The 144179-nt window shown below is 42.6% G+C and overlaps 2 protein-coding genes and 1 long non-coding RNA gene across 4 annotated transcripts; 2 read left to right on the forward strand and 1 right to left on the reverse strand.

Moving 5' to 3' along the window:
- Positions 1 to 16138: 16138 nt before the first annotated feature.
- ENPEP (glutamyl aminopeptidase) lies at positions 16139 to 51576 on the forward strand. Its single transcript, XM_059844270.1, has 20 exons — positions 16139 to 17040; positions 22503 to 22644; positions 25496 to 25627; positions 29804 to 29924; positions 32055 to 32209; positions 32832 to 32945; positions 34860 to 34994; positions 39075 to 39140; positions 40520 to 40585; positions 41950 to 42101; positions 43328 to 43407; positions 45023 to 45150; positions 45269 to 45324; positions 46154 to 46304; positions 47061 to 47134; positions 47234 to 47335; positions 47447 to 47617; positions 49417 to 49557; positions 50363 to 50441; positions 50673 to 51576. Exons 1-20 carry the CDS (start codon positions 16376 to 16378, stop codon positions 50820 to 50822), a joined length of 2880 nt encoding a protein of 959 aa, XP_059700253.1. The 5' UTR covers positions 16139 to 16375; the 3' UTR covers positions 50823 to 51576.
- A 33601-nt stretch (positions 51577 to 85177) lies between these two features.
- Positions 85178 to 98982, reverse strand: PITX2 (paired like homeodomain 2). 2 transcript variants are annotated; one of them, XM_059844271.1, is made up of 5 exons: positions 98851 to 98982; positions 96546 to 96601; positions 88671 to 88934; positions 87745 to 87950; positions 85178 to 85883 (listed from the first exon to the last, which is right to left on the reverse strand). In XM_059844271.1, the coding sequence occupies exons 2-5, from the start codon at positions 96589 to 96591 to the stop codon at positions 85320 to 85322; spliced, it is 1080 nt and encodes a 359-aa protein (XP_059700254.1). In that variant the 5' UTR covers positions 96592 to 96601; positions 98851 to 98982; the 3' UTR covers positions 85178 to 85319. The 2 variants fall into 2 exon arrangements, with proteins under 2 accessions (XP_059700254.1, XP_059700256.1); XM_059844273.1 differs by lacking the exon at positions 88671 to 88934 and having other exon boundaries at positions 98851 to 98976.
- Positions 98983 to 99073: 91 nt separating this feature from the next.
- LOC132326306 (uncharacterized) lies at positions 99074 to 102509 on the forward strand. The gene is made up of 3 exons (XR_009486207.1): positions 99074 to 99230; positions 101076 to 101156; positions 102175 to 102509. It is a non-coding gene; the product is annotated as an uncharacterized LOC132326306 (long non-coding RNA).
- The last annotated feature ends 41670 nt before the right edge of the window (positions 102510 to 144179 follow it).

Genomic DNA, 144179 nt, shown 5'->3' on the forward strand with positions numbered 1-144179 from the left:
ATAATAATAATAATAATAATAATAATAATAATAATAATGATGATGATCTAGGTGACTCTGACCACCACATTATTCAGAACTGGTTTGAGTATCCCTATGCAGCTTTGTCCAACCCACCACAAATTATCACTAAAGTGGGAATGCTGGTTCCCAAGTCACAGTATCGGTGAGGAGTTGAATTCTTTTGCTATGCTGTTCCATCTATAATAGCAATAACCATGCTGTAACTATCATATATCTTTCAAACAGCTATCTAAGTAAATTTCATATCATGTCTTTTACTATCCTTGCTTTTCTTATCTGTGCTGTGTGTCTCATCTGTAATTTACATCTTTGCAGGTGCCGCCAGGCTAAAGGTACTTTGAGTTTCTTAAGGGAATCTCTTGCTAAGCACATTTCTATTTGCAACTTCATTTTTACTGTCCTTGTTTTGGCATTATTCCTGCTGATTACAGTAATCAGCATTTTAGCAAAGCTTCTCTTTTTATTGCTCCTTAGATAAAGTCCTCGTTCAAGACTTCTTAGCAGTGTTAGAAATGTTGAACCTCACCTGCATTGCTGTGCCATGCTATAATACACTCTAGCTATTTCAACACTCAGCAAGAAACAAAAGTCCCTTTTTCACCTCTGTGTCAGGCCTTGAGTGTACTACCTGGCCCTTGAGCCTACCGGCCTCACCTCAGATCCACATCCCTTCCTATTGGGGCCCTATTTAGGGTCAGGTTGGGCTTTTCCTTTATTTCCTTCTTCAAGCTCTGTCATAGCCTGTGCCTGGGCAAGGACTCTCAAACTCTGGACAGACTTCCCAGCTAGACCTAAGCCCTGCCTCACCACTGTTAGCACCCAGGTGGTATTCTGGTGCTCTCCCAGAAATCTCCCTCTTAAGGACGGGGACCTTCCTCAAGGGATGGTAAGTATCTTGGTCCTATTACTGGAAGTCTATGACTTTCCCTTTGAGGAATGACAGCTTCTTCCTTGACATCAAAACCAGTCTACTCTGAAGTCCAAAACTGTAGCAAGGAAATAATTAGGGTTTGAGGAAAAACTGCTAGTCCTGAAGTGTGCTAAATATCTGTTCTGTGGCCACATAAAGTTTGGCAATCTTTCAATTAGAGATGGAGTAGGGACTGAGATTTCAGTCTTAAATCTAAGATGCTTCCAGGATGAAGAAATATTTACAGGAATACTTATCATGCAGTCAAACTCCAAGGCTATGCTCTGTTTTATTGTACAATATAACATTTTAATGCTTTGTCTTCAGTTGACACTACTTAAGAATTTGGAGTTCTCATTGGCTTGCTTGTTTTTAAGTATATGAAAGCACAATCTTTCATATTCTGAGCTGTAAGATGCCAGTAATAGTGTGATATCTCATGATGCTGCCACATCGTACCATGGAAAGACACGGTAATTCAAAAGTCACATTGCTGCACCTATTTTACAAATGGCTCAAAGGATGTTGATTCCTCTGTTTATAATATTAATGGCAGCTCTCATACCCTTCTCTTTGACAGAGAATTATCCGGTGAAGGATATTGGGAGGAGGTTAAATACTAATCCAGTAACTTTCTGGTCATGGAAAATGAAGCCTTGTAACATCTGTCTTCCACCCATGCATAGTAATAACAGGAGAATATCTTATGGGAGCCCTGGATTTAATTTTTGTTAAGAGGTTACAGTATCCAGGTCTCCTGAATTGTGAATGTTTTTCTAATAACTGTCAATAAACTTATGGCAAACTGATTCTTTTTGCACCAAAACTTCAAGAATAGGGAAAAAATGCACTGTTCTAACCACCATTAGCATAGAATTTAGAAAAAAAAAAAAGGCACGTCAAGTAATTTCATTACTTTACAGCAGCACAAGACATGTTGCTTCTATAGAATGCACAGTGCCGCTATTCATGGCACTCTTTCTTCTGCTCATTGCTCAGGCTATACTCTCACTCAGTATCCTATTAGCTGGTCAGTTTGAACATGAGTCTTTCTTGATTTGAAATCCTTCTTCTCCCAGTAGAAAATTAATCTACTTACAATATTTCTGATTTACTAACCCAGAGGAACAGCATGTTTTGCCAGCTTGGAACCCAGCATTTCATGATAGGGCTGTACTACCTTATGTGCTGTCTGATAAAAAAGACCTGCAGGCTCCTCCTATTAACACCTCCCTAATGAATGAGAGCTTAATCATTGTACTGCACACCAGTCAGAAACTGCCACTAAAGAGAATACTTTAGCTCTGGGCATGGACCAATGCTTCTAAGCATCTCCACTAAACAACCCACTTCTGCAAGTGCTCCCTCTTGAAAGCTCATACAAGAAGCATTAACACTGCCTGCTGGAAAACACCCAAAATAAGACAAAATTAAGGTTTTGACAATAAGTACTGTACAGGTGTATTGTTGACCAGAACTCAGAGATTGAACAAAGGCAGTCATGGCGTAACAGAATTGAGGAAAAGACCTTCAGATGACATAAGAAAGCAAGTGAGTAAGTGTACGTCTCACTGCAGTGAGAACAATGAGCAGAGTCAGCAAAGTGTGAAATGGAACCTCACAGTCCTGTGCTGGATAGTGCAGCTCTTCTCTTAGCTAGCACCAGAATAAGTACTGAGGCCCTGAACAGCTTAACTTTGGGTGCCTATATATCATCTTGTAAATGATCCCTGTGTAATTAGGTTTTTAAGAATAACCAAATTTTTCATTACAGAGAAGTATCTTACAGATATCAGGCACAAGCACTGGCACAGTTCAAGTTATGTAGCAATGAAATGTTGGAGTCTGGCTCTAAAAACAGCTAAGTAAAAAGAAGTACCATAGATCAATTAATACAAAAGTACATTTGGGAACCAGAAAGACTGAGTGCACCTCAAGTATTAGCACTATTAAACGCCTAAATTCAGAATGGGATGGCAGGGAAACATTATCATTCTGCTGTTCCTATGAGAATACAAGTTACAGAAGAGGTCACATAGATGCATTGAGAGCCTGTCAGGTTTCTTTTTTTAAAAAAAAAAAAAAAAAATCACCACTGAAGGATGTACCTAAAACCACAGAAGTTATCAGGCATGTGCTGGGCAATCTCCCAAACAAAACAGCATTTAAAACTTGGGGCCTCATTCCTACAGCTTTGAGGTTATTTAGCTGAAGGCCACTTTTCCAAATATTTCTGTGGTAGTAAACATTTATATCAGTCTATTTTTTATACTCCCTTTTCTGTATGTGAGAGCACTAATGTTCTTTCTGTGCAATTTAACAACCATTAAAGCCACTCCTGATGAAAGAATAAAGTCCAACTAGATGTAATATGATAGAACCATTGCTAACATTTCAAAATGTATTGCTGAATCCTGAGTAAACTATTAACCTGTTTATGTGGAAGACTAATTGCAATATCATAGTACAGAAGCCCCTCTGAAAATGAATACACAGTTTCCATTTAAGCAATGTCGTGCACTTAGAACCAGCAAAATACTGCAAATCTATCAGCCTAAGTCTAAAACAGGACAGTACTTTGACATAATTTGCAGAACCAGACACATTGATTAGGGCTCCCTCACTGCCACCTTCATACAGCTGCAAACTCATTTGTTCCATACTTCTGGGCAGAGGAAGAGAACAGGAGAGTTAAATCCAGTTGTCCTCAGGGCAGCATGAATGGGAGGAATACAGCCTGACTTTTCCATTCCAGTCTGAGTGACTGACCAACAGCGGAGAAGATTATCTTCAAAGTGAAGCTAGTGTGAAGAAAGAGAAATTTTACTAAATCAGGAGGAAATAATTTTGTTCTCCACACCTGTTCTTCATTGGCATGAAAGTGAAACATCTGTTCCTATTTATAAATGAGCAATGAAGCTGCTACAGAGTAAGACAATGGAAGCTTGTCCTCATGAGAATAGCAAAAGTGCCTTTACAAGACAGACAGCTCATGAAAGCAGCATGGAATTCCACATTCTAGAAGAGGAAGGTAAACCATAATCTGATATAAAAATCCCTCAGAGCCATATTTCCAATGCTGCTGGGGTTACTTAACTCACATTTTGGAATTCGATTATATAAGGTGTAGAAATGATCACACAGCACTGGGAACAGGCATAAACACAGGTCTGGTCCTGTTTGCTCTTACATTGATGGGAGATGGACACAAGAGGCTGCACATGGAAAAGGAAATTGAATCAGAAGTATTACACATCTGTCACTGAGTCATGCAGGTGCCAAAAATAAACTAACCAAAACCAACCTTATTTCTTCATTAACTGCCCAACCAGGGAAATATTTTTACATATATCCATCATCCACTGCATGTATATAGAAAACTTAATGATCAGACCTCACCTTAGAAAGCAAGTTCTTTTAGCCATCACCTCCTTTGACCACTCTCTTCCCAGCACTTTTACTCAGAGCAGTTGAGGCCATTTCCTCTGCTCCCTGGCCATTGCCTTACTTCACCTCTTTCTTTCTCTAAATCCTAGCAGATCAAGGGATTTAGAACTGTATTTAAGAGACTAGTTCATTCTGTTCCCAGGAAGAAGGGGGCTTTAGTGATTTGCTGAATAAAAGCACTTTCTTTCCCTTGCTACAATGATTCCTGACACTACTAAATCTGTGAACTTGTGCTGGAAAACACCTGAGAGGGTGAATTTTATACTTTTTTCCCTAATAAAAGGCACTGATGTGTGAGGGGCTTTACTGGCCACAAAAGAGGAAGGTGAATGCTTTGAGAAGACATTATATTTAGTGTTGCAGAAAAAAATCAGGAGACAGTAGAAACAATGGTCTGTCTGAATTGAGCTAGCACTTGATTAGCAGAGTATGACCAGATAGTATCCCTTACTGGGACAGACAGTACCCCATCAGAGATATAATAATCAGAGGGCCTGGGATATAGGGCTGAATGTGGGATCAGCACTGCTTGGAAGAAGTGCTCTAATCCCTGCTACACTGGATGATTGTGCGCTGGGTGAGGCTGTGGGATTAGTGATAAATTTTATTTTCTAGAGGAATGATGGAGCCCTGCATTCACAGTCATCAGATAAAAGGCACACAGGCATAGAGAGAATTTGCTTGGACACCACTGCTGGTCACGTGCATGACCTGAAGCAACATAACAACTCCCCTTTTCTTCAGGACTTTTTCAGTATCTCTCAGGAGACAAAGAGTCCTGAGCCTTACTATACTGCAGGAAAGGGCTGGCACAAGGTGAATGCAGACACCTAGCTAAATGTGGCAATGGCAGTAATCCAAATGATCAGAGAAGCATAACCAGAATATTTCTGTTAAAATGAGGCCACAAGCCTGCAAGACTAGATCTAGTCAAGGGAGCAACACTGTGTTTCATAGGATTCCAGGAGTGTGAAGATGCAGCATGTAATACATACAGGCTTTCAGGATAACCCTGAAATGCGTGTACTGAAATCAGCATGTACTGATTTTTCTTTCTACAACTTACATTTTCTTGTAAATTAAATTGCAATTTTATTGTTTTGGTGGTTGGCTGTTTTGGTTGGGTTTCTTTTTTTGTTTTGTTGGGGGGGGTCATTATTTAATTTTTTTTTATTTTCTGGAGATTCAGTGCTGAATTGGATGCTTGAGTTCACTAGGAAGCACTTGAAAACCAGGGCTACTTGTTAAAATGGTTCATGTTAATCTGGGAGTCTCAGATAAGTGTGTGCCAAAATAGTGCCACAGGACAATAGGGAACAGCTTGTGCAGCATATTGAACTCCAGTGAGTCTGCCTGAAGGCAAGGCTCTGAACTCTGCTTTCTCTGCAGTACTAAATGTGCAGCTGTCTGTTAGAGGAAGATAAGAAAACCAACTCCATCTTGGCAAAGCAGAAAAAGGCCTTTCTATTTCTCCATCTAGAACATTGGTAGGTTTTTACCTGGTATAGATAAAACAGCACTATTAAAATGTTCCACATAGTCAGAAGCATTCCTTTGCAATCTAGGTGAAATATTCCCAGAATATCAGCAATTCACATGGGAAAATGGACAATTGGAAAATTAGGAAGGAAGCACTAGGGGATGGAAATAAACTTCACTGTTCTTTTACATTTACACCTTTGTTACAAAGACAGTACAAAGACAGTTTTGTTTTCAGCCACTTGTAATTAGCTTTAGTTTCTTCTGTTTTTCTCTCCTGTGGTCCATGTGAAGATCTGAACATATTTATCAGTAACAGAGATATTACAGACCAAAATACATGAAAGGAAGAGGGTGGCATAGCTTTAGGAAGAAAACAGCTGGCCCTCCAGCTGGAGTAGACAGACTCAGATCTTGTACAGAGATGCCCTTATGTCAACTTGATGTAGAAATTTTTATATACAAATAAGAAAATTATTACAGTTTTGTCTCTGAGATTGGTTTTTGTTGACATGTACCACTGTAGTAGTGTATCTTCCTCAAAAAACTGATTTTGATTCTAAAAGTCATGTTTAACTTACAGGTGTGAGAAGGATTTCAATAGATTGCACTTTGCTTTATTGTTATCCTAAGTAAATGCTTCAGAAACAATCTTCTAATCTTGGAAAAGTAAGATACAGTCACTGTAAAACTATGCTGAACAGTTTGTCCTTTGACTTTTCAATCTTTAGACCGATTCTTCACTATTGAAATACATTGTTGACTGCATAGATATGAGTTCTCATAATTCAGTTGGTGGTTGCTTTCTTATTCTGTTGGTGGTCCAACAGAATAAGAGCCTGTCAAGTAATATGAATTATGTGCAATCCAAATTACATATATTGGATTAGAAATAATCACAATGAATAGCACATGCCTACCTGCCCACATAGCTATGCTGACATAAGTGTCCTTACACTTCACTTCATACTCCCCCTTTCATTTTTCAGAGCCCTACTTTTCTCTTGTATCTAAAACCAGCAGATACAGTCTCTGGGCAAGGACCAAGCCTCTGCTCTGTCTAAAACCATTAGGCTGCTCTTGAATGTACGTACATAAATAAGAAAAAGTTCTGTGAGGAAGAAGCATCAAACATTCTATGTCTAAACGTTGCCCTTAGATCTAGTAATAAACAGAGGCCTGCAATTCTCTGCTCCACTTCTTGGTCTCTCTGCAGTGAATAGAAATTATATTCTCAACTTCAGAAAGAACCAGAAACAGCCTAAAAACAGCATATACAAACTGTGTTATGTGTTTGCAAAATACATTAGGACAGAGGCTGAAAATATGGCATTTTTATTCATATATATCATGCATCTAAATTATGGACATGTATCCATAATTTCTATTATTTGGATGTATCATTTATGTTTCTTGGTATTTTTTGTGGTTTGTATTTCCAGAAGATCTTGGAAGGAAGTAAAGGTAGGTTCCTGTTAAAGTCTATCTTTGGCATTTGAGAAAAAGGAAAATAAAAATGTAAATTATAGTAAGAAAGGAAAGAAAGTTCTGCAGGAAATAACTGGCTGTAAATCCTGTAATCTATCCTGTAAAACACCAGTATTTAAATTTCCCCATGGACAGCAGAGGCAGCAATCCTACAAAATTAGAAGTGAATTGGTGCATGTGATCCAATCTCATTTGGCATCTGATTATCAGTGGAGAAGGTCTTGTACAAGAAGTTAAAACCTCAAGTAGAATCCAGATAGCCCAAGAGACTAATAGGTTATTTCCTCATTGGTAAGCCTCCTTTGCTTCATTTGGTTTTGGATATAAAGGATGTAACTCCTTATTTGGTTTTAGAAAGAAGACTAAATGCTCATCATCTGCAAGATCTCACATTGCTGTGTTTCTTTGATTTTGCTCATGCCTCTTTTTCTTCAGTGCACTCTTTATCAAGTGCTAATGTTTGCTGGTCTGTTTATTTATGTTCTTGGCAACCTTTTCTGCTGCACACAAGCTCAAAGTAATCAGTTATATACCTGAAGAGTAAAGGTGTCCTTATCTTTGTGTGGGAACATCTATTATTTTGAATGCTGCTGGTCATAATAAAAATTAATTTAAATACGAGGACTTACTGTTGGCCAAAAAAATGTACTCCCAGATCAGCTTGGGATTGCTAAAACAGATAAGAATAATATTCTTACTGTGTGAAAGCATTTGGCTGATTCTTGCTCTGAAGGACTGCTTTTTCCTTTAAAATCAGGAGCAAGTTCGGGGCAAAAAAAAAAGAAAATGAAGCATTAGTCAGCCCAGTAATGGTATCTGCTCAGCCAGCAGTGAAGGACGTGATTCCCAAATGACATCAAATGAATAGTGTTCATTTCAGAGCCCTCTTCCTTATGTGACACCTCTTTCAGGCAGAAGTGCTATCTGGTACTCCCAGTGCAGGCACCTCACCACCACTCACATCCACCTCTGTTTGTGAAAGCGTATAAGGAGCGATTTAGGACTTGCCTGGGAATCAGTCCACTGATCTCTATCTCCTGCTCCACCCAGCCACTGCAGCATCTGCTGCTGGTGGGTGTGGGGAGGTAAGGACTGATGAAAAGAGAGCTAGTCTGAGTCAGGGAGACATATTGCATGCAGGGCAAAACAGATGGAGCAAATGTGGTGGAAGTCCCAAAGACCTAGCTTGTTCTATTTCTATTTTGCATTCAAAGTGATTTAACTCAGAGGGAGGAAGGGAAGAGAGCCACATCTCTAACTGCTGACTTTCTTTAATCCTCCTATCTCTTCATTTGGTTTGAAATGCCTTAATACAACCACAATCCTGTTTGCAAAGGGGCAAAAAGAGGATTTTTGAATATAATATGCAGCAGTTTATGTAACTGCAATTATTTTCTTTTTCATCAGCTTCATCACCCTGGCAAAGAAAATGAAACAGGTAACAGACTTGGAAGTAACCTAAATACATGTTGGAAGGCAATTGTCATGAGATTACATCTCCATCCAAGCAAAAATGATAAACTGTTGTATCCTCTTTCACTAACTTGGTTTCATTTAACAGACTTTCCTAGTGCTGGAAATCACATGAGCAATTATTTATCTGCAACGTGGAATAACTTCAGGTGCAGCTTCGGCAGCAAAGGATCACATGAATTTATTCAGCAGAAGAGATCAGAAATCTTCTCAGTCTGCTGTTCTGCTTCTCAGTGGCTGGCATAAGATGCTTCATAACTGCATCTATGGTCCTTCACGATGAATGCTACCATGAATGAGATATATGTGAGAATAACATGAAAGATTTCCTTCTAATCTGTGCCAAATTTGCTGCCTTTGAAAGTCCTGTAAGTTTCCTTGCTATTATATGATGGCATAGTCAAGCTATCTTAACCTAAGCTATGCATTATTTTTACACTGTTATTATATACTATTGCTCTTTTTCAGGTTCTTAAATAGTTTGCTATTGACTGTTATGGAATTGACCCCAGTGCAAACAGTTGTAAGAGTGAAAGTTCCAGTCTCTTAATCTCTTTTAGTGAGTAAAAGAATGATTGATTTTTCCATTCTGCCTTGCCAGTTAATTTGATGACTTCTTTTATTTCCACTGTATCTTTTCTAGTAAGATGAGAAACCCACAATTTACTGTAAGTGAAAACATGCGTTCAACTGAAAACACTCTTTTCCACAGTAATCTCCATTACCTGCTCAATGAAGCCAGTATCATACTTGGATTTAGTACTGACTGTTCCATGCTGAGCAGACACCACTTCTGGGCTGACTGATGATTCATTTTCACTCCTCTGGCCTCTGAACTTCCCCTGACTTTCAAAGGAGAAAGCAAGTACAAATAAGCTTGCCCTGAAGGTTAACAGTTTCAGGCTGGGGCCAGTTGAGGTAGGAAAGAAATCTTACATGTCTCCCCCATTAAAATGCTTTCCTTCTTCTGCTCTGCTTTCCAGACATAGAAATGGATCAATACAAGTGCATACTGAGAGACTCAGCTGTGCTTGAAGGCAGAGGAGGCACCTCAAGGAACTGTAGCTCATATCAGGTAGATTAAAAGTAGTGTCTTGAATTGCAAGTGGAGAGAGGAGGTCTTGTAAGACATCATCCTCCCTCAGAAAACAAAGTGAAGGGAGTGGAGAGCAGGTTTTTCATCCTAGAGGATAAAATGACTCCAAAAGTTCATCAAGGAATTTCACACGGAATTTTGAAAATGCAGTATTTCATTTTCTCGTGGAACTGCTGGTATACCAACATATCCTGGAAATTATGCTCTAATAGCTTATTTCTCACTTTTGTTTAGGAATTTGTTAAACAAGATACATGTTGAGTGATTTAAAAAAATTGTCTGTATGAGTTAAATCATATTTTGTTGATTCAGTAGAATTCTCCTCAGGCATGTTTTTAAAGACGTTAGAAGATGAAGAGTGCATAGCCATAAAATGTAACTGTTCTAATGGCCAACGTTGACAAGAAAAAGGGTACAAAATTGTAAAAATAATAAAACATAGTAGAATTGGAAAGTTGGAACTGTATTCACCACATCCAGACCATTCTAGTTTTGTATTAAAGGCTAATGATTAGAATGGAGCACAAGGAATCTCATCTTGGTAGCAATGCAGTGGAAGATGAAGTTATATAAAAGAATATGATAAGATATCACATCAAACCATCTCATCATGATTAAGTTCTTAATCATGTGAATCTGGGAGACTTCTTAAAGGGGCATGTAGGGATAGGATAAGAGATAATGGCTTTAAACTGGCAGGGTAGGCTGAGATTATATATTAGAAATGCTTCACTGTGAGGTTGGTGTGACACGCCCTATCCCTAGGAGCGTTCAAGGCCAGGTTGGATGGGGCTTTGAGCAGCCTGATGTAGTGGAAAATGTCTCTGGTCATGGCAGGAGTGCTGGAGTTAATCCTTAAGGTCCCTTCTTACCCAAGCCATCCTATGATTTTATGGTAAGTGTTCATTTGGTAAGATACATGATATAATATCTTATCATGAACATGATCTGATAGAGCAAATGAAATGAATGCAGTTTGACTTGCTTTATTTACATAAATAGTATAAGAGATGGCATTCACATTTCAAGGCACAGAATCTACATCCAGGAACTTGAAACATGAAAAAAGAGAGGAAGAAAACAAAGCCTCTGCTAACAGTAACTCACAGTACTTCACTGAGAACAGGCTTTGAGGTATCTCCCCTCAGCCTCAACCCAAGTGATAGCACAACCTGCTGGGGAAATACAGCAGAACCCAGGAAAAGTTGTGGGGCTGCACTGCACTTCTGCTGGTGTGTTACAGACAGAACTTGTCAGTCTGCAGCAGGAAATAATGCAGTCCTCCCAAGACACTGCATCCAACAGCATCCCACAAAGTGAGTCCAGATTTTAAAGATCTGAATGGGAAAACAATTATAGCTAAACAAATCCTGACTTGAGAAAGTCAGTTCAAAACATTTGCACTTCGAAACAACAGAAAACCAAAAGACCTTGTTTTGAAGTTAAAAACTGTCATAGAAAAGATTGTGAGTGGAACAAGTATCACTGCAAGCCAGTAATTAGTAAGACTTGTGAACTCAAGGGGATTAATGATTGCTAGAGGATTCAAAGCCAAAAGATAGAGACAAAATCAGTCATTACAGACACAGGAAAACACTGGCCAAGGGAATAATTTCTGAAAATATTTGTTTCTGACCTGGTGGAACACCACTCTAACCAGTTTCATATTTCTCAATTTAATTTCCTAAAGATTTTTTGGTAGGGGGCCACAAGGGAAAAATCTACAAGTGCAGCTGTGCCAGAAACGTCACAACAGCAGATTGCTTCACGTCTTCTTATTTTGTAATGAAAAATCGAAGGAGTGTTATTTTTGCATAAAGAGAGACAAATTCCTCCTGCTGGAGGCAGGAAGGATCCATTTATTATTCCAAAATCTTGCAGTAAGGGCACCTCAGAGAGCAGATGGGAATCAGAGGTCCTTAGACTCTGCTGCCCTCATGTTGCCTTTAAGTCCCTGGACACAGGGAGACAAAGAGCTCCTTGGCATTGGCCCAGTAAGTGTCTCATGTTATTCCAAGGATGACTTGGCTCAGAGGAGTTTCATTTGTTGTGAGTTGCAGTGCAGTGCAGTTTTTCTTTTTTTTTTTTTTTAAATAGATTTCATTTATTTTCATGACTTTGATGCTTTCCAGAGCAGCTCTTTTCTCATTGTCAGCTTCAATTAAGGGTATCCTGGGAGTATCTGACATCTCCCTGCAGGCCTGGAGCAGACCTTTCCTAGTGTTGATCCTGGCTGTCACTTGCAGCAATTTTATTTCCATACTTAAAATTGGAAATTGCATTGGAAATGAATGGCTGACAATTTGTGGATAAAAATTAGGATTCATTACATTCCTGAAAAGTTGTCTGAAAAGTTATCTGGGTATTGTTCCTACAAGCATCTACATGTTCACACCAGCAATATCACGGCAGAGCAGAGTGATTCCATACCCCCTGAATTTTAGGTATCCAAAAGGGCTGCATTAAGCTAGTTGTGGTAATTCTGGTGCAAACTGGAAACTGAATCCTAGCTTGAAGTGAAGTTGATTGGACAAAAAATCAACACCAAACAAATTATAACAGGTGTTAGCATTGCCCAGGTGACTGCAAAGACTGTTCAAATCTCATTTCTAGAAGTTAAACTAAAGCAATCTAAGCAATCCAGGCTTAGCCAACACTTGCCTGCAGTCGTGCTTGAAGCTTGTGTTGGAGCAGTTAGGGGAAAGCTTTCCTTGACTTTTCAAATGGGTATCCACCAGGTGGGGAGAGGGTAAACCAAGTATCTATACCTTATCCATGATGGCCAAGGTGTTCTCCTCTCTGGGGAGGTAGATGCTGTTCCCTGCCCCTTCCTGCCTGGAGACAGCCAAACAGAGGGAATGCTAGCAGTGCTTTTGGGAGCTCTGCCCTCCTGCACTGGAGAGGAGGAATTCCTCCACTGTGTAGAGGAATTAACACTTTGGATCCTGTTTATCCTTGGACATGTATATTGGGTCACTGGCAGCAGGGAGCTTGTAGCACTGCTGGCTGGCTGCAGGAGTGTCACTAACCAAGCAGGTTTCAGATGTGGGAGGAGTAAGCCTGCTCATAGCCACCCATACCAGAAACATATCTAGTTTTGACTGCAACTAGGTTGGAATCTCAGGTATTACGATGAGAAGATCAATGCTACAACTGGTGTATAACTACACTACTGTTCTTGACTGACAGCTTGTAATGGACTTTAGTACTAGTCTTGTCTTCAAGGCTTAGGATAAGAAATATATATATATTTGCTGTTTCGGACTTGCTCATCTGCATTTATTTTCTAGCTCTTCCTGAAAGAGGTAATTGTTGTGAAGAAATCTTCAAGTGTCTCCAAAACTACAGCAAATAACTTGCTCTGCAGTCTGTAAGCTCAAACAGCATTTTTCATCTTCAGGTTAAAAATGTAACAGAAAAGCTTATGGCTTAGGAAAATAAAAATGCAAGTGATGTAAAAGCCATGTCTGAAATTAAGACAATTTGTTTTCTTATCACACATGGCCTGCTCTGGCTAAAGATGTCTTCTTTAAAATCTGTTGTAACTCTTTTTCATTGCCCTGCCCAATCAGAACAAAAGAAAAGATGAAATTGTTTTAAATGTTAAGACTATGATCTTCAGTGCTGGCCCTGCTGCTTAAAGTTGAATTCTTACTCAATCCATTAAAGGGCATTGGTTTCCCATGTCAAATCTAGTTTTGATCACAGCAAAGAAATGGGAAACAATAAAAACAGGCATAATGTGAAACAGATTTTAACTTTCTGCTTCATTTTTTTTTGCATCAGTCTCTCACTTTTGAAAATACATGAGTTAATGTGATGATCTGAAAAAAAAAAAACCAACCAAACCAAAAAACCCCCAAACTCTTTAATTTCTCTGTTCCTGTAGGAAACCCTTGCCTTTAAAACAAGATGATATATAAATAGCAGTGTGCTGATGCAAAGTGGGTGGCTAAAGTTCCCTGTAGTGCCTGGCAGTATTTAGAAGTGTGGCTTATGAACAGATCAATTTCTAAACAGACTGGGTGAAATTCCCCAGCTTAGTGCATCTCACTTGAAGCATGTGTTAACTGATTCTAAAACCTAAGTCAATCCATTCAGGTGAAACTTCATCCATCTGAAAAAAAAAAGAAGGGAAGGGAAGGGAAGGGAAGGGAAGGGAAGGGAAGGGAAGGGAAGGGAAGGGAAGGGAAGGGAAGGGAAGGGAAGGGAAGGGAAGGGAAGGGAAGGGAAGGGAAGGGAAGGGAAGGGAAGGGAAGGGAAGGGAAGGGAAGGGAAGGGAAGGGAAGGGAAGGGAAGGGAAGGGAAGGGAAGGGAAGGGAAGGGAAGGGAAGGGAAGGGAAGGGAAGGGAAGGGAAGGGAAGGGAAGGGAAGGGAAGGGAAGGGAAGGGAAGGGAAGGGAAGGGAAGGTTTGGGAAGGGAAGGGAAGGGAAGGGAAGGGAAGGGAAGGGAAGGGAAGGGAAGGGAAGGGAAGGGAAGGGAAGGGAAGGGAAGGGAAGGGAAGGGAAGGGAAGGGAAGGGAAGGGAAGGGAAGGGAAGGGAAGGGAAGGGAAGGGAAGGGAAGGGAAGGGAAGGGAAGGTTTGGGAAGGGAAGGGAAGGGAAGGGAAGGGAAGGGAAGGGAAGGTTTGGGAAGGGAAGGTTTGGGAAGGGAAGGTTTGGGAAGGGAAGGTTTGGGAAGGGAAGGGAAGGGAAGGGAAGGGAAGGGAAGGGAAGGTTTGGGAAGGGAAGGGAAGGGAAGGGAAGGGAAGGGAAGGGAAGGGAAGGGAAGGGAAGGGAAGGGAAGGGAAGGGAAGGGAAGGGAAGGGAAGGGAAGGGAAGGGAAGGGAAGGGAAGGGAAGGGAAGGGAAGGGAAGGGGTTTGGGAAGGGAAGGTTTGGGAAGGGAAGGTTTGGGAAGGGAAGGGAAGGGAAGGTTTGGGAAGGGAAGGGAAGGGAAGGGAAGGGAAGGGAAGGGAAGGGAAGGGAAGGGAAGGGAAGGGAAGGGAAGGGAAGGGAAGGGAAGGGAAGGGAAGGGAAGGGAAGGGAAGGGAAGGGAAGGGAAGGGAAGGGAAGGGAAGGGAAGGGAAGGGAAGGGAAGGGAAGGGAAGGGAAGGGAAGGGAAGGGAAGGGAAGGGAAGGGAAGGGAAGGGAAGCAAGGCTAAGTAGTCAGAGAGTTGTAACTGATGTAAAAAGTGATAATAATCCTAATATGATAATAATTCTAATACTAATAAAAGTGATAATAATCCTAATATTATGTCTCTTAATAAACTAAATCAGGAGGCATAAAGCCAAACTGATGTGCCTGATTAAAAAATCTACTCAAGTGGACTACATAAGTGGAGAAATAGGGTTAAGAGATGCAGAGACTGGCATTTTTATTCTACACTATTTTCCTTTAGTCCAGTTTTAAGCAAGGTCAAGACTACCACTGTGCTCAGTTTCATACTGCATTAGTAATGTCTTGCTTGCAGGATTACCAGTGCCTTACAATAAGTTCCCTCAAGCAGAATCAGGCTCTATTCAATTAATTTGCTTCAATGAAGTACCACATTGTGATGACAAGCAATAAATGGTAAATTAGATCTTTAGTGCATAAATCATACTTAGAAGTGTCCCTCACAGCAAGGGTTCACAGGCAGCACTGTAATTGTGCTGACTGACAAAGAAATGCTGTCCCAGGCTACCAGCCTGCATGCACGGTTATGGTCAATCTCCTGGAAAACTGACCCTGTGAGGGGGAGAGAAGTTACACAACTTTTAAAGTTTGAAGCAGTGATCAAAATTTATTGTTCCACTGTGCATTCATCTGTCTGTGACTGCCTTGAGTTACTCGGCAAAGGTAAATGAGCCCAGAAAAGAGGGGAAACAGCTGCAAGATATATGTGATTTTTGCAAGTTTTGAGATGTCATTTCACAAACCATAGGGTAGAAATTCAAGGAAATCTTTGTTAGTAAGAGGAAGGAAAAAAAAAAAACCAGCCCAAACCTCAAAAACCTAAACAAGACACAGCAGAGGTAAAAAAGGAAGAGGTAGTGGTGAAGGTTGAGGGTTTGCCTCCATCTGCAAACTCCTTCTGAAAGCTGCTGACAGAGCTTTGGCATCTGATCATCTCCTGACTGCTGATTAACATAGCACTGTTTTATATTTAACTCAGGCCAGAACAGGAGGGGCTGGGGGGTGGGGTTGCACTGCTTATAAGGGGAGCACGGCAGAAACAATGTTCTTCTGTGTCAGTTCCCTCTGTCTCCCAGCCCAGCTGCACTTTGATCATTCACATTTCCTCCAAATGCACGTTGTCTTTAATTAATTGAGTGTCTCGTGGAAAGCGAGGTGCGGGAGACAGGCAGAGAACAGCTATAGCTACACAATTAAAATACAAACCAAGACTGCTGAGTTTACTGAATGCAAGTGCTGAAGTGACTAATAAGCTTTTTTGTGGTTAATGTTTTGCTCTGAGAACAGATCTAGGAGCAGAGATGGAGGGCATGGATTTTGAGGATGAGAAGTCTAAGAGGTACTGCATGAAGAAAAAGCATGTGGCTATCATCTGTGGAGTCGTGGTTGTTGTAGGACTTGCTGTGGGGCTTGGTGTGGGATTGAGCAGACCTAAAGCTCCAGAGGCAACAGAGCAACCGACAACAGGTCAGACAACAACAATGACAACAACGACAGCAACAACAACAACAACAACAACGGAACAGCCTCCTCCCCCAGTGGATTTGGGTCCCTGTCCTACCAAGGATGATGACACTGGAGACTGGAGAGATTTTAGGCTGCCCACTTATGTCAAGCCTGTCCACTATGATCTGGAAATCAAGCCTGAGATGGAGCAAGACACTTACACTGGGACAGTCAGTATATCTATTGCTTTGGAAAAACCAACCAGCTCCCTGTGGCTTCACCTGCGAGACACCAAGGTTACAGAAATACCCACACTCCGGAAATCTTCAGGACAGCAGATTGCTGTGAATGACTGCTTTGAGTACAAACCACAAGAATACATTGTGATGAAGGCAGCAGCTGACCTCCCTGTCACTGATGAAAGTGATCCCTATGTGCTCACCCTGAAGTTTCAAGGCTGGCTGAATGGTTCGCTGGTTGGGTTTTATAGGACCACCTATACTGAGAATGGGAAGATCAAGTAAAGCAGTTTTATTTATTAAGCTTTCTTCTCTATTTTTACTTGCTCAGGCCTGCTCTATTCCTGTTTCAGCTTTTCAGTCTTGTCTCTCACCAACTTACTGACATTTCTGGGCTGTTCTTTAGTTTTCTCATTCCCCTAAGGAGGATGCTGTATTCAAAGACCTTGGGCTTCTGACTAGTGAATGTGGGCTGGAGAGATGAGGGGTTTGTTACAATTATTATTCTGAAAAACCTTTTCAAACTCTACTGGTCCAAGCTTACCTTTGAACTGAATGGCTCCCTCAAGGAGCTGGAGGGATCCAGGCCTGTTTTTATCTCTCTAGTACAATAAATAGCATACAACTATCACCACTCTCTCCTGTTATCCCAAAGGTAACAGTTTTGGTGTAAAATGTTCTTCTGATAGTTTTCCTGATAGCATACCTCCTTGATGTTGTAAGCCTGAGGAATATTCAAACCAGAACTTCCCTGTCTCTCTTGCAGCTGCTTTAAATTATATGTAGGAAAGCCTAAACAATTAGGGTCATCTTTTACTTTTTTTTATGCTCCATCTCTTCCTTATGAATATAACAACAGTTATTGAAAGATTACAAAGTCTCTACCATTTCAGCTAACCCATCCCACTTACCAGGTTTGTACTGCTTCAAGGTGGAAGCTTGAAAAAGCCATTGCCCACTGCTCAAAGGCTTCTTTTCACAGCTAATGTATGGAGAGGACACTTGTCCATTTTCTGATACTTACATTTCTGAAGTGATTTATTCCAGCCTTTACAGCTGGGAGATAAACTTGGCTAGACTTTTATAAGGCCCTGTAGCAGGAACATGGAGACAAACACTGATGTGTTTTCATGGCATTTTTTTTGGCCTCCTGGGACAATGGTGCTGTGAGTGAGAGTCTCATCAGCTCCATTCAGCCACTGACAGGAGTAGCAGCAGTGACAGGCACCAGCAGCAGCAGATCCAAGAGGCAGAGGGTAAAGCAAGCATTGATTTTTTCCTTTGGAGAAGTCATGCAGGGAACAGCTCAAACAACAGACAGCACATTTCCTCTTGTTTTCCTCCATATATGACCTCAGCATTGCTCTGACTGAAAAGGTGCTTTGGTTTCATACTTTGAGCAGCTTTGGTTTCATACTTTGATCATCTGACATCTCCACAGCAGTTTTAAAGTGCAACCTCCTAGCATCCTTCTAAGTTGAGGTAAGTTACTTCTCACTGGTGAAGTATATCTATATATTAAATGTATAGCCCCAGGTCTGTCACAGCCTCAGAACAGTAGGACCAGAACACAGGTCTTCTGAGCTGCAGAGCAGGAGAGGTAAGTGCCTGTCCCTCAAATCCAGACAGTAGAGGTAGACAAGGGCCAAGCATCTGATACCAGGAAGAAAGGAGAACTCTAAAACTAAAGAAAGTATAAAATGTGAGCTCACTTTGACTGTTCCTACTTCTTGAATTGAATGCTGGACAGTACAATTGCAAGGATGATCCTAGCCAGCAGTCTGAAAACTCAATGCAGAAAGGAGCTTGTGGGTGTAAGCATGTCAGGCTTGAGAAGGGCTTTAGTAAGAACGAGTGAACGGTAAATTCTGATACATTTTTCATGTGATTGGGTTTGGGCAGATTGCTTGTGGGGATGGCAGAAGTGATGTACATGATAGTGGTAAGTACAGCTTTGAAAGTAAGGCAACCAACAGCCAAGTTGTTGCTATGCAGCAGAGGGTAGGGGATAGGATGGGGTAAGGAAGGACAATGAGGGAAGGGTTTTGTTACTTATTAAAAATGCATTTTCCCCCAGCTTTCTACTTAAAAACAATGCTGACTGGAATGAGCATTTTTATATTGCCTTTGCCTGAGGTACACACCACTCTTGGAAAATTCAACCCAAGTAGTTCTGTTGTTGTCATGTTGCAAGTAAATACAAATCAGATCAGGTAACAGCAATGATCAAACAAGTCTCTTAATAGTGGATGATAAAGAGAAGGGGGCTGAGGTGAGAAGGAGATCCAATATATTACTAACCAACTCTGTTATTCCTTCTGTGCAGTGCTAGAAGCAGCAGCACCCTTAGACAGACTTAATAACACTGAAAGTCAGCTCCTAGGGTTGAGCTGCTCCCCAGATGTTTATCTGTGAAGGCAAAGGTTTGCCAAAGCATTGCTATAAGGCCTTTGGTTTACAAACTGGGCGCATGTTCAGGCTCTGCTGTTGCTTAGATTCAAATCTCCCAGCACACTTTGTGGAAAACAGGTAGAGATGTGCTGAACATGCCTCTAAGTCTCGGATCCTTGAGAGGCTTAGGGAGAACACCTCATTTGGGGATCCTGTTCAGGCATACAGATCATACAATCCCAATCAGGAAAAAGGTGCTTTTGGATATGCCCTAAAGCAGATCATGAGCTGCCTTGAAATCATGACTATTTAAGTTGATGTGCACCTGAAGGTAGGGAACAGGAAAGCAGAAACTTTGGAAATGTAGATTTTGGACATAGACCTGTCTAGATGCTTCTGTGGGTTCCCAAATCTAGCTGTAAGCACTTAAGTCTTTTGGTAAAACTGTTCCTGTCTGCTCATTTCATTTCTTCACTGACTAAAAAGGAATAGCAGTCCTTCCCTACTTTGCATGATGCAGTGAGCATAACTACATTACACTTGTATTGTTTTCAGATCTTATGGAGAGGAGCAAAAGAAGAGTCCTGGGCTGGTGTACTGGGTTATTCAGGTCATTAGCTTCTCTCAAGGAATGTGCTAAATCCCCCTTGTATTTTTTCCTTAATATTAAAAATAATACAAACATGTCACAGCAGCTGGCTTTGATTTTGCACTACTATTTGTGACAAGGTATGGCTTCCCTTTTTTAGGAATTCCCTCCCTTGTTGTCTGGAAGAGAACAAGAGGTGGGCACATGTCTAACAGGGATGTATTTAGGATTTTATTGAATAGACAAGGGAAGAATTTTCTTCTGTTAACAAAAGTAATATTGCTGGCCGGGGGTTTATATACAAATCACAAACGGGACCAGACTGCTGTGGAACGTGCCTTGAGCTGATTTTTTAGTATCAGTCTCATTACATTGTTATGACAATGGGAAGATGCCATCAGCACACATCCCAAGCAGCAGACAAAAAACTTAATGTTACAACTTACTTTATAACTTTTTTGACCAATCACACAAAGCAAAAGCACAATGACAGTGGTTCTATCCAACCACTATAAGCACACATACCTTTGGTTAAAACAATGCTTGCTTATTTCGTATACAATACCGGCTTGTAAGCCTTAAAACACAGTGCACAGAGCTCCATTCTTAAGCTTCAAACTTCCTAATATCTTGCTAGATAAACTTTTCTGCAGCTTAGGGAGTTATCATAGACAAGTGTTAATACACAGACCATTGTTGTGTTTGTCCTTGCTTTTTTACTTTTTAAATAATTTTTCTGCTGACCTATCCCATGGTTACTGCTTAGCTCTAATCACAGTTCTGCTGTCTCTTCCTGCTTTTTGCAGCTTTCCCACAACCATCTGATTTTGTGGATTCCCACAAGTAACACTTCTGATTTTCTTCCTGAAGCAGAAAGTTTTCTCAGAAGCAGCAATGAGTTGGAATTTTAAGGAAGACTAGGAGAAAAATGCTTTAATTAGTTCAGGGAGGAAGGAAGTTGTTTGACACTAACGACTTGTACTTCACGGGGGGGGGTAGGGGCGGGAAGGAAAACTCATCATGGTTCTAAATGCATCACTGTTTTATTTTGAGAACAGCTGGATGCAGCCTCAGCCAGATCTTTACCTCTTATTGCTATGATGTTTACAACTGTCAACTCTAGTTCATATTTAAAGGTCTGGACATCAAGAGCAGAAGCTACCAAGCAGTGAAGAAAATCTTATCTAAAAACTACATTATGTCGTTCAAAAGTGAATTACATTTCATGTTTCTATTGCCACTTCTGTGCATGCCATAGTCTGGAGTTCTCATCATCTAGCCTATAGGAAGGGTAGTGCTGAAGTTTTTCACTCCTAATGTCTGTCTGCCTCTGCAAACATATGAGGATAGATGGATTATCACCATATAAATCAAGATATATATTACAATGTTATCAGTCTGTAGGAACAAGACATAAATGTGTCAAAATATATAGCCAAGTTTTTAACCAATAGCTGTGAAGCATTGCCCTGGAGGCTTGGAGTTAACTTAATTGTGAAATAGCTCTCAAATCCTATGAAAAGTAGAGAGTGACAGCAAAGAATGCACCAAGAAAAAGAAAATGTCTTGAGTCTAAAGTGATGTTAAAGTGAAGGTTCATTATGCTTTCTGCCCATGAACCTTTGAGCTACTATTCCAAGGAACATGAATGGAGAGAGCCCAGACATATTACCTCTGTCAGGCTTGTAAATGACCCTTGCTGCTACAAGTTCCTAATGACCAGTTTAGTATTTAACCGTCACAGGGAAATGCCAAGGGCAACAGAAACATTGAAAAATTGGTTGTCAAGTGAGCTTGTAGGATTGCTGCAGATCTGTAATTTATGATGTACGCTTTTAATTACTTTTTGGAAAGAAAAACTACCTTAATATAGTTGGAGCAGCTGTAGAAGTGCTGTCAGAAAATGCTCAACATTCCAGATTAATTGAAGGAGCATCTGTGATCCCTTTCACCATCAATCACTGGAGAATATGCTCTGCCACTGGTGTGGGTCATTAATGGGGGAGCCCGATGTCACTGGGAGAAGCAAACACAATATGAACGCTCACAACCTTCACCTTATGTTTTTACATGACCCCTATTGTCTAGCTCCTCCAGCTGGCTGTGCATAACTGAGATGACTTTCTAAACCCCCCAACACAGCTTGCCTAGCATCAGTTTTGTACCAGGATGTTCACCTGAACTTTCCATGCTTTCTCCAGCAGTTTCACTAATGGAGGCCGGGGAGCATAAGAGCACCAGGAGAAAACTGCATGTGGTTAATGCAGAAAAAGAAACACACAAGCAGGATGAGATTTATTGGCATTTGCACAATTTTGAGGTGTCACTTCAGGAGATGTTCAAGACCTTAATCCCAAGATATGCTGTAGTGGGTAAACAAGTCTTGTAGTGACTTATTCCTTTTAGGTGATGTCATCAGTTCTTTATTTTAGGTGCATAAATCAATGGGAAAGCTCAGCAGAAGGGAGAGCAAAGTTTTCACTATGCATGAGAGGTCATGCCTCTCATATTGCCTGGCTTCTAAAAATATCTGATGATAAGCAACTCGCATTAGCTTTTGCTCTGAAACCTAGAAGATGTTGATGACAGAAATTGATGTCAGCTCATGCATTTCTGATGTCACCTGTTTTTATGAATGGATAAATATGCACAAATATTTGTAGTTGAATTTCATTTGTGAAATCATTTTAAAAAATGCCTAGAAATTGCAGACAAGATTTCAAAGTCATGTAATGAAGCCATATAATGTGTTGATTGTTTCAGGAGCATTGCAGCTACTGATCATGAGCCAACAGATGCACGGAAATCATTTCCCTGCTTTGATGAGCCAAACAAAAAGGCAACTTACACCATATCCATCATCCATCCAGATGTGTACCAAGCACTTTCAAACATGCCAGTACAGGTAAGTATTTCCCAACTGCTGCCTAAGTGCAACAGTTCTGCAGAGCCACTGAAAGGTAATGTGGCTCGCCAGGTTCTGGCACGTTCACAGACTCTACCACTCAGGCACTGGAAAACTCACGGTTAATAGACATTCCATGAACAGAACTGGTTGGCTGGTTAGGACTCAGTGGTCCACCAGCACATAACATGGCAACATAGAGTCAAATCCAAAGCAAAAATGAAGCACCTCTTCTGTTGTTTTCCAGCTGACCCTCTGCTCAAATATTCTGGGTGAGTATCCCATGTTGACTATAAATAGATATTGGCAGGTTCTTCAGTCAAACTGGGTAGGCTTGGAGAATGAGTACTCTGAAAGACAGCTGCTTCCCAGATGGAAAGGCTAAAATAATCACTAAAACTGAATAATGGTCCAGAACAAGGGTCTGCTGATCACAATATAATGGCAAAGAATCCTGCTAGCCAGAAAGACTAGGATTATTCTTTTTAATAATGGAGGATCTGAAACCGCATCTGTCAGCTCATGGGTGTGGATATTTGTCATTCCACCATGTCTATAATTTCCTAAATAATCCATTTCTAGACCTACTGTCAAATTCCAAATTTTCCATGAAATTCAATGGCATCAATTATCTACCTCTGGGCCTTCTGGAAGAAGGCTGAATGGCTTTCAGATGATAGAGTTTCTACTGAATAGTCAACTGAATGTGTAGTCTATTGTATAATTTCTACCAATAAGTTCTGAAGTGGGAGATAAAGTGCCAAATTTAAAAAGAAAAGAAAAAAAAAAAAAAAAAGAAAAGAAAGAAAAGAGCTTCCAGCCTCCAGGCTGTTGGCATTTGCATTTTTCCAATCACTCCCCCACCCAGAAAACAAAGGTCTGCTTTTAGAGTGCCCCAAACTTATTCTCCTAGCAATGCAGCTGAGATATCTATTACCAGGCTGATACAGATGCATCCATACCCTTTTCACATATAAAGCTCTGACCCATTGTTATTAAAAATATTTCTGTGATACCTAGAAGACCACCAGGCACTTTGATGAATGACACATGAAAGGAGATTGCTGTACCTTTCCTCACAGACCTCAGATAAGTGAGAATATGAGCAAGGAAGTAAGAGGATAACACCATATGTTATCAAGATTTATATGTTTTGAGATTTACTTTACACCTTGACATGTGGACCTTGCCTCTATTATGGACCTACAATAATAAGTGTGCAAAGGGCTAACTACTGCTTCTTAATTGATTTGCTAAAAAAATAAGTACTGATAAGAAAATGTAGATTATGCTGAATTCATATTCAGGTTTGACTAAGGGATTATAGCAGGGCACTTTTTCATCTGGTCAAGGTCAGTAGCTCTGGTCTTAGTCGTGGAAGAACTTTGGGAAAGAGCTTTTCCACAGATGGAAATGTAAGAGCTTGTAAAGGCAAGGCACAGGGTTGTATGTTACATGTCCTGCAGTTTTGGGGGTGTGGAGCTTTATAATCAGCATGGCAAAATCAGATCAGCAAAATCAGGATCTTGTACATTTTGTTTGCATTTTTCACTAGTGTTTCTTCAAATTTTTTTCCACTCAAATCCTGACTTTGTTAAAATAACAGAAGATACCAAAATAAAGTCAAAATGGGTAAAATGATGGAAAATTAGATTGTGAATACCTTTTCAAAAAGGGGCAATGAATATGTCAGTGAATATGTGGTTTTGCTCATGGAGTCATATTACCTGTAACATTAATTGTCTGTGCTTTATTTATATTGTGTTTATAACAAACAAATCTCATGAACCACTGTATCTCTAGAAGGCTAACATCTTTTATATGTTTTTGGCTTTTGTTCTATTATATCAGCCATCCAGTCAGAAGCACAAAAATTTTGAAACCATAGCAGAAAAGGAATAGAAAAAATATATTTTTAGAATAGAGTCATAGAATAAGCTGAGTTGAAAGGGATCCATCAAGATCATCAAGTCCAGCTTCTGGCCCCATGCAGGACACCCCAAGAGTCACACCATGTCCCTAAGAGCATTGTCCAAATGCTTCTGGAATTTTGTCAGGTTTGGTGTTGTGATAATTTTCCTGGGGACCCTGTTCCAGTTTTTACCCTCTGGGCGAAAAACCTTTTCCTAAAATCAAACCTAAACCTGTCCTGACTCAAATTCATGCCATTTCCTTGAGTTCTGTCACTGGCCATGGGAAAAAAGAGAGATCAATGTCTACCCCTTCCTATTTAGTATTGTCAGCAAACTAAGAGGAAAAACCATCTAAGAAAATCAGGAAATTTTAAAATTGATTTGTTAAATAAAAACTATGATCAGCACTAAATTTTATGTATATTTAGGCAACCCACCTAATAACCTAACCCACCATTCATTTGTATTTGAATTACTTCAGGATAGGTTCATTAGACTGGTCTATATCCCAGGTATCATCCTTGCATCATAACTTAAATACGTGATTCATGTATCAAGAGAGGGGAGAAATCAGTCTCTTCCCTTCTCTGTGCAAAGTGATGTTATTTTATGCAACTATTGCAAGAACAAAACACAGCATACACCAGAAAACTCCTGTTGGCAAAATTTGTCTTCATGTGAATGATTTCAAATACCAGATGAAAATTAGAGCAAGGTAAACCTCTTCAGTGCCAAAAAAGCAAAGTACCATCTCATGTATTGCAGAAGAAAAATACCTTGTCTGTTCTCATGCCTTCAGCTATGAAATGCCAGGAGAGGTGGACCTGGAGAGGTGATTTGTTGCTCCTATGTAGTTGCAGTCTCCATACAAATACTGTAATCTTATGCATGTGTTTGCAATTTCAAAAATCAATTTGATTATTTTTGCATTTCTGCAGCAAACTGTACAGCTCGGTGATGGCTGGAATCGAACAACTTTTGAGAAGTCAGTCCCCATGAGCACTTACTTGGTATGCTTTGCAGTGCACCAGTTTACCTGGGTAGAGAGAATATCTGCAAGTGGAAAACCTGTAAGTCCTTCTACAGCCTGAACGTGGTTCAGGTGACAGATGCGCCTTCATTTGCATTTTTTCTTGAAAATCTCTTTTTATACAAACAGGGACATATTTTTCCTTTTCCTGTAGCTTATTTTAGGCAGCCTATTTTATCAGATTATGTGTTCACAGTGGTCCCTCTGACTTTGACTACATACAGTGTTTTGCAGTCCTTCCCTGTCTCCCAACTTTGTGAGATCCCAGTTAGTACCTCCCATATGAGCACACAGGTGAGGAAGGAACACTCTCTCCAAACTTTGAAGCCCAGTGCCTGAAGGAATGTACAAGTTAGGAGGTACAGGGGCACAGTTAGGAGAGTCACAGGCCATGAAGACAAATACTTTATAGTTTTCTGTGAGTTGAATTGCACTTGATATTATTACAGCCGTTGAGACATAGGACTACAGTGCTATGTGCCATTATGTACTGGCTTGCTTTATTTTACCACAGTGGCAACAAGCAACTGCCCAATGTAAGTTCTGTAAAAATAAGCATAGAAGTGATAGTGTCTGCCTAAACAGGTGGATATTTGGTAGATCCCCATATGAAGCAAATAGGTTTGAATCTGAAGCTATTAAATTAAAATAGCTCCTTCATTTAGATGCAGCAGGCAGGCCAATCCATTTCTTGCTTAGATTCAAATCTCCTGAAGGTGTAGCTGATCACACATAAAGAGATCACAAGACATTGCATTGAATCACAAACCGAAATCCGAAATACCACTTGCCCCTCAACAGAAACTCCTCATTTAGCCTAAACCCAGTTTGGGAATCTCAACCTACTGCTAATTGTTTATTGGTTTAGATCTTTTTCTCATCTGATACAAAGAGTGATCCCTAGGGCTGTATGCCCCTGCTTCTTCCCCTTCCTTTCCCATTACATAACACAGGGTCTCGTCATTCACATGAGCTGGCAGTGGTTTCCTTGATTTCTGGAGACAATGTCACAAACTGACAGGAAATCTAGAATAAAACCCTAGCCATTCTACTGTTCCCTTAGCAAGTTAGCTCTTCCTTAGTTGCTTTAACCAAAAAAGCTCATCAAATCCTTCCCTACTGAAAGCTGTTCACTGATGTTAAAATCTGTCCTGTAGAAATCTCCAAAGTTCTGATCCAGATCTTAGCAAACACTTCCTGTCACAGGACTGTGCTGAGGCCTCCCTCTGTGCCCTTGCTAGCATCCATGCTGTATGCTCATATTCTTGACAAATAACTAAAGCTAAATTGCACTTAGACAAGCAAATGGAGCCTGGTTTGAGATACAGATGAAATGTTCTTAGTTCTTTCCTGTATGGCTAAGTAATTCACAGGAGTACATCTTTAGGCCACCCAGTCACACAGTTTTATTAACCAACTGCTCTTCAGCATAGCTGGTCCACTCATTATCAGGGACAGGACCTTGACTACTTGGTCTCACTAGATATACTCTATAGTTCAGTTCCTTTAAAAATGGAAATTTTTCTAGATTTTTTTTTTGCAGAACATAGTGCAGTAGGGAAAAAATGTACTGAAGAAGTGTCTAACACTGTTTTCTACATGCAGAAGTTAAACATTTACTACTTGCCCATGCCATGCTCCAGAGTATGGCCCTGAGGTCACTATTTTTATTTTTCCCCAAGAAAAACAGTACAGCCCACAATGTTCCTGACTGGTTGTAGCTTTTCTAAATAGAAGGGAGTGTTCACTGAAACAGGGTAATTAAAGTGCGTGTGTGTAGACGCGGGGGTATTCGTGTCAGTACAGGGGTTGCCTGAAGAAACATCTTTTAATTCAGGCATATGCTACATACTTTATTAATGCTGTTCACTAAAAAATGTCTGAGGACTTGCCTGCACTAGAAAACTTGGGGTTTAAGTGAGGTTAAAATAATAACTTTCCTTTCTCGTAACATGGACCTAGTTTTACCAATATAAAATACATGCGGAAGATCCATCGCTAAAAATTATCTTTTCCCCCAGGAAACCAGACTATCTTGAGGGTTTTTAATCATACATATAGAAAGTTATTCTTCTAGCCTTTCCAAGGCTCCCTGTCCAAGAACTTTGAAGACCAGCTGAACAAAGGTATTTAGATTCACCAACTACTGAAAAGAACATTCCATAGTTTGCTGTGTAAATTTCTAACAATAAATCCCTCATTCAACAGAAAGTATCCTCTTGATCCATAAATTACTTTCATAAACAACAGCAAGAGCATACAGCTCACATGACACAGTAAATTATTTAAAAACTCTGCCATTCACAGTGAAAGCCCTAACGAAGACATTAATGAAATGAGTGGGGGGAAATGTGCCCACAGCTGGAAACAATGCTCCTGAGCTGATTCCTTGCCAGGTACCAAATGTCTGGTTTGGAAAAATCACAGAGGATATTATACAAATGAAAACAAAGTCAGTTCTAGTGCAGGCCAAAGGTTTTTGAAGCCATTAATATGGATCAGCTAGGGTGCTGAAGACTGCTAAATTGGGTAAAGAGCTTACAGAAGTGGAAATTGCAAATTGTAATTGCTAACTGACCCTGGGGGAAACCTCCTGGCTGGAATGTATTCCTGATTGAATTTCATAAGCTTTTTTTTGTTTTGTTTTGGTGTTGGTTGGGGTTTAGGGGTTTTTTGTTGTTTTTGTTTTTTTTTTTTTTTGGTGGGGGGTGATTTTTTTATTTTTGGTTTTGTTTTTGTTCCAGCTTTATTTCAGAACACTTTCCCATCCTCCCCTCTCATTGGAGGAAGAGTCATTTATAGTATTGAAATCAATGTGTTTTCAGGCTCCAAAAGAGTTCCTGGAATAGACCATCTCCTTTGCTCAGCTTGGGCCCTAAACTCCTGGCTGTAAGACAGCACTGAAGGAGTAAACAAGCCACACCAGTGTAGCAGATGAATGTGTCCCATTCATAAGAGTCATGGAGCTGACAAAATGAGATAGATCAGCTTTCCTAATACCAGAAACTTCACTGCATATAGAAATCTCTTATCCACACTGGAGATCTTCAGAGGTGGGGAAGAGAACGGAATACATACAGCTCCAACAGGTTTTGGGACAGAGAGATTGAGGGAAAGATCCCCAAAAGGCTCCTTGAATTCTGAATTCAAACTTTGCCTTCACAATGTGATGATAACATCTCAAAAGGTTTTTTTTAAGTTACAGGCCTCCTCATCATGGGCATGAGCACCATAAAGATTCTAGTTCTCCAGAGCTTGTTTCCTACTGCTTCACAGCTGTAGCCAAAGTGGTACCAGGCACCAGGTTTCAGGGATAGAAGGGTCAACATTCAACACATCATTTTTTGTATTCATATATACAGGAGGAGCACAGAAATGGTCACCCATCACACCAAACATGCCAGGGCTACCAAACATGCCAGTTTTCCCAGACTCGCCTGGTCATAAAAGAGATAACTGATTTTTGCTTACGATTTCCTGGGGTGCAGCAGCTCAGAAGGCACCAAAGCTGTGGCTGTGTGGCCCAAGGTCCTGGTAAAACAGCCACTCAACCTGCATGGGACAGCATGTCTGGGAAGGGTCACAGATCTAGTAAATGCATGGTTGTCAGTAGTTTTGAGGTCTTCAAACAGACAAGAAGAGGAAACCATGGTGATAGTACATAGGAAAGGTACAAAGAAGTTGAATAAAATAAAGTGCTATGGGCTTCTGACACATTTTAATACAGATGTGCTCCTGAAGATTGATCTGATGGGATCAGTCAAGATCAGTGAACTGCTCAGAGCAAGTGGATCCCCTTTGACTGTGCTTGCCCAGGTTTCCTCCTTGGGAAAAGCAGGCTGTGGGGAAGTAGGAGCTGGTATGTAACCAGGCCATGGAGAAGTAGGGGCTGGTATGTAACCAGGCCATGGAGAAGTAGGGGCTGGTATGTAACCAGGCCCTGCTTGAGGCTTGGCCACTGTGAGCTTCTGGACATGGGTCTGAATTTTAAAATTCAGACAAATTGTGGAAAGAGTGCACATGTTGGCTTGGTATCTCATATGTCACTTGAAAAACTTTGTTGAATAAATATGATAGGGAACAGAATTCAGCATTCAGAGCAGTCTCAGAGAAAACATGCAGTGTTATTGATATGTATGCTAAATGCCTTTTCAGTGTTAGACACCTGATTCCTCTTAACTGAAAACTTTTCTAATCGTCTCTCCATATTTTACAGCTGAGAGTTTACGCCCAGCCACAGCAAATACACACCGCAGAATATGCAGCAGATGTAACAAAAACTGTATTCGACTTCTTTGAACAGTACTTTAATTTGAGCTACTCTCTTCCAAAACTGGGTAACTATGAACATTTATATTTTTTATCCTGTTAGTTTAGTGCCATGATTATGTTGCTCCTACAGATCTCTGTGCTTTGGTGGAAAACAGCATGAAAGCATTTGGTTGCTAACTGCTGATATTATGTCAGGATGTTTTAAAACTGTACCAATGTAGTTCAAGATGTTTCTAAATGTCATGATGGATGAGTTGGTCTCAGTCAGTGTTTTATTGCCAGTTCTCACAGTTCAGTTTGCTGAACTGAAGAACTGGTGCTGGCATGTTTATTTTAAAGCATCTTGTAGAAAATCAAGGCAAGCGTTGGTGTCATCAGCAAAGGACCATCATGAGTTAAAACAGACCCAGAAGTTTCAGAAAAATATGTATCACTTCCATATGAACTTCTGGACAAAAGTCAGCAGTGAGATAAGTGAAGATGTAAACTGCCAGAGAGTATGTCATATTATTTATTAACCTTAGAGAAAGTGGGTGTGTAGCCACGTCTTAGAAAGATGAATGTGGTCCAGCATCTAATTTGTAGTTTCTACTGCTGGGCTAAATAAAGATCTGGGACTAAATAAGAGTGGGCGTGCTCTCAAATTTTGCCCATGGTTACAAAAACAAAGAGAAGGTAGTGGGCATCCTTTAGCTTGAGAAATTTGGACTCTGCATCTGATTCACACAGTTTAACATGCACAATAATCAAGCTGGGAATGCAATCAGAGTTTTGGAAATTTTCCCTCCTAAGACCTTCAAAGAGGTAATTCAGTTAGTTCATGAAATTAAAAGAATGGAAAAATACTAGCTGCAAACAAGTTAAGACAATATGGGTGGGGGGGGGTGGAAATCCCCAAAACTTTGAAGACAATTAATAATGCTGTGCAAACCTTTTGTTGGCTATTTGTACCTGTTCCTATCAGGCTAACCTTCGTTACTTTAACAAAAGACTTTTACCTCCTCCTTTCAAAACAGCACCTGAGTTTACTGTAAATATGCTTGCATTTCAATGACAACTGAATTAGGGAAACCAGTACAATATGTTGTTCTTTCACACACTGGTCCCCAGTAATAATAGGTACTATATCTCACCTGTCCTTTATATTCAAACTTTCACTGTCATGAAAGCCTGATGACTTTGCCATGGCAGCATCTGTATAAAGGCCTGTCTGTGTGACAGGATGGACTGGTATCTTCAGGTCAGCAGTGTCACAGGATAGATACTTTTGTAGATTCTATACTGTTTTTCCCAGAATGTCTATTTGTTGGATCCCTAACCTTGACTTGCCATGTTTTTCCTTCATTATTATAAGTTATCCAGTTCAAACCTGATGAATCAGATATGTTTCTGCATAATGATTTATTTAAATATTGTATTTCACATTGATTTATGCCTTCTGTCATTACCTTTCTCCTTGTATCCTCCTTTTGACTGTCATTGAAGCCCTTGCCAAACTATCAGCTTGATTCTGTAAGCAAGTTGTTAATTTAAAATAAGTAATTCCTATCTTCTGTTGGAGTGGGGCGAGGGGTTTTCATTCTGTTCAGTTTAAAATCCATCTGTACTTTTTCACTAACCCACAGAGAAAGCCTGTGGTCATTATTTGGAGAAGAAAATGCCAGTTCAGTTGAGTGTGCAATTCTCATTTAAACCTGTATTGATTACTGACCATAAATGAGTGACCCCCACAAATTGCCAGGCGTACAAACAGGTGTTGTTCACTGCATGGGGGATTTACTTCAGTTAACATGTCAATAAATATTTTTAATACAACAGTGTGACAAACAATGCCATGCCTCATTATTCTACAGATAGTTTCAGGAGGTTTACTGCCTACAGCACATCCTCAGACAGTAGTATTAATTTGTGGAGCCAAAATTAAGTAATGTATGATATGCACATTCCCAGGAGATGGCATAGCATCACCTTCTAGGACAGATCCTCAGCAAGTGCAGCTGATCCTACCTCTGTTAATCTCAGCAGATCCAGGGCACTTGCTTTAGGCCAGTTCTATTCTTGAACACAGATCATAGCCTCCAGTCCATAGTAGTAAGCCAGAATCACAAATGGTAAGCAAGACAGGCTGTAAATACACAGAGAGAGGAAAAGCTAAAGGATACAGTGATAATTGTTGTCTCTTTCTTTTAATGCAGATAAAATAGCTATTCCAGATTTTGGGACAGGTGCTATGGAGAACTGGGGGCTGATCACATACCGAGAAACAAACCTGCTGTATGATCCTCAGGAGTCAGCCACATCCAACAAACAGAGAGTAGCTACTGTGATAGCCCATGAGCTCGTTCATCAGGTATATTTTAGGACATGAGTCACTTTTATAGTGTTTCAAATATATAGTCACAAAATTTTAATCTTGAAAATACTGTCATTAAATTCATCTCAGAATCTTCTACATGTGCTCAAAGTCTGATTGCAAAATATCATCTTAGGACAGATCCCTGTTAGAGCTTTAAAATACCATGACTACTGCCTTGGAATTTTTCTCAGGAAGTTAGATGCTTGGGCCCAGACTGTCAGCCAGTTTATGAAAATCTGTCTAAAATGTCTTAGAGAAACTAATTTACGTGTGCAGATGTCTCTTTTGGGCAGGGAAACAAGAACACTTATACACTGTGGAGGCTGTCTGAAAACATATCCTTAAAAGCAGATATCATCAACTCAAGAGGAAGAAACTAAAAATATTTTCAGTGGCACATGAATCATTAGCAATCTCCCGAGTAATATGTAATTTTATAATAAAAGTGGTATTTTAACACAAGGCAAGGCCTTCATTCCTATTCAAACCCCAGAATTATGATAATTTTCTTCTGGCAGCAGGAAGAAAATTAAGCAAATCAAATATACAGATGTGAGATACTGAAATGTACATGTACTATTTATCTAAACCTACATCTTTATGTTTATAATTGTAGTGGTTCGGAAATATTGTAACCATGGACTGGTGGGATGACTTGTGGCTAAATGAAGGATTTGCAAGTTATTTTGAGTTCCTGGGAGCAAATGCAGCAGAACCAGATTGGGATATGGTAATTATTTCTGCCTTGTGGAGTGTTGGCTGGGCTGGGAGAAACATTTTGGAAGGGAATAAAATTTAGACAAGGATGATGAAGACTTAAAGTATATTTATAGAAAACTAACATAGTTTGGTGCAACATAAAGAAAAAGTTGGTCAAAGTTTTTCACATACCTGTGTTATGGTCTGAAGCCAGTCAAAGTAAACTTTGTGAGGCTTCAGTCTGCAGGGAAGACTCATTCTTTTTTAACAAGTGACTCAAGTGTTCAGTTATTATGGCAAATAACACCTAGGTGGGTTCTGGAAAGAGTCTTAACAGTTTTTCAGGGTTGCTTAAAGGTCTAACTCTGAAAGATGGAGATTTTCCTGTATTTATATAGTTGGGCTGTACTCTCTTCATGGGACTTAGGATTGCTATCTGATCTGGTAAGGGCTGGGAACCTGGGCCTGTCTCCACAGCTTGAGCTATTATCAAGGAAAATAGTGGACTCCCATTCAGCTTCTGCCAGCATTGTAAATGCCCTTTCAAATGCTCCAACTCAGACAAGCGCTGTTCTGTACAGTGCAAAAAGAGGTAGTGACAATGGATAGCCTAAGTGTTAACTGTGCCAGCTCCAGACACTTTAAGGGTGTTGCAAAGAATTTAACCTTAAATAGGCATTATATTCTGTGAATAAAGGGAGTTTTCTTGCTCCTTCCTTCCTCCCCTCCCAAACAGATGTGATGGCACAGAGCATACATATTTTCCCCAGCTGTCCAGGTATAACGAGGTTCTGGGTGCTATGACATACAAAACATATGCCAGTGGAAGGGAGCAGAGTAGGTTTTGCATAGGTTGAACCTGCTAAAATCTACTATCTCCTGAGCCTAGTGACTTAAGAAGCAGGCAGTGCCTACTTGCTGCTTTCCCTACCTCTCTCCCTGTAGAGAGGCTAAGAACAAAATAATTCCCTGGGTCACTTTTACATCTTAAAGTAGAAGATCTGTGGTCCTAACTATGTAAGAAAAAATCTAATTACTGAGTTTAAAATATAAAAGTCCTTTTTTATCTAGATATTGTATTAATCTAAGATCTAAGACATTTCAATCTTATCCTAGTGAGTATTAGAAGAGGAAAGCTGAATTGAATTTTAGGCTTTTTTTGGTCAATAATTGATTAGAAAATAAAGGGATTTTAACTGCTGGGTAGTTAATCTTTTTTAAAAAATTCAAATAAATTTAAACAAACATTTAAGCCTTAGGATGGGGAACCCTGCCTCCTTCTTCCCTCCCTCCCTTCCTACCCAGCTCCTCTTTTGCAAGAGGAGACCATAATGCTTTGTAAATATTGTTACACTTCTGAAATTGGTAACACAGGCTACTCTTTTTGCCCTACTGGGTGCAAGGGAGGGTGGGATGGGTGTGTGTGCATTTCACTCCATTTACATTCTGAAGCTGGTCTGAGTTATGAATGTTGTCATTTAGGTTTTTCTAATACTGCCCAATCCTTTCTGGAACCCACTGAACTGTACACATTCTTCCAGGGTGAACATGACCATGTTTTATGGCACCTGGTGGCTTTGTTCTTAGGCTTTCAAAATGCCATGAGTATCTGCAGGTTAATTAGATGAGTATCGTTAGATTTTCTTCAATTCTTTCTTTGAAATTCTTGTTTGCTATAATGCAATAAGGTTTATCTGTAGAATAAAAATGTCTGTGTTACATTACACACAGGAAAACAGGATCTGAAAAAGGCAATTTCTCTTAGTTAAGGAGAAATTGTTTCCCTCCTGTCAGATGTAAAGCAAGAGTTTGCAAGTCCTTCTTAAGAGGCATGGGATTTCATTCTGTTTCAAATTCCTAGACAAGTTGAAGTTCAAGCTACTTATTTGAGAAGTAGGCATATACTTCTGCCTTTGTTTCCATTCTGATGTCTTCTCTTTCTCAGCATCAACAGGTTTTAATTGAGGATGTGCTTCCTGTTCTGAAGGATGACTCTTTGTTGTCTTCCCACCCAATTGTAACCAGTGTGTCATCTCCAGCTGAAATCACCTCTGTGTTTGACGGGATATCCTACAGTAAGGTAGGACATCCTTCTGTTGTGACTTCGGATGCAAAGGAAGGGGCAACTTTGGAGAGGAGATAAAAGTCAGGGGTGCTCATAATCAGGACTCCCAACTCACTTGAGCTGTGTCTGTGCAGATCTTTGTTCTGGGATGTTGCCAACTGCAGTCAGTGATGATGCAGTTAAAAGCAGCTGTGACAGGAGCAGAGCAGCCAGAGCTTTGTCAGCCACTGTGCACCATGCAGGCCTGCTCACAGCATGCAGTGATGCAGGCAAAGCACAGTGTCACCGGCCTCTGCCACTAGAGTGCTGGGTTTAAAATGAAACTAAACCAGGTACTAATCACGTCCCTCTCCCATCACCTCGTGCTGATGCAGCCCAATTATGTCAAGGCTCATAATCTAACACAAGGGTAGAGGAGGCAAGGGCAGATGTCCAGGTATCCTTTCTGTCACTTCTCCATCACACAGGCAGACCAGCATAACTTCTGTTTTGAGGAAGCACGGCAGGGAACCAAGCAGTGAAAACAGGAAAGTGACTTTTTATCTCAAGTTGCTCACAGTATCTCAGCCACCCAAAAAACCTTTGCAAAGATGGGCTACACCAGCCTCTACTGGCATTGTCTTAAACTGGGAGATAAGTTAGCTCCACATTTCACTGAAAGTTGTGGAGCTCAGGAGTGCATTGGATTACAATAGTCCAGTAGCCCAGGAGGTGGTAGCAGACACTCCATTAAGCATTTGATAAGATTTTTGCTCATCCCATCCCAGAGTGTGGCAGTGAGGACCTGTGCCTATAAAGACTCCCTAAGGAGCTACCTGGAAGGATACCTTGGGTCTGTCTGAGCAGAGAGACAACTGGAATGCTGGAGTCATCCAACCACTGCTGTGACCAGGGCACACAGAGGCCTTCAGCAGCCCATGGCCTCTGGTAGTACTTGCAGTGTGGGGTGGCAGCCTGGAGATCAGTGCTTGTGGGAAAGTGCTGTCCAGAGGTCCAGAGCATGAGGGACACCAGCAGCCATGCTGAGGATCATCACTTTGAAGACCCAGCCTAGGGGACTGAGGCCAGCTTCTCTCTCTCCATGTCAGATGTAGCCAAAGCCACTTTGTCCATAGACAAGCCTTAGACTTGGAACAAAGCAGGGGCCCCCCTGAATCTAACCAGGGGAGTCTCTTGACTCAAGGGCCCCAACAACACTCTTCCCTCCAGTTGTTTTCTGCAATGCAACAAGAGACAAGCCCAAAGAAACATAGGAGGAAACACTCCTGTCACTCTTCTCCTCAACCAGCCATCTCTCATGCTTTTTCTGAACCCGATACAAGATATTTTTATTGGCAGCTTCTTATATGACTCAGTCAGTGTTCCCTATCTGATGCCGTAACACACTTCCACTGAACACACAAAATCCATTATTAAATACTGCTTGTTGCTTTCCCTCCAAGCTCCCATTATCAGCTAAACAGTATATATTGCATTGACTTTATCTTCAACTGTGCTACAGTCTGTAACTATAGATACTACTTTTATTAGCTAGATTTGATCCATCCATTTCCATCAGTTTTCTATTTTCAATTTTTAAATTCTCTATCCAACAATACAACCAGTATTTATTGCATCATAAATGCCTCACAGTCAAACCATAAACCATGTAAAAACCTGCATTGTGTAACAGTTTTTAAATCAAACTAACAAAAGTCACGAAATATACAGAGCTAAATCAAATACTCTGGATCAAAATCTATTTTAGTGGTGAGCTAAGTAACAGACATACTTTTGCAGGGTCTGTAAAAACAATGGAATAAAAAACCCCTAGCTTTTAGTCATCTCTCTGTGCCTAGATAATTATGACATGAACTCATTTTTTTCTAAGCAAAACACTTGAGGACTTGTGCATTGTTTGGGAACAGTTTGCTTGGGATATAATTTGGCTTGGGTTATAATTTGGCTTGAAAGAGAAAGTCTTTGCGTAGATTTAGCTCAAATTACTGTTGGTATTTATATATAAATGCATGACAAAATTAGTTTGTTTCTTTTTGGCTTTATTTTGGCTTCTCTTTTGTATTTTTCTTTTTAAAACCATCTTCTCATGATAATATTCATCGCTAAACAAATAAAGCATAATTTGGAATGCTCTCTGTTAGTCTTACCAGAACAACCAGAGAGCTTATCCAATCCTAAGACCCCAATGAATTGCCTAAGGGTCTATGGAATCATTGCAGTGTATTCTGTACAAGATCCTCTAACTGCTGTGGGCATTATATGCCTAGGAAAGCTCTACTAGAGTAGAGCTGGTGAGTAAACAATTTATGTACATAATTGTTTTAATCTGCTTTTAAAAAATATTTGCATCTCATCTCTTTCCCAATTTAATCCTCTATGTTGTTTTGAAAGGTTTTATTAAAGTATCAGTGATTCTTTTGTCTTAAATAAGTTCTGTTAGAAATTTTCTCTTGGACCCCCATATTTTTGGAACTTCTCAGCTACAGAAGTCTAGAATTAATCTTCCACATTTCTGCCACAAACAAATCTTGTCACATACTTGGCAATCACTATGAAATTATGTGGGTGTTATAAAAGACTCCCCCCTATACCCCCATCAGAGAATGTCAGCTAGTCAAATTAAGGTCACTTTCCTGAGCGTCCCCAAATAGTTCTAAGAAAGGGTAGTTGTTAGAATACTGGTGTTCCTATAATCAATGATTTTTGTTAGGATGAGTTTTTCTCAAACACACTCCATCATGGACTACAGAGGAATGACAAGAGAGGGGGGAAGAGACTGAAAAATAATAGTAGAAGATGCAAGTGACTAACTATACATTACATTTTAAAGCAAAAGAAGTCTCCACTGTTACCAAATCATGTATAAGTGTGTATTTGTACTTTGGCTTTTAATATAAATGGGAGGGAATGGTTTCTGAATGGTGATATCAGATAAGAAGTGGCTGAGAGACAAAGCTGAGGAACTGAGGTTCCCTAGTGCATACTTGTGGCCTTATGATCATCATTGATCATTAAGCAGCTTTAGGATTACCACTAATGGATATCTGTTCTAAATGTTACTGAATTGGTTTTGAGCATATTCCATGGCAAACACATCAGATTTCTGTACCAGAAAACAGTCATCTGCTGACCACCTCGACTCTCCAACAACAGCCCGGAAAGCAGTTTGAGGCATATCTGTTCAAACAGTCCCTCTGCCATGACTCATCTAGTCATTATTCTCACACACATAAATAGAGGAAACAGGATTTACTGAGAATTCAGATAATATTCTTGTTTTCATGGGACAACTGGATTTTTAAACCATCCATAGCATTAGGCTCTCAACTGCCCCTTGATTTAGCTCAGAAAATGAAAACATGCTAATCCTAAAATTGTATTTTGCATCTTAGATGGAGTTTGCACTCCTTTTTTTTTTTCTTCTTCACTATTTTGTGTACACTCTGTTCTTTGTTCCACATGGCTCTTCTACTTCTCTTCCCTGTCTTCCTTTTGTTTCTTTCTTCTTTCAAGGTCCTGATTGTTTGGGTTATTTTCTTTGACACCCCAGTTAGTAACTCCTCTGATTCCAATTCTAGCCTGCTTCAGAGCACAGAACTCTTACAGTAGCACTCAGCAAATCTCATTCCTTATCTTCAGATGGCATTCCCAACCGTAAAGTCCCAGACTTGCAGCAGTTTTAGAGTTCCCTTCCTGCTGTGTGTTCATTTGAAGTCACTGCCTCTCTCAGGCTGTTCTCCTGACAGGGGTAGCCCCCATCTGCCCTCACCCCTGTCCTGTTCAACATGAAACAGGAAGCTCTGCTCACACAAACTGGTGAGTGGCAGGACGGTAAGCTGCAGCACCAGGGCTCTGGGGCTGAACATAGAAACAAGTGTTTGATCACAACTAAAGACTCATTCTCACATATAGATTTAAGCTCCACCAGGTAGGCATGCTATCCCACAAAGGAAGTAAGAAAACCACTTCCTTAATCTGATGGATGATTTATTTTTTTGCCTTATAAAATATTCATTCACATGTTGCCTTTTAGATGAATGAAAATCATGCTAGAGCAGTGTGGATTGACCTTCTCCCCTTTCCCTTTGTCCTCAGGGTGCATCAATCCTCAGAATGATTCAAGACTGGATTACACCAGATCTCTTCCAGAAAGGCTGTCAGGTAAAGGTGGCACCAAAACCTGCCAGGCATACATCCCATCTTCATGTGACAGTAGCAAAGCCATTATTCAAAAAGTGAATATCAGAGATCCTGGTACTGGTAGCAAAAGTACTTAGTGGATTTCAATACTGAGTGGACAACATGGAGGGGAAGAAGTTCCATGCTCCCACAGAAGCAAGAATGTGAACTGCATAAAGATTTGACAGCCAGACAGTGAGGACCTAAATTCTTGACAGCTTTTAGTGGAAAAACCTCCTCTACCCCACTGTTATCCTGTCGTCAACTGGGATCCCCTCATTCTGCTGTAAAGTGTGTCTGTGGCTTCCTATGGCCACGATCCTCCAACCAAGGCTCTTAGAGGCCACTCTTAGAGGCATCAGCTCACCCGAGCCCTGATGCAGGGACACCCAGCCCTAAAAAGTGAAGATAAGAGGGAGAAGAAAATAGATACATTGCACAGCTCATAGTCCTTTCTTGTGGAGGAAAAACGTGGTGCTACAAAATGACAAAATGGGAGAAAGAAGTCATCCCAGAAGGAGAAAGCTTGTCTGTCCTTTATTCTGAACAGACAGACACTGTGTTACAGTGCAGGCTTACCACATTTGTTCTTCATTTCCTCTCTCATGAAGAGCACATTTATGGGCTGCTACACGATTGTTGTATTTTCCCGTACTCCCCCTTTCACTTATTCAATCAGAACAGTTATCCAAGATGGGAAAATACAGCCACCTTTTCTCCAAGAGCCTAACCCTTCCCTTCTGCTCAGAGACTTCCAGAGCGCTAAGGTCAACAGCGAAACAAACAGCACCATCTACTGACTGAACACCACCGGGAGCAGATGACAGGGCAGGAAAACACCCGCCAAGCAGCCGGGAAGACACAGGATGGGAATAAGGTTTAGGCATTGCAAACTCTTTGCTGAGCACCATTACTGCATGTAACAATTGTTTTGATCAAAACGTAGAGGTGACTAGACTTTCCTACTTCCACTCGGAGTCCACAGATAATGAAATCTCATTAAATATCTTCCTCCTGCGAAACAGCCTCTTACATTAGTCAGAAATTTGCAGCAGGGTATAGTGGTGTCCATTTAAAAAAAAACCCAAAGAAATCTTCAAATACAAATTTATTTCTTACTAACAAGTCACTCTAGAAAACGCTGACTTTTGGTGTTATGTGGTGCATTGGACAGCAAAGGAATTTTGTCAGCTGAATACTGATCCATTTAATCTCCCACTCACAGTACTACCACCCATGTGTGGATACTCTGTGCAACTGAGAGGTACTCTCTGTATCCTGGACAACTGAATATGTGTATTGTTTTCATAGGCAAACAAGAAACACTGGTAGTATTTTCACAGTCTTCCATCTCTCTCTAGGCATATTTGAAGAAACACCATTTCCAGAATGCCAAGACACAACAATTTTGGGAAGCTCTGGAAGAGGTGTGTTTTGCATCCACCCAAACCCTTGCTAATAAATGTTTCCTATCTCATCCCCTGATTTCAGTTTCTCAAACTTTTAATATTCTGTAGCTCTTCTGTTAATGAGAGATCACAAGCCAGGCAGCCTCCTAGTATATTCCAGTATATTTCTCTTTTTCTCTTTATTTCATATTTCTTTCTTCTTTTTTTTTTCTTCTTTCTTTCTTTCTTCTGTTTTTTTTTTTTTTTGGTGTTTTTTTTTGTTTTTTTGGTTTTTTTTTTTTTTTTTTTTTTTTTTTTTTTTTTTTTTTTTTTTTTTGCATAAGGCTGTGGAAATGGAATAAGAGCCAAGAAAGGAGGCCTTGCTAACAAACACACTGCTACTGAAACATTCCCCCTGCAACCCAAACTCATGTTTTCATGAGTGTTAACCCCTCTCATCCACCATTATGCACCCCATACTGTCTCTTTTCTCTCTCCAGATTCAGGTGTTTGAAAGCTCTCAGTAGTATTAATACCCAAGTAATTTTGCTTCTCTCGCTTCAGAGTTCCAGTTGGGTCATCATCTGTGCTACCATTTTCTGATCTTTTGTGTTCCTTGAGGCTGGACTATTTTTTTCCATCTATCTCATTACCCATCATTACACTGGCATACTGCCAGGTTCTTCCCTGATATTATTTCCTTTTCTTCCAACCCTGTGGACATGCACACAGACTAAATTGTGATTTTGCTTTTTAGTTCCAGTCTTCTCCTTGGTATCAGACTTCTTCCTACTCAGCAGCTCTAGTGCTTTGCATCTTCACATCATCTACCTCATCTGGAGAAGGAAACACTAGAAGTGACCCTAGCTCACTTCTCTCACAGGTGCCATCCTCGGGAGGTAGTGACAGCTTTCTTCAGCTCCAGTTCCTAGGACAGATATTCAGAGTTTACAGAATGAAACAAATTTTACATTGGTGCAGCTGCTGGTGGTTAATACTGGCTCTTCCTTCACACTCAAAACAGGACACACTGCAAGGAGGCTTCTGCCTTTAAAAGTCCCACTGTGTCCTTTCTGTCCTGTTCAGTTTTTCTGTCAGAAAAAAATGGAGAGATCTTTGAGCATGTAAGGGGCCTCAAAGGTTCCTCAGTATTTCTTGTCCATGTTACTGGCCAGTCTCCTGCCTACACATTTCTCATTTCTTCTGTGGGTGTTCAAGTTTCCTCATAATTTCTTTCTTCAATGACAGGCACCATAAAAGGATTTAATGGAGGATTTTTTTGTCCTGAACATGCTCTTTCCTCTGCCCCTTTCTACTTTTCTTTTTCTTAATACCAGAGAGACTTTGTTTCCTCATAGGACTGAATTTCTGTTTTCACTACAACCTTCTTCCATTATTCACAGGCAAGTAATAAACCTGTGAAGGAAGTCATGGACACATGGACTAGGCAGATGGGCTACCCTGTTTTGGAGATGGGAGACAATTCAGTATTCACACAGAAACGTTTTCTTTTGGATCCCAGTGCAAATGCTTCTCATCCTCCTTCTGATCTTGGGTAAGTTCCTACCGCAAATGTTGATTCAAACCAGGTAGAAACGAAGTAAAATGTACCTCATTAAATGCATTTACAAAACTAAGTTAGAAAAACCAAACGAAAACAAAACCCCCCAAAAATAAAACCCCAAAAAAACCCAAAAAACAACAACAACAAAAAAAAACCCACCCACAAATAAACAAACAAAACCCCAAAAACCTATATGGGTTTTCTCTTGGGAAACACAATACCTGTCTAAATTCCATCATAGGAAGCTCCATAAAAGAATAAGTAAAACAAGTATAAAAAATTAATACACAAGAAGTGTATAAATCTGGTAAGATATTTTGATTAGGAGATACAAAACAATATATCTTTCTTCCTGGAGGTAGGAGGAGATACCATAACCTTAATTTTTTTATTTTCTGGAAGTTAGTGACCATTTACTTAACCCAGGGTTATAAAGATGACATATATTTCCCATAGCATTTGTCACCAAGGGGAAATCTCCCTGGGATGAAGTATAACATATTAATATGGAACAGCAGCTGACTGCTCAAAAGGGCTTGATAATTTTAGCAGCCCTATGCAGGTGGCTGACGTTACACTCACAGCATGCTCTGCTGTCCCACATCCCTGGTTGCCTGGGCACAGTTTTGGTCAGGCTGTGCTGTGGCTCCATTCCTGCCCACATTTCTCATCTTTGTCCTGGGCATGCCCTGGAGTGAGGAATCTGCACATACCCAATAAAGATATAAAAGGAGCTGAGGAGCAAGAGGTAAGGTTGCATCTGCTTCCCAGTGCTTTTTAATGAAGGAATTAGGATTGTCTTGGAGAAGAAAAATAGGCTGGAAAAGGCAAGAAGCCCTATTAACTGTATCATAGTGGTTGCTTAAACTCTTTCATTTTTTCCATCTGTAAAAAAACTTCTGTAATACTTAACCATTTATTTCAAGTCAGCATTGCAAAGATTAACTAGTGTCAGCACAAAGCCCTAGACACATCAACATCAACCTTGACACCAGTTATTGACATAAAATCATCTTTTACTAAATCAATTGCTTTGTATCCTGCTAGAATATTGCCTGACATTATTTAGTAAATGTATATGTTCATAAGAACAAGTCAGCTTCAAAAAACAAGATGTAAACATTAAAATAGACAAACAAACAAAGACATATTGGAGGGGTTTTTTAATATTTGGCTTCAAATGTAATTTGACTTTCTTTCCCATTAAATAATTTCAGTTACAAATGGAATATACCAGTCAAATTTAAGCTTGGTGATTCATCAGATTATACTTTCTACAATGCATCAGAATCTACAGGTAAATGTCTTCTGTTTTAAGGATAATGAATGGATGAAACTTTTCCATATAATTTACAAAAAACAGAGCACAGAATGAACTTTCATGCTTTGCAGTTTTCAGGTCCAGGAGCTAGCACACAGCTTGGTTGTACTGCAGTTACTAGTAATTTAAGTGATAAGATTAAATTTCCCCTGTACAAACACGATGGCAATTTAGACTCAGCTTCAGTATAGTGCTTAAGCATCTTAAATACAGTCCTATTCAAGGAAACATCTATGCATACTCTTAATCATAATGCACTAAAATCAATTTGGCTTAGATATGGCCATTGTCCAGTCCAAGAAAAGAGAAGTGGGAGTCTGATGAATGCTTGTGTGACATGGTAAACTGGCAATTTGAGTTCAATTAAAGAAAAAGAACTACAAATGATTAATCACTTTTTCTTATGCTGATTTCCAAACTGAGAAAATTCCTACATGGTTCTTTTTGATCATTGTTCTATTATGCTGTCAAATCTGAATTTCTTCTACTACACCTCCAGTGAACAAAATTGTGGGGAAAAATTACTGACTTTTTTCAGATTTTAAATTACATCCCATTGAATTTAAAAAAGAATACAATTGGCTCATCTTTTCTTGTACTTGTTTGTTACTTTTTTTAAATGCAATTTGTCTTTTGTTCTGGGGTGGCTTTTTTAACTTGGTTGCTTTTAGTATCCATGCAAAAGCAAACCAAAAAATATCTTACGTCATGATACAAGTAAGAAGTTAACACAAAGAAATTTTCTTACTCTGATTTCCACATGATCTGAGGGCTGCAAGGGGCTATTAACTTCACAAATCATGCAAAGTCTTGATTAAGTGCTTACTTCTACATTCACAAAATTTCTGTCTTGCAGGGCAAACAGCAACTGTAGGGAAAAATCTCTTTAGAAGTACTTTGTATGTAACATCCAAACAGAAAAGTGCTTTTAACTACAGCCACCCTCAAAACAGAGATTCAAGACCATGGTTTTCAGTATGAAATAGAAAAGTTTTCATAAGTAGCATCACCAACTGGACCAGGCCAAGCTTCTGAGAAAGAAACATTTTCTAGCATTCATTTTAAATGGGAAAATCCTTAAATATGAGTGCTTGCATGAAGTCTCAGCCTATTTTGTAAATCTTTTATCAACAGCTACAAAAATAGAATCAAAGAAGGGTACAGGAAAGAAAAGATAACCAAAAATGAAACTAATGGAGGAAAAATTATGAGAACTTTAATAGTGCACATAAAGATGAAAATTGTTTAAAAATATATATTTGCAAGAACTTCTTCTTTGCAATTTTTTATTTCTTACAATGACACTAAATCTCACCATCTTCAACCTAGTCACAATGACTCCTTTTCAAATGTAATGAACTAGCTACTCCAAGTAATTACTGCAATTCATTTTTGTAAGACAAGTGCTGGCACTCGTCAAAATCTGTAATAACTTATCTTTACTCAGAGCCATTTAGAAATAAATAAAGAAAGAAATTATATTAATTATTTTGATATCCATTAAAACCAAATAATACATTTGGCGTCAAGGAAGCTCCAGTGAGATCTGCATCATATAAGATGCACAAACTGATGACTGTTTGTTTTGTAGGAATTACAATATCTTCTTCTCCTGATACTTTTCTGAACGTTAATCCAGACCACATTGGATTCTTCCGGGTGAATTATGATAGTCAACACTGGGCCAGCTTAAGCAATCTTCTGCTCCAAAACCACTCAGTGAGTGTTGTAATGTCTAACCTGTCTGGTGGGTCTCTTATAAGAGGTCTCTAGAGGCTGGGGTTTTTCTGCAAATAATCTGTTTATTCTTGATCCCTCTTTTCCTCTTTTCATACAGAGGTTTTCATCTGCTGATCGTGCAGGGATTTTGGATGACGCTTTTTCTTTAGCAAGGTAAACTAATTCTCTACAGAGATTTCAACACAAATTTTTCACTTTCTGTTACGTAATAATTAGGATTCAGGCAACCCAGGTAGTTGAAAGAAATTTTCTGACTTTGGTATGAACTTTAATTATTTGTTGCTTTATCTTGTCCTCTAAAAGGGCTGCATTTAAGTATGAATTGTCAACTTGCATTACCATTGCAATCACGAGAAATGCTCCCTTTCAGTACCGTGGCAAGAAAAAAGCAGGCTTCAATTGCACAGGTCTTAGAAAGGGGTGTTTTCTCCATATTATTTACAATACTGGAAGCACTCCAGAAGAGGTTAAGTATCCAGAAAAGCAGAGGCATGCCTACAATGCATACCAAGGCACTGAGTAGCTACCACCTCAGCAAACAGTTTGTTTAGAAACTTGATTGGAAACTTCTAGATCTTGAACCCAGCCATGCTGACACAGATAAATTTTAGACAATCTGTAACAGCCTCTAAGTCTAAGTCTCCTCAGCCTTTCAGGATGTTGCCAACCAGCAATTCCTTTCTTTTTTTGTGATATTAATGTCAGTCAGTTAAAGGCTGCCCACTTCTGGACACACTGGGCTGCTGCACAATGCTAGTAGTCTTCTCACAATGGCACAACTCCTACAGTTAGGCATTGATCAACAGTGATCCTCGGTGATCTCTTTGGAAAACACCTTCCAAGTTACATTCCAGACAACTTTTTCCCTCACAAACTTTACGATTTCAGGCCTTCTAAAGTAAATAGTAAAACTAATATCTTTGGAGAAGCAAGATCTTCAAATTCATTAAAATAACAGAAGTTATGTTTTCTCCTTCCACAGACCTGGACTTGTGAATTACTCTGTTCCCCTGGAACTCACAAAATACCTAGGAAAGGAAACAGATTATTTACCTTGGAATAGAGCTATATCAGCTGTAACTTATCTTGCAAACATGCTCGAAGATGATAAAACTGTCTATCCCCTGTTTCAGGTGATGAAGCAAAATAAAAGCCAACCCGGCTTGAGACCACTGAATCTGATAATTCAGAATCTCTCACAAGAATAATTCTGAAGTTCAAGTGATTTTCAGTGTTGCTGAACTATTAACATTTACTTTTCATTACTGTTCTTTTTAAAAAACCCTCTAAACACTGCTTCATAGTGGTATCTGAATTACTTGGATTTTGCATTCAGGACCATGAACTTGGAGAAAAGACATTATGCCTAATTATTCTTATAATCTGTCACCATAAGGCATGTTACAGGTATTTATTACTCAAAGCTGTCCTGCATCCAATAAAGAAGTACATGTAGGGCAGCAAAATCTCAAACACCTGTCCTCAGCACAAAGGATAGCTACATCTCTATGTGGCAGTGAGTAGGTTTGTTAGTTGACTTAAAATACTGAACATGATTTAATGGGCACTAAAGCAGGATGTCCTGAACTATCATTTCTGGGAAGCAGTTGTGGCAGTGTGTCCTTGCTGTACCCCAGCCTTCATCTGAGAACACAGACAAGGTTGGAGAGAAGCAAATTGGCTTTGTCCTATCTGCACATCTGTATTGCAAGCATTCAGACTTGGCATGCTGTGGGGATCTGGAAAAATTGTGTGTGTGCCTGCTTATGTTACTTTTCATTCAAGAGATGCTAGTTCTCAAAAAAATGAAGGAAAACAAACTATGAAATTAAATATATGATTATTTAAAGAAATCTACATATGTAACTGACACCCTTTTTCTACTTCAGGAATATTTTCGCAATCTGGTAAAGCCAACTGTGGACAAACTTGGCTGGGAGGATTCTGGAGACCATTTGCAGAGGTGGGACAATCTTTTTTTTCTTTCCTTCTCATGTTATTGATTCATTCAAACAACAGTTAGCAGAAGGAAAATATCTCTCTTTCTCTCTCTCTTTCCAAGGCTTCTTCGTGCATCTGTTCTAGACTTTGCCTGCAGTATGAATGACCCAGAATCTTTGAGCAATGCTTCTCAGCTCTTTGATAGGTGGTTACGAGGAGAAACGTGAGTACTCACATCTTTTGTGCTTTGTGAAGAACACAGCATGTGACTGGGTACCACTGATCTCAGGTAGGAAAAGGGGAAGAATATTTAAGTACCGTTTCTTTATTTTAGTATTCCTGCAAATCTCCGACTCATAGTATATCGCTATGGGATGCAGAACTCAGGCAATGAGACATCATGGAATTACATGTTTGACAAATACCAAGAAACTTCATTAGCCCAAGAAAAAGAAAAGCTGCTATATGGCCTGGCATCAGTGAGGAACATCACCCTTTTGGACAGGTGATTTAAATACACACAGATTTCTCTTTTCCTACAGAAGCAACTGGTTGCTATTTGCTCTTTTCCCTCTTTCTCTCTTCTTTGCTGTCATTTCGGTCAGATTACAGCATGAGGAATGCAATACATTTTCAAGACCAGTTATCTAAAATGCCCCTCTTGAGATTTTAGTATGGCAGGAAAAAAGCCTTGTTCTTTTAGTGGAAAGATATTGAAGACATGGTAGTTGCTGCATACAATCAACAACCTCCAGCTCTTCCAACAGTGTGTTCCCCCTGTGCAGTTTCAGTTGCTTAATAGTTAATTATAGGGAGTAAATTAGTCATCCATTTCCTCTTTCATCAGTGAAGAGAGGCCAGACCTACAAAGCACTGCTTGTCCCAGACCAGGAAAGGGGCTTAAAATCAATGGAAAGAATTGCTTTTGGGTATTGTCAGTCACCCTCCATTACCTCCTGTTTGTTTAACTTAGATGTCTACTTTCTAACTAGCTAAAATTAGGCAAACAGCCTTGAGCAATTGTTATTACCAGTCCTATGAAGGCATCCACATGAACTTGCAATGCTCCCTGAGGTGCTGTGCAGAAGTGCTTAAGCTAGAACCAAAAAAGTTGAATTCATGCTGCCATGGCAATGATGAGGAGTCTGGATACACCCCCAGAGTGGTCCAGCCGACTGTCCGACTTGGCAAATATCTCACCAGGCTGTTGTCCTGCATAGGCACACTGGCTAGTTTAGGCTTATCTGATAACTTTGCATGTTGTCATATCATGTAGCACTCATGCAAGCAAACATCTACACCAGGGCCATTCACCACTGTATCAAAGCCCTACCTAAATACCAAAACATGGAGCAGCCTCTGCTTGAAAGAGTTCCAAGTTTAAAGGATGTAAAACAAAGAAGTATAGGAGATTAAAAAAGATTCAGAAAGAGTAAATATAAGATTTAGAGTAATTGAAATTAATGGTAGGAAGCAGCTGCATTCCTAAATTCTTGTGACCGCAACAGCCATAATCTAAAGCCATTAAATAGCTAATAGCTGACATGATTAGGACATTAATTAATTAGCTAGATCAGACATATTTGCAGAAAACAAAAAATCCCTCCTAAAGCAGGAAAAGCTTGTCTCTCAATTTACTATTAAAATAACAAACAAGGAGGGAAGAGCAAACAGATTGAACAAAATTGTCCTAATTGTCCTTTACAGATAGGGAAAAAGAAGACAATCCTTAATACCAACACACAACAGCTTGAAAGGGTGTTCTTCTGCAGCTGCTGCTGTGAATCCATGACCATGCTACTCATCTCCCTGCAAACATGTGTGCTTCACCCTGTCAGTCAAAACCATCTGTGCATAACTGGAAGTATAGCTGCAGCACTTGCAGGCATGCTCTGCCCAAATGAATTTTAATTTTGTATGGAAAAAGTTTCTAAACAAACAGAACAGATGTCAATGTCAAGCAAGCCACCTGTGCATGTATTCATGGTCCCTGTAAGATCTTTAGAGCCTGGACTACTACTTTTTTTGGTGCTTGGCTTAACAGGCTGAACTACTAACTGATCCAGTCTTGTTTTCTCTACTGCATTAAAATATAGGAATGATAATGGGGTTTGGCTATAAATAGAGACAAACTCTACCTACTTTGCTAAAGAGATTCCTAACTAAGATTTATTTCAATGCAATTATCTCTTGACACAAGTTACATTTTACATCTGTGTACTTTACCTTTAAAATACTGTAGGAAAAAAAATAATATTCCTGTTCGGAAATGGTTCTCATCAATTCCTATGGCATTTCCCTTAGATATCTGAAATATATTTACAACACCAGCCTCATCAAAAGCCAAGATGTGTTCACGGTCCTGAGATACATCTCATATAACACCTATGGGAAAACAATGGCCTGGGACTGGATACGACTGAACTGGCAGTACTTAGTTGACAGGTACTCTAAAGAACTCATGGGAAACTACATCCACCTGGAAATCTTGTTACATGCCATGTTTGTCTGTGTTTCCATTGTACAGTTATAATCACTGACCTTTGCAAAATGAAAACTGAAAGCTTATTCAACACAATCATGTCCATTTATTGTGAAAAAATAATTTTGTTGCTAACTTGAAAACCATTCTTTCCCTAAATGATCACTATCAGTAAATGGTCATCAAGGAGAGAAAGTTTTACCAAGGCCACAGAAATCTGGTTACTGCATGGAAATTAGTGAATCAAGTCTCCACTCTTGTGACTGATTTCATACCAAGAAGACAGAGTATAAAATGGGCTTTTTTAAAAAAAAAAAAATGTATTCTAATGATAACAGCAAGAAGTAGACATACAGATGAGCAGTGGAAATAATCACAAACCTTGAAAATTTTCTCCACAATATTTGAGTGACTTATCTCTCCTTCCATCTCCTTTCTGAGTGCTTGGTGAGGGCACAGAAGGAAAGCATACCTGCAAGCCTAGAGCTGTGATCTGGCCAGTTTTTGGATTGCTGAGCACAATATTCATAACTTCCAGCCTGAGACAAGCAGTAACTACTTAAAAAAATTATTCCACCTTAAGAGATCACTCCATTAGTAAACATATTTAAGAACAGCTCAGATATTATGTAGGAGTGCTACTTTTCAACTATTTTAAAAAATGCTGAAATTTGAGTGTACCTGCTTTATTGTAACACGATTAGAAGTTTAAGCTTCAGATAATTATGGTTTTGCATCAAACATTACTTTTTTTTTTTTTTTTTCTAGATTCACTATAAATGACAGATATCTTGGTCGAATAGTAACTATTGCCCAAAACTTCAACACTGAGCTCCAGCTTTGGCAGGTATGATGACATCAATTCTCTTGAATTTAACTATCTTCTGGACAGGAAACTTATTTTTTGTCCTCTAAATGCTTAAAGCAGCAGAAGTAAACTGTAAAATTATTCCAGTGCTACTAGCATGAGTTTATAGATCTCTCCCAGTCAGAATTACCCCTGACTGTGCCTTTGTAAAAAGCCGCTTGCCCAATAGCAGCATCATTTACTTCACATCAATTCTTTTCTTTTTTCCAGATGGAAAATTTCTTTGAAAAATACCCTAATGCTGGGGCTGGAGAAATGCCCAGGAGTCAGACACTGGAGCAAGTGAAGAGCAACATTGAATGGCTGAAAGAAAATAAGGAGGAAATACAATCATGGCTGAAAAGTACAGTAAGGCTTTAAAGTCTTACTTTGTGAAAAAGATCAGGCACTCAGATCTTCAAAGATGTTTACCAATGTGGATTTCTCACCTAGGTACCTTAGAGGATTAAGACCTAATATTTTTTTTTACAAACACTCAGGAGACCACTGCCAGAGCAATGCTGGTGCAGTTGCTTGGAAGAATAGCTTCATATGTTGAGAGCTGAATTTGCCTGAACAAACAGGACAAAGATTGAAAGTCATTCAAAGCAGAAATGATAGCAAAACTGGTTTCCTTGCTGATCACTCTGGTCTCACTCCTTATGCACACCACTCTACAAAGCTACTTGGTTTGCACAGAAGTGTGTCTAGTATACTCAGGGATTCCTTTCCAAGTGCACCTCATAGGAGCTTTCTCCTGAAGGAAAGGGAATTAAACAGTAGTTCTGACATTGTCTGAAAATCATCTCCTATATTCATAGCTATAAAAATTCTACGTCTGGGATTTAGGTTTGCTTTCTGGTACTACAGAAAGGCCAATTAAGCTTTCCTCTCAATTGATTTTTGAAGTTTAACTACTAGTACACAAGGGATCAATATTATCCACTTCTTTTTCAATGTTATTAGTTGGGATTCTGTAGCTTAGGGTAAGGGTTGTCTTGGTTACTTTTGTCTTATTTCTAAATCTTTTTTAAAAGAAAAAGATAACTTGTGGCAGCCGATACTGCAAACAAGATATGTTTTACTTACTGTTTCTTTTCTTATAGAAAAATAAAATTTAAAAATCTACATGAAATCTCAGTCTCTTTCTAATGGAATTATGAAACTTTATGAGTTAAAGAACAGCTGTTACATAGCTCAGCTGTGCTGTACATAATAGCTTCAGTGACTTCTGAGGGGGAGAAATCTATTAACTCCTCTGAGAAAACACAGAAAAAATGGGAAATGCACCCAGAGGGGTCAGATGAGTCCCACTGCTGCAACTGAGTCTATTGCAGGACTACAGACACCAAAGAAAGAATTCTCAGTACCAAATCCCTCTGCCCTTGTGATGCTGGAGAAAGCATCAGGGCTACTCTGTCTCTCCCAGGCTGGAAGCTTGGGGGGTTTTGGAGTTCCCAGATTTCCATGTGTTGTGTCCTGACACTGTACAAGCAGCAAATGTGAGCACCTCCTTGCCTTCTCCCTGGTCTCCTGAGCAGAGACCACAACCAGCTAGAGCCAATGTCTGTCCAGATGTCCTGGGAGCAGGATCACAGAGCACCTCCTAGTAGGTAGCCCAGTGAGATTTCATGCACAGCTGTCAGGAAACTCTGCAGTTGGATCAGAGGACAGAATCATGGAAAAGCACTTTGCTTACCTTCATTCTGCAATGCTATTCAAAGGGAAGAGGAGATGACTGTAAGGCACAGAAGTTTTGGTACAGGCTATGTGCTTGCTCTGGGCCTTGGTACAGAGGACTCCAGAACAACTGATATAGTCCCAGATGGAAACACTTTCCTCCACTTCTGCACTTCACTCAAGGCTGGTACTGTTTTGTGCCTCTCTCTAGACACCCAAATAGCTGTGACAAGCCCAGACAAATGCGGTGACAAAGTCAGTTGTCCTATTGTGCTGGTTTTGGTTGGGATAGAGTTAATTTTCTTCACAATAGTTGATGTGGGCTATGTTTTTCATTTGTACTGGAAACAGTGTTGATAAAACAGAGATGTTTTCATTACTGCTGAGCAGTGCTTACAGTGTCAGGGCCTTTTCTGCCTCTCACACCACTCCACCAACAAGGAGACTGAATGTGCATGAAGTGGGAGGGGACACAGCTGAGACAGCTGATCCCAACTCACCCACAGGATATTCCATACCATAGTGCATCATGCTCAGCATACAGAGATGGAGGGGACGGACAAGGAAGGGATGAACATTCAGAGTGATGCGTTTGTGCTGCCAAGCAGCCATTATGTGTGATGGAGTTCTGCTTTCATAGAGATAGCTGAACACCTGCCAGCTCATGGGAAGTGGTGAAGGAATTCCTTGCTTTGCTTTACTTGCATCCACAGCTTTTGCTTTAATAAGCTTTTTAATTATTAAACTATTTTCATCTCAACCCATGAGTTTTCTTGTTTTAACATGCTCAATTCTCTCCCCCATCACACCAAGAAGGAGTGAGCGAGTGGCTGTGTGAGGCTGAGATACCAGCTGGGGTTAAAACCCAAGACCTGTCAAAGGAAAATGTCAGTCATTTGCCTCCTGCAAACAAAACATGGCAGGATATTGACTAACAGTGGTTACAACTTGCTCCACCAGCTGCTCTTCAAGGTGAGGAGGTGGCGAAGGGCCAGGCAATTTCTTCCAGTTTTTCTTGCTGCTCAGATTCACACACAGAGAACAGTGAAAGTGAAGCAGCTGCACACACCCAATACTACCAGCAGCGGACAGGGAGCAGATTGTCCTTGGGCAGCTGCCAGCTCAGTAGAACATACAACAACTCACCTTCACTATTTTATGCTTTTGATGAACTGAAGGAGTGGAAGCCAAACAAAAACTCTGTTGGTTTCAAGGTCACAAACAGGTTTGGTAGCATCACACAGTAATGCCATCAGTGCATTGTATCACTGTGACTATCAACAGTACAATCATCTCTGCAAATTTTTCTGTGTACGGTATGTTTTGATAGAAGGTTTTTAATTTCAGCTGGCCATGATGTGGAACATTGTAAAACCAATATAAAGATATCCAAGCACACAGCTCAGTCATTTTCCCTTTCAGAGGTGTTTTAATGAAATTTTGGCAAAAAACCCTGATTTTATTATTCATACATTTCTGCCACAAGCTGCTGTAGAAAGAGAAGTATGACTATTATGGGAATGGCACAAGATTAAGAAGTTACTTTAAGATATTTTTATCCCTTGTTACATGTAGCCTCTACTACCACCAAGCGGGACCAAGCTGGCCAACTTTGTCAGTTACAGTAGTAGGCTTTCATCAAGGAAAACATGGGAAGTAATGAAGATTCTCTGTGATGCTGGAAAGCTACAGCAAAAGCAGCCTTCATCCAAGCCACACAGACAACACCACTATTTCAGACGACACATATTGTTTATATTGTGCATCTTGTGCATCACTGTAGTAGAAAGAATAAAAAAGGTCAGAGAGAGAGAATGGAAACATATCACTGAAGCACAGAGAGAAAGAGAAGCCAAGGATAAGCCTGAACAACTACTGAGCTCATGGTCCTGGGTGAATGGGGAGAGAAGGAGATTTAAAATGTGAACCAAGCAATTGCCACCTGTCATTTGATTCTCATTCTGTTCAGGAAGCTGCGACCAATAGTAGCTTTTGTGCCTGAGCCACACTGGATCAGAGAGAGTTTTAACTAGTGCTTGGATACTTTTGATGTTACAGAAAGGTTAGCTGGATTTCTACACTGATCTTAAGTGGGTCAAGGAACATGGAAGAAAGTCCAAAAGCCCCAGAAGGCAGCTGTTTTTATGATAAGGTAAAGGTTCTGTCAATTTTAAATAATGTTTTCTAGATTATGCAGCACTCTTGCTACCTTTAAATGGCTCATGGAGAATGTACTGTATGGCATGGGCCTCTTTCCGACTGTTTGTCCGAGATGGATAACAAATCTGGTACCTGCTAAATCTTTCAGTCAGGAACTGGTGCATTTATAAATGGTCTGTGATAAGCTTAAGAATGCCAATTTGAAACTGAATCCAAAGAAATGTGAACTGTTTTAAAAAGAGATAATTTTCCCTCGGTCATTCGATCAGCAAGGAAGGAATTTCTACTGATAAAGCCGAGTGAGGGAGTGCAGAACCAGCTGGCCCCTTAGATCCACACAGCTTTTTGAGACTCTGCTGTTCCTATTGTACCACACCAAAAGCTATTGCAGGCAGTGAGGCAGAGAAACGTCTTGAGTAATCGAAGTGCAATGTGGTGGAGTTAAAGAGGGGCCACTTACCACTTCTGCAGTGTTGCCTTACACCAGCTCTGAAATCTGTCTCATATCAGCTACAGCTGTGCGTCCTATAAAGCCTGAGCCCATGGGCCCCAGGAGGCTGTAAGCCTGATAGGAGCACGAAAATGCTTTATCTTGATAATTCAGGTAAAGAAACAACTGAAGACATTGTATTACTGCACAGAGCAAAAAAATGAATAGCACCAATGGGAACACCGCGGCGTCCACAACTCCCCGACTCAGCCAGTTTCTAAACCAGCAGTTAAGATCACTATGAGATGCAGACATAAAAAAAAGACCTCCCACCTTAAACATACAGTATGTCTGTTGAAATAGAACGTGACTGGGAAGTATCTGTCCAATCTTCCCACAGTAACCAGTACCATTTCTCGGCATTTTGTGTGATGGCATCTTCCAGCAGCTTTTGGGACTCAAGGTGAGAGGGAAAAAGCTAGCCTGTACTGGGTCTGAAGGACAGGAACTTATCATGTTGCCAACAACAACAATACCATACTGCCAGATTAAAGCTTTCTCTTGTGTTATACATATCCAGTTACAAAAATTAGTCAAACGAGGTTGAATTTTTTTTCCCAAGTGTTTACACAGAATCCAGTATTGCATTAGAAGTCAGTTGTCCTGGAGGCATTTTAACTTCACATCCACACCTATGGCAGTTGAATGTATGCCTATATGTGGAAAACTGGCACAGAAAGATATAGGTACATGACACTAAGGAAATATTCTCATATTCTCTAGCTCACAGGGACTACAGTGGTTCACAATGCTGCCCAGATAGATGAATTTTTCCAAGATGTGTTTTGGAAAAAAAAGAAAAAAGCTACAGATATATTTATAAAGCATCTGAAATGTATATAGTTCAGGTAAGTCTGAGAGTTTCTGGCTTCTCAGTGTACATTCCAAAGAGTCATGAGGAAAGAGCAAATTCTGAAAAATATGACCACAATATAGTGTGAAAGAAAATGGCATGACTTCTGTTGCTGCAGAAATGTCTGTTGTGCTTTTAACAACACCTAAAATCTAAAAAATACCATTAGTAAGTAGCACTCACTAGTTTCAGTAATCCATCACTTGCAGAAACCCCTTCCATATCAACCCTCTATTCTTCACAAACTGATATCCAGAGACTGCTACCAAGCTGACATCTGCTTGTTGATGGTTTAATGATGCTGAAACAATACACATGGATGGTCTTAAGAACCAGTTACCCAGGGAAAGGAAGATATCCAGGCATGAGAGAGGACTGGAGTCTACTTCTTCAAAAGGAAGGCTGGAGGTACATGCTCATTATTTTAGTAAAAAGCAAAATTTAATGTGAAATAAACATTGCAGTTATAAATGTTATATCCACCAGACAATCTTCACCCAGTTTAAACCATCAAGGTTCATTTTCCTTTGGAGATGGATGAGATGGCCAGCTGACTTCTAAATATCCTTCCCAATATTTTCTTTAACTGTTTGCAGTGAACAGAGGGACTGGTCACTGATATGATTTCTTCCAAGGAGTTAAAGGTCAGATGTGGGTGGTGAGGTTCTGCCACTCCAGAGCTCCCATTCTGCTTTGCCTACTGTCAAATGCATGTGTACACCACAGGTCAGCAAGGAAGCCTCTCCAACCAGGAACTGCAAACCCCTGAGCTACACAGCTCATATCTGAACCAGCTCTGCAACTCAGGGCTGGTTTTTATGTCTTTCTCAAAGAGGAATCCTGAAACCAAAAAACTGCAGGATGCATTTAGGAGGGTTGCTAACACAGCTATTAGCCAGAGAAAAAGTTGAGGTACCTCATGCCAAAAAAGGCGTTGAGCTGCAGGTCAAGTTCTCAAAAGCCAAAGGAGTTACTGTGGCAACCTCAGAGGAAGATTTTCCAGGTGTCTGGTGGGCAGCCAAAAACTGATTGGATTCATTTATTTTAGCAAATAGTCACTTTGAACAAACTGAAATTATGGCCCACCCAAGTTCCTTAAGCAAATTCAGCTGGAGAAAACACTACGGACCCGAAGTTACATAAACCCTGCTGAAAAGTCATCACCCTGCTTTTTCTTGGGCTGGAGCACTTGCAAAGAAAGCAAACAGATCAAGGCTCAGTTCTGCCTCCTCCAAAGAAATGCACATGAACTCTTCCACACAACTCTACTGGGCCTGGTCTTTCAAATTTTCCCATGGTACTTAAATAATAGTCAGAATCAAAAGTAATTAGTAACTGCCTAGTTTGCTGCTTCACATGAGCACCTGAGAACACAGGCATTTTTATTAGTATTTTATTGCAGAGTATTTTTATCATTACTTTAAATAAAGATTGATACCTTCAACAGAGGCTGCTAATAAGCTCAGATCTGTATCAGTAGGCCCTAAGCAATTAGAAATTTAGAGGAGTACCGTTCCATAGTACAGTGGTGTGCCCTGAAAGGGCAGGCATGGGGTTTAAAATTCTCTCCGGCAGAAACAATAATTCATGAAGTCCACCTCCCACACAAGATCTCCAACCACTGCATGTAAGAGGCATTCCTCTCCTCTAATGCTCTTGCAAATGCAGCCCTTATTTTACCCTACCACCTCAAGGACTCCAAACCAAAATGCTCAGTCTTGTGCAAGAGAAAATTTCTATGTCAGATGAGACAAGACTTCAGGTTTCCACTTCTTCAGCAGAAAACAAAGCTTCAAGCTGCATAAAAACATGCTCCTTCTCCTTAGTTCAGAAGAAAGACAAACAAAAATGTGTTCCTCCATTAAATGCCCAAACTAACATGACTGTTGGCTTCACAGACAGCTTGTTCAGTTCCCTGGCCCAACTGCAACAGAGGAAAGACAAGCTCCAGGCATGAAAGACAGCCAGTGCAAACCAGGAGGTGAACCAGAGCAAACTACACCCTCAGGTATCACCTTAGCCGCAAAACAATAGCACACAATTTAGCAATTTGAGAAGGGCTGATGCAAGCTGGGGCTGGTTTTAATGAACATTGAGTCAGTCACAAAAAAAGAACAGCCAGCAGCAGAGCCAACACATAATTAACATCGAAACATCACAACCAAGGGCAAGGTCAGCCATGGCTAAAATCAGACTGCAGGAGGGGAAAATCAGGTGCAACACCAAAGGGCACATCTTAGCTGGCACTAGCATGGCCCAGCCAGAAAGTCAGGGCTAGGCCAAAGGATGGTATTCATGCAAGCAAGGTGCTCCACTAACCCACCAATATGGCACTTTCTGTGCTGCATGCTGGACAGACCCCGCCTCGTGTCCCCTACTCATGGCTGCAGATGCACTGCTAGGAGAAAACTGGGCAGAGAAAGAAAGGTTTGGCCATCTTTGCATTTTGAATGAATAGAGAACAAAACTGCTCATTCCACTCCAATGGATGGGTGGGTTTACTCAAGAAAAAGACATTTTTGGGGTGCCTGCTGGGCTGCTGAGGTGAACATAGAAACAGTGTACAGGACAGGGAAACAGAGAGGCAGCTGAGTTACTTAAGCAAATTGACACCCACGTCCTAGTGACACACACACAACTTGTGTTTTGTTTATTTAAGCACTCTTGGCTTAGGGGCTAACAGTTCTGCAGAAAATATTTAAGAGCTCTTTGCAAAATATTGAAGGTATTTTTATTCTTTAATCAGGACTCCTTGCATAGGAGATTAATGCAGTATGTCCAAGACAAATCAGATAGGGAAGATTAGGGACAGGAAAAAAAACAAGCATCAGAAAACATATTAGTAAAGTATCATTAAGTTTTTACTATGGGAATTATATTATCCCAAAAAACATATGTTAAAGCAAAACATAAATTTCTGACTATAATTTTAGGAGTTATTGCTCAAAATTTCTTAAAATGCAATACAAAAAAATTTGATCTATTTGCTGTGTTCACTAGAAAAACAATGAGAATTGGTGGTCTGGGAAATATGGTTCTTGCATAGGATTGTAATAGCTAGAGTGATTTTATGGTTAAACAAATCTTTAGCAATGGAAATAAATAGGATAATCATGAAGATGCAACATGGTGATTAACTTCTTTTCCTCTTGTTAAAGAAAGAAAAAAACCTATTTTATGGTAGAAAGATGACGTGCAGTGAATTTTTCCGTATTTTTATTTCTTCACAGTGTATTAAGAGCAGCCTCTAGTGGCAGTTGATAGCCATTACATTTAATTATACTGGCTTTGACACAGCGCACAGAAATACAAATACCTCCTTAACTATTTATAATACATCTTCAAAGAATAAACAAAACAGCCCCAACCTGGTCTTAGAGACCACTCACTAGGCACACAAACTACTTAACCTAGAGTAAACGGTAATTATAAAGGTTAAAATTTATAGGTATAAAAAAAAAAAACAACCAACCCATATAAATAAGCTTATGTGTCTCTTTTAAATTTTTATTTAATTCTATGTCACATTTTAATCATAACAGTGACTGGGTTGGAAGGGGCCTAAAGATCATCTAGTTCAACCCCCTTGCTGCAGGCAGAGACCTTCCACTAGACCAGGTTGCTCAAAGGTCTTTGAACACTGCAGGGATGAGGCACTCACAGCTTCTCTGGGCAGCCTGTGCCAGTGCCTCACCACCCTTGCAATAAATAATTTCTTCCTAAAATCCAATTTAAACCTACCCTTCCTTCTGCTTAAAGCCATCCCCCCCTTGTCCTATTCCTACATGCCCTTGTATAATGTTTCTCTCCACCTCTCTTCTAGGCTCCCCCAAGAGTCTCCCTACTGGAAAGCTGCTGTAAGGTCTCTCCCCAGAGCCTTGTCTTCTCCAGGCTGAGCAACCCCAACTCTTTCAATCGGTCTTTACAGGAGAGGCACTCCCATCCCCTGACTTCTTTGTGACCCTACACCAGTTTTGGTCCCACAGGTCCATACCCTTCTTATACGGGGGGCCCAGAGATGAGCACAGTGTTCCTGGTGGGGTCTCCTGAGGGCAGAGTAGAAGGGGAGAATCCCCTCCTTCACCCTGCTGGCCACACTGCTTTGGCTGCAGAACACAGTTTGGCTTTCTGGGCTGCAAACACACATCCCTTGGTCATGTTTAGCTTCTCATCCACAAACATCCCCAAGTCCTTCTCCTCAGGGCCACTCTCAATCCATTCTCTGTTCAGCGTGTGTTTGTGCTTGGGATTGCCATGATCAAGGTGCAGGACCTTGGCACTTGTCCTTGCTGAACTTCATGATGTTCCCCCAAGACCACCTCTCAAGCCTTTCAAGGTCCCCCTGCATGGCATCCCTTCCCTCCAGTGTGTTGAGCACACCACCTAGCTTAGTGTTACTGGCAAACTGCCTGAGAGTGCACTCAATCCCGCTGTCCATGTTGCTGATGAAGACATTAAACAGTGCTGGTCCCAATACCAACCTCTGAGGAATGCCACTCCTCATTAGAAATTAGTGAAAATGCAAGATATGTTTCAAAAAGCAGTGGGCACTGCCACGATGAATCAAAAGGGCAAACACTCAGAACACAAGACAGTCACAATGAGCTTGCATACACATTTGTATACAGAAAGTGTGCTGGATTCTGGCATGATGGCTATTTTACCTCAAGCAGTTGTTTACAACTAAAAAAAAGCTTCTTAGCAAAACCATGTTTATAGGCATGTGTAATTTGCAACAATCATAAATGCCCATAAACTCCCTAACATCATTTTGAGCTAGGTTTTTTTTATCTTTTTTTTACTGATGACAGCTGAGACATTAAGAAGATATTTCATCTTCAAACTTGTCTTTCTTTTTGGACTTACACCACATCCATGCACACACACTTGTGCTTTGAGGGACTGTGGAAACAAGCACCTGTGATTGTGTGGGGTGCCCATGCTCAGTGAAATGCTGAGGGGTCATGGCAGGACCCAAACAAGCTCTGGCTGCCTGAGGTGTGGCTGGAAATGGCAAATCCAGGCAGTGTCCCCTCACAGTTCTGCCAGTAGCCCACAACAATGCCCTTAGCATTTCCAAAACAGGCTTATGTTTGTTTTTTAAATCCATTGCTTTGGGGAGTCATATGTTCTTTTATTCCTCACTGAAAAGAAGTTAGGAAATATTTGTTTAAGAAGCCTGAACACCTGTCTTTAAGTCATTTCTTCATTTACAGAAGCAGGACTCATCTACCACTGCCTGTGGCAGCTGCTCTCCTGCAGACATGGCTCTGCCCAGAACTCTGGAGAATTGCTACAGTCAGTTAAGCTTTGCTTATAGAAAATGAACCCAGGTTCATAGTCATGATAGCATCTGTAGCCTCAGCAATTCAGCAACACTTTTGCATCATTACAAAGGGAGGCTGGAGAGCCAGAGAGAGTTCAGGACTGCTGTTCCAGCCAGGACAGCAGCAAGGCATCAGGCACCTGTCCTCTCAGCACCACAGGGCAGCACCTGGCACAAGCAGTGCAGCCCCTCTCCCTCAGCCAGCCAGGCAGGCTGGAAGGAGAAGCTGCCAGAGGGATGAGCTCCTTCTCATGGCTACCCTCCCATGGGCTATAGAGAACAAAACCTTGCACCCAGTGGTGAGACAGTGCTCACCCTGGCAGGCACGAGGTTTGAACATCAGGTCCCGGTATTCAGGCATGTCTGCTGCCTCCCCTCACACCCACCTCCCGCAGCACGGTGGCCTTTCTCTTACGCAGTCTGAGGGAGCTGAGGCCTCTTCCAGACTCTAACTGAGCTGCTGGTTCACTGTTTTGAAGTATAAAGTCTCTCCTGGAGAGTGCAGGAGAGGCCCTGTCACTGGGCCACTGCGGAGTGGGGTTCTGTGGCCTGGCATTCCTGGCAGCTGCACCCTTCCAGCACCTGGAGTGGCTCTGGCTTCATCTCCCCATCCCTGGCTCTCCCTAAGGTCATCATCGTGAGGGAGACAGATCTCCCTTAGGAGTCCAGGAGCCTGCTAAGAGTTTGTGTCTCCACATAGCAGGCAGGGCCACTGCAGGGAGAAAGAAAGACCCTGCCAGCGTCCTGCATGATCTGCAGCACACATTGCCCTGCACCAGGCTGGGCAGCACCAAACCTCGGGCAGGTCGAGCCCCCACACTGCCGGTGCTCCCGGGAGGGCAGGGGTGGGTGGCCGGCTGCTCTCCTACAGCCGCTCATCGTACACTAATCCAATCACCCCACTAATGAAATCAGGCTGTGCCGCTAATGAAATCAGCCTGCAGCAGCCAGCAAGGCTTCACAGCGCTGCTGCTCTCTCTCTCTGGTGCCGTGCTGGTGGGCACCCTCTGCCCAGAGCCCGCAGGGCTGCCCCGGCAGCGGGCTCCAGGCCTCTGCCACAGCGGGCCCCATCCGGGCAGCAGGCCGAAGGGAGCAGCGAGCCGGATGGCTCCGAACAAGACACCAGTTTCTGGTTTTACTTCCCTGCGAGCATGGGTTTGCTCGGCGAAGCTGCTGTCCACGTCTGCTGGGAGGGGACACCGCCTCGGCAAGCCCTCCTCAGGTGCCACACGCCTCCCCAGGCCGTGCGGCACAGATGCTCAGGAAGGTAGCTGCTGTCTGCAGCACTCGTGGCCACTGCACAGCCGGCTTCGGGGTGATGCTGCTAATGAATGTCTCCCACAAATTAGCAGAGAAGCATCCCAGCACCCAAACCAGCACCCTGGCCTTGGCCTCTCTGGGATTTATTCCCAAACATTTCCTGAGTATTTATCAAAGCAAGAAAGGGCAACTTTTTCTTTATGAAATACTTTATTTCTGATACTATCATGCCAACTGGCCAGAAGGGGATAAAAAGAATGCTAATGCTCTTTCCTTTAAATTTCTTTTTTTTTTTTTTTCCTCAGAAGACTTTTGAAGATGCCACCAAATATGCCACATTAATGTTTCTTTTTTACATTAAAAGCTGCTGGATGCAGGGCAACAAACTGAAGCATCCAGATCATGTTTGAAGCAAGGTCTACCTTAAATTGGATGTTTGTTTGGGTTTTTTCCAAGCAACTTGGAGCTGAAAGAAATGAAGGAGATGGTGATAACAGTATTATTTGTATGAAACTTATTCATAGCAAAAGCTTTAGCATTCAGCAAGCTAGTGTGCTCCTCAAAAGGTCTGCTAGTTAATTGGTGTGTTGTTTAAGGGAAGATTTTAATGGCATAGGAGGCATAAGCCTTTGTAAATAATATTATCTTAAATGCAGAAGGCCTTATCATGCACTCCTTGCTCAGGCAAGTCTCCTCTTGGGATCATCTGGAGTTTTGTATAAGAAGCACAGAATCAAGTCCATGATGACCCAGCTGCTTAATCGAGTGGTACAGAGAAACACGTTCAAGCAGTTTTCAGGCACATCTGCTAGACATCAGTACTGCCGTGATCTCACTAGAGGGAGCAATTTATTTTGAAATATTAGTCAATATTAGCTCAGCGCTTAGCTGGGCCACCAGTGGGTCAAAATTAAGAAGACTTTTCTCAAGCAAATACACATTTTAAGATACAAAGATAAACAAGGGGAATAGAGAAATGAAAAGAGAATGATAGTTAAAAATCCCAGCTTCTGAAACAATGAGTTGTAAACAGAAAAAGGATTTTGTGCGACATATGGAGATGATTTTTGTAATGTTTTTCCTGCTGAAAAATCTACAGTAGAGGTTCTGTTCCTGTTTCCAGTAGAAATTCCTGTTTTCAGGAATTACAGATCATTTTGGTTGGCCCTGGATGTGAGATTTTAAAACATGGATAAGCTATTCCCTTTTTTTATCATAGGCTGTAAAAGGAAATAAATTCCCAGATGCATCTAGATTCTGAGAAGCATTGCTAGCACTCAGACTCTGTCAACATTTCCATCTAAAACTATTATTTAATGTAGAGTCATAAACACCTTTCTGTAAACATTTATTTAGTGCCTGACAAGATCTCCTCTCTAAAGGGGTGGGGGATGGTGTTGTTCCAAAAAACCAGAGATTTAAAGCATTTTAAATGATATCTTTAAAGGCTGTGTTCTAAATCTGTCACGGTTCAATACTGTCCTTATTCAAATTCTATATTGGGGTAAGTTTGTTCTGGACTCATACAGTGCCTGGCACAGTAAGGTTCTCAGAGACCCAAGGCGCTGCAGTGAAAGCAAATAATACAGATTTAATACTGACTGTGTTTATGCAGTCTGACCCTGAGTACTGCTTAGCTCCTGGGTTCTGCTGTCTGGCTCAGCTACGTCTTGACTCTGTGTTGGGGTGAAATGTGGGAATGTGATCCCTGTGCTTCGCCCCCTGCCCAGTCTGGAGGGAGGAAAGAGAGGTCTGTGAACTAGCAGGGAGCCAGGGCGACCTCCCTGAGGTGCAGTAACATGGAGCACCACTGTCCCACAGGCAAGGCACAGCCACCGGGATTTAATCCCTCCTCACAAAGCCCAAATGATCAGCTTGTGCATCTGTGTGAGCAGAAGCTGGGTCTTTGTTTCATGTGCTCAGCAGTCTCTGTATGCAACATCACCGAGTCTGTTTGCTCTGGTGGGTTTTTGATTTTAAAAAGCCCTAAACTTGCCATCTGGTCCACTAAAGAGGAGCCTTCCTTCTGTGGAGCACCCACAATGTGATACGATTTTCAGGATGAGAGCTGAAAAGTTGTGCGTTAGTAAGTGAAATAACATCACTGCCACCTCCCAGATGTATTAGACCGAAATTATTGTTATGAGCAGAAATGACAAGCATCAAAGTTAACTAACTGGAGATGCTGTTGGCTCTGTGCCTTATTGAAACAAAAATCAGTTGTTATTTTCCAGATCTGACACACACACACAAAGAATGGCTTACACCCATACCCTCGCTGCCTTTCGGGAGGCTGGATGGAGGTATGCGCTCCATGCTCCCCCAGGCTCCGGCCACGTGCTGGTACAGGGAGCACAATGGTATGCTTAAGGAAGCCCTGCTGGACATACAGCAGGATCCGCCTGGATCCAGGTGCCATTTATCACAGCGTAAGAAACTGACCCCAAAAAAGGGAACAGGAAAAGGAGGGCTGTGCAATTTTCATCTCTGTCACGACCTGCAAGAAAAACCTTGCTTTAGCTGCTGCTGGCATTTTACTATTGAGAAAATCAAATCTCAATTTTCAGTGGAAAATTTTTAAAGAATGGTAAGTGCAAGTGAGTGCAGATGTAAGGCTACCTTCAAAAGTGATTGAATAGTGGAAGAAAATAATTTTCTATAGTTTTAATCTCTACTAATCCACAAGGCTGGGGTTTACTTGTTGCAGACTGAATTTTTCTGGTAATGCTTTATATAAAACCATCCACTCCTGGTTTATTCTACTTCCTTTAGTCTACAGGTGAATAGAGATTTAGTAGATGTTCTGTCAGGCAAGGAGGAGGCAAAATCTGACATGCCGACAGAACGTGACTAATAACCAGCTCATACAGAAAGTGTTTTTGTTAACATTGATGTAACTTCTTTTCTAAGAGAGCAGGCAAAAATCTGTTTGGTTCTTTCAGCAAAGCACTGAAGCACAAATCTAACCTTAACTATGTGAATATCACTGAGCTTTTATGGGTATAACTAGTGTTAGAAATTTCAAAATATTTGCATATTCATTTAATTGCTGAGGGATCTCCCATTGCTCCAAGAAAATTTCCAGAAAGAAAATTCTGACTACTTAAAGGAGATTTTAAATTATTGAACAAACATGGGTACAAATTGCCTTCACAAGCCTGCCTTCCAGTTTACAATCATTTCTGGTCTGGTGTTGCCTGCTAATGTGTGTATACATACATACATATATATATATCTGCATGTATTTCTTTTTTCTTAGAATTACCACAGCACCTATCTTTATTGCATTGGATCAGACAGTACTGATGTAATTGAATGGTAAGTAGCACATTGGAGACCATGTAATATCTAAAAATTCCTTTAGCAGCTTATCTCAACTGAGGCAGCAGCAGTAGCCTGGATTCTGGAATGCTTGATTTCTATTGAAAATCCTGAGTGGCTTAAAACCCAATCTAAACAAGTATGTATGTAAAGTGCACTAAAGTGTACATAATCCTTTAATATTTAATAAATCCATGATATTTAGTTGTCCATATCATAAGAAACTTCTTTATGGACCAAGGCTCCTTTGGACTAGCAGCAGGGTTAACAGGATGAAGTTAGCTTTTAACAAATTTATGATTTTGTTTCCTATTAATATCTGTTGCCAAATTAATGGAGACTGAGATTCTTAGCATTACAGGCATTTTAGGAAAACATCAGAGGACTCTGTATTGCTATTATTCTTAAATGTTTGGTATTACATGGAAAGCCAAACATGTTATGTGTAAAAAAATAAATAGAGATATTGCATTTTTTTTGCAATTCTCATAAATTTCTTAAGCATAAATTTCTTCATTTCCCACATTTGGTTGGAGGAAGGGGGGGTTAAGCCTCTGCATCCACCAAACTGCACCTAGTTCACATGAGCAGATTGCTTTACAAAATCCACAAAGGCATCCAGTAATCAATTCTTTGGAGGAAAGTGGGTTCATCTATTTTTGCTACGAGGAAAAGTTGTACTTTGTAAAAAGCCCTTTGCCCTTCGCCATGTGAATTAGCAGTACACTGCTGTTAGTCTAAGTGGATTAAAAAAGAGTAAAGACTCCTGGTCCATGAAAGCCTGCTCTATAGCTAGATTTTGTACAAATGTAGCTGTGTCAGTTGTGTGAGAGACCTGGAGAGGGGGAAGCACAAGGGGGGTCTTTTAACTTCATCTACAGCTCTTGGTATCAATGCACTTACAGTGGCAGGAAGGTGCTTGCAATTCATTCCTTTTCCTGGTGAAGAATAACAACATCAGTATGGGGCCTTTATGTTGGTAGAATGGCAGTCACAATATGGGGCAGAGGGGAATGGCTGTGTTTGTGCTCTAATGCCCGAGTGGAGGAAGAGACACAGCTCCTGTGTGCAGACACAGCCGAAATAATGCACTTCCCAAGGAAGGCAACAGTGCCATTCTGCAGCTGTAAAGCACTGTGCTTGAGAATTTTGCTTGTGAGCATATCAAGGAGCTTGGCATGCTGACTAGATAAATGTTTAAAAATAAGTCTAGTGCCCAAGCTGACAAGCTTGTGCCTTTTTGAATATATTAATCTGAAGAAGAAAATGGATTTATCTGGAAGTTTGTTTCATTTGACTGAGGCTCTCATAGGGGATGTAATGCGTACTTGCCTTTTTCGTTACTCACCTGAATATTTTTGGTATCTTGAAGCAGGGAAGATAAAGAGAGTTGTATTCTATTAATCACCCTTCTCTTTGTTCTCAAGCTACCTCTGCTCCTTCTATCCCTCTTCCAATCATACCTCCCTTGCCAAATCTTCAGAAAAAAGGTAATCGCTGCTATATTCTTTCAGGGACTCTAGCACTTACTGGTACAACATATAATTCTTGTGTCTAATTTGCTTTTTTGTCATCTGACTGGGAGCCAGTTTAAAAAAAAAAAAAAAAAAAAGAGCACATTAAAATGGAATTTTATAAGTAACAGATGTGAGGGTTTTGTTGTGTTTTTTTTTTTTTTTTTTTTTTTTTTTTGTGAAAAATGTTGGGGTTTTAAAATGCTCAAAGTTTTTTAAGGAAAAACCAATAGAATTCTGCTTGCTTATTTTGATTTTTCTTCTTTTTGTTTTGTTCTTTTCTCTACTTTCCTGAGCTTAGAGGGCAAATAAAATTTTCCCAGGCAAGACAAAGAGGAAGAGTATTGTCTTTGGTTTTATCATGATGAAGTAAGCACAGAGAGGGTAAAGTCAAGAATTTTCCCCAGAGAGGTTACATTGTGTTCTTCAGGTACTCACCATTACATGGTACAAATTCCACTGGCATTATTCACGTGTAGCATGTCTAGCAATTATTTTCATTGGACAAAATAGGGTTTGAAGAAAAATATTTGAGAAAATTGTGTAGTTTGGTGTTACCTTAGAACCAACACTTTTGATAGCCTCCTCTTCTGTATGAGTATCTGAGGGGCACTGATTGCAAACATCTTCAAACTCCAGCTCTCCAACCCTCCCTTCTCTAGCCATCATAACAATGAGTTGTAATCTCCATGCACAGCTGTAACGCTGCTTGTGTATAGAGATATAAGCTTCTAACAGACAGTGCTGTCTCCTGGCAGAGCCACTGTGCACCCTCAGGTCTCCATTCCAGGGTCTAATATAGCTCCATGCCAGGCATGGGAAGTATTGCACACCAAGGTCCTGATGTGACCTGGGCTGGGGACATTGCTGGGACACGTATGTGCATGGTGTGAGTCTAAAGAGCTGCTCAGTCCTAAAACATGTAGGCACTGTCCTCAAGCTGAAGGCTGCACATCAGTACTGCTCTTTGCACCCCCCCACCACCTCTTCCCACCCATGAGTAAACATTCAGCTTGAGTCTTCTCACCTGTGTAAAAAAATCCTTTCTTCTCTTGTGATAAGAAGAGAAAGATGGAGGCTGCCCAGTTTGCCACACAGAGGAAAGAGAGACTGGGGTAGGCTGAACTGGGTTCCTGCATGCAAAATCCTGGGGATGGAATTATGTCATTCCCAGACCAACTGATAGTGACAGTTCCTCTTCCTCTCTAGCCACAGCTGCTACCACCTTATCCCTGAGCCCTTCCTGGGTGGAAACAGCAGCCTGGCTTTGCGTGGCTGTGGCAGTGGTGACACAGGAAACGGGGCCCACTCTCCCCCCAGCATGCTCTTCACCATGATGATGGAAAATCTCCTTTAACCAAGCTCCCTATTGTTGCCTTCATTATCTGCGCTGATTGCGCACTACTCGCACTTACAATATCCAGACTGGATTATGACCCATCACAGTTCTTCCTAATGCCACAGTGCCCTTGTCTGTGCTGTCTCAGCCTGTCATGGTCTTGGGCTGTGAGTGTTCTGATTCAAACAGTGTTTAGTTCCCCACCATCTCTACAGAAAAAGTGCTCAGCCCTCCCTAAATTTCAGCCTGGCCTGGATAAATTAATTCCTTTGTCAAGTTCTGCTTTATAAAAAGTGGTGATTCCAGCCGTCACTTGACCACAAACTCTCTTTAAGATCTTCCAAGCTGGCCAAGGAAAAGCCTGCCCAGCCCATTGGAGCCTGGGGTGGGTAGCTGGGGTTCAGAAGGACAGCCTGAGGGTCTGTTTGACAGATGCCTGGGTGGTTCCAAGGAGTGAAGCAAGCATCAACCCTGTCTTGCCATCAGTGCAGGGAGCTGACTGGGGTGTCCTGCAGCAGCTTGGCTTTGTAACACATCCATGCATGTTTCCTGCAGCAGCCACAATTTGAGGCAAGCTACGGGGGTACCGCATGAGCAAGCTTCAGATAATTTAGCTGCCCAGCTCTAAGAAGTCTTTCTAGAGTACATCCAAACTAGAATTTCAGAAATTTGGCTGATAATATTTAGGGAAGGAAAGGGCATGTTCCTCATACCAGCAGAACCTTTTCAGCAAATTAGCATCCCTGCTCCTAAGCATATACAAGCCATTCCCTTGCAGCAGGATGAGAGTGTTTTTCTCTCTTTGGAAAATGAGCCAAATTAATTAATTAGCCAAATTTCATTAGCTCTGGAAACACTGGATGAGCCATTTGCATTGACTCTTTAACCAAAAGATACATAAATCAGCAACCAAAGATAGACAACCATCATGGATGTTTTTCGTATGAAGGAAAGTATGGAAAAATTTTAAAATAATGGTTTACATGAGGCAATTTTACATTCTAATGGACGCAATGTGGTCCTATATTTCCCAAAACAGCAGTTACTAATTGAGGAATCTGTGTCACACCTTTTGCTAAAGCACTTTTCTAGGAATATATTTAACAAGTAGTGTGTTAAAAATTATCTCACTTTTCTTAATGCATTAGCAGTGAATTTAAATATGCTTCATAATGGGATCTTCCCCCAGCTGCTGAGATCGCATTACCCAAAGAACCTCCTGTGTTTCCTCTCCCCTACACAGGGAAATTAAGCTGTCCCTATCCTATTCCCATTTTTCCCTTGCAGCTATGGCTGCAAGAAACCAACTGAGTTTCAGGCAAAAAATACCAGTGGCTACTCTGATGGCTTGAAGGTGTCTAAGAGAATCAAGTCCAATCTGGGTCTTCATGATAGACCAGCAATATCCTCCCCCTCAGGGGTTTTCAAAGCAGGTACAACCAGCAGTATCCTAGGAATGCAGTTTCCATGCAGCACTTCTTTTTGGTGCAGCATCTAGTCTACTGAACACGATCCTGGAGGATTCACAGCTCACTGGGGAGAAAAAACTTCTCCCAGAATTTTCACAAGCAGATCCCTGGAAGGGTCAAGGGTCTGGATCTATGCCAAAAGAAGTAGAATCTTCCTGTGAATGAAAAAATCATTGTTACCTTTTGCATATAGATACATTGAGGTGGGGAGCTTAAGCAACATACCCAGGGTTACAAAGCAACCAAGTGGTACAGCAGAAACAGACATCTGGCATCCTGACTCCTATTTGTCTCTAGTTTTATATTCTCTCTTTCACTGATGCTTTCAAATCTGTAGTTAACATTGCTGTAATGTGTTTAGAAATGAATACAAATAAGTGGGTTTTTTTCTAGTGGGCAATAAAGATGAGATGATTTTGCACAGTTGTAAAATTCTGTTACATATAAAGGATTCTTTATTTTATAATAGCTATTAGAATGTTTGTTTGTGGGATTTTCTTGGGCTGGAAACTTCAGATGGAGCATTGCTTTGAGCTAATCATTTAGCAAAGGACAAAGATACCTTAGATTGCTGACTCGTCCTATAGTTAATGGTTCTCTCAGGCTTTTCTCTGTCAAATGTGGCAACTATGACATCAAATGTTATCTCTGTAAACACATGCCAACTCAAAATAGCACATGGGGGGGGGCAGGGAGGGAGAAGGACAAAAAGTTCCTTATCCTATATTTTAGCCAAGATTATGGTCACCAGCATGTTCCTCTCAGCACAGAAAAAAAAAAAATAGACTTCAGTTCACTTACACTTCACAGAATATAATTTTCAAAAATAAATGACTGATGTAACAAACCATTTCACTTTCAAATAAACCACATTAGGGGATCATGCTCTAAGTGCATGAAGTATGGAATTCCTACTTCTGGGATGTCAGAATCTGAGTTGTTATATATCACTTGCAGAGGGACACACCATGCAGAGGCATGAGGATAGCTACAGCTATTAGAGACCTTCTTCTAAAGATTTCCCAAGGCAGTAGACTGGCACTTCAGACAACCAGACTGTTTTGTTGATCTGCCACTGATCTGCCATGTGACCTTGAGCAAGTCTTCTCACTTTCCTCTAGCTCTGTTTCTCCTCCTACAATTTGCCTTATCTATTTAAATGGCAGCCTTTCTGAGCAGGGAATTTCTCACCTTGTGCTAGCTAGCAGTGCTTAGCTGAATGTGAACCCGTCTTCCTTGGGATTATTGTATTGCAAAGCCAGCAAGTAACTACTAATTAAAAGCACTAGTATAAAATACTAATAAGCTATTTTTCCAGAGGGGAAATTAGTACAGTTGGAGAAACAGTGATCCCTCCTCCTCCACTACTTCACTTCTGCTGCTCTTCATATCTAGAAGATGAAGCAACCAATGTTGTTACTTTACAGTCGAAGTTTCTGGAGGCTAGCCTCAAAACCATGAAGATGTGGGGTCTAGCAGTGTGAAGCACAGCTGGCCAAGCTGTGGCTGCTGAGCTGCACTTGGCTTAGGAGCAGGTCAAATCCACTCCCATGCTGGGTTTTATCAAGGAGGATGAGAGGTGCTCCTAATCCTGGCTGTGAGTGAAAGTGAGCTTGCAGGGCTGCCAAGGCTCTGGCTGCAGTGCTGGAGCTCAGCCACCCGTGCTGACAGCCCTGGGTTGGCAGTGTGTATTGTCCCAGGGGCTGGGTACCTCTGCTGATGGCCAGCTCCAGAGCTCACAGGCAACACAGCCGTGCTGAGCCACACAGACTGAATGAAGCCTGCAAAGCTCTCTCCCTTTAACCTGCACACACAGTCTGGAGCAGCAGAGGACAAATAACCCAGGTGGTTCACAGCCCACCAAGACCTCTGTGCCTGAGGAGGTAATTTAGAGGCAGCTAAACGACATGACTGCTCAGCAGCAAAAAGCCACAGCCTGCCCTAGCTTTTCCAGTGTCAATAACTGTGACTGCACTGTCTCATAATGAAAAACACCATGAATAAGAAGAGGTACAGAGCGTAGAGGCCTGCTTCAGAGTCCTGGGCTATGGTGCACCTCTCCAGAATTTGTAAGCAAGAGCCTCATGTGTCTTAATTTACATGTGTGACACCTGTTCCTGAACATTGAGAAAAGTATAAAATAAATAACGCCCTATGTGGACTTTTCTTCATCTTTTGTGGCTTATTGTCCCTAGCCATCTCCAAGCAAGCAATCTGTACAGCCTGTGGAATCACATCCCACCAGAATTTTGGATAGGGTCTTAGATGTATAGACCAGCAGTTCAGGGAAGCTCTGTCTTCCTCCAGAATCAGTGGCATTAAACCCTTTCTGGAGTAGAGAGCTTGTCTGAGGCTGAACCATAATTTTTGGAAGGAAGGTGGTTTTGGTGGTGATATAATATGTGCTACAGCCTTTGTTGACTTTGGCAAAGCAGTTTATTATCCTAACTAGGAGTTGTTTGTAAGTTTGTCTAAAAATATGGAATATATTTTACAAGCTTGGTGCAAGTTGTCAGCTTGCAGCACATCCACAGTAGTGCAGTTTCCTCAGCATTTTCCCATAAATTAGACAAATGCCCAGACTATCTAAGGCAGCAGTTCACTGCAGAGAACAGGATTTCTTAACACGGGTCTGAGGAGAAATGCGCCTGCCTAACTCACCTGCAAAATTTGAGAAGCTGAGGCTTTCTCCCAAAAGGCTTGTAGGGCATACCCTCATCATGCTCACAGCATCCATTTCCCAGACAAGCAGACACTTTCCCCCTCTGTCTGCAGGCTGGGGAGAGTAAGCATAGGGGAGTGAAGCCTGTGCCTTTGCACACACGTGGCAAATCCCAGAGCTTTCTGCCTGGAATACCCGAGTCAGTAAGCAGCTGGATTTGTATCCCAGTCAGGAGGCAGCTCTCAGAGGAACATCTGGCTCCAGTCTCTATCTTGTCTGCTGTTCCTTCACACATCTACTTCCTTAAAAAGAGCTTACTGGGGTGAGCAGAAGGGAAAACTGGCTCCAGGTCCTTTTGGCTACTTAAAGAGGACCACCCTGTTGCACTGTCAAACACAAGTTATGTATTTCCTACAAAAAATATTATACTTACATGAGGGAGACAATTAGATGTAGTTGCCTATTGCAATGCAGCTCCAACATCTTTGGGATGACTCGGAAGTTTATATGTGCAAGAATGCTGACTGCCTCTCTACAGTTTGATCTTCCTGGCTGTTGAGAAAGGGCTCTGCACAGAAATGAGTGAGTGGAACTTTTGGGTGCTTGAGGGGATTGTGTTAAATACTAAGCAGGGATGTCAGTCTGCCCAGACTTCCAGATGACACCCTTGTTTTGCAAATTGCCCCAAAAGAGGCTAGTGGCAATATTTTTAGAGGCTCATATTGCTTAGTGTGAATGACAGCAGTTGTGTGTCTTCTGTGACAATTTCCAAATAAGCACAAGCCTAATGAGAAAGGAGAAGAACAAAGACTACAGCTGTGGGGCAACAGATTTGAGGGGAAAAACTGTGATTTTGTGGTCAGTCAAATATGGAATGTGCTGATGATTCCATAAGATTTTCTAATGGAAAAATCATAAGCTGCAAATAGTTAAATCAGAGTTTCTGTTTCTCAGCAAACATCTTAAATTACACATAAAAAAAATCTCTTAAACACTTTAGCTTAAGAGAAGCTCTGTCTAGCTCTAGATCCTTTGCCTTTTGGGAATTTTGCAGCAGACCACCCACTGGGAAAATGAAAAGTTGGCATCTCTACCACTGTGGCACTTTTTCTAGAGACGAGCCCCTAAAATGCTTTGCACTTTTCCTTGGGAAAACCAAATGAAAAGGTCTGACTTGGTCAACTTGATTTGACAAAGCAGAGAGGTATAAATCACTCATGCTATAAGACCTAAACTATTAGGTAGTCTTTTTACGTGTGTTTGGACCAAATATGCTGCTTCACCCCACTACTTACATGTAATGTAATCAGCTCACACTTGTCTACAATTTCACAGAGAGACATGCTGTAGAGGCCTTGTCTCAGATAATGAGCTAGTTGTACTAATTATATAAATCTGTCCCAGCCTATTAGAGTCTTCCCTTAATGATGTTGCAGTGAGGTGGCTGCTTCATTCTGAGTCAGTTTTTCCTGTAGCCCCTCTTTTTGATTGAAACCTTTTGTGGCTCCTTAGTGAAGGTAGCCAATTTCCAGTCTATAGGCAAAAAAGCCACTTTGTCTCCAGATAATTTCATGAAGATTAGGTTTTTCACCAGAATAAAAGATATGGAGTTGGAACACTAATCTTATGCATTAAAAAAACAATAGCAACAATAAAAAAACTAAAATTAAAAATAACTTTTAAAAAATCCACAAAAAATAAAGTGTGCATTTTGCATAGGAAGTACCCATTTCTAGATAGAAGTCAGGGATTTGATTTGTCAGCCGTGTGCTGAAATGCTCTTCCTTACCAAGTTAACTGAGTATTTCACAAACACCAATGCACTTTTATCTTTACACCACATGGGAGACAATTGTTGCTCTACTTAGGCAATTGTTGCTCGAAGACCAGCTGAAAAAGAACGTCTGCATGGCATATGAACTACACAGGATCTTCCAGGTGCCCATTTCCTTTGGTACACACCAAGGACCTGATGAGAACACACTGTAATTCCCTCTAAGCTTGCTTGCATGCCTGGTTTCCTTCCTGTATGAATATATAGGCTTATTCAACATATTTTTGACTGCTTAAAGCATTACACCAGTCTAGATGGCCAGAATATGCACTTGGATCTGAAGGTCTTGAAGCATCCCAGATCCTTCAGTTTAAACACCATCTTAGTTGCTTGACCTTGTCCATGTGCCTGAAACATGAGCTAGTGCTGGAGTCCTGCATTTCACTGAGTTCAGCATTTGTACAGCCTATTTGCAATTTAGTTAGCTAGGCTCAGCTTCAGAACCTGACAAATTTCAGGATGGGCCAGTAACACCATGGCCAAGGGCTCTCTGTGTAGAAGGGTCCAGGAGACAGGGTGTGTCTGTCTGACCCTCTTTGCTAAAGGCAAGAGATAGGGTCATTCTACACTCCCAGAGTATCCAGCAATTGTCTCACCCTCTTGGTGCTGGGGCCTCAAACCTCACTCAGGCACCACATCCCTTAGGGTTTTACTGCTTGCTTACAGAGGGAGTTGGTAAGAAGAATTCACTTCCAGAAGATGGAGATATCCCATCCATAAACACTTCACAGGGGAATATGGGAGAGTGGGAAGCAGCTGAAAAAGGGCTTACTACTGTGCCTCTAGTCAACAGCAACTTTTGGCAACAGTCTAAAACACCAAGAGCCCCTTGGGGTACCGAGTGTCCAACACCAGTTACTACACCAGATTGCATGGCAGCAGTTTAATCACAGAGGCCACGGAGCCAGGATTGCATATCTGATGTCGTGCCTTTAGCAGTTCAGCAGTGCAGGGCTGTAGCATTGTGTGTAGATGAGTGTCAAATACTATCTTGGGTTTCTTGCCAGGATATCAAGAACTGCTCTTTGCAATTTTATACTTTTCACTCATTTGGCTGAAGTCCATATTTCTAGCCTCAGATCACGCATCTCCTAATGGACAGTGGGAGGCTTTTCTTTGTACCTCTGGGAGACCTCTGCACTGAGAGCAAATCCTTGAGCAGGCACCTTCTCAAGCCCTCTGCAGTTGAAAAAAATGGCAGGACAAGACTGGAGCATTATTTCTTGAGGCCTGTTCTAGGCTCAGTTTTTTCCTTCGTAACAGCCTGACATTCCTAATCCTCCGAGGTAATCAGGATGGGCATTCTGCCCACAACACTTCACACACGCTGCTGGTATATACATGTAAACTAAATTTTGCAGTGAAATTTATCAGAGGCCATGAAGAATAACAAAGAATAAATTCTGAGTATCTTCATTACCTTTATAGGATCTACATTAAGCCTACCAATTTAGCTGTCCCATTTTCCCTCTGTGGGTTTATTTCAATTAGATTTCTCTTAAGAAAGTGAAAATGTGCCACTGAAATAAATCAGCAAAACAAAATTGCCTGGGTTACATCACCAATGAATTAGATTCAGAATTATCACTCTTGTAACTTACCACCCCTGAGCTGATCTCGAGAGCATACAGATTTGTCTTAATGACAGCTCATTGGTTTTGGTGGCATTGTATTCAATTGAGGTTTCTTTTTGTGACAGTCACTGCACAGGACATCTCACAGGAACCAGAAATAACTTCTCTTTTCTTCTTCTCAAGCTGTTTCATCTTTTATTCTTATTCATTCTTTGGCTTAATTTCTCCAGACAGAAGAGAGAAGTAAGGGAACCACTCTGTGACTTCTAATGCAACGTGTTTCTAACATGCATCTGCAAGGTGTCTGCTCATGCCTGCAACCTCCACAGAGGGTTAGCATGGTCTTCATAGCCTGGGCAGCATGGTCTCTTCCTTCCCTTATGAAAAGCCTTCACAGAGTTCCTTTAGAGGGTTTTCTCCATTTTTAATTCATTTATTTCCCTAAACATGCGACGCACCCTGGTTCCAAAGAGCTGATTGATTTCTCTGGCCAGAGATTAAGTATTTTCTGGTTGGGAATTTTTTTATTCTAGGCGCTGTAGAACCTCCAGCTATATTCTCCTTACCCAGCCATGCAAGATTAAATGAGCCTGTCTAAGGCCACAAAAAGGGAACCTGTTCCCAGTCCTTCCTCTCCAGCCTTGGAGCCTGGTCCTGATTCACCATGTTATGTGGGCCCATGCTCCATTCCCGCTGTCTTCTAGTATGAGTCGAGTCATTCTCATCCTGTTCAAATGTCATCGGAAGCCAATGGGAATTATGTATATGCATACATGACCCATTGGATTGACAGGCGCATCGCAGCTTCTGCTCCTTCCAGCACAAGGAGGAGAACACTACACTGACCAGTGTAGGTCCATAATATTTTCATGTAAACAATTCTTGCTTGGGTTCCCAAGCTGTGTTATTTATGTCCCCAGAGCTGCCAGCTCTACCAGAGGGAATTTGAGTGGTCTCAAATAGCACTGCCTGGCCATCACAAGAATTAAGTACTCCATTGTCCTGGAAAGAATTGTTAGAGCTGTGCTCCAGTTTCAGAAGCCTTTCTGTTCAGAAGACAGAAAAATGCAACATGCCCTGTGTCCTAGATAATTCAAAGGAAAAACCCCCTAAGTTCCTGAGAACCTACAACTGTCACTTAATGAGCAATTAGACCACTCTTAGATGTAATTAATATCCCTTTTTGTTTGGAAAAAAAACTCCAAGCCAAAATAAAACAAAACCACCCCTGTCAGTAGGAGACAATGTTTCTGCTCTGCATCAGAGGGTGAAGTTTTAAACAGCGTCTCAGGTGCGTGGTCCAGGACTAAAAGAATGACCTGTGCTATGAAACATCCCTTCCCAAGTCCTATACTTACTGAGCTGCAGCTGTTGACATGTGAGAATGGCTGTCACCCTGATCGTGTCATGCCAACATTATTTGTCAAGGATGTTGCCGGTCACCCACTGATTACAAGCTAAAGTCTCTGACCTCCTGGCTCAGCCAACAGTTACAAGTACATCAAGTAGGACAAAGGTGTCCCTTAACTTCCAAATAAACCATGAGAATAAAGCCCAACTGCCTGTTGGTGTTAACAAAACACATGGAGTATTTTTATCTCTGGAAAGCTATTTCCTATTTGTAATACTACTTGAAACCCTTTCCAAGTTTTCATTTGATGTTTCTTGCATTCATATATTTTATGCATCATTTTTTCATTTTCCAAACATGTTTATTAAAAATGTTCTCAGGGTGACGGGCCTTGTGGTAGGAATTTCTGTTTTGGGAAATGAATGCCAGAGTTGGAGATTTTTGCCAGAAGGATGTGAAAGCTGAAGGAAATAACAATGACTAGGGCTAGAGATTTGTCACAGGGAGTTAGAATGTGAAGATTTACAGTCTGGCCATGAGAGAGTCCAGGCTAAAGCCATGAATTTATAGGAAGCATTGCCAAAAGCTGGATGCTATTATTTTACTCAAACTCTGTTTTGCTTTGCATAAAAAAAAAATATTTAAAAAATTGAGAAATGCCAGAGACTTTGGCTCTGCATATAGAAGAAAGAGGGCAGAAAAGCCACCTCGGTCTCCACTGCTCTTCCCATCCCAGCTGAAGAGTGGGAAGCACGCATGACCTTCCCTGGAGAAATCATGGGAATTCAACCACTCCAAGCCTCATAGGGAGAGTTTCTGCTTGCTTGGGAACTGCCCTTGCACAGAGCACTGCCAGCTCAGACTCTGCTGACTTCAAAGGAGCACCAAACGGGTTGGCACCCACTCACATCGACACGTAGTCCCCCAGCCTGGCAAGAAATTCCTTCACTCCTTAGTTCTGCATCCACCAAAGCAGATGCCAGAGGTTGTGGCTCGGATGGCTGAAAACTGCATCGGCACAGGCTTGTAGATTCCTGCTCCTCTCCAGATAATGCAGTCTTGAAAGTGCCCATCAAGGTTTTACATAAAGGAAAGGCTTTATACTCCCTTATGCTTTTATTGTCCCAGTGACCTTAATTGTTGGTGGGGTTGGTTTTTTTAATTGAATGAAACAAAGGAGTTCTCTTCACTTTTATCTTAAAACTATGAGGTCTGGATCTGCTGGAAAATTACTTGTGAGACCTCTGGATCTCTTACTTGCACAGAAGTAGCCACTTATATTTATTGCTTTACATATGGCCACAATCCAGCAAATCACTCAGGCATGTGAATAACCTCCAGCATGAAAGTAGTCCCCCGTGAGACAGCGGGACTACCACCACACTGAATATACACATCAAGTGATGAGCTCGGCTCCACCCTTGTGTTTTCCCGAGCGCTGCCACTTCCCCACATACACACCCAGCAGGCCAGGGGGCTTGTTCCTCGGGTTCCTTTCCAATTGCATAAATCCCAGTTGCGGATTTGAACTGTGGGCTGCATTGATGCCTACACGCCCATTGATCCTTGCCCGCGTCTGCCCACCGAGGGTACGCAGTTCTGTGCTCCAATCAGATTAGGTAGTCTTCCTCTTTTCCCTTTAATCCCGAGAAAAATACGTAACGAATTTGCAGGGGGGAGCTTTGTTGAGTTTTATAGAGCCTTGCTGCAATGTATGAGTAGCTCTTATCACAGACACAGAGACACAAACCCCTCGAAGGGCGGGAGCAGCAGGGACAGCTGCGTTCCGCCCCACCTAGGCTGGCCCCGGGGGATGGGGGCTCCTGCCGCCCTGGAGGGTTAAGGGCCGGGCCTGTCCAGCTTTTTTCTCCTCTCCGTAGTTTGGAGGGAGAGAGGCGGCTCCAGCGCCCCGACGGTGGCGACCCTCGGTAGTTCTCTGTGGGGCTTCACTCTTCTCATGGGGAGGTGAGACTGCATCCCAGGGCATGCGGACCCAGAGTTAGGACCGCAGACAGCCAGCGGGATTTAGGGGGAGAGAAAAGGGGGGAGAGGAGGGAATGGCAAATACTGCGTAGCAACGGTAAGACATGAAGCCGAGAGCACTAAGTGCATACCAGGATTTATAGGTGGACTTTACAGGACGTTTTACTACAACCTGGGAGATGATTCATTTTTATACATAGCCTGTTACGCTGCGGGGCCGCTCCAGCCGGTTAATGTTCAACGCGGGCTGGGTTTAGCAGTGGGCGCAAGCCCGCGGCCGGGAAGGGGCTGCTGCTATCAGCCTCGCTACGCGCCCGGCCCCGCCACGGCCCCTCAGCCCCTGGCTTCGAGGGGGAAACCTCGAAAAGAGTTCAAACGGCAGGAGAGACTGAAAGGCAATCACGCCCCACCATTCCGATCAGGCGTGGGTTTCACCGTCGCGGACTGTGCATGGCCAGTCCCTGCCAAAGCCTCTGGAGCATCCCTCTCACTTGCGGGCAGCGGCTACAGAGCACAGCCCGCACAGCCCTCTGTGTGTGTGTGTGCGCATATGTGTCTGTGTGTAGGTGTGTAAAATATGCACGTGTGCGCAATAAATACTTGCGTGTGTATTACACGTGAATGTGTGTGTGCGAGCGCGGGAGTGAACCTGAGACTCTTCCCCGCTGCATCCCGGCTTGGTGGGGAGCCACGCTGGGCCGGGGCCGGGTCTCTCCTACACTCTCGCATACTCTTTGCACACTTGCGCACACGCAGAGACACACACAGGGCTCACACGGCTCCTTCCTCAGCGCCGTGCCGCACCGCCCGGGCAGGCGGCCGACTCCAAAGGGTGCTCAGGTCTTCGTCACTGCCGGAGTGAGGCACTCGCGGCCTCCTGCTCCCGGGTGGGCTACTGGGCAGTTTGTGCCTTTTTTTTTTTTTTTTTTTTTTTTAATACTTTTTTTTTTTCCCACCCCTTTTCTCCTGGTGTTGGGTTGGCCATCAGCCGCGTCCATACCCTGCTCCCGACGGGAAACCAGCCCTGCAAATTGCGCCTCTCGCCCAAAACTCCCAGGGATATGCCATTGTAGAGTCGGGGCCACGCAGGGCCTGCCGAGCCTCCCCCTCCCCGCCTAGGTCCGGCCCAGGCTCTTGCCGAAGCGGTGCCGTGGGACCTGTCCCCACCTGGGTCATGCTGCCTCCCTCCCGTGGGGCTGCAGACCGTGAGGCCCCGTTCGCACGCTGCCACAGCTGCCGGGCATGGGCTGGTGGCTGCCCTGCGAGGTCGCAGGGCCGGGGTCGGGCCGGTGGCCCCCCCGCGCCGTCACAGCCCGCCCTCCGAGAAGGCAGGCTCGGCTCGGATCCCTCTGTGGCTGCGGCAGCGTTTGCCCTGCCCCGCCTGGCTCCGCGGCGGGGGGAGCGACCCGCGCTGCCCCCTACACTTCGGGGCGGGTGGGGGGTGGTCACAGCCGCAAGGGAGAAAGCGGCCAAACAAGCCACCCTCATCCCCGAAATCACGGATCGAGCAGAGGGGACGTTCGTCGAGCACCGCCGGAGAGCTGGCTCCCTGCGCAGGGGCGCGGAGCACCGGCTCCGTTCTGCCCGCTCCAGTCCCGCTGATCTGCCCGGCACAAGTGGGGCCGAGGTCCCGAAAAGCGGCTTCAAATGCCTTTTTATTTTTTTCATTAAAACACCCCAACAAAACAAAATACACACAATAAAAACAACATCACCACCAACACCCCAAACAACAAAAAATATTCCCTTGCAGCTTAAAATTTGCACGTTAGAATTTATTTTATTTGTCCTCTTTTCCTCTCTTAGAAGTAGATGTAGGAGGCCGGAGAAATTAATTCCAAAAGGGGTTCGCATTTAAAACTTCAGATTTAGCAATCAATTAGACCGGCATGGTATGGAGCTCCGAAGGTGTAAATCCTTCCAAGTTTCTGGATTATTGACTGTTACGCTCTATCGGGTGCCTAATATCCAGACCTACACATGTAATACGCGTACCAAAGCAGACATTTAGCAAGGTAAATTATACGTCCCGAAAAAGCGTGTTAGCGCCAGTGCAGTGAGCCGGACCCCTGTCCTCCCTCCTTGTCTTAAGCCGGCATGTGAGACCTCCCCGCCACGCCGCTTGCACACCCCCCGCAACCCCGTCCGCCGCGGCGGGGGAAGGCGGGCTGGAAACCTGCAAATGACGTCTCCCCCGCTCCAAAACGGAGCATTATTGAAAGGAAAAAATGCCCCCGAAACACGGCTTTATTGAAGGAAAAAAAACCCACCCAACAACAAACTCTTCCCCGGGCTCAGATGTCAGCTATTTTTCAAAGGAAGTTATTTCCCTCCAAAAATGCTAATGAATGTCTAAGGGGAAAAAAAAAAGTTCTTTTATTTTATAGGTAGAAACAACTGTACAGGTATGTAAAGATCGGTATCTCGCTGGTTAGGGAAAGTACACGCGCATGAGCGCGCACGTACTAAACACACAGCAAGGAGAGAAGAACGGGAAGCACAAACAATAACCAAAAGGAGATATATCTATATTTGAGCGTCATTTTGACCTTTGCGGGGCGAGGCACTCGATATGACGGCTGGGGACTAGGGCATGCCGCCGGGGTTCAAAGTGCGGGAAGACACCGTCCGAAAACAAAAGAACAGAGCCGGGCCGGGACACGGCCCCGGGGCGCCAGCGCGGGGAGAGGGAACGCGGGGACCCCCGGTCCCGGCTGGAAGGGGCGCGCTCCCGGCTCCGCTCCACGGCCGCAGCTCCGATCGGGGGGTGGTGGGGGCTGCGGGGGCCAGCGGGACTGTGGATTGGGATGTGGATTGGGATGTGGATTGGGAGGCAGACGGCGCTGCCCGCTCGCACGCCCGGCGTGGGGGACTGCGCAGCAGGCGGCCTGAATCAGCCTTTCCGACGGGCGAGGGGGGTGTGAGGGGGTGTGAGCCTCTTGTCTAACCACTATCCCCAAGCTTCTGCAAATAGGTATTTTGCAAATTCCCCATTTCGTTGTGGTTTTTTCTCCCCCTCTTGGCCGCCTCCATTGTTCCAGGTTCACACTGCCACCGCCGATAAGGAGAAGGAAAGCCCCCGGAAAAAAAAAAAAAAAAAAGGAAAAAAAAAAAAGAAAGAAAAGAAACCCCACCACGACCCAAGATTTTGATTTACGACCTAATCAAAACATTATATCTTTGGTCAAGTGGCGCAGAAAAATGATGACCCTCAAGGCTTCAGCTAGGGGGAGAAAGAAATTCAGACTACTCTCAGAGTGATTTATGTCCTCTCTGAGCGGTCACGTTGATTTTTCATCGTTTGAGCCACTACACAGTAGAGCGAAAAACTCTGATCCAATTGTTTTTGTTTTTTTTTTGGTCCGAAATCGGTATATATTATTCTTCTAAATGTACATGCGTATAATCTAATATTTCTCCACGCACACACGGAGTCTACACATGTATATACCGATATTTTATATGTTTATATATTTATATTTATAAAAGAGGACTATAAATAACCAAAGCCACCGAGAAGAAACGAGAGCCGAAAAAAGCGTGTAAAATACCGTGCCGATACCCGCAGCGATCCGCTCGCTGATTTCCAAGCCCGTCCCGCCGAGAGGGTTTGGGCAGAAGAGCTCTCTCGTTTCCCCGCTCCCCTGATCCCCGAGGGGGCTCCCGGGCTGCCAGCCCTTCGCCGCCGTCACCCTCAGACCTTTCGCCCGCAGCCCGGTGAGGAAGACGAAGAGAAGGAGGAGGAAGGGGACATTTTTGGCAGCCCCTGGCACTCACCCGGGTGAAGGTGTTGACACGGTGCGGAAAAACCGAGGGTAGCAGCGTTGGGTCGGGGAGGCGGCGAGGCCGGACAAGCCGGGGGGGCCTCCCGCCTCCCCCCCCCGTCCCAAGCACAGAGGTTCTTTCTCTCCACCGACCCCCTGGCAAGAACACACAGAGGAAAAGAAAATTGAAAGTCGCGTAAAATATTAAAATATTCTTAAAACCCCCAACCTAACAACAAAGTAAGAGAGAGAAGAAAGAATCTAATAAAAATGTGATGAGGAAGGGAAAAAGGGGATAAAGAAAATAAAAATAAGGGGTGTTAAAGGAAAATTTAAAAATGAGGGCTAAAAAAGTGGAGGCTGGGGTTTGCCCACGCTGCAAATGGACCCACGGGAGAGTAGCCTGATTTCGTGTTGGGGAAGCATTTTCCTCGTGGGAAAGCGCGGGGCGCTGACCTCTCTTCTCTGCTCCTCTTCCCGTCTAACCGCTGGGGGGGAAGGAGCCCCCTCCGCCGTGTCCGCCCACCCCCGGGCTACCTCAGCCGCTCCTCCCGACCTCACAAAGGCGCGCAACGAGCGCGCAAAGGCCGCTCAAGGATTAAGATCGCTCTCACCGCGTAGAGTTTCCTGCCTGCCGTCCCCTGCGCCCATCGCCAGTTTACGCGCCTGCGGAATTTCTTCGTGTCTCGATATTCCCTCCGGATCCTGCGGCTGCCCACCCTCTCGGCAGCCCCTCCTCGCCCGCCCGGGGTGTGAGCCGATGGGAGGGCCGAGCAGCAATTCATCTTGATTTGTTTCAATTGTCTGGCGATGGCAAAGTTATAATCCTGTATAATTTCACGAACAAGCAGGTTGAGAATGAATGGGTCAATATTATTTAAAACAAAACACACGAGAGCACGACCTTTCCCTTCAACGACGTGTTGCAGCACGAAGTCGCAGGAAACTCGGGCTAACCTCTCACCCCCCGCGCTCCATGGGGTTGCGGTTATTTGGGCTGCTCTTTGTTTCTCTTCATGTCTGAAAGGGGGATTTGGAAATAGAAATGTAATATTACATGAAGGATCTGCCGGCTGAAGGGGGAGAAGGTGAGCGCAGGGGGCGGCAAAGGGGACAGATTATTTTGAACGGGAGCAGTTTGTTTGCAAGCTGGCTTTTAATTTTTTTTTTTCCCCACTCCCTTTTCTTTAATGTAATAAAAGCTTCTTTCACAGCAGGACAAATTTAGGCTCGAGATACAGCAGCTTTGTGGCAGGTAATTCTCGAGTCCAGCGATGTCAAATAATCCATTTTCTCGGGGCTGTGCAGGGAAATAAAAGGACCCAAGGGGTACACGTCCCATGTTTCTCTAGTATGCAACGTTAAAGCGAGGGATTTTTTTTTTTTTTTAACGCGGAAAAAAAAGCGCCAGCATTTATTTGCATTGCAAAAGTACTACCCCGTGTTGCCAGAGAACGAGATCCAGAGTCAACTATCAGTCAATCATTGCAGACTAGTTGCTACTGCGCAGCTTGGCTCAGTAAATAAAAAAATCCAGACAGAACTGTATGCTGTATATTTTACTCCCATGAAATAAAACACATTTTTTTCATGTTTGCTGAAAAGTAAAACAATAATATTGTACGAAATGTTATACACAGGGCATGTTTTACATTGCAATATCAGAAACATCATTGCATCCACCAGAGGTACTATTCTAAAACTGATATTCACACAATTTTTTTTAATAATTATATGTTAGAAACATACAGTGTCGCATTTAGTATGTACATTCCCTTGCTCGCAAGCGAAAAAATCCTAATCGCTTCTGTGTAACATGCTTTATTTTAAAGCCTAACCTTTTAAAAACACTGTTGTGATATTACTAACAACTGCTTTTATAAAATTAATTTGACATTTCGATATATATACATCCTTTCAGTCATTTTTATGTTAACAATGCTAAACTTAAAAAATAACAAGCTTATAGTAACATTAAAATGTCATATCATATCCAGTCAAACATTTGTCCATATATATATATATATATATATGTCCTTGTAACTGTTGAAATACTCTTAGTGAAAGAAAGATCTCCGAATCTGTAGGAGGTCCTTTGAAAACAAAGGAACTATCTTATTTCAGTGGTTTCCTCCTTTTTTTTCCTCCTCTCTCTCTCTTTCTCTCTCTCTCTCTTCCTCTCTGCCTCTGATTTTTCCTTCTTTCTCTTTCTCTCTAGTGCCCATCACTTTCTAGTGAAATTCTCAGTCTCTGCGGGAAATGGGGGGAGATTCCCACGCAGTTTCCTACTCGGATGTTTCACACGGGTCTGTCCACCGCGTACTGGCAAGCGCTCAGGTTGGAAGCGGGGTTCTGCACACTGGCATAGCCAAAACTGGAGTGCTGCTTGGCTTTAAGTCTCAGACTCGCCAAGCTCGAGTTACATGTGTCCCTATAAACATACGGAGGTGTTGGAGGAGCATAAGGACAGGCTGGCGTTGGCACTGCAGAATTCAGGGAGGGATTGCTCAAGTTGTTCAAGTTATTCAGGCTGTTGAGGCTGGAGCCGGGCACCCCGGTGACTGCAGAAGGTACCATGCTTGAAGACATACTCATGGAGGATATGGAGTTTGGAGGGGAGAACATGCTCTGAGAAGACAGAGGGTTGACATTCATGGAGTTGAAAAAAGGAAAACTTTTGGTGGAAAGGGAAGCAGAGGTGAGGCCCTTGGCTGCCCAGTTGTTGTACGAGTAGCCTGGGTACATGTCATCGTAGGGCTGCATGAGGCCGTTAAACTGTGGACCGAAGCCGTTTTTGCAAAGCTCGGCTTGCTGGTTCCTTTCTCTCTTTCTCCATTTGGCTCTGCGGTTCTTGAACCAAACCTTTGGAAACGAGGGGAGAGGGAGGGAGGGAGATGCGAGTTAGTCAGGAACCACCACCACCACTGCAGCCCTTTGCAGGTTCGCGGGGCAACAGCCGCGCCTGTCCATATAGAAGTTATATATAAAAATTTGTACAAATATATATATATATATATATATGAATATATCTCCATGTGTAGGTTCACCTCCTCCTCTGTGGAGCCCTGCTCTGGGCCGGGGTGCACTGCTGGGACAGCCGAGCATCCTCGGGGCCGCTGGGGTTTAGCAAGGCAGATTGGTGGCCGCATCATTCCACCCTCACCACGGCCCCCCCACTCCCCCCCCAGCCCACCCCCCTTCTCCCGCAGCCCTCCACATAATTTGTAATGCTTTAATTCGCGCCACAGAGGCCAACGCTTCCTTCTTATTCGCTCCCTTTTCTCCTGGCCCCCACCCCTCCATTTCTCTTTTGGGTTTTTTTTCCCCCTCCCTTCTCTCTTGGCTTTTTCTGTACTGAAGCCACCCAGGAAAAATACAAAAATGCAAAGCGAGAGTAAAACGCCTGGAAACCCGCGGAATATTTAAGGCAATGCTACGGGAAAGGAGGGGGAAGCCTGCAACTAATAAATCCTTGCTTCAGTTTGTTAAAACTACAAGTTCCTCTAGCGTGAAAGCTTCCAGAACCGAAAACCACTTTCTAAACAATCACGTTTGACTGCCCTTTGGAGAGGGAGAAAAATAGGGGGAAAAAAAAAAAAAAGGGAAAAAAGGGAAAAAAAAAAAAATCACCATTTAACAACGTGCTAAATGAGATCTAAGGGCCCCTCCCCGCGCAGACAATGGGAAAAGCGTGCCCTTTCCCAATCCACATCTGGGTGTCTGACCCGTCGGGCAGCCGCCAGCAGCCGCCTTACCGTGTGTATTGAAACCACCCGGTAACCCCCACCCCGGTCGAGCTGGGCGGCGGCCGCCCGGGTGCACCACGGGGTCGGGCCCGTCTGGAGGCACCGCGAGGACCGATACAAAAACTTCCGTGGAAGCTGCACCGCGACTGACAGTGCTCCGTGCACCAGGAGGACACCGGGCTCGCCCGGACCCCGCTCCCTCCGCGTGGCTGCCCCGGCGCCAACACCGCCGGCCCGGGGCTGAGAGCCGGCCCCTCTCTCTGCCCGGTTCTCACTGTCTCGTTTTCCTCAAGCCACCTCGGGGAGAGGATTTATGTGGGATTTCCGAAAATCTGAAGGTTCGGCCCGTTTATAGGCTTCTTTCTGTGTGTGTGTGTGTGTGTGTGTGTGTGTGTGTGTGTGTGTGTGTGTGTGTGTGTTGGGGTTGGTCGTTTTTCTTTTTTTCCCCCAGCGCGGTGTTTGCAGGCGAGCAGGATCCGGCCGCGGTATCTCTGCAGCGCCGCGATGGTCCCATAAATCTCAGAGGGGGGTAGAGGGTGGACAGAGAAGCTCGTCGAATTGTGAAACCCAAAGAATTAGAAAATGCAAGGAAGGGCACGTTGGAAGCGCCTCGGAGTGAAGCAAAAGCTCTTGTGTATTTTACATCTTTTTCTCATTAGAGACAGCGCAGGTTGCAGCCTGTTCCAAGTTGCTTTCTTGGCTAATGTTTTTATTAGCGTTTCGATCAAAAGGAGAGGGACGCATTGCACGGTGAGGGCGAAACGTGCAGCAAACCATATTTCAGAGACACAGAGAGAGATCCCAATCTGTCTCGCCTTGACAGAAATGTCCTGCTCTGCCCTGCTTTTGTGCAAAGGCTCTGGAGTTTACATACAAGCCGAAATCGAAAGCAGCTGCAAACATTTCAGCCCTCCTTCCCTTTCCCAGCGCACCCTGACCCCCACTGCTCCGAGCCAGGGTGCCGTGTCAGGACTTACCCTAACCCTGGCCTCGGTGAGATTGGTCCAGACAGCGATCTCCTCCCGGGTGGACATGTCCGGGTAGCGATTCCGCTGGAAGGTGGCCTCCAGCTCCTGCAACTGCTGGCTGGTGAAGTGAGTCCGCTGCCGCCGCTGCCTCTTCTTCTTGGAGGGGTCTTCGGGCCCCGCATCCTCATTCTTGCTCTGTTGGCTCTTATCCTTTTCTGTAAGTGGGGGAAACAAAAAAAAAAAAAAAAAAAAAAACAACGCGGAAAACGAGGGCGCCTCAGCCTCCTCAGCCTCCTCTCCAGCGGCTGGGGAAAAGCGTGTCCCCAGCGCTGCTGGATCCCGCAGACTGCCCCGAACGCGACTCGATGCTGTAATGATTAACCCGCGCCGGCCTCTCTCCTCTGCGGCTCCTCCGCACTCCGCGGGCACCCACGGGCGGCTCCTCCCGGTGGAGCAGCCACCGCCGGTGCAGCGGGACGGAGCCGCCTCTCCGTATGCAAGCTTTCTGCCTATGTACATCCGTATTATTCTCCCGCCTGCATACACGTAATTCGTTTTATTTGCTTACCCTACACCCGCGTTATTCGCCCGCCTGTAACAATATTCTTTGTCCGTATATACCCCTGTTTGTCCGTCTGTATCGGGATTACTCGCCCATGAAATCCCACGTTATTTGCCGATCTGTATCCATGTAACTCGCCCATCAGTATACATGCTACTCGCCTATCCTTACATATGTCATTATCTTCCTCTACGCCGACACACAGACACCGCACGCGAAAAACCACGAAACGCATCTCGGCTCGGGTGCGGGACGCTCCCGGGCAGAGGGGCGGCGGCGCATCGCGGTCCGCGGGGCTGCCAGCCAGGCCGGAGCAGGACAGGGCTGCGGGGCGCCCATCGGGCTGGGGTCCCTGCCTCTCACCCCCTCTTACCTGCGGCCTCGGGGCTGGAGGTGTCGGAGATGGTGTGCACCTCCAGCCGGTGCTTGGCAGACTCCAGGGAGGAGCGCGCCTGCCCCGGCGCCAGCGCCGTCGCCATGGCCAGCGCGGGCTGGTGGTGATGGCAGGATGATGAAGAGGAGGAGGAGGAGGAAGGTGAGGAGGAGCACAGCTTATTCCCGGCTCCCAGGCGCTCCAGGCTTAACGGGTCCTTCATGCAGTTCATCGGCAAAAGGACGCCAAAGTCTACGTGCGCGCCTGGGGGGTCGATAGGAGAAGGTGTGCTTGTGTCTCTAGGTGTCGGTACGTGTAGGAGGGTCCGCGCAGCGCCCCCTCCGCGGACGCGGACCAGCCCCTCGGCTCCGGGGGTCAGGGCTGCCGGCCGGGGAGCCGCTCCGGGGCGAGCGACCTTCGACTAGAGCCCGGGAGGCACGGCGAGCCTCGAAGCCCCCGCCGCCCGGGGGGGCGAGGCGGCGGCGACAGGAGAGCGGGCGAGTCCGGTCCTGTAAGAGCCGTCACGGCGACACGGCAGCTCCCCGGCCGGCGGCCCCCGGCCCGCCGCGGGGCTCCGCGGGGCGGGGGCGGCGAGGCGCGGCGGCGCTCCGCGGGGCGCTCCTCTCCGCTGCCCGCGCATGGACCCGCTCCGCGGCCGGCCCCGCACCGCATCAGCTCAGGCGCTTCCCTCTTGGCCTGACATCTTAAACCGGCGGAGGCCTTCCCCGCGCAGCACGTCACCCACCCCGCCCCGGCCCGCCCCCGCCCCGCCCCTTCACCGCCCGCCCCGCCTCGCCCGCGCCCCGCCCCGCCCGCGAGGCCCTGAGCGCCCCGCACCGCCCCCCGCGCTCTCCCGGTGATGGGCGCACCCGCCCCCCCCCCAGAAAACCTCCGCCCGGTGTGCCCCGCCGGGGGCACCCGCGCCTGGAGAGCCCGGCCGCCGCCGCCGGCTCACGGGACACCCCGTCGGAGAGGCTCCGAGCGCTTCCGCTCCGCGCCTCGCCGCACTCCCGGACCTGCGGGACCGAGGAGCGGGGAGATCGGCACTGCCAGAGCCGCTGCAGGAGGGTGGAGGAAAGCCCGATTCCCTCCCCATGGAGGGGGTTGGAAAATATGGGGGGCGAGGCCGGTTAGACGGCAGACCTTGTGCCGGTAACAGCGACAATTAAACACAAACGACAACCTCCCCTCTGCGACACAGCTACGGAAAGCTTCACACCACGCTCGAGGCCCCCGACTTCTTCTAGTCCCCGCGCTCGCCGGCTTTCTGCCCCTCCTCTGCCCGCACTAAAGGCGGGGTACATGGGGGAAAAATCCTTTCCTTGGTTCCTCCATTCCCTCCCCTTCCCTGCGATCGGGTTCCCAAAAGCTAGCCCCCAAGGAGGATTTCCCACCCCGCTTTTACCACTTACTTGCATAGTAATCCGCGGGACCATTCCTCCCTCGGCGTGGACCCAGAGGGACCATTCCGCCACCCGGGGCGCCCGGAGCAGCCCACGAACCCAAGCCCACGCAAGCCGTTCACAGAATTTGGCCAAGTCCCACAGCGAGCCGGACGCAATCACACAAACTTCTCAAACCCCTCACCGAGGTTTGGAGACAGGATTTGACCCCTCGCCCGGGCAGCGGCAGTAGAGGGCCAGGCTATACTGTCCCTCAGTCCCCACTCGTGGGACCGCTTATGGCGCCGGAATGAGGCTGCTGTGGACCCGTGTCTCCCAGGAAGGAGGAGCGGGGCTTTTTCACGCGCGTCTAAGGCGGGGACAGGTTGCCCTACCATGCTGGTCAGGTCCTCCTGAGACAGAAGAATCCGTCTCCGAGCCCTAGCCCACAGAGCCGACCCTCGCCCAGCGGAGCTGTGGCCGTCTTAGGAATGGGGATTCCAAAGTAACCTAGGAGCGGGAAACGCAGGTTTGCGTCTCTATCTTCAATTTAACTGGCTGGTCACTGCTATTGAAAAGTTACCGAAAGCTTCCCCTTGATGTGGCCCTACACATCCACATCCCAGTGCCCAAACTTTTCTGAGTCCCATTCCCATCTCGTCCGCCACCCCCCACCCCCACCTCCCTCAAGGGTCTTCCTTAGTCGCTGATTCTCGTTCGAGGACGTATCATCCATCGGAATCTTAGTTATCGCTAAATTATACATATTACTTTCTCAGCCTGTTAGTAAAGAAGGTTAAATTAATTTACATTCTGCTCATTATCTGGTGTTTAAATGACGTGTTTTTATCCCTGAGATTTGGCAAAGAATCTCTTTCCTCAGACCCCACAGCGTTTCGATGGAGACAATGCTCTTACATTTGTAGTGGATTTTAATCTGATAAGACTCTAATTTGCTTAAGTCTTTTAAATAGGGGGTTTAAAATGATTCTAGCCGTTTTCTTATTGAATTTCCTCTAATTCCCCCAAGATCATAAAGTATATGTGTAAAGTAAATATTTCCTCCCTTTGCACCGGCAGCAGATGACCTATAACTAAGTCAATATGAATCCAGCTCCATTCTGCACAATTTGTTTACCAATCATATCCCAGTTTCTTCTTAACCTCTCGCTACCTCTGTGGTCCCGCACCTAGACCCGCCCCCCCCGACCTTTCCCCATGGCGGGGCCGTGCCAAAATCGCGGGCAGGGAGCTGCCTCAGCCCTGTCCAAGCGGGCGCGGCCTCAGCCTCTCAGCGAGGGGCACTTGGGAGGGGGCGCTACCCCTCTCCAGCCCCACGTCGGGGTGAAAACAAGTGTGCAAAGTCCTAGGGTGGGGGAGCCAGAGGGAGAGGTGATACGGAGGTATCTCCTCCTTTCCTCCTTCCCCCCCCTCTTTTTACTTTTCAGACGGGGCAATGCATCAGTGCATCCCCCTCTTGGATGACACCCATCACTTTTTTTTTTCTCATTAATTTATTTTCTGTCATTTTTGGGCAATGCTGGCTTCTGCCGCCGCGACTCGAAGCGAAAAGTCCCTCCCGCATGCGGCGCGCGGAGTGCTTGTTACGCGCTTTTATGGCCTGGCAGGGCGAGCGCCGGTGCCCGTCGGTGCCCGCCAGCCGCAGCCTCGCTCTCTCGGGACATTTGACGGGGCAGGCCTCTCCCTGCGCGTTCTCCCCGAGAACGGGGAGAGGAGGAGGAGGAGGGCCCGGCCACCGCACCGCCCTATCGCATCTTCCCTAGCTCCAGCCCCGCATCCCACAGCCACAGGCGTGACAGACCCTCCATCAGTCCCAGCGCCCTGAAAAGGAGCGCACAACAGTGGCCCGGGCCCCGGCAGCCCAGAGGGAGAAGCTGTCGGCATTTCCTTATGCACCTTTGATTAAAACTCCCCCATCCCGAGCAGGAGGGGAGCTACCACACAGCATTAGTTGTCATGGTGACCATAAATCACGTAAATCCAAAAATACCCACCTATAATCTGAGATGAAGCTTTTATTTCCCAAGTGAAATAATATTTTAAAAGCTGTCAGCCAACCGAAAAACAACCTAATTGTAGACACCCAGATAATATATTAGCGGTAAAGGTTTCAATTAAAATGTCAAGTGTTTTAAACTTTTTTTATCTTTTAATTTTTTTTTTTCCTGGTGGAAGTTCCTATCTCCTCTCAGGTTCGGGTCCGGGCCACGAAGCCGCCCCCGCCAGCTGATTCGCTTACAGACTATCCGCGCCTGCTGCATGTGGCTGCCATCACCAAAGAAAACCCCAAAACTATTTTGGGAATTGCTCTCTTTCCTTTTCGCCCTGAGATACAGGGCCCATCGGGGACGCGCCCCGATAGACTGGGGGACGTCTGCCGCCTACGAAAAACGGGGAATCGGGGATGCTCCCCACTCCGCATCACCTTTTTAATTTCATGGGAGTTTTGGTGTGTTTTTTCCCTGTTTGGTTGGTTGGTTGATCGATTGGGTAGGGGGTTTTTTGGATTTTTTTGTTTGTGGGTTTTTTTTTTTTGTGTGTGTGTGTTTTTTTTTTTGGTGTGTGTGTCTCTTTTTTTTTTTTTTTTTTTTTTTTTTTTAGTTTCTCCAAGCTGTTTTTTGAGTTTATTTGGGATGCCCGGTGCCCGCCCCGGTGCGGCAAGAGGGCGGGGAGCTGAGCGGCTCTGCTGGGGATGCCGAAGGGTGGCCAGACCTACTGCGGGTATTTATTTTCCCACTTTTCCTTTATCGCCTCACGAGATCTTTGTTTCTAGGCGTAATACTCCCCTAAATGGATAAATTGGTTCTTATGTAGAGCCTCCAACTAGTCCTGTTGTCTTTTACCTTTGGCTTGTTGTCGTTCGCCTATCTCGGATTACCGGGTATTCTCCTCGATGAAGAGCCATTAATTACCCATTCAGTCAATATTAGGAAGACTACAGAGCTTTTTACATAGGATTAAGAAGACATCAGATTGTTCCGTTAGTATATTCCTACTCACGAAAAAGCTTTCGTTATACATTTAGTTTTCCCTGGAGTGAGGCTAACAACTGCTGCATATATTATTCTCAGACGCCAACCGCGGAGGGGGAAAATTCTATAAGCGAAGCGCAATAAATAACTTCTAATTTGCGCTTGGCGGGGGGTGCGGGACGGGGCCCGCACCTTCCGAGGCGCCGAGCAGGGGCAGCGCACCAGCGAAGTGCTTGAGCCCTGGACAGGGAACATCCGGGCTCCACGGCTCGGGTCACAATTCCGGGGACAAATTTGGCCACGCTATGTGGAGGGGAGGGTGCCGCTCTGCTCTGCCTGGCGGCCCAGCGGCGGTAGCGATGCTCCGGCTCCGCCTCAGCCCCCCACCCTCGCTCCCTCCCGCGGGGGCAGAACCTGCGCGCCCACCTCGGCCCGGGGCTCAAAAAAGGCACCGGAGACCTTTGCTTTGCACGCTGCAATGTCTTCAGCCGGTCTGAATGGAAAGTGGAATCAGCGTTCGGTTTTTAGGTTTTTGCTTTTGAAAAGAATGTTCAGTTACGGAATAGTCAGACCAATTTTTTTTTTTTTTTTTTTTTTTTTTTTTTTTTTTTTTGCGATAGTGTTGAAACAATCAATTTGGAATGCTGAATGGTGATACAAGACGGAATGTAATTTCAACATTTTATGCTGGAAGCTGCTGTTTCAGCAATACCCAGATTATCGATTACAAGGAAGGATTCCTTGATTCCTTAAGGAGAATTCACAGACCTAACAAATCGTATAGATTATATATGTATACACGTACGCACAAATGCCTTAAGCATTCTTTCCCCCTGCATAAAGATTACTTAAACAAACCCACCACCGACAACCGTTTACAAGTGCCGTGGGTCTGCCGAAGCATGTGCTGAAGTTTTCCTAATTTTGTGGGACTGGTCACCCGGCAGCAATTTTCCCTGTCTCTCTGAAGAAATCTGACACCCGCCGGGCTGCGTTTGACACTCTAGGCTGCAATAATATTTTCATACTTTCCCATTTTCCTTTCCTCGGCATGGCCAACGGACTCGTTTCTTCTGGAACAGCCCTCCCCCTCTGCGCCCCATTCCCCGCGGGAAGCCGGCATGCCGTGTAGTTTTGAAGGGTCTCCTACTGAATTTCGTTTCCTCCTTTCGCAGAACCATCGATTTGACAAAACAGTCGCATGTTTTACTATTAATGCCAGTGGTTCTAGTTAGCGATCATTCTCCTCGTGGCCACCGACGGTGCCTATCTGGCGAAATTAACTCACCGCCCTCGTAATTTCCCAAACTGAAATGTGTGACAGAGAGGCGTCCCCAATCACCCCTGCTTCCTTCCCCGCCTCTCCCCAGCCAGCCCCAAGGATCAGACATTTTGCAAACTAAATCCCAAAAGCATGATGTCGTTACGGTCAGGTAAGACAAAAATGAACGAGTACCGCGCAGGTTTAACCAAATCAAAGCCGAGACCCACCAAATCCCTCCGCTATCACGAGAAAACACCCGTGATTTCTACGACTTACAGCAAGTCGCCCGAGCAGCTCAGGGCGTCTCGGGACTTGCCAGTATCCGTCGCACAGAGACGGGGACTGAGGCAGCACGCAGGGTTCATCCTCATAACTGCAGGAATATATTCCCATATCGGCAGGGATATATCCGTATCCGAGGTCGTCGCCCTTGTCTTCCCCATAAATGGGAGCGTTTTAATGGTCAGGCAACACCGTTGCTTCTTGGACTCGGACGTATGTTTTAATTAATGGCATTAAAGGTGTTTAGATAGCAATTTCCCCTGCAGCCCGGCGAGTAAAAAACAGACCGGCTGGTACGGTAACAAGGCAGGAAATTTTGCGTGTACTACAATAATCCAGGTTCATAATTGATGTTTAAGAAAATAACCATTTGTTTCTCGGCAGAGGAAGTTAAAGTTACCGTGTCAGGGAGCATATGTGGATATTACTTTTATAAATACTTAGTCGAATAAAGCTGACTTGGAAGGGCTCATAAATTTATTATATCAGAAAGGTCCCCACTTTCCCATTAGATTGTGCTAAGGGCTCTGATTAAGACCACCTGTTCATCGGGAGGAAAAGGCAGGGGAGGGTAAAAAGCCTTTCTTATTTGCAAACCATATATAAAGCAATGTCACCCTTCCTTTCCACATTATTTAACACTTATTACTGACCGAGGGAAAAAGTGCCAGACTCTGGTAAAGCCTATTTGTGCACAATTTAATATCGTGTATGTTTCCGGGATTAAAAATTATCGGTTCGTAATACTTGAGCGTTTGGAATTACCCGGGATTTTGCTCGCTAACCTTCCTTTAGCTTAAGCGTTTCTTCTTCTAGGAGTTTTGATGTCCAGCTAGCAAATCCTGCCTAAAGTCCCCGGGGGCGGGTGGACTCGAGAAGGAGACGTGGCCTCTCCTGAAATCATTGGATGTTATTTGAGAAACAGCGAGCTGTTTGGCCAAACAGGGTTAATACAGTATTCTTACAAGGAAGTGTTTAACCACGAGACCAGGAATACGTGCATTATTAATTCACTCTAGTTTCCTGTATTATTAATTCAGGTTAATGTATTTTATTTAAACAAAATTACGTTTATCTTGGATTAAACAGTCTCTCGAAATACAGAGCGCTTGTTTTCTTCTTTGTAATATGTTTGCATTGCTGTTTTTCTTTACCACCCCTCGGGCTCGCCTGTCAGACCCCCTGAAAAGGGCAGGGGAAGAGAGACAGGAGCCCGCTCTGCTGCAGACGGAGCGCTGTGGGGGTGCCTACCTCTGGGGGCAGGAGAGGGCTGGCGGCTTGTTTACGGGCGAGGGGGTGGTGTCAAAAAATAGAAAATAAAAATAAATACGAGAGCGACGCTGCGGGTGTCTAAACGGCGCGCTGACAGTGATGCTTTTTTTGGGGGACACGCGCTGGCGGCGGGAGCCGCTGTGCGGCCGCAGCCGCGGGGGTGCGCGCATCCCCTTTCCCCTTTCGCTTCCCTCTCCCGCGGCCGCGCACCTCCAGGAGCAAGCGGCGCTCAGAGCGCAGCGGGCGGACAGCAGAGGGCGCCCTGGCGCCGCGCAGGCGGGCCCGACCCGGCGCAGCCGCCGCCCCGCAGCGCGCCCGCGGAGCGGGGCGGAGGGGCCGCCGCCTTTCACTGGGGCTGGGGGCGGCCTCCCGGACACCGTGCTGGCCCGGGCATCGGCCGGCTCCGTGCGGCCCTCCAGCTCATCTCCCCCTTTAGATGTCCACCTTCGGAATAGAGACACTCGACGGCGGCGGGCTGCACGCATGGGGATGGGGACACGGCACGGGGGCGCAGGGGAGAGGTAACTGGGTGGGTGGGTGGTCAGGGCCCGACGCTGCGCAGCCCTTCGCGGAGGCGGCGCCGCTTCCCGGGGCCGGCCAGCCTGGCTGCACACCCGCGTAGCGCTCCGCACGGCAGCGGGGCCGCTGCGCCTCCGGCCCGGCGGGCCGTGGTGTCTCTTACCTAGCTGAACACAGGCGGAGACAAGTTTGCGGCAGTTGGACTCCATTACCCGTTATCTGCAAAAGATGAATTGTTTTAAACAATTACTTTGGGATTGAAAGATACATGCAAAAACCCGAAACGCAGCCGCCCCGGGAGCTACGTCGCAACGACGAGGGCTGGATCGCGCACATTTCTCCAGCGATACGCGCAGTGTCCCCTCTCCTTGCCTCAGCCTCAGGTCCCACCAAAGTCATACCACAGGACAGGCACTAACACCGCTGGCTGTTTCCCAGCCTGTCGAACCCTCCGGCCTCTCTGCACTTCTAGTTATTTGGGCACACGTAGGAGAGTTCCCTAACCTCGTCGCCGTGCTCAGCCGCGGGACAGGCCGACCCCGGTGGCAGGGGTGCCGTAGGACAGTAGGTACCAGCAGCCGCTCCCCCACCGTGGCGGAAGTTGCGCGGCAGCGGCTGCGCCTCCGCGCTCCCCGGCCGCCACCGCCGCCACCTCCCTCTATCTGAGAGGTCGGGCAGTAAAATCACAGGATTAGTGCCTGATTGAGATGTCTGTTCGTGAGATATTACAAAATTCATTATCACAGCTCTCTACTAACTCGATATGAAGTAACACAGATGGGATTTTATTAGTCCAGGCTTCAAATGTTTACTTATGATAATTTCGAGGGAAATTTGCATGTCACCATCATTTCGGTAATCTTTCTTCTTTTTCTTCGCTTCTTTTTTAATGTCTGGACCGGGAGCATTATTAGCTGGTGCTTAGAAATCCGGCAGCCTGGAGCCGAGGCATGTTTGGGATGAGCAGCTCCAGACACAGCACCCACCGAGAAGGGCCGCGAGGCTCCGGCCCTTCCATCCTCCGGCGAGCAAGCAGGATAAGGCCGTGGAAAAAGGGGAGGAAAGGGGGAAAATAATAATAATACAAACATAAAAAAAAAAAAAAAGGAAAAAGGGGAAAAGGAAACGGGAAGGTGCAGTTATAGGGATTCCTCGTGGTCGTGTCGATTTATATTCCCAGATGAACGACGCCAGGGAGGAACTCTGCTCCCTCCAGCAGCCGGGCCTAGCACACGAGCAGTGCCTAAATTAATCGGGAAGGCGATTTAGAGAACCTTAATTCTTCGCCGATGGTCCTTATTTCGGGATCGGTCTCCGTCAAGATTAGTCCTGCCTGACAAATGCCCTCCCCCGCGGCCTGCCTCTATGGCTGATTTATCTCACGAGTGGAGACACACGGCTCCCCCCACGCACACGCCCCGACACCGAGGGGAAGTTTTTCCTCTCTACTGAAATCCAGTCTCCCCGAAGAAAAGTTCCTTTCTCGAACGGATTATTATTATTCCTTCCTCACCCGTATTGCTCCTTCCCTTTCTCCTCTCCTTATCCTCTTAATTTTCGTTGCAAGGCACATCGCAGCAAGGGGCCAAGAGGAGCGTTTTCCTATTGTCTCCAGCCCGGCGACACAAACTAAAGCAACTCCACTTGCTTTTCTACTTCCCTTTCTCCGAGTACTCAGATTTAAATACCTCCGCACATCTGCGCGCTCGCAGCCCCAGCAAACGCACCAGTCGTGCGACCTTGGCTTTCTCCACGGCCGGGCCCTCTCAGCAGCAACCTGCTCGGAGCAACTGCAGGGCGCGGACAGGAAAGCGGGATTTTTCTTTTCTTTATAGGTATCTATCACTGTTCTTTCCGGGAAAAAAAATAAAAATCCACAATTCCCAAAAAACTGGAGTCGCCTGGCAAGGATTTCACCGCCCGAAATGCTGTGGTCCGTGATTTTGGCGGGAGGCTTTCCGCCAGAGGCCCGCGGCCGCTGGCACTCAAACGAAAGAGGGGTTCCGTGCGGGGCCTACCTCTCCGCGGTGCCCGCGGGGAAGCCGTGCCCCGCGGTGCTCTCGCTGGCGGTTCCGGTGGGAGACCCCGCAGCCGGCTCGGCAGACCCTCCCGCATCGCTTTCGGGCAGCCCGAGCCCGTGCCGGCGCCGCTGCCGCCCCCCGCCAGGGTCCGCGTCTCCGCGGCAGGAAGGCGCTGCCTGCGCGGCCGGTTCCTCGGCGCCCGCCCCGCCGGGGAAGTGGGATCAGCACGGCGGGCAAACGGCGCGGGGGAAGTGCTGCTTCCCTCGCCGACAGCGCTGCGGGACGGGCCGCAGCCGCCCAGGAGGACATCAGCAACCCGAGCCCGCAGGACCCTGCCCAGCCGGCCCCCGGTCCCGCTGCTCGTCCCGGGGTGCGCAGAATCTGGACCTGCCGGGTTCGTAGCCCCGCGCCCTCCCCGCCGATAACCCCCAAGCCTCCCGCACTCACCGGGGCCGGTTGCGCTGGCCGCCCCGCTCTCTCGCTGCTGGTGCCTGTGGATGGCGGGGGCGGCGGGGCCGCGCCGGGCTCCTGCGCTGGCTGCGGGGCCGCGGAGCCGCCGCTGGCTCCCTCCTTCCCCGGCCCTCCCGCGCCCCCGCCCCGCCCCGCCCGCCTCCCCGGGCCCTGACGTCACACAGGCTCCGCCGAGCGCTCCCCGCCGCCGCGGGGCCGGGCCGGGCCGGGGCGGGAGGCTCCGCGGCTCTCCGCGGGCACGGGCGCAGCGGCGGCGGTGGCAGCCCCCCTCCGCGGAGGGGGCAGGGGGCAGGAGGAAGGACAAAAGTCGGCGGAGGCGGCGCGGCGGCGGGCTAGGTAGCCAGAGGAAAACCGAGGTGAGCGAGGACGGCTGTGGCCTCTCCGCGCCCGCGCAGGGCGCGCCCTGCTCCGCCCGGCTGGGGAGGGGGGCACAAGTAACTGTGGCCGAAGTTTCCCGTGCCGGGCCGGTGGCTGTCCTTGCACCAGGTGTGAAGAGGGATCGGCAACCTATTGGGAGAGGTCTCGGTTTCCTGTTTTAACTCACTTTTTTCATTTTTTCCCATTTTTTTCTTACTTCTTACATATATATATATATTTGTAATTTTTTTTTAAATTTTTATTGCGGGGTGTTCTTATTCGTGTCTGTATCGGTAGCGCGGTGCCGGGATAGCCGAAATCCTGCCGCTCCTCTCTGTTACTCGCCCTGCATCATTTACGCGCTATAGCGAGAAAACGCTACTTTCTCTCCCTTTCCCCCAAAGGACACCGAGCTGCCTCCAGGGGGAAATTTATTTTCGATTTTGCGGCGTTTTCCGTGTTTAAGAAAATATCGAAGCTGTATTTCTCTATTCAGGTCAAACTAAAGCGATCGCTTTTCTCACAGCATTTCCGCGGCTTTGTTTATAGAGGAATCAAGAGAAAATAAAATAGGCGCTTTACTAACTCGGAGGCTACACCTGATCTCTTTGTGGCTATTTTAAATTTATTTCAGCCTGGAGTGAATTTTAGTTATTTATAGCCGTGGGCAGGGGGCTAGGCAGTTATTGCTGTAAGGGAAAGCGAACCCTTGGAAGAGGCCAAGTTTTCCGCGGGTCGTTAAATCAGCCCAGCCGCCGCCGGCAGCACCACCGCTCCACGGTGTGCTCAGAAAAGCCCTTTGATTGCGATGCCGCAGCGGTGGCCGCGCCAAGCGGAGGGGGTGTCTTTCTCTCGCAAGAAAAGAAATGGTAGGAAAATCTAGGGAGAAATAAAGTAGTTTATTAGTTTACTGCGTCCTTGGCTACCTGCGTTTCTATCCCTGGGAGAGCTCTGCCAGGTGAAATCCAGTTTCTCCGCGCATCCGAAGAAAGAGCGGGAGTGAGAGGGACTCCCAGCTCCCATCTCTCACTTTTGTTTACCCGGGAGAAGCAAACTGCTTGATCCGGTGTGCATCTTCCCCGCACCCCCAGCCCCGTTGTGTGTTGGGCAGGGAAGGCTGGGACACCCGCCTTGGCAGCGCGGCCGTGGAGCGGGACCGCCCGCCGCTCATCGACCGCCTCCGCGCCGGGCAGCAGCAGTCTCCGTCCGCCCCGGAGAGGCTAAAGTGAGCAGCTGGTGGGAAATGCAAATGGCTCCTGGAGAAACATAAGATACTGGATGATTTTCATTCCCTCCTCGAGTGTGTGGAAGGAGCTGGACATACGTTTCACGCTCCTAATCCTTCTTTTACATTTTTAGTCATACTCCTATTAAACAACTAATTAATGCCTAGAATCACCAGGGAATACATTAGACATGCTGCCGTAGAAGAGGGGTTCCAGGGTGTCTGGAAACTATGGAGCCGACTTAATACGAGGATTTCAATTTTTTTTTTTCCCTTCTGTCAAAGCAATAAATGTAATAATAGATTTCAGGGCGAGCAAAGGGCGCGACGGCTGTATTTATAGTCTATCTCCTCCCTTTCGCCAGCGCAGTGACAACAGCTTTAAAACCCCCGAGGAGGCTCCGGAGCCATTCCTCGGCGGGTGAGGCGGCAGTGGCGGGGGGCTTGCAGCTGCCCCGGCCCGGCTGGGACGCGAAGAGCAGCGCGGAGAGCCCTCCGTGCCAGCCTCCGGCAGGCAAGCCGGCTTTCCGAACGCTTGGGGAGAAGGTCGGAGTTATTTATCGCCCCACCAGAAGGAAAAGCTGTTTCCTTAAAATCTATCTCGACTATCCGTTTGCAGGCACCTGGCGCACCAGCCGTGCTCCCGACTGCGGTGGGTGCCGTGGGACTTTTCCCTGGGTGATCCCGGGTCACGGAATGGGTGAGGCAAAGGAGAGTCCGATCAGCTTCCCCGCTGCCCAAGGACGAGGGAGGAAAGGAAGGGACAAAAAAAGAAAAAAAAAGGCAATAAAGCCTCCCCCCCCCCCAAAAAAAAAAAAAAAAAAAAAACAAACCAAAAAACCAAAAACCCTAAACCCAAAAACTCAAACCAACTAACCAACATAAAAAAAACCTGAAAGCATATGTAGCGGTGACTGAGCACAGAGCCCAGCCGTGTTTCGGGCAGCCCTCAGCGTCTGGCGCAGGCCGCCAGCGCTGGGGAACCGGCGGAAAAGGGAGTTATCCTCCGAAGTGCGCGATGGGGCAATTCACGAGAATTTACTTTCTTCATTCCCGGATTATGATCTCAGCCCTCGCAAGCAAACCCTCCCGTCTCCCCCCAGCCTCTCCTCCCACCTCTCTGAGCTCCTTATCTGTCAGCAAACGAGTATGTAAATACCTATAGCTGGCTATGTTTAACACACTCAAACATTATTGATTTGTTGGGCTGCTCGAATATTTTCTTCCTGTCCAGATCTGGTTTCAAATTGCTCATTCAGGCTGTTCGTTCCGATGCTACAATACAGTAATTGTTAAAAAATTAAGCATTTCAAATGGACCTATTGATTTGCATATAAATTAAAATTATTACGCCTCGCGAATTCTAGTGTTTTATAATCATTTCGAAATTAGCGCTTAACCACTTGATCTGAAAGAAAATATAAATGTCTGTATTGACTTACTAATGAATTGCCTAATTAAAACGTCCCGAGGACGTCGTTCGTTAGGAAAATTGTTAAATCGGTTCACATTAGAGGTAGGGATGACGGTGTGAACCGGAGCGAAGCAACCTCTGCTAACACAGAGTAATACAAGCAGTGATTTCCATATTTATTTTCCTTTGCTTTGATCCCTTAGCCCTCTTCTATTATTTCTTTTTGAAAAATCATTTATTTACGCTTTCTCCCTTTCTCTCCTTCTCTTTCTTATTTTATTTTTTTTTCTTTTAAATGATGAAGTAAAAAGAAGAAGAAGCGCAAATATCGGCCTCTGCGCTCCGAGCCTGCGGTCGCCGCTTCCCGGGCGGGCGCGGATGCCCTCGGCCGGAGCCGCTCTCGGCTCGCATCTTGCCGGCAGCGACCGAGTGCTGGAAGCAGGAAAGAGCAATTACAGCTGGCGAGGCCAGTCCCGCCAAAGAGATGCTAACACGGCACTTACCTTCGTCATGAAACTAGGGATAAAAAAGTAGCTCTTCCTAGGAGAGGCAGTGCAAAGGAATGCGAGAAGTTCAAGGAAAAAAAAAAAAAGAAAAAAAAGAAAAAAATAATAAAAAGAAAGAAAGAAAAAAAAAAAAGACCGGCGGTGCGAAAATCTGTAGCCTCGGGGGCTAGCCAGCAACCCCTTTCATTTCAAGCACTTATTGATTTGCTGTTGTCATCTTTGGCGACGCAGAAGGACACTTGAAAGAATTTCTGATGGGGCTCTGATCTGAGAAACGAGGTGACCTGACCAGGCTCTCACCAAATTCTTAATTACCACATCAACTGCCTTAAAAATATATAAAAAAAAAAAAAAGGGGGGGGGGGGAAGGGGGGGAGGGGGAGAAGAGCGGCGGGGGACGGAGGGGGGGATATTAGCGCCGGAGTTTGCTTATCCGAACTTTTTTAACCACTCAGAAACTCTCCGTGTCTCCTGCTACCACCGCTGTAGCCGCAGTCCTACACCCAGATGACCCCGTCCCCTCCCTCCCCAGCCTCCGCTCCCCGCAGGCCCGAGCTCTCGGTCCACCGGCGCAGCGATCCAGCTTGCCCGCGGGCGCGGAGCAGCCGCGGGGCGCTGCGGAGGGGCCAGCGCAGTGAAACCGCTCTTCCTCCCGGCTGCCAAGGCGCGCACCCCCCGAAGCCCCCTTTCTTTCGCCCAGACCTAAAGCAGGTCTGGGGAGCAGCCCTCCGTGGGCCAGGGAGGAGAGCCTGGGAAGGGAGTTGCTAAAGAAAACACTTCAAATGCAGCAGATCTCAGAGGAGATGGGGAGAGAGGTCAAGACAACGGGGCGTGTGTGTGTGTGTATGTATGTGTGTGCATGTTCGTGTGTTACACTCGGCCAGACATGCAAGCCTGCGACTTGTCTGCAGCCAGCTGTTAAGAGTGTCATCAAAGCTACATGTATACACTCTGAGCAGGGAGCAAAAAGGAAAATTCAGATGAGGAAATCAACACGAAAAACATATTGTCAAAGGCACTGCGAGGCAAATAGTGTTTGGTGTTGCTTGTACACAGGCGTACAATGCTGACAGATGACAGCATGCTTTTGGCTGAAGAGAAATACACTGCCTTTGTCCCACATGTGTACACACACATGCACATTCCTTCTTCCTACTCTGGCTGCTGTTTCTACAGGACAAAGCAAAACCCATCCTTTTTATGCATAATTTTCCCCCACCTCCTTTTCTCGTTCTGTTTCCAGCCCCACCACCCCTCCCATGCGTGGTTGTTCTTTATTTTAGTATCAGAAAGCTGAGGGCTGGGATTAGCAGCTATTTTGGCATCTGATTCTGTCCACCTCACAGCAGAGGCCAGATCCAGGCTGTGAAAGCCCAGCAGGCTGTTGCTTAGCATTTTGTACCCTTGTTAGCTTTGAAGGGGCATTGTCCTTTCCAAGCAAATGCCAGTCCCACCAGATCACATCTGCCCATCAAGTCAGGCTGATGATGTCCCTGTTTTCTGTGTCTGCCCCCCCTTCCCGTTTCCAGTGGGTCACCTGCTTGGGTATGGCAACCAGGACTGTAAAATAATACCTGAGTCTTATGCTCTCTGTTAAACCTCAGCTCCTCAAAATTCTAGTTCATAGGATGGCACCACCCATCAGTAGAAATTACACAGCCTAACATTCATTTTCAAGCCTCATTGTATGGCTTCAGTCATTTGTGACAGAAAATTTCAGCCCATAGCTTGCTCACATCCTGCATCCAGTACAGTGTGCTTAACACATCTGTCTTCTCCCTACATGCCTGACACTTTGCAATATTGCCATTGAACTTCCTTCTCAGCAGCATCATGTTGTAGCAAAGGGAATGAATGAAACCACTCCTTGTTATTTTACAGGAGCTAGATTCAAATTTGAAAGATTTGGGAGTTTAGTAGACAACCCCTAGAAGAGGTGCCACTTGGATATTTTTTTGACACGACTCTCTATGTTGCTTTGAAAATCTTTTCCAAAGCTTATGGAAACCCAGGATCTCTGTGTAGTTGCTTAATTTATTTTCATCCATACTAGGTAAAATTAGACCTTCTGGTAAGTGCTGCAGGTGTAGGCTGAAGAGGATGTCACATTTTTCAGAAAACAGGTACTACTCTACAACAGTGCTGCCAGTGTTGGAGTGTCACGGTCTCCCTGCCACTTTCATCTGGAAAGCAGGCAAGGTGTCACACCTTCTGTCTGTCACACCACGGAGGGATCCATCCCTCATGCCACGAGTGCTGGCAGTGTTTGTACTCACCCTCTTCGGGGAGCCTCTGTCACGTTCATCAAGTGACTGCTTCTCCTGTGTCTCACTTGCCTTTGTTGCTGCCAGTCCATGTCTCAAGCTGCAAAAAGCTCCACTTAAAACTGTGATCTCTGGCTGTGGCCTTTGTGTGTTTCTGAAGGAGAAGGGGGAGAAATGATGCCAGAATGACCCTAAATTATCTTTATATTGCGGTTTTGTTACACAACAATATTCTTTCCTCCTTCGGGCACAACACAGTTGTGATTAGGCTTATTGAAGCAAATGAAGTAAATGTGCATTACTTGGACTTTGCCCTCCTCTCATACATGATTTCGTGATCATTCAGCGTGATGATGTGCAATCAATCCATTCCTGGGTCTTACTATCTTTGCTGAGCTACATGTGGCTGGAAAGGTAGATGCCCACTGAAAGTACTGTGTCTGATCTCACATCATTCCTCACAGCAAACCTTTCTGTCTCCTTTCTGCCTTCTCCGGGCTGTCCTGCCCTGATGCGGGTCCCCCACGCCCTCAGTCCCACACAGCAATTGCCCCCCTCACCTTGGAAGGCCGCGGAGTGCATCTTCTGTCCTGGCTGATGGGGTTTTTCTTGGTAAGAGTGTTTGGGAAGGGGTGTTGTGTGTGCTCTGAAGTTCTGGTATGAGTTTTTGGGATGTACATTCAGGTTTTGGTAGGTGGCAGGACTGTTGCCCTCCCTGGCCTTTGGAGGCGGCTGGCGCTGGCTGCGACAGGCCCTGGGCGGCTCATGGCTGCCTGAGGGGCCACTGCACAGCAGCCTCACTGCGCCTCCTCACCCACGGCTGGCACATGTACAAACCCACCCAGGAGAGCAGGGGATCACAAGCCCCCATCCCTGCTGGCAGTGGGGTGAGGAGAAGGAGGGCAAAATCCCTCCCAGCATAGGGAGACCTTGCTCTTGTGTTGGAAAGGACACCTGTCACTGCCTTCCTCTATGGCGTGAGGCGATCGGATGTGGCCAGTGGACAGTGCCTGAGGAGCTGGCTGAAAGCAAGGGAAAGAGCTGAACAGAAGCCCAGCTGTTGGATTGGGACAGCCTGGGAAGCCCTGTCACTGTGAGGGGAGGCTCCCTGACCCTCTGGGCAGGACTTGCTGCCCCTGTGCCAGCCCCTCAGCAGCAGCACCCCCACCAACCCAGGCTGGCTGCTGGGTGGTCGGAATGGCTGGTCAGGCTGTGCCCCAGCCTTTGAAAAGTCTCCGGGCTTTGGGAAGGTTAAAGTATTAAGTGGCATTTGGGAAAATTGCTTGAGGAAGGGCAAAGGTGGCAGCACCCGGTGGGTCGTTCTCTGTCTGGGAGTGTGGCCAAGCTCTCTTACTCACTGTAATACACTGTGTCCAAGTGCTGGCTCCATATTAGACACTGCTCCATATTAGACACTAATTTAAAAAGTATTTCACTTGGAGACTAGTGCTAAATTTTCCTTACCAGCTGAGGTCTGCTTCCCTATTTTATTTTTATTTTCCCTTTCCCTAATTTTATGTGGAGCTATTCTGCCTGCCTCCATCAGAGAAGATATTGAATGCTTTCAGAAAAATATTTGTTCTGATGGAATTTATGATGTGATCTGTAATTCAAATTTATGGTTAGCTTGATGTGGCAGGTTAGGTAAAAAGGCTCTTGATGACATTGTGGCAATCATGAAAAGCCATATTTTTAGGCATGTTTGCACAGCTTCCTGAAAAGTGTTTGGAAGCAGAATGTGGGTATAGTAAAATAAAGAATAGAGTGGAAGTATTATCAGGTTAAAAAAACCCCACAAAGTCCAACATCTAAGATGAGATAAGTTTATAGGTACACTGTAGGAGTATCTTAGTATTCCTGAGGTAGAAAAAACACTGACTTTGAGATCAAACTTGACAAGGAAAGGGAAAATGTTCTTCGTCTTAATTTGGATTTTGGGAAAATTTTTATTTTGGGAATGAGTGTATTCAAATCACTCCAGCAGACAAGAAAGCAGAAGAGGAAATCTTGCTGGCAGGTTTCTCCCCCACATTTCTCTGCTTTCAGGAATCTTGCTTACCAGTAGAGCAGTATGTCTGCTGTTTCTGCCAGGGTTGTACCACCCTGCTGAACACTGAGGCAGCTTGGTGCAGTGAGAGGCAATCTTCCCAGCTGCTTTCACTGGTGGGTGGTGACAGAATCTCCTGAGGGGATCATGCCACATAAACCAGTTCTCCATTCAGCTGGGTCATCCCTTCACCTTTGACTCTGACTGGGGATGCTCCATGAACCCTCATGAAACACATGTTTGTGGAGTTGCTTGTGGTATCTACAGCCATTGACTGAACTCTTTACACACCTGCTTATCTCACTTTTTTCCCTGTCTGCTTTCTACTGGCCTTAATTTGCAAGATTTACCATCCTGGGCAGGGTTTCTAGGGACAAGAGTCATGCTGCCTTTCTCCATTTAGCATTATACTATTTAAAAGAATATATTCCCCATGTAAACTTTCATGTAAACTTTAGGGAGAAAATTAAGAGACCTTTTAAATTTGTCAGACTGGTGGAGACTGAAGGACATCTTTCTGCAGCTGATTTATCTGTCTCTGCCTGATACAGAGTAGCTGTAGCACATTTTGGTTATTGTTTTCCCTCCTGATTTCTGAGACCAAACATTTTCACACAGCCTATTTGTCTTTAACTGATTTTTCTTTTTTGCCTTAGAGCACTGGAAACACAAGGGGCCATGAACACTTTGTGGCAATTACCTTCCCATGAAAGGAAAGCCTAAAATAAAGCAGGGAGGGTCAGAAAACACTGCATTATAAGAAAAGCCTGGAAGTTATTTCTGTCTTCTTAGATTTTAAAAGCTACTGAATATACCTGTGATTATAAGTGAGCTGTAGGTCAACAAAAATTGCTGTTAGTGCTTTCATTATAATCTCAATTGTTGGGAGTTTACTTAGCACAAACATTTGCTTTGTGGTGAAAGTATGGCATGTAAGCCTTTTGATCTGCAAGCAGTAAAAAAAAAAAAAAAAAAAAAAAAAACCCACCAAATTTTTTGCTTTGTTTTCATTCCCTCCAAACACACTTTATAAACTGCGTTACAGCACGAGCGATCTGATGTTTGAGCTATAAAACATGGCAAGAATATAGATGACATTGGCCACTCCCCCTTTGCTTGATTTGGGAGAAAAATCTTTTCAAAAGGCATGATAAGATCTCATTTGAGTGTGCTCAGTAGCAGACTGCACTCCTCTGCAAAGAGATGAGAAGCCTGAAATATGGGCTTTGCCTCATATGTAGCCCTGTGAGTGATAGGCAGAGACACTCCCTCTGCAGCTCTGAGCTGCAAGATGGCAGAGAAAGGCTCAAAATATGGTGAACGTGAAGATTTTAAGATTCTTGAGTTCACACAGGGCAAGAGACCAGTGAAAAGTCCTGAGCTCATTTTCTTTTTATTCCCTTTCCCTCCCCACCCCCCACCCCCGTTATAAAGGCTTCTCTTCTCCCGCAGAAAAGGAAAGCAAACCACTTGTTGCTTCTCTAAGCTTTTCCAAAGAAATCAGCAATGCAGTGCTGAACAGCTGGGCTCCTTCTTGGCACTTCACAGACAGGGGGGTGAGAGAAAAAGATTTCCAGATACTTAAGCAGGAGTTGCAGCTGCTGCTATGGCAGAAGTGTTCCTGTGAACAAGCAGGTAAGGATTTTTGCAGTGCCTGGGCAGGCTGAAGTTTCGCAGTGGGCACAGAAATGGGCATGATGGGCAGCAGCGTCAATGCCTGCCAAACTCCTTCCCGGCCTGGTACCCGGAAAGGCCAGTCAGTGTCAGTTCACACGGAGTGGAGGCTGCGGCTACCCAGACGGTGTCAAATGACAGTCTGTTTCTTTAGAAAACCTGTCCGTGGGTTTTCCTAATCTGCTGAAGCACAATGAAACACAACACGCTTCACTTTTGGGCTGTTTGTCACGCCTGCTGAGCTCTGGTGCAAGCAATAAGTAATCGTGCATTTGCAGGTGATATGATAACATGATAGGAAGGCATCTTCACATCACTGAGGTGTTCCTGAAGGATGCTATTTCTGTCCTTGGAAGGATGAAATGGAGGGTTGATTGTGATCTTCCCATTCCATCACTCTGCCAGAGGACCCACTTTTTTGAGACTTCTTCCTTGTTTCTCTGGTCTCTCTCTCCTACATCAGTTTTCCAGATTTTTGGTCTTGCACATTTACTCCAGGTTTTCATTCTGGAAATGTTTACATACAATGTATAGAAGGATTAGAATTCAGCCTTATGCATTTTCCTAGTGGTACAGAAAACTCACTCTAATGTAGAACTGTACCTTGCCCCATATGCTACATATTGCTGAAAAGGAGACTATCTTTTTCTTAACATCTAAATTCTTAAGAAAAAAAAGAAAATTATCTTTCTCGTCTTTTAGTAGGTTGCAGGCTTATCAGAGGGTTATTTTTTTTCCTAGAATGATGCTTCCACACAGAAAATGCTACCTTCCCAGTTAAAATTTAGCATTATTACAGGCAGTGTGAGGAAAACAGAGGGTAGCAATCAACAGCACCATTTCCATAGCTGCTAACCCCTGTTAACTCCAGTCAGCTTTGAATACCAGCTCTGGGATGACTATTTTTGCTGGGGTTGAAGGCCTCTTTGTTTTGGGAAGCTAAAGATTTAGAGAATTTTTGTTTCATCCCAAGAATTCATTGTGGAGGAAGAGCTGGTTTCAGCAATTCCATCCACTGTCCTTCTACTCCACCTGCCTCTCCCTTTCCTATTCTGAAGGTTACTGTAAGTGTGTATATATATTTACCAGAAAAATCTGATACTCTTGGATCTTTTGATGGATTTGATGTTTGCTGGGAATTTTTTCTCATTCCACTGAGGTAATGTTTAGTTACTCAGACTTCTAAATCTTGATAATGAGCAGAACTGGGGTTTAGTTTCATATCCAGAAAAAGCCTTTAAAACTAAGTAGCTCAGGTCAAGAAGGTATGCTGTGAATACCTTAAATCCACAGAGCTGGTGTTTTACCTAAATTCTCTGTTTCTTGGGTGACTTCATTGTGTGGGTGGTCAAGTTAGTTTATGTCTTCTAGAAATGGTATTATACAAACTGGAGCAAACCAGCCTTTCAGTGCTGGTGGAATGCTAACTGTTTTCTGACTGGCTAATAGAATAGGAGTTAGGAAGTGCACCCATGCTTAAGGAATGGACTAGACTGACCTATGGTCAAGAGGATTTTAACTGTGGCTGCTATGGTTGATAAAAACATCTGGACTGGTCTTACTAGCAAATACTTTGACTAAGCCTAAAAACTTCCGCTTTTCTGTAGTCTCACTCTTTCCTTTGGTCCTAGACTTGGCAATTTCTCTGTATATCTGAGGTATTGTGTTTCCTTGTTTGAGCTATCCTTTTCTTAGTTCCTTACTCAGCATAAGGTTTTCAAGGGCAGGTGGGGACTCAGAGTATTTGGATGTCTGTTTCTGCCCATTGGTACAGCTCATTGTCTTGTAGGTTTTTTTCCTCCTATGAAAGGGAGGCAAATTAGGTCTCCATTTCTTTCTTCCTCCTTTCTGGCTTTGTTACTGGTTTCTTTGATGCTGTACTGAGTGTGTTCATCTTGCTACATTTCTGACTTAATAGTGTTAATATATTGAATAGGTGTGAATGTGTATGCAAGAGAATTGTGCCATACTTTTATAAGAAAGCAACAGATAAAATTAGTTAGCTTTATCTTTCTTATTTATTACTATCTTAAACACATCAAGCTCTTCACTGTTCCCTTATTAAAGGTTAAACTGTCCCTGTTTTAGCAGTAACATGAGAGGATGCTGTTTTTTGACCAAGTAAAGCTGAATTTTAATGTGTTAAGGAACTTTGTGTTAGCAGATTAGTATTTAAAAGATTATTAGCAAACCTTTGATTTCTACATAATTGAACTGTCATATTACACAAAAGCTTTTGTTTCAATTATGTTAAGATGTTTTTTTGAGATTAAAACATGTCTGTGTGTTTTTGCTGAATGGAAGAAACTGGTTGTACTAATTCAACACACACTGTTTGAAAATAATTTTTTTTGTTGTGTAGGCTGGAATACCAATTGAGTATCAGGAGGCTGCTGCATCTTTGAGGGTTTGTTAAATGTACTTGTAATGTAGATGTTAAACATACCCTTCAGTCTTTTAAAACGTCTGACCTGGGGGGGGGAGGAGAGAAATGTAATGAGAGTAGGTTTAGAAGTGTCAAAATTTGTGTTTGGTTGCTTAACTTCTGATAAATCTGGTCCAATCTGTAGATGTGCTAAATGCTTGGTATTCTTATTAGTGTTAGTGAAATAAAGATACTGTGGAGTGAAAGGGTTGTAAAAACTACTCTTCCTGATCATCTAATTATGATAACAGTGCTACTTTTAGGTTATCCTAGCTGATTGTTACATGGGGAAGTGTTGAAGTAAGAGTCTAATGCTTTCTCCTAGCTGCAAAAGAGAAAAACTACATATTTTTGGTAGTTTGCAGTTGTGAGCCCTGTAACTGGTGAAGAACTCAAATGATTTAATGGTAATTAGAATGCTATTTTTTTTTTCCCCGACTTCTTCACCCCTCCTCCCCAACACGCACTCTACATTTTGTCCTTGTCCATAGGATTGCTATTAGGAAGAATAAATGGGATTTTAGGTTTCTGTTAATGTTACTAACCTAGCAGCATACTGACTTCTCTGTCGTTGTTGTTTGAAATCTTAGATGGTTTCTCGTGTACCAAGGCTATTTTAAGACTGAGATGCTTTGGTTCACGTGCAAATAGAAGCTGTCAACTGTTCAGCAGAACCAGGATACTTTCAGCTCCCCAGCTGAAGGCTGCCATATACTTTCAGCATGTCCTTGTCTGTCTGAAAAAGTTCACAGCTGGTTAGCTGAATGACGTGGAGGGCCTTTTTTCTTTCGTTATGCAGCTGGTGCTAACTAGTGACTCAGTAGTGGAAGAGATTAAGAATTATGAGATTCGAGAAGGGACAAAATGTAAATTTAAGCCCCCCAAAAAGGCCATATTTGGATGTTTCTGTAAATAGCAATTCAAAACCAGAGGAAGAACTCCTGTTTCCTTTTCTGAATTGCAATTCTCTTTTGGTATAGAATTAAAAGTATGCCACCAAAGTGGCTCTTTTCTCCATCTCCATATGTTTAAATATTTGATTGGACACTGTTTTAGAGATAGTTTTCTTTGCTTAGAAATTGTTCTACTCCTCCTGAAAGGCAAGCTTTTTTTGTACTGGCTCTAAGAGAATTCCTAAAATTGCTAGCTGCCTGTGAATTTTTTTTTTTTTTTTTTTTTTTTTTTTTTTTTTTTTTTTTTTTTTTTTTGGTTGGGGGAGGGTGGGGTGTGCCACAAGTAACATACTGATGGATGTCGTATTCCTGCTGAGTATTTTCTCTCATTTTACAAGTTTGTTTTAAAATTGAGCATCTGCTCAAAAGTAATGGTAGTTAAGGACTTAGTTTCTTGGCCAGGACAAAGCTTAGTTTCCTTTAGTTTCCTTTTGTTATTAGTTCTGTGTCATCACAGAAAGTAGACTAATGTTATTTTGAGTTTGTCTTGCTTTTTTTTTCCTAGACATATTGGGCTGAATAGCTCAATGTAACAAATTATTCTATGTGCTTTAGTTTCAAATTTTTCATGTAGAATCCAAGTTTTAGCATCAGGATTCAATTAAATGATAGTTTGATTTGACTGAAAAATTAATGGTCCGGAACTGAAACCTCATAGTATTTTTTAAAGTTCTTATTTTCTGTACTCCTGTTTTGAATAAAAGTCTGGACTCAGCCCAGTAACATAAAGCTATGTGTTCTCTCATCATCTAAAGATACATAATGATTAAATTTAACAGTGATTGTTTTCTCATTGCTTCTTTTGGCTGCATAGGTATCTTTCTGCATTCATAAAATTAGTTCCCTGGCCATAAGTGGCACTATACTGACTTGCTGTGAAAAGTTCCTTGCTACTGTCTGTTGTTCTTTACAGGAAATAATAATTTGCCAAGTACAATTCATATTCAATAATTATATGTCATCTTCAATGACAGCTTGAACATTCAACTCCTGTTTATGCTTGAATTGGACATTGATTTTTCATTTTAATGATAAACAGATTGGCATGTAATACGTTTGACAATACATCTGCTTAAAATGTGTTAAGAATGCTGAGTGAAAAAAAGGGGTTTGCAGTGCAGGCTAGTGGAGGTACTCAAGTCAAAGTAAAATGAGGATGCATGCTACTCTAGGTAATTCCCAACAAAAGAGTGCAGCCCCTTTAATTTGGTGTCATAGCAAGCATATTTATAATTGACTTTTCTGGTTTGCTTTTAGTCTGTCTTCTGGCCAGGAGAGGTTCTGCAGCCAGGAATACTGGGAGTATTTTAAAAAAAATTATTGTGGCTTTTCTTGAAAAATGTTTTTGGGTTTGAATTTTGATTTTTTTCTCATAAAAAATATGCTCCAAATGAAAATTGAATTTGGCCTAACTGCAGAGTTTGAGCTTTTTTTACCTCTGCATTCAGTCCTAGATAGTTTCATCTTTGAAATTCTATATCTGTATATACGTATCTTAATGTGTTAAGAGAATATGCACTCACTTTAATATATTAAAACTACCTTCTACTAAACTGGTGCTTTTGGATAAAGATGAAAATTTCCAGGAATACTCTGATTTTGCTGATTGTAACGGTTTACTTAACCCCCTCAATTTTCTTTAGAACTTAAACTGATACCTTAAATTTAAGCTCCTAAAATTTTTCTGTGAACTTGCATGTAAAACTGAGTGCATGACTTTATTATACATAGCTATCTAAATGCTATGCAAAAGTGAATTATCAAGTTTTAGTTTAGTAGGCACTGTGATGTAAATACGTTTTTCCAAGTACAGTGTTCCTATCAGACATCGGGTAAAATATAAAAGCATGGAAATAGATATATATGCATGCTATATGTACACTCAAAAGCAAGTGATTGGTGAATGTTTGAAATGCTGTGGATAGAGTAGAATTAACCAGAAAATTACTGACATCTTTTGACAGAAGTACCACACAAACTGTAATGGTGGAATTGGTTGTAAATGCAGCAGAGTCTCAAGTGAAAATATACTGAAAGAATGTCTAAGTATTTGTAATAAAACCCTTATTGTTTGTAGTTTTCAAAGCATGTAATTGAGAGCTTTGGACAATTTTGATATTTAGACTTCTGTGCTTCCTGTCACAGAACATCTAGAGGCTCTTCTTGATCAGTGAGGCCATCACTTGTTCTGTCCTGATCATCTTTGTCCATAGTGATTTTTAAGACTATTTGTTTCTTCAGGCTTTGATAATTTGAAACTTAAAGACAAGTGGTTCATAGTCCTGTATCACAAAAGAATGTATTTCTTATTTTTAAATAAAGCATGGACAGTTTCAGAGTAACAGCAGTTATTTTGCTCCTCAAAGTGGAGTGAGCCTGAATAGTTTGTCATTACAGAGACTTTCCTAGGCTGTCTTTGGTGGTGGTGTGTGTGTTTGTGTTCAGGCTTGGTTTTTAACATGAAGGTGATGCAATGAGTCCTCTAAGGGTACCATGTTTCTGTGGCTAGTTTGTTGCTGGAGCTTATTTTATTGAACCTCATGCTCTTTGTGATTTACTAACACAAGTACTTTACTTCTGTACTTCCATGTTTTCTTTGAAATCTCTTCCTTGTATTTTTAGGATGCTGCTTTTATAAGTACTGTTGTTTTTAATCATACAAAGGATAAATCAATATTCAGCTTGAGTGGTCGTTGAGCATGACTTTACTTACATTTCTGAAGATTCATGGAATATAAGACTCTTTAGATTCAGTAGGTTCCTGTGTTTTATTCAGCTGCTACAGTGTTGAAGTGAAGTATCCATGCTTGTCTGAAAAAAAATTGTAAATTAATTATTGATTAATTGTGGTCAGTTAATGGGGAAAGTGTATAGGATACTTTAAGAAATTTAGAGATCTTCAGACTTCTGCTTTTGCAACAGAGACATTTTTCAATTAAAGAAGGAACCTCATACATTAAAAAATGCAGCTGTTAAAGAAAAGTCTAAAGAAGCAAGGAGTTGCTCATTAGACTTGATCAAATGCAGCGGTGGTATGTTGGTTCTCCCAAATAAGCATGCCTTTCCTGCCAGTCAGGTGTCTGAGTTGGGTTGGGGAGGATAAAAAAGACAAACTTTCAGGCACATAAGTCCTTCTTCATGCTTCATTAGATGCAGTACACAATTATGACAGGTCCTGTAGGCACACAGGTCTGGTGCAGTCACTTGTGTGGAACTGGGATAGGTTTTTCATGTAAAACATGCATGTATTTAAGTATATAAAGCAACTGAGATGGTATCTTAAATTTGTTCTTAGTAAAATATGTCAGCTTATCTTAATTTTCTCATTAGTGAGATATAAGATAAATTACTGGAGACTTAGCTGCTGTGGCATTATTTATGTTAACTGATACAGCATAATAATGTGATGATGAAAAGGACCTGGGAGAAGAAGAGGGAAAGCAGAACTTGGACAGCTATCTACAGAAATGAAAGGAATCTTGACTGCCCACTTGGTTTTAAGTGCTTCTCAATTGTAAAACAGGCCTTTTGATTATATTACTAAAAATTAACACACACCCCATCTCCCAAAAGAACCCCAAACAACCTGCCATAGGAAAACCTGGGCCTGTGTCATCACTTGACTTGTCTGTAGGCAATTCAGTCACTGTTTTGGCTTGGATTTTCATCTAGTTCTGAATAGCAAAATTTAGAGTTGCCATTTCAAACAGAGATTCTTATTTTTTTTTTTTTTTTGGTGACACCATGCTGGTTTCTGAAAAAGGCTAGGGGTCTTTGGTGAGCCAGTGCCTGGCTGTTACACAGCTCATCAAGGCAGAGATCTAAATGACAACTGTGAATAGTAAAGAGTCTGTACATTCTATTAGAATACCTTTGCTAGCTACAAATAAAAGGGTAGGAGATGAGCCACCTGGCAATGTCCCAAGTACATCTCAGGTCATGGAAGTCTCCTGGCAGAGACAGAAGAACAGAGAACTCATGTCATATGTGGTTGTTGTTGAGGTGAGGGTTGAGGTATGCCTGCATTAGTTGCGGGGAGTGTTGCTGTCTAGAGCACAGCTCCAGAAACAGTGGAGAAAGATAATTTGGTTTATGACTTCTGTTTGGCACATAGCAATGAGCAGGAGTCTTCTTGGCAGACCCGGTGCTCCTCTTCAGAACCACAAAAATAATAGAAATGGGCTTTTGTAAAAGGAAAGATGGATGTCTGTAAAGGGCACTTAAAACTGGCAAAAGTTAAGCAGCAAATAGTTGAGCTGAGCCCTCCCTTCTCCTCCTGGTCTCTTGCTGATTTTAATACTATTTGATTGTTACTTTAGTTGTTCCTATAGGCAGATTACATCCCATTATTTATAATTATCCCTGCTATTTCTTCTCTTCATGGATTTTTTTGGTCACACTTGCATGCATTTTGTCTCTTCAGCTATGTTCTAAACCCTGTATGGTGGGGTGTGGGAACGATTAGCATTCTCTCTGCTACGCCATGGGTCCAATCTCTGGAAAGTGGCTTTTCACTGTGCTTAAAACATACAATAGAGCAGGAATGAGGATGAGGATGACTGGTTTTTGTGTACCCATGTTCATTTCAACCACAGCTGCTTCTCTTCCTAGACTTTCAGAGCCAGTGAAACTCTAATCCTAATCTAGCTGGCAGTCTCTTAGGGTGCCGTACTGTGGAGTGGGCAAACACTTCTGTTTAATTTGTGGCTGGGCACAATGAAAGCAAAGTGGTGCCTGTTGCTGTGATTGGAGAGCTGTTGGACATTGGTGCATTTGAAATATGAGTCCAAACGTTGCTGCTTGCATCTTTTTCTGCTTAAAGATGCCTGCCCATGTGTCCTTTTGCTCCCACCGCCTAATTCAGCAGCTGTGAGCTGCAGGCAGTAGCACATGTGCATTGGCTAAAATAACCAACCAGCCTCTCCCTTTGCTCTTGCCAGAGTCTCATGTTGTTGAAAAGAGTTTTTAGGATCAGATCCGTCTTCTCAATTTACGTTATTCCTTTGCCCAAGCCCAGCAGGAAGGCCTCATCAGGGTGGCCTGTCCTCTTATTCTTTTCTAGATCAAGTTTAAAAAAATAGTAATTTGGGGAATTTAGTACAGTAGCTAAGTGGTTCTTATTTTAACTTTAAAGTAGTATTACATATCAGGAAAATGTCTCTTAGGCTTTAGGGGTTTCTTGTAGGTTTTTTTGTTAAGAGCTCATTTTTATTTTTACTCTTGTAAACATGTTAAAATACTGTTTGAGTTTCTACATGCCTTTCACTTTACTGTAGGAAGCAAGGGCTTCTGTTCTTCAGTTGCCCAGTGCAGACTTACAGGGCAGGTAGGTAAAAATGCAGGTTCCTTGCTGTTTTCTTGAAACTGATCCCATGTATGTGAATGATACGACTATGAACTTTGTAAATGCAAATATCATCTTTTTAGGGAGAGAGCCTGGACCCTATGCTCAGGGAAAGGTGCACTCTCCTCCACCTGTAGGCTCTTGCTTGTATATTCTGGTCCGAACACTCTTATGCCAAGATGTATCCTGAATCAAATTTTTATTATTGAATTATAAGAACCTGAAAACTGTTTTTATAATGGATATGCTGAAAGGCCATCAAATTTAGAACCAGGCACAGCTATAATTTTACAGGCATTAGGCATCTGAAATAACTTTGTCTGAAGATTACACCTGGATTTGTCATCCGTTTTCTAGGAAATACTTGAACTGTGTTTTATGCACACAAAAAGACTTACTTCATAAGATAAGGAGCTCTGAGATTTACATTCCAATATTCAACAACACTTTTAAGTGCTTTGTTCATTCTCATAATAGAGCTGTCATAAACTATGTATTTTAAATGTATCAAAATAAATTTATGAAGAAATTCTACATAGAATCTTGATTCTCATATTTGAAGTGGAAAGTGTCCCATAAGGTTAGGTTAGCTTTTTACAAACCATGTCTATTAACAGAGAGTCTTGTAGCTTTTCTTATTATTTAAATAGTTGCCTTAAATTACATTTTCATATATGAATTCTTGATGTGTGAGGAAGATCCCCTGGGGCTGCATCTTGCACTCTGGGAGGAAACAAATGAAGAGTTGCTGTTTCATCAAACAGGCAAAACACTTGCAGTATGTTCGGGTGCAGTGGAAGAAATTCTCCTGACAGGCGGGAATGAAGGCAAGGCCTGTAAGGAGGTTGTATTCCAGCAAAAGGATGTGTGTCCAATTCCTGCATCAGCCAGCTGCTGATGTGCACTCCCCTGACATAAGGAACAGCAATGCATCACTGTCAGAATGTCATGCTGGCTTTTAGGGGTCAGTTCTATGTTGCTTGGATGTCTTGTAGTGACCAAAGTTCTGTCATGTAGAACAGTAAAAGTTTTTTTTTCTTTTCAAATTTGTCTTCAAGAAGTGCTTAATGTCCTATTTCTCAGGGATAATCTGTTTCCTCTGAAATGAGGACAATGTCTTTGGAGAAAAGATGTTGAAATGATTCCCTTTGGTTGCTGTTAATGATATAGAATGGAGAGTACGTTACCTGCCACAGATCTCTGAGTATGAATTCAGTAATGTAACTGAATCAGCTAAATGATCTCATTGGACTGCATCCTCAAGGAATGTCAGGAATTGGTGTCTTAAGTAGCTCAGAGAATCACCCTCCTGAGGCAGGTTGGCCCTGGTTGTACCACCACCGAGTGTGGCACAGACCGTACACTAAAAGTAGACCCACATTTTTCTGGTTGTGGTGGGATGTTCTGTATCTATTTTCAGACTGATGCTCTTAGTATGGAATTAATTAACCTTACTTTTCAGTGTGAAATTCAGTTTGATGTGTATGTGCTGTGGGGGACTTGAAAGGGGGAAAAATATGGGGATCAATGCATGTCCAAATGTCACTTTATTTTCACTTCTCCTTAGTTGGGAAGTTGGGATGATATAGGTGGTTTAAAAACCTCAGTCATTAAGGCTACTGTAGAGTTAAATAGAGGTTGCAGAGATTTCCTGTGATCTGGAAAGACTGTTGTTACAGCAAGGAATATTGAGGGGAAAACTCTCATTAGCTGAATATTTAAGTGAAGTGTGAGTTGAACCACACATAAATTTACCAGTGTAAATTATTATAGTGATAACATAATCCACTGAAGAGATGAGCATTGCCATCATTCTTGTTGGTGATTAATCACTTACCAAATTAGGGAGAAATTGTAAGGGGAGTTGGTTATATTGCTACTTCTCAAAGTAGCAACAAAGCCAATAAACAGTGGCTGAAGGAGTTACCTAGCTGTCTGTGGGAGGTAAGTATGTGAGTAGAAAGGAGGGAGGAAATTGGTGACTCTTAATAGGTGATGTATATTCAGTGTATACACTGAATATAAAAACCCCTGCATCTAAAAACTGTTGTTAAATTTTTTTAACAATAAAATATTATTGACTTTGTAATACTTGATACTTATTGTATCAAGTTCATTCAAAACTATACATTTATTTAAAGGCTGAAATTTGTATATTAAGTGATGTCCTACATGCACATTGTAAAGTTTGTGTCTGCTCAAATCTTGGCGTTCTTTATCCTTCATGTCTTTACCAGTATAATAGGTTTCAGATGTAAATAACCTGTGTTGACTATTTGGCTGATTAATTGTTCCACACCTGCTTTCCCCTGCATTTGTGTGTGGTTTTTTTTTTTTTTTTTTTTGGTGAGTGGAATTATCTGGGGAAAACTGCATATCAGGTGGAATTGAAACCTGAACAGCAAGTGTCAAATAAAACTGATAGGAAAGGCTTGCAAAGGCAGCAGGAGTGCAATCAAGATTGCAGTTGGATATGTGAGTCCTTTTTGAAGAATATGTGTGGCTGGTTGCTTCAGAAAAATGTATATCCAGAGAGGCACATAGATTCAAGTATAGAAAGCATGGAGCATATCTCAAATAATGGATGAGCTTCATTTATCAACTTTATGAAGTCATGTTAATTAGTAAAAATGGAAGCAGGGCAGTGGTGGTAGCATTATGTCTAACTTACTCTGCTAAAACCCCAGAATGCGAAACGTATTTATAAGGGGATCCTAAGAAAGGTATGTGCTGGGTTGTCCAGATGTTTGAGTTCATGGTCTGTTATTTATCTGTTGCAGGCTCAAATGATGAATAATGGGGGTACTATAGACCAGTTGTCCTGGAGGTTCTGGGGAGACTGTATCTTTCAGGAAATGAAACAATTCGCAGTTAGAATAAAACAAACTGATGATTTCTTACCACTTATTTAGGCATTTCTAAATAAGTGAAGGAAATCATTCTGCAAACCATATCATTATGATATATTTTTTAACAACATCTGAAAATGTTTCTGAATAGGCCTAAGCCATTGAAGTCGTCGAAGTTTTATGGAAGGCTGGAATTGACACTAATCAAATTTGCTACTGCAGTTTTTTGAGATAGGGTATGTGTTTGAGCAAAATAGCTTGAATTGAAGTAAAAGATTTGCTAAAAAGAAGCTGAAGCAAGACTATGCATGTTTTTCCTGGAAGGAACAGGAATTCTGCTGTGAACATTGGTATAATGGATATTTAAAAAACCACCACTACTGGGCTCTGTTTTTTAACACCATATGAGTAGCTAAGAATGTCAGTTGAACTCAAATGTTGATTTTTACCTCCAAAATTTACATAAAATCTGAATCTATTATCTGAATAAATTAATGTTCCTTTGTTTAGGAACAGGTTGAAATTTCTTGAATGCAGAGGGATTTTATTTAAAATTACAAAACCTTGCTAGAAATAGTGTGCGTATTTCGGTATCATCTGCAAGCTTAGTAGCAGATTGATGGGTATGAGTCTGGCAGTAGTATACAGATTAGAATATTCTAACTGTTTTTGTTGTTTAATGTTCTGAGATTCTTTATTGTGTACTTGGTCACAAGTAAATTTTTATTAAAATAGCTGTTGGCATGGGAGATCTAACACTCACCTTTGATGGGAATGGGGGGCAGTTTCTGTAGTGCTGATTAAAAAAACATCCCAAACCTTGAGTTGAATTGGGTGGAGTATTAAATATAATACCTTTTTTCAGCCTGTATAATACTTGAATGTCTCTTATTGACTTAGAAAAAATTATCCAACATTTCATGCTTCCTGTGAGTATGTTATAGTATGTTTTGTTTAGAAGCCATAATAACCAATGTTTCAAAAAAAAAAAAGTGCTTTAAATTTTATTCTGAAATCCAGAAAGAACGGAATTTAAAAACATGGAGTGCTGATGTTCTCTTAGTATCAACTCTAATGAGCATCTTCTTGTGTGCAGTCTGGCAGGTATCAATTCCAAGCCTAGAAGGGCTCACAGAGTCTGCTAAATGCCTGAAATAAAGCCAGGAAATCACTGTGAGCAGCAGGGATGTGGGAGCAGTCTTAAAACCTCCTGCACCTGCCACATGTGTCCAGTTACTGCAGATCTGAGTAGGAAAAGCTTGCTGGATACCTGTGGGAGGGCTAGACACACTTGTGCTCCTGCTGCACATTATTGCATCTGTCAACATATCATATCTCTTGCAAGATTTACATGGCGTTACTGACAAAACATACTCTGTTTGTGCTGCCTGTCAAAGGCCTCCCATTTATTGTTATTGTTCCTTTTTCCCCCCCTTTTTTCTTTTTTTTTTTTTTCTTTTTTCCCTAGACTGCAGGCAAGATGGGCAGACAGGTCTTCAGCTCAGCTCCCAGGTAGTGTGAAGTAGCTGTAATGTTGGCTTAACTCATGGCTGAAAGACTCCTCTGTTGACAGAAGGTCACCAGGATGGCATTTCTGCTGCCTGAAAAGGCTTCTGCTTTCTTGTTCAGTGTAAGCACCCTTTCCTGAGCAAAAGTGTGTAGGCTGTAACATTTCCGTGTGCTGGGAACTCCTGGCTGCCAGAAGTGGACTCTAAGTCCATATGAAGCTAGGTGTGAACTATTGTTCATGGGACGAGCCCAGGGATATAGGGGTGAAAATGTGATGTGAAGGTGAAATAAAACTGCTGCTGCTTCAGCTTTTCTCCTCTGAGGAGGCACAATAAAAAGATAGCTTAGAGTTGAGGCCAAACTCTCTCCAGTGGGGATTTTGCCACATAATTTCATGTGTTGGGGATGAGTGGGAAATAATATAAAAGAGGGGGGCCTTTATATAAACTCCTTGGTATACCTAGTTCCAATGTCCAATGTGTAAGGGATTAACTGGTTACTATTGTTTTGTCATTTATTATGTGCTTCCTTATTTTTAATCTATCACACCTATCTGATCCAAAGGAATATAGGATTTAAAAAGAAATCTGTTAATATAAGGCAGAGAAGCCTTCAGATCACCAGTGCAGAGAGATGATACTAATTGCTGAATGAACAGTAAAGGCTCAACTTCTCTGAAAAAAGCAATCTGAGGTTTGAATGTTGGCTGAGTTGAGCAGTGATATGGTTTTTGTGCTTCTGTGGAAGATCAAGTTTACTGAATGTGGATTTTATAGCCCTAGTGTTAGAAAAGTAGCCATTGAGGCTTCATGGAAGATAAAAGTTTCAAATATTGATGTACACATCCCTTGCAAGATGTAATTTTTTTCTGGATGTCTTAGGCATTTTTGACCTGTCTTTTGATAATAATCTAAATAGTCAGCATCGGTATTGCCAATCATGAGTCAAAATTCCTGCTGCCTGCTTTATGGCAGCCCTTCTTTTAGTACTGCTGGATGAGAGGTTGTGGAGTGGGATTGGCCAGAAGAGCCTGTGGTCATTTTGTGGTGGTGGGGAAAAGTTTTTATACAAAGGACAAAAGTAATCCTAGGAGGTGTTAGTTCGTTTGTCTCTGTTGGCAAATGAAAGCTGTAGCTCATCTTCCTCTGTCATCAAAGAAAGTAATTCCAATAATTTCAAGAATTTCATATATAGGTTGTATCTGGTTTAATTTTAAATATAAAAATTTGTTCTAGGTATTCTGTGGGTTTTTTCCCAAAAGTCCCAAACAAATCAAAGCCAAATGAACTTGGGAGATTAGTGCTTTGTGCCTGAGAGGGAATTTTGTGTAGCAAAAATTGTCAAGTTCAGCTCTTGCAGGAACTGTGGGCAGTGCTGTAAGCACTGTAAAAGGAGTATTATAAACCTGAGCAAAGTCAGAGTTTTGTGAATGCATGCAGACTGTCTGAGGATCTTGGACAGATGTTTCAGATGTTAAAACAGGATAGGCTTTGCCCATCCAAACAATCTGTCACTGTGCGTGTGCTCAATAGGCAAATAAGAGGGAACGCCAGCTTTTTTCATGTAAATCTCCAGGGATTTTCCTCTAGGGTTCAGAGCTCTGGCAAAAAGCTGTCTGCAAGAATAATTAAATTGGGGGGGGGGTGGGGCAGAACCCTACAAAATTTAAACAAAATACCCAGTGCACAAGCACAGCATATGTACATCTTTGAATTCAACACATCAATGTTTACAATTACAAAAAAATTCTATCCTATAAAAAATTCCTTCAAGTATTTTGAGGTTGTCTAAAGGAGCACATAGTTTTGTACTAGGAATTGGTCTCTATCCAGTATGCTTTACATGTATTTGTTGAAGGATACAACACACTTGTATTATTGCACCAATTTCATTCTTGGATGATTTCCCCTTTGGCATACTAGTGGCAGATTTTCATTGGATATTCATTTATATTATTGATTAACACCTACTGGACCAATTTATTAGTCCCACAGAATCCATTTTAAGTATCAGGGTTTTCTAATGGAGAAATATCCTTTACAGAATACTAACATGACACTTGTAAAACATTCATTGGCTTAATTTATTTTGCTGTGTATAGCATAAACCATACATCAACAAGGAGATGTTCTTTTGTTGCAGGTCTCCAATTTTGCAGGCCTTCTGGCTTTTTTGATATGGAAATGTTACCTGGGGCACAAATGAAAACAATTCTATGAGACTCGTGGGGCTATTCCTGTCTATCATGGAGCTGTTAGCAGTCCTTCAAGGAGAAAAATTTTCCCTGTTCTGGTCTACTTGCACGTGTGAGCTTGTTTGAGGTGTTCGGGGAAAATGTGGTGATTTCTTCTGTTTGTATCGCTGGGTAAAATGAGACAGTTCTCTCTTTCTTCTGGAGTAACTTAAGAGAATGGTTCAAGTACGTGGCACAGTGAGATAATTCTTCAGGAAAGTTCTTGGGTCAGGGCATTGTAACTCCGTGACATAAAAGTACAGGCTGTATCTTCAGAAACCCCTGATGGGCTGATAATATTAAATACTCTGATTTAGGGTCATGTGTTCCCTATTGTTCATCCTGGGGAAAATATATTTGTACATCACTAGGTACATATGTATATGTATTTTTTAGTGATTGAATTGTTAAAAATCTTGTTGCATGTGCCCAAATTAATGATTAAAAGCCTAAAAACTGAATGATAGGGAAATTCTACCAGCCTCCAAAGCTTAGATTGTGTTGTTAAGTACATCTGTTGGCACCTTTGGCCCATTCCAGTAAGGGGCCATCTAGGTTTTTTTCCTTATTAGCAGATAAAAATTGCTTCACTCATAAATTTCTACCTTTCCTTCAGCTTGTGATTGACATGCTCCTGATGACTGACAGGTGTGTGCTTACAAGATTTTTGCATGATGCCTGGGGCAGGCCTAAGTATATGGGGGAGACAGCTAGGGTTCAAAAAAAAAAGGTATGAATAAGACTAGTGTTAACTTCAGCTGTTCCCCTCCAGAGTGGAGTAATACTAGAAACGGTCTCTCTGCATTAAAAAAAATGTACTGCTCTTGGGCCTTTCTGCTCTGAAGTGCCTTAAACCAATAAATAAAATAGTAAATGTACCTGATTAAAAAAAAAAAAAAGTGGAGTTAAGGAAATAACAATTAAGACAGATTTTTTTTTTTTTTTTATATACTCTAATCCTTCAGCAGTTCCTCGATCTCCTTCCAGTAGATCTTTTTGGAATGGTACTTGTACTTTACCAAGGGCATATAACTGGTGGGAGTTTGCAGTAGGGCTGTGATTTAAGACACAAACAGATGTAGGGCAGTAATGTTGCTGTGGCAGATGAATAGGTGATGAATCAGGAGAGCTTTGCATAGTACAAAGGATAAACGTTGTCAGTGCAAGTTATCCTGTTTCTTGTCTTTAAAGACACCTCATTTGGGATGTGCTCTTCTCACAGAATGAGATGTAATGACTGTCTTCTGACTTGGTAACTACTTTGAAACTGGGTAAACTGTGGGCTGCAATTATGAATTAGTATTTACTGAAGCTGAGCATGCAATTCATGGTGTTACATTGCTTTGAAACCCAACAGTTCATACTTGACACATTTCATGGGGTCAAAAATGAATATTTTAGTAACTGAAAGTGGGCCAGAAAAGTCACATGAACTTGAATTTTTATTTCTTTATGTCCTGCTTAGACAACACACATAGTGCAATGAGATTTGCAAAGCCGGAAACCTTTATGCTAGGATATTCCCTAACCTTCGTATTCAGTCTCTTCAGAAAAATAATTTCTTGCTGTCTGTGGGGTCCAAACAGAGCTTAGGGAAATCTGAGGCCTTGGACTCGGGAGGAAAAGGGCTGAATTAATAAATGTCCATAGACTGTGGAAAGAATTTGATGCTGACTAGCATTTTCCTCATGGGCCCCCTTCTGCAGTGAGAAACTGCATTTCACGGGGTATTTGCAGAAAGCTCCATCTGAACATCTCCACAGAGTTACACGGTCTGGAGAGCTATGAGAGGAACAAATGTTAAGCCTGGTATGGAGTGGAAGGGCTCCATGGAGATAGTGTCTGCTGCACTTTCTAGCAGTCAGTGGATTATTTCTTTATAAAAAAGATTGATACATCCCAGTCATCTCTCCTGAACATACGCTTTGGTTATTTTCTTTTTCTTCTGCCTTTAGTATTTCCTACTCTGTTCCTGCCCTGGGAGTTGTGTGTGTGTGTGCAGAAGAAATGCAGAAAGTTTGTATGGTGGACACAATAGTCTGTTTTCTTCATGGGTTTCAGTGGAAAGCCCTAAGAAACCAAGGGCATGGGTTCTCATGACTGCAATGATTCATGGTCTCAGTAAGGGAGTATAAGTACAGGCTTTCAATAAGCAAGTTAGTTTTTATGTGCTAGTGACTATATAATTATTTGGACTTACTAATATTTTGGAGCTTACACAAGGTAAAATTCTAGTTTCTTTTTGTTCACTTGATTTCCCCCTGCCTGTGGGAAAGAGTGCTCAGAATGAATGTACAATGTGTGGAATAAATTCTCATTTGATTTTAATCATTTGCTCTGTATATTCCAGTGCGTTTTGTGGGACCCTGAACAGACTGGATGGCAGCTCAATTACAGGATGTCTATCCACAAGTGCTGTTGAAACTGGCTTAAAGCATGGCTTTGTTGGGAATAACTTGCCCTTGTGCTGTCACTGAGCCATTTGTAGGTTCCCATCTAGGTTTCTGAAGTGCCTGGAATTGTAAAACACACACAACATGTATGTAATATTTTGACTTTTGACAAAGTTAATTTCTGGAGACTAGGGTTGCTCTGACTGGGCTGGGCTGAAGTTGGAAGACAGAACTCTTTAATGCCTGTTTACCTGTAAAAGAGCAACTTGGAGCTGCAGATTCAGTTTGTGATTTAACAATCCTTCCTGCCAGATCTCTGCTAACACTAATTAGGGCTGGATCAGTGTGTGCGCTCAGTTGTGCTGTGTTGAGCCAGGCGCAGCACAAGCTGTGCTGTTGCTACCAGCCCAATGCCAGCTGCAGTAGCACAGACGATACCTGATCCAGCATAAAGTGAAGAGTGGTGTAGACAGATGACACCTGATCTCGCCCAGTCTGCTGGGACAGCTACTCCTTGAACATTTTTAACAAATCTGAAATGACCAAGCAATTTTTCACTGGCTCTGCAGTCTGTGTCATGGCTTCAGTGATCCTGATACAGCAGGAAGCATCTTAAAGCAATATTCTTCATCTTGCAAAACTATATTTGTGTTATCTCAGTAAACATCTGCCTGTGCCCTAAGGAGTTTGAATATACCTTTTAGATAGGGGACTAAAGTCTACAAATTCTAGTTCTGTTTGGACTTTATTATAGCTTAGTTGTCAGACAGTTTTGCGTCAAATGCCTGTTCCTGTAAATTGTTGCATAAATGCTTAAGAGTTTAGTACAGTTTTCTTGCCTTTGTTGAGTACTTTACTTATCAGACTAACACGTTAGCTCTTGGCATCTGGATCCTAAGCAAAAAAGTCTTCCATGGTAAGAAGGTAAAGACCACAGACACCAGCTATTTTAATTTAATTGGGATTCAGTTGGAGTCTAATTGTAAGTAATATTCTCTTAAGGGTTATGCACAAATTCCATTGAAAGTTAGACTGAGATCTAAAGCAGGAGGAGGACATTTTTGATATATATATTACTATTAATATCTTGATTTTACATCTGTTGTCCAAAAGAGTTTGGATTGATGTTTAATAAGTGACAATTTCTGTGTGTGTGTCTGCAAGCCAGTTTGGGGACTCTGGTGTTTCTTTTTGAGGTGCATTTCTGTGTTAATAATATAGAAGTGTGGCTTGTCTTCTCATAGCACTAAAAGTGAGATAATCCCTGTGTAAGGAATCAGTAAGTACCGTCCGCTTAATCTAGTCCCAGTGTGAAACTGTTGACATTTGTTCTTTTTTTTCTATCATTATGTGACTGGGCCTGTTTTGTGCTGGATTAGGCACAAATCTCCTATGCAGCACATTTGGCATGTTACTAGTAGTTTAACTTCATTAATAATGTATGAAGGAAATGTAATCCATGACAAGGAAGGAAAGAAAAGTATTTTTGCAGCTACCAAATCCTCTGGAATGGGTAATTATTCAAGATTTGATGTTATAGTTTACAACTGAGCTTCTTCCACAGAATAAAAAACAATATGCATACATACAAATATAGTAGCACTATAGGAAATGTGCTCCTTCCTATTTGAGGTTGCATGTACTGGTTTAGAATGCATCAAATGCAGAGAGAAGTGTAGATTGTAAAAAAGATGTGCTTTATCTTACACGTTGTAACCAGCACTGTGTTTTGATATCAGTGAAAACAAGCTCAGACAATATGGCAGGCTTTTTAAAAAGAGGGAAAAAAGGAATGAGCAGCTACTCACTAAATTATGTTGACCTTGTGTAAGAAAGAAGATTAATTCCTTGTGTCTATCAGCTAGAGTATAGAGCCCATATTGGTCTATGGATTGCTTCAAACAAATTTTCTTATTTAGAAATTCAATAGCATGCTTGGTATTCCCTCTCACCTGCAAGGCAGTCCTAAACAGCCTCAATGTTTGAGGTGGCTGAAAAGTCACAGTGTGCTGTAGGGCGCCTAAACCAGCCCCAAAGCAGCAGTCACTTGCAACTACTTTTGTGTTCTGCACTCCTGTCACATTTGTGCTATCAGAGCAACAGCTGGGGAGACTTTTTCAACAAAGATGAGTGTCAGATAATCCTGATGAGATTCCACATCCAACATCTTTTGTAATTATGTCACATTCAGCTGTAATGGAATAATTCAAGCTGAAAGGACAAGCTTTGATCCTTTCTTAAACCTTTCCCTGTGGACTGGCTATCTAAAAGATTTAAAGATATTTCTGTTACAAGATCTAGTGTTTCCTCAGAGAAGTCATGTTTCTGAAGCAGTGAGATCTGAAAGAGCAATATTATTTGCCAAATATATCTCTCGGAGCATTTTGGCAAAATAAAGATGTCAATAAGAATATGCCCTTCAAAAACCAACAAGGATGGTAGAATTTATTTTAATGTGAATTCATTTGCGTGCACAGAAAATGGGCTTTACTTGTTAGTGAATCACAGTGGTGCAATCTATAAATATTGGTGTAAAAAATATGTTTGTGCTGAAGGAAATACAAATTCATTTAGGCAAGGATCATACATATTTGGAATATCTATTTAGAGAAATAAATGTTTCTGAAGAGCCACTCTTTCCAAATAATTAGTTGACACTAGGATTTTTAAAATAAGATTTAGTGGCCATTTTCCTATTGAATTTCAATACAATTTCAGTACTTTATGCCCCTAGGCCCTTTTAGTAAACTTAATTAACTCGGAAAGGCCTTTGGGCCTACATAAAAAAGAAGTTCTTCAAAGGAATCTTTCTTATTTCAGGACAATATTTTGTAGTCTTTAGTGTTACGGAATATGGCACTAGCTATTTTATGTTTCTGAGCAGAATAATGTGGCTATGGATATGGAAACTGCTGTAGAACATCTTTCTCTGGGATCTTTTAGGCCTCAGTTTGGAGGATGGAGTTGGGATCCCTAATTTTTCTGTGTGTCAGATTTATGCCAATGTAAATCCCTTGACTTCAGTGAACGTTTTTCATTTGTTTCCTGGCCTCCACTGGAAAGAGAACTGTTTCTTAAGGTTTTCACACATGGACTACATTAAGGGGTCACATTCAGATGATACTCTTCTGGCATTTCCATCAGCCAGGGGTCAATGAAGTGCTATCTGGGCTAAGGGTATGGGGTTGGGCATGTGTTTAGTCAGCTCCAAATTTCCCATCTGTCAGACATGAGAAATTAAATGTCTTTTCGTGCATGCCTGTTTGCTTAGGGTCTAAGAATCAGTGTGGCAGGGGTCATTTCTGAGGGCTGTGCTGGTGGAGTCCTTTGGTATGCCTCCAAATAACCTGGTTCGTGCCTCACTTCTGTCTGCTGGTGTTTAATGCTCACTCATCTTTATGGTCCTGAATTTGTGAAGCCTAGGATAGAAGCTGACCTCTTCAGAGGTATACAAATGAGAGAGGCCTGCTTTCACACAGTCTCTCCTCCAAGTTTCTGCTACACATGCAGAATGTTATTAATTTTGCCTTAGCTTAAGTTTAGTTAATAAATAAAATCAATAACCAAGGTCCTGGGAGAATATTTTTCTCTCTTTCCCAGGATGTATTTCAGTTTATCTGCAAGCTAATAAATGGTAGTGACTAATGATTGGTATGAGCAAACCTCAAAAGCATCAATTCAGAAAGCAACCTTGAGTTTGGACGTTTACCCAAGTTAGTTGTGTCTCTTGAGTGATCAATCTGGTCTGAAAGCTTGAAGGATTTCTTCCTCCATTTTGCTGGTTGAAAGGAATTGTTCTGCCTTCAGTTCAAGAGAGCAAAATTCTGGGATGTAGTACACAAAGTTGCTCTTATGCCTCTAAGGATGGATGCTGAGAATTTTTAACTCTTTCATATCCATTGTTACTTAATGGGACAGTTGCATGCTGCTAGCTAGTGTGGTTAATACCCTTGAAAAAGGCATGAGGCTGCAAGGATAGGAAAGTAAGCCTTGGATTTTTCTCATGTCATTTGAGTCTGTCCTTGATCATAGTGATTTATTCAGTTGTTCAAGAAGTACCTCTAGAATTTGTGGAGAGTGGACAGGTACTAAAAAAATTGAGGAAAAGGACAGTGCTTGCTTATCTTTTAAAATAGTGACGGGTTGATGAGAGGAAAGAAGTAAGGCACCTTCTAGACTAGCCAGAGAGGTTTTAATCTCTGGCAAAATTCTGTAACAAATTAATATACAGTTTGGAAATATCAAGAAAATATAGGATGAATTGCACTCAGAAATACTTCAAGATCAGATTATATCTAACTGATATAACCCCCTCCTATGACAGGGCAAAATATATGTGGATAGAGGCAATGCAATACATTCCTCTGTATCCTGGATTCAGAAAATCTTTTTTAAAAGAGTCTTATGCAACACTTTGGTAATGAATTTAAGACGTATTGTCTAGGTGAAATTGTTGTAAGGTAGGCTCCCAACCAGTTGGGCAATTGTACCACAGAGGAGCTATTTGTACCGAAAATAAAAGGGTGTAACAAACAGGTCTATTTGGAGTGTGAATCTGTCTGAGGATTTCCTTACTAACTTGGCTGTTTTATTAAAGGCTGCAATGAAGCAAACTGGTGTGAGCCACAATTGTTCGCGGGTGGGATCAGAATCCAAAATAATTTTGGTAAATTAGAAGTTAAGTGTTCTGAAAAGTATAGGATGAAAATTAGGCAGGTTTAATGATTTTTTTGGGGGTAGTAATTGCTTGCATAAGTATGGATGAGATGTGATGGAGTAAGCAGAGGTTTGTGGAGAAAGATCCAATGCCAAGTCACAAGAGAAACGTGACTTAGCCGTGTTGTTTTATTGATAAAGACTTAAACAGAACTGTAACAGGAAGGACATTTATTTCTTGCCGATGTGAGCTTTCAGCTGCAATGCTATGTCCCATTTTGAGCTTACTTTGAGAAAGACTTCACAGAACAGGAAGGTTGGGAAGGACCACGGGAGATGGTTTAGTCCAACCTCCCTACTCAAGCAGGGTTCCTAGAGCATGTTGCTTAGGACTGCATCTAGATGGCTTTTCAATATCTCCAGAGAATAGCCTCCACAACCTCCCTGGGCAATTTAAGTGTTCAGTCACCCTCACAGCAAAGCTTTTCCTCATACTCAAGCTAACTTTCTGTCCAATGGTTTCTGCCCAGTGCCTCTTGGAAAGAACCACCTGGCTTCCTGCCCTTGGCACCCTCTTTCCAGATGCTTATAGAAATTAATGAGGCTCCCTCTTAGTTTTTTTTTTTTTTTTTTGTGAGGCTGAACAGGTCAAGCTCCCTCAGTCTTTCCCCATAAATGAGGTACTTCAGTCCCTTTTTCCTCTTTGTAGCTCTCTGTGGGTCTTGCCCCAGGAGGTCCAGGTATTTCTGTGCTGAGGATCCCAGACCTGGACACAGCACTCCAGATGTAGCTTCACCAGGGCTGAATAGAGGGACAGGATCACCTCACTTAATCCACTGGCAATGCTCTTCTTAACGCACATCAGGATACCATCAGCCTTTGTGGCCAGAAGGACACTGCTGGATCATGGACAGCTTGTTGTCTTCCAGGTCCTTCTCAGTAGAGCTGCTTTCCAGCATGTTGACCCCTACCTTATAGTGGTGCACCAGGTTCTTCCTTCCCAGGTGTAGGACCCTGAACCTGCCTTTGCTGGGTTTCAAAGGGTTCTGCTCTGCCCATTCCTCCACCGCATGAGATCCTTCTGAAAGTCTGTGCAGCTCTCTGGGGTATTGGGAACTCCTCTCAGCTTTGTATTCTCAGCAGATTTGCAGAGGAGGCACACTTATCCCTTCATCTAAGTTGATGGATAAGCTAAGCAATACTGGATCCAGTATCAACCCTTGGGAGACACCTCTAGTTACAGGCCTTCAACTAGGCTGTGATGTTGATAAAAACCCTGAGCCCTGCTCTTCAGCCAGTTCTCAATCCACCTCACTGTCTACTTTTCCAGCCTGTAGATTTTGGGTTTGCCTATGAGGATATCATGGGAAGTAGCATGAAAAACCTTTGTGGAACTTAATGTAGACAATATTCACTGCTCTCCCCTCACTGATCCAGCTAGTTGTCCCATCATAAAGGTAATTGTGTCTGAACTGGTTGCAGAGAAATGAAGGAAAAGCACTAAGCATCTTTGATGCTGCGAGGATGAGCCAGGCTGAATTGACCTTGATCTTTAACCTGATGAAGGCGGTACCAGAGATGGTGACACAGTGGTCGGCAAGCCTGCTGTAGAACCAGATAACATTGTCATCTCTATGGTGACTAGGAGAAGTAATAATTGACTTGAACTTCAGGAAGCTGGATTAGTAGTAGTTTTTGGTGATATTCTCTTGAGAAAAAGAGTTGAAATGTTTAAATATCTTGTTGAGAGACCCTGGTCTGTTCTTGGAGAACACTGGAAATAAGTAAGTACCTATTGAGAATGATCGAAGCATGGTTTATACTATGCCTGAAGCAAGGTACAGAAATGACCTCTTAATGTCCCTTATGACAATATTCAAAAACCTGTGGTCAATTCTCTATGATAAAACTCTGTATATGTGTATTACCAGAAGTATGGTTGGAACTTGGATATTGGTGTATTGGTGCCAATGAAACCAATTTGCAAACTTTCCTGGATCATTTGTATGATCACTGAAGGTCAGTTCTTTAGCCACTGGAATTAAAGACGGGTGAATTTACAGGGATTTGGTCTTGTAACTTTTGAGCAAGTTGCTCAAACAAACATTAGTTTAGGCTTAGTAACAATGTTCATTAAAGCTTAGGTGTTGATCCACTCCCAAGGGGAAATCAGATTTGTATGCAGCGGATAAAGTTTCACTGAATTGAAGATGTGATTGCAGTTTGGCAAAATCAAAGCATACGTAACCAGCTCAATGCACTGAAGTGTCATTTCCGCAGCAAACTGACAGTTGTGCATGTGGATAGCACAGGGGAGCTGCCTCTGCATGCTGGTATTTCCTGTGTTAAATCACTTTATATGTTTGGAGATAATGTATTGCCTAGCAGGAAACTAGCTTGACTCATTTTACATACTGGAAGGTACAATATTGGTAAAAATCCAGCTATTCTAAAGGGATAGGGGCTGACTGTGGTCTGTCAGCTAACTGCAGATTACTTCAGGTTAGGGGGCAGAGCTCATAGGATATGTGTGATGCTGCAAAGTGCTGGTGGCAGGCAGGAGACTGTTCAGAGAAAAGTAAGCAAGAAAGACACTCTTTGACAAGCTACAATAGTAGCAATAAGGCTTAAAGACTTCTGATCTAATTCCTGTTTCTGCATCCTGTCTACCTGCTGGGGCTTTGATAAGAGCAATAAATCTGTTATTCTCATGTTTAAACTTTCTCTTGTTGAGAAATGTTTCTGGAAATGTTTAACCGGCAATGGAATTCTTCAAATGAGTGCAGTTACAGGGCTGAGAAATACTCTGGTTAATTTATTTTATTGGGGTAGTTTGTTGTATATATCGATGAAACTTATCATTAGGTATCTGAAATACATAATCTACTGTATGAATTAGGGCATTTATCACAAAGATCCATCAGATTTAACTATCATTGGGTCAAGGTGTTACTAGAGTACATATCATGCTGCAGACTGACTTGTAAGACATGAAGACCAGTGGTGCAAGTGAACTTACCTTTTGTCCTCCTATCTTCCTAATTGCATGTCCGGTTGTTATCTGTTGTAAAGAAGATCACAACTTTAAGGAAAAAAAAACCCAACTATATTTTGTGGAAGTCTAGAAAGACACTGTATATGATGTGATTTGGAATATTTATCCATTATATGTAAACTAAAAATATTTTAAATGTGATAATTAGATCAAGAACATAAGAAGCAGATTTTTTTTTTCCTCTTTGAGTGGTTACCAGAGTAATCTGTTTAGCAGAGATGAATTTACCTTTTTTAGTGAAGCTACAGCTTGGAGCTTTTGAAAAATATAACCATTAGACTGGTCAGGTTTTTTATATATTGTACATTTGGCTCAAACACTCACACCTGTGCTTAATTACCTGGATGAACAAAACCCACACTATGCTCCAGTATTGTGATGTACAGTGCACTCTTAAGGGCACCATCTCTCTATTGGAGACTGTGTTATTTTTTACTCTTCAGCAAGAAGTCTAGGATTTCTTGTAAATGTAATGCATCTTTAGTAGCAATTTAAATGCAGTAAAACTCTGTGATTTCAATGCACTTGTAAATGTCAATATGCTACCAACACTGGACTGTGTTTAAAAGTAATGAGAACTAGTGATTTCACAACATTTAATAAGATTCTGTGCTTTTATCTTTATATGCATACAAAATCTACAATTATAAGAATACAATTTGTGAATCCTTAAAAAAAGAGTGGTGATTCTAGACATCTTCCCTGTTGGGGGTAAAGCCTCTGAACCAAAAGTGTGATATAGTGCAGTGCAAATAAGTTTCTTTGCAAAAGGGGAACTAGCCTCAGTGATCTCAAATGCATATGGGTGGAATTGGCACGTCATGTTAACATTAAATTTTAATTTCTTGAGGAATTCCCCTGGAAATTAATACCCACTGTGTTTTTATACTGCATAATGATGGACATGGGCAGTGAATGATTATCTGGTTTATTTTCATAATAAATATTAATAAAAAGCAAAGCTATGCTTCAGAAATCTATAAGTATGTGAAGAACATAAATTTTTTTCATGAACTTTGAACTAGTTATTTTTGGGTTTTTTTTTACTTTTTGCTTGTTCTAGATTGCTAGATTTTGTAACTAGAATTTGTGGAATTTCACTGTCTTCTAACTCATTTTGTGAGCAAATGGTTATTAAAAAACAATTTCAATATGCATGGGCCTGAAGCTGCCATGTGTTGCTCATCAAAAAAATATGATTATAAAAGAAAAAATATAGACATTACTTAAAGCTCTGGTTATAACTGACTAAATACGGAGAAAGATAGATAGATACCTTAATTAAATGTGTGCTATGTTGATGCTTGTGTTTGACCTGAAAAACAAATAGCCTTTTCAGAGCTAACATGTTTTTGCTAGGTTGTGCTGCTATTTCCTATCTCCTCTGAATCCAGGAAACACAGCAGCTTATTTCTGTTAAAATCAGCTAAAATTACCCATAGCTCTACAAGTCACAAATTTATGTCACTACTGTAGCTGTTGATAACTTATGTCAAGTTTTTATTATACCCATGCATGGTTCTTAAATAAGCTGTTTGCTGTGAAGCTTAGCTAACCACTGAGTGACCTCTTCTTCATAATTGTGTGCACATAGACGAAAGTTCCTCTGTTGCCCTTGAAGTCCACATTTACATAATTTCGCATTTCTCAGTGAGAGCACCATCAGCTTAGTGGGTACAAAATCTCCCTTTTCACTTCTTTCAGTTTAAGTATTTCATGGATATCAAAAATAATGGTGTTAGCCATCAATTTCATTCCTGTGGATCATCCTAGATAAAAAACATAAATTACTTTTTAGGTTTGTAAAGTCTATGTTACAATAAAGTTTTAGGTGATTATCACAGAATATGCACATAAAAGGTAGCCTTAGATCAAGAACCAGACTATTGACTGAAGCTCTGATTTCTGCTCTTTTTCCTCCCCTGACACAAGCCGTTTCTCCCCACATGTTAGAAAGCTGAATCCTTTCTTCAAGAAATGGAACTAATCATATTCCTTCCAGCTCCACTGTATTTTCCTAAGGGCTATCCATTTTTAGTTTCTCCCAGCTCTTCTTCTCAGACCTGAATGCTTTCTCTGGAGTGTAGGAATGTCTTTCTAACTCATTCAGACACTTTTTTAAAATTTTGTTTTGTTTCTTCCTCCAAGAGTACTTCAGACAGATGTAGAAATGAATCTGTTGTAGGGAAGACTAAGCAAATATCCAGTGTGCATTTAGCTTTATATTATTCTAAATATGCTTCAGGCCTTCATCAGTTTTTCATAGCCCTGTCTTCAAGCTTACCTGCCTATTTTGTTTAGAATAAAACTGTTAATGTGATTGAAACTGTTTCTAAAGTACCTTCATTACCACCAGAGTTATCACCTTCTAAAATGCAGGATGTTAACGGCACAGAAGGTACTTCTTGAGTGTGTTCAGGGTTGGGGAAGTTTCTGCTTTTAGTTCTGGTTTGGTAGGATGCACTTCATCCTACTGCTGAGGTCTCCTTCTACCAAGCACTGAGCTCGGCATCTCTGGAAAGGATCAGAGGTGAGAGCCAGGAGAAACAAGACTTTTTTTCTTATCAAGTAACAGAAGATAAGACACACAAGCAAAATGATGGGAAATATTATTGGTCACTAAATAGGTAGAAAGAAATCAGGGGAAAAACAGTAATTAACCAAGTGAGAGGAAAATAGCATCTTTTATTAATTCTGTAGGTATTATAACTATTAAGGCAATTCTTGTAGAACAACATTTCAAAGTCACCTCTTAACTGTAGATTTCAAATAATTTCCTAAGGATGGGTAAGTATAATTTTCATGGCTACACTGGGGAGTGAAGGTATAAAACTGAAGTGATTACTTTAGAGCTCTCTTTGTAGAGTCCCATTCTCTAAGCTCTGATTAGAGAAGATGCTGTGAAAGACTGTATTTCACTTTTGTTAGTTTTGCTTTTGCTTCTTACTGATTTGAAATATTAAAGAATCTTTACAAATGTGCTTTCTTGCATGATGGTCCCTGTTTCACATGTATCAAAATCCAGAGAGACTTTTTCACATTTAAAGGTACTGGCTTGTACTATTTAAGCCATTAATGTTAGGTCATAGGCTTGCCAAATAGTGTCTTCACATTGTTCCTCCTGCGATTACATTTTTCATGGTTTAGTGTGTTCTTAGGGGAAAAGGAGCTAGAAAAGGCTCTCATGTTTTCTTGTCCAAGACAACTGATAGGATTATACCCCATTCTTTCTTTTTTCAGTGTGATTTCATTTCAATCCCTAAGTACAGTCAAGAATGAGAAAGCCTGTACACGTACTGATTGTTTCTCTTTAATTTTCTTTTGTAAAATTGGTTTGTTGTTATGACTGTTTCAATGATGTAGTATCATGTGTTAGCATCATTTAATGTGTCATTTTTTTTACCTGACAAAGTCACAGAGAAGATCCATCACTGGCATCTTGTGCCTTCTGTGATTGGCAGACTTCAGTATCTGCATTAAAGAAAATTCACTGAGGGTTGATACAGGATGCTGGGCTGTATTTCTCAGGGTCTGAGCATGAATTTAAGCTTAAATTCTAAGAACAATTTGACCTCTCTTGTATTTTTGCTAAATTATATAAAAATTGTAGAAGAGGTAATAAAAGATGTAATCCCTACACAGTTGTGCGGGCCTGAAAAGAAATTAAAGAGGCCATTCGAATAGCATTTTTTTCTTTATTAGTATATCACTAAAAGTGATTTTGGATAAAGCAGTGAACATATAACAGTTTCTTCCCCTCTCTTTTTTTGTATTTGGTTAATGGAGAGTTTAAGTGTAACATATTCCTAATAACTTAAAGATATAAATATTCTTTGTCCTCTTTTTCAATTCTGAGAGATGATTGCTGTACCACTTGCCCCAAAAAGAGCAGAAAAGCTGTTTAGAAGACAATCTGTTCTTTTGACCTTTCTCACTGAGAAGCAACATGCTACTGAGATGCCCACATTGATTTAAAAAATAAAACCATGAACTCTGGCTTTCCCCAGCCCACCTACACAGCCCAGTGATAATACCCATTTTTTCTTCAATCTAAAGAAATATTTCATGTAGAAATATTTCTTTAGAAGCTTTTCAAAAGAACACTCAAAGGGTTTGGTGGGAAAGAGTGTGGTCTAGGCAGGTAATCTTGCATCTCTGAAATTGGATTTAAATTGCTAATGGGTATATTTGGGTTTTTTTTTTGTCCATAAAGATGTGTTTACTTGGTGCTTTGTTCCAAGATTGCATTTTGACATCAGATGGACTGTTTAACTTTTTATCAAGCAGAAGAAAGCATGTAGTAATTGCCATATTGGATTGTGCTTGTGGTCTGTCTAATGTACTACCATTTCTCTGATGACCATACCAGATGCTTGAGATGAGGATGGTAGACCCCATAGGAATTAGAGGCTTCTATGAAAATTTCATTCTAATCCCTTCTAATGAGAAATTGAGCTAAAACTGAAGCAGGAGCTTTTATCCTTTCCAGCAGTCTTTTTAGGTTGATGACTCTAACTCCCTCTAAATATTCTTATTTGTGTCCAGATTTGATTTGCCTTTGGATAGCAGTGCTTGGGTTTGTTTTTTTTTTTTTCCAACTTGTGGCAATAAATTGCATGAATGGTGATAAAATCAGATAAATTCTTCTAATGTAGTAGAATGACCCCTTTCCTCTTGAATCAGTCTTCTCAAATGTATTGCACACCACATTGTGGTTTGCAAAGTAAATAGCAATGTAGAAGGCAGCTACTATCTCCATGTTTTCTCACTGAGAGTAGTCGAAGCATGGTGATACCTAACTACTGACTGTACATACAGTTTGAGAGGCTCAGCACCTTCCCCACACCCATCTTCTCAAAATTCTGTTTCTTGAGTATTTCAAGTTGGGCACCCCAAACCACTAATTTGCAAACTTCCATTGATTCTGTGACTTCTCTAGTGAGCATTGGTTTAATCAGGATATAATTTTATTTTAGACTTGGATACTATATTACAGCTAAAACACGTATTTTTAATACTTGTTAGGAACAGTTATGGATTGATAAGAGGGCTATATTTTTGCATTGCTTCAAAGTCTATGGCATGTGATTAGATGCTCTTATTCCCAGGTGAAATCTTAGATTTAGTTGTCAGTAAGGGAGGTATTTTATAAAGCGAGTTTGTGTACTGTCTCTAACTCATCTTTCCTAGGAGTGGATAACCTGCTTTTGCATGTCTGTGATATATCTGGTTGTGTCCTATAAATCACAGTCTCTAACTGGAGTGATGAAACCTCTTTGGTGACAAGCAATAGTCTGATTTCAGTTACATCTGTGTAAGTCTGGATTCTTCTTCTCTGTTCTCAAAGATATCACTTAGTATAATTCTGGATGTAGTTGGGACTGTAACTGGAGCAGTTGGCCGTGTAATATTAGAGCATCTGATGGGTTGGTTCTTGCTGGAGTATGCCTCCTCCCCTGGGATTGAAAATGCCCTTGTGTACCTCGAGAAGTCCAATGCTAGAAAATATCTCCATTTGAAAGAACTGTTTGACTGAGATAGGGCTTTGGCTGACACCAGTATCAGCTGCATGTGCATGCTAGTTGGGAACTTAATGAGTGCAAGATAGTGACATCAGAGGATTGGAGGGAGTTCATTCAAGAGACTGCAAATCTCTGCCAAATAGATTGTCTCTGAAGAAAGAGATCTGTAAATTCCTTAATTACAGTAATTATCTCTTGAGTTTATCCTAGAGCTCTACACGAAGAAAACTTGACCATGATTATTGAAAATGTAAATGCTACTGGTCACCTACCATTCCCAGTTTCTGGATTACGCTTTATGTTTTGTTAAATCCAAGCTGTCTCTGTACATAATTAAAGATCACATTCTTTATCCAGCAATTACACTGAATACATTGTATAAAGTATTAAAATGGACTGAATTTATTAATTTCAAGACCGGGGTATAGCTTGGTACCATAAAAAACTGAGCTTATTAGGAAAAACCTTTCTGATGACTTCACCACTGAAATGATACAGTGCAGTCTTGGTGCATGAAATCCTTCAACCCTCTTGTGGAAGTATCTACCCCTAGTCTCCCTTATTTTCCCATTTTTGAATTCTTTCCTACTCTTTACAGGGTCATTGGTTAAATATATTTTTCATCACAGTCATGGCACTTTATGAAGTTTTGGATTCTATTACACAAGATATTTCACAGATATGGTTTAAAAAAAGGTCTCAGTGGTTGCGAGGAAAATACAGTGAATGACCACAATGGACACCAATGTAAAAATTGTACTTCCAGTGGCCTCAAAGATGGGGTGATTCTTTTTTTTTTTCTTTTTTTTCCTTTGGTTTGGTACAGGAGAGCTAAAGTTTTGGTAAAGGAGAGCTTTAGAAATGGATTTGGAGGGGAAAATTGTGGAGCTTTGAGAACACTTGAATGTAACCTTCATACAACAGAACCCTTCTGTGTCCCCAGTAGCTTTTCACAAGAGTGATGTTGGTAAACAATGTGAAGGAATAAGTGTGGAAAATAATTTTTTCCTCCTATTTGCTTGCTTCAAAAATGCACTTGTACGTAGTAATTTTTTCTACACCGGAAGTTCATTTGTGGCTGAGTATTAGCAACAATATTGTAGAAAACACACTCGCCGTACTAGTGTACGGCTATGTAAATATATCTTTAAAATGGTGTAAAAAAAAAAATAAAGACAGCCTCACAAAAAACTTTGTCATTACTTTCTGCCTTTTCTATTTGGAGTAAGGAAGAGCAAAGATACTATGAACACTTTTACAGGAACTTAACAACCCCAGTGTATTTTAAGAAGACTTTTTATACTACAGTATTTGAAAACATAAAGGTTAAGTAATGGAGAATGGTTAAGCTATCCCAGAAATGTGTGTATGGCTTGTTTAAACAAAAGTGTATCCTGGTTAAATTTGAAGTTGTTTGAGAAGAAGATTAGTTGAGGCAAGCTATGCTTGGACATCCCATTCATCATTTTCTAGCAGTTAAATTAACTCAGTTGATTTAACCTGTACTAAAATGAGCTTGTTAAAGGCGGAAGAGTCCAAAATTGTTACAGTGCCTGAGTAACAAGTGCTGTTTTCTCTGTAGATCTTATTGAAGAGATGGATATTTTTGTTGGTCACAGAGCCGCGAGACAAAACTTTCCTAGGTTTTGGTGGTTGCCCTAAAAGAAGGTTTGTTATCTTTGATGGGAATTTTCATGCTTATATAAAGCTTTAGTATTTGTAACTTTTAGAATTATAGACTATAAAAAGAGTATTCAATCTGCTTTCCATCCTGTATTTTTCCAATCACTGTAAAATATCAGATATTAGATCTGTGTTCAAATGTTTTATTTTTGTGTCTTAAGAAATTACTCTATCTACCAGAAGACTCATTTTACTGAAATAATGCTTTGTTCTTAGACAAGTTATTTTGCTGTGTTTGGATCTAAACTTCTGGGAAAAGCCTTATGAACTAATGTTTTTTTTTTTTAATCTTATAAAATAATCACATGCTCCAAAATTGGGAGAAACATATTTTCTGGATTTTTCTAATACTTTGGGTTCATGCTTGCTTTCTAGTTGTTGCCAGAATATCATCATAGTTACACTGCAAAAAAAAAAAAGAGAAACGTACCTTAGATATACTGACTGCAATCTAGGCCTTCCCTAAATGTTGCATTACTTTGTGACTGCTTGCTCTCTGTACAGAAGCAGAGCAAGATTTTAGCAAGCTTCAGATGTTGGTATCCCTTCTACTTGGGCAGGTGGTGTGGTGTACATCTTGACACAGCTTGGATGCAGATGGAGGTGGGACAAAAAAGTGGGAGGGCAGAAAACAAGCTATGGAAAAGAAGATCAAGGGTGAGGAGGCCAAAAGCACACTAAAGTTGGTTTTGAGCAAGTCTTGAAATCCCAAAGTGATTCTAATGGTATCAGGATACAAACAGGCTGGTATAATCATTGGGCAGCGTGAAAGAGGGATGAGGCTGTTATTACCTCCCATCTCAGTGGTGAAGGCTAAGGGCCTTGTGCAGATGGAAGAATCTTTACTGATTTTCTGATTTGCAACCAAACCATTTCTACACGTAATTCATTCAAGGTCCTCTGTTTTCAAAAACTTCTGTATGGGTTTGCCAGCATCACTTACAGGCTGGAGTAAATTAGTGGGGTACGTGTACTGACAGAATGGGAATTCTTCCCAGTCAGGTGAATGTTTTCCTAGATTATTGGTTTGAATTCAGTTTTAACCTAGACTTGCTTGTCCTGGTAGACATACTATTCCTCTCCTTCTAAAAGCTGCTAATGCTATTGGACTTTTGTTACAGTCAAGTAAATGTCAGAGTAGAGATGGACTTGAGTAGACCAGAAAACATCTTAGCAATCATCTTTGCATCTTATGCATTACACCCTCTCTGATATGGTGTTTAGGGTGTAAAATTTATGCCTGGTCTAAACTCACTGTGACTGTGTGGCTCTGCATGCTTGACTATGCAGCCACGAGTGTATGGATTTCCTGTTTTCAGTAAGGCATGGAGCATACACATATTATTGAGAAATGCATTTTTAATATTTTTTTTTTGGAAAATTAGCTGTGGTTATCTGTGGAACACCAAGAGCCATAACATGTAATTCTAGAAATCTGCAGGAGTCTCCAGACAGTTCAAAATGCCAACAGTCTCCAGCATTTGCAACCCTGCTTGAGTCAGAAACAATAGAAGAGCTGTGCTTGCCACTTTGCCCATTTCTTTTTTTTTTCTTGCTGGTGGGATACTGTAGATTTTAGTAGTAATGACTTTCATATGAAATAACATTTAAATAATTATCTGAAATTATTTGCAGAAACTGTATAAAGCTGTAAAGTTAAACCAACAAATGCATTTAGATAAAAACCACTTGTGTTCTATCAAAGGAATTGTCTTTTTCACAGCATACCTGCAGATGACAATTCCTGAATATAAAAAAACCCCAGCTGTTGAAAAAGCTGAGGGCAATCTCTTCTGTGAAGCTTGGTTATAACATAAGATGTGAGGAAGGGATATTTTCTACATGGGGCTTCAGAGAGAATCCTTTGACATAACTTTCTAGGACACCTGGCATAGGTTTTTACTTGTGAGCAAGAGGCTTTGACAAAAAATGCTTATAAAGGCCAGAAAAACCCAAACCCACCTTTTATTCACTCAAGATCATTCACATCAAAAGAACCCATCATTTCTTTCATGCAAATACTGTGGGGATTGCTTCACCCAGGACTGGAAAGCAGCCAGGCTGCATAGCATGACAGCTACTCAGCAGTCCACAGCAAAGCTATACACCACGAAGGAGCAGGAATGGATTGCTGGTTTTAAATCTGATCCACATTTGCAGCAAACATTCAGAAAGCACTTTATTTCTGTGTTTTGACCATATCTTCTCTAATGTGCCGTTTCATGAGCCTTATGGTATAGCCTCAAATCTTCACTTTTTTTCCTGTATAAAGTAATGAAGTAGTATGTCTCTACATAATTAAATGGTCTTACAGAGCTGTGTGCCTGCTCCATCTCTTATTAGCTGCAAAATGGCACCCTTACCTTTGCAACCAGTACTGGAGATTTCTCTGTGCTTGTTTACTAGACATTAGGTTGCTTCCAAAAGAAGCTAAGGTTTTTTAAGTTTTGGCATTTTCCACAACATCACTAGCATCTCTTAATTTTTTTTTTTCTGTCATGTGTGACTTCTCAGGCCTGCACATCGAAGAAAATTACTGAATTCTTCCAGACTGAAGTCTTTCTTTTAATGCAGCCTTCTTAACTTTCAAACACTAAAAATCAAACCTTGTAACTCATTGTTAATTTCAAAATAACCCTTCTTAGAATTAAAAATTTTACTCCTGAAAGTCTTCTCCATTTTTCCTCAAGCATTTTCCAGCTGGCTTGGATTTTGTGGCTTTCCAAATAGAATCTTGATTCCTATGGGGATTCAGGTCCCACCACTCACCACAGGCAGATATAGAAGCATTAAGTGTTCTCCACAGAAGATCTTTCCACTGAGAATTAGTGAGCAAACCTGAAATTAGCAAGTGGGGTAGCTACACCATTTATATCTTATATAAGAAAAAGTGAGCAGGATCTAAGGAATTAACTGAAATGAGACTGTATGCAGTCTTATTCTTGCCTATCAGGAAGAAAACTCTCAGATGAGGAGAAGTTATTTAATCATGTACTTGTCTCCAGAACCTGAAGTTATATCATCTTGGTTTATTTTTAGTTGTCTATTTTTAAATATCAAACATGATCCCTGCTACAAAATTGCATTGATGTGTATTTAAATACTTGTGTACAACAAATAAAAAACCAAACAACTTCTTGCAGGACAAAGCATATGCGAAGACTTCTTTCCAAAGAAATTTCAAACTGCAGGTGAC

This window comes from Haemorhous mexicanus, chromosome 4 (assembly GCF_027477595.1).
Source record: "Haemorhous mexicanus isolate bHaeMex1 chromosome 4, bHaeMex1.pri, whole genome shotgun sequence".
In the NCBI taxonomy this organism is placed as follows: domain Eukaryota; kingdom Metazoa; phylum Chordata; class Aves; order Passeriformes; family Fringillidae; genus Haemorhous; species Haemorhous mexicanus.

Coding starts and splice junctions, on each gene's coding strand:
- PITX2 (XM_059844271.1), bottom strand. CDS start 96,591: ATGGAGTCCAACTGCCGCAAACTTGTCTCCGCCTGTGTTCAGCTAG. Junction 88,935..96,545: donor CTCCGCCTGTGTTCAGCTAG/GTAAGAGACACC, acceptor TCGACCCCCCAG/GCGCGCACGTAGACTTTGGC. Junction 87,951..88,670: donor CTCCAGCCCCGAGGCCGCAG/GTAAGAGGGGGT, acceptor CCCCACTTACAG/AAAAGGATAAGAGCCAACAG.
- ENPEP (XM_059844270.1), top strand. CDS start 16,376: ATGGAGGGCATGGATTTTGAGGATGAGAAGTCTAAGAGGTACTGCATG. Junction 25,628..29,803: donor TATCTGCAAGTGGAAAACCT/GTAAGTCCTTCT, acceptor CATATTTTACAG/CTGAGAGTTTACGCCCAGCC. Junction 32,946..34,859: donor CAGAACCAGATTGGGATATG/GTAATTATTTCT, acceptor TCTCTTTCTCAG/CATCAACAGGTTTTAATTGA.